General features: G+C 48.1%; 1 protein-coding gene across 6 annotated transcripts; it reads right to left on the bottom strand.

Annotated features, from left to right (window-relative positions):
- Nucleotides 1-30,850: 30,850 nt before the first annotated feature.
- Nucleotides 30,851-120,805, bottom strand: CEP295 (centrosomal protein 295). 6 transcript variants are annotated; one of them, XM_040426338.1, is made up of 31 exons: nucleotides 120,452-120,803; nucleotides 119,593-119,734; nucleotides 118,233-118,433; nucleotides 115,310-115,434; nucleotides 114,167-114,260; nucleotides 108,226-108,342; nucleotides 107,238-107,378; nucleotides 106,851-107,034; nucleotides 104,532-104,699; nucleotides 104,259-104,432; nucleotides 103,730-103,833; nucleotides 102,701-102,862; nucleotides 98,243-98,340; nucleotides 84,387-85,278; nucleotides 77,191-77,311; nucleotides 76,407-76,601; nucleotides 76,066-76,269; nucleotides 69,038-69,138; nucleotides 68,362-68,479; nucleotides 61,925-62,128; nucleotides 58,877-59,031; nucleotides 58,661-58,784; nucleotides 50,385-50,539; nucleotides 50,169-50,292; nucleotides 47,103-47,656; nucleotides 42,982-43,113; nucleotides 42,579-42,675; nucleotides 41,447-41,641; nucleotides 40,681-40,789; nucleotides 39,645-39,744; nucleotides 30,851-31,470 (listed from the first exon to the last, which is right to left on the bottom strand). In XM_040426338.1, exons 2-31 carry the CDS (start codon nucleotides 119,713-119,715, stop codon nucleotides 31,438-31,440), a joined length of 5,304 nt encoding a protein of 1,767 aa, XP_040282272.1. In that variant the 5' UTR covers nucleotides 119,716-119,734; nucleotides 120,452-120,803; the 3' UTR covers nucleotides 30,851-31,437. The 6 variants fall into 6 exon arrangements, with proteins under 6 accessions (XP_040282272.1, XP_040282273.1, XP_040282276.1 ...); XM_040426339.1 differs by lacking the exon at nucleotides 61,925-62,128 and having other exon boundaries at nucleotides 120,452-120,804; XM_040426342.1 differs by lacking the exons at nucleotides 58,661-58,784; nucleotides 58,877-59,031 and having other exon boundaries at nucleotides 120,452-120,805.
- Nucleotides 120,806-133,862: the final 13,057 nt, after the last annotated feature.

Here is a 133,862-nt window from a genome sequence, read left to right as displayed (position 1 = left end):
GAGTCAAGGGCCACAACCAGATTTATCTAAAAATAACATCCCGAGTACGGTCCTGTCATCTCCTCCTCATCACAACGCACCGGTATCCTCACCAGGTCATCCTCCATCTACAGAAAAGCAGAAATCGGACCAGAGTGTGTCCAGAGGTGTAGGAAAGACTCAGCAGATGAGTCCTAGAAGTGGCCCAGATCCTTCATCTGCAAGCGGTTTCCATGCTGTGGTCTCTTCTAAACTTAGAACTGACAGTCCTGCGAGTGTGGACTTCTCTCACCATCTTAGAGGAAGAAGTCCACAAGGACTATTATCTCACAGTCCACATGACGACCACCTTAGAGCTCAAGATACTGTAATAGGTTCAGAAAGACTTTCCTCCCCGTCCAGTCCAGGAGAACATGACTCCTCCTCCGGGACTTCATACTTCCTCCTCCTTTCAGCACTTTTTCTGTCACCGTTCCCGAAGTCGGCAAAAGAGACCATCTACCCCTAGGAGACTTCTCCAGTGTCCAGGAATTCCGGGAGAGACTTCTGTCTTCTGCTGCAGAGATCAGTAACCAGCAAGACCACCTGAAGGAAATGCAGGCGCAGCTGGACAAGCAGCGAGAATCTCTACTGTCCAAGCAGAAAAGTGAGGAGCAGATACGAAGGCGCCAGGAGTCCCTGGAGGAGTTGCTTGGCCCAACTGAGGTGAGAAATAAAACTGACGCAAATTTCGGTATAATTATTTTTTTGTTTTTACATCACCACATTCAGTGAGGCGTAGCTATGTTTTTCTGTTGATGTAGCCGTATGAGGGGCTTTTTTTTAATGGCACCATTTTGGGGTAAATACAACTTATTGATGAACCACATTTTTTGTATAATGGAACTCTATGGTGACGGACGCCACAATATCGCACCGGTCTGAGGCGTACGTTATAGTATAAGTTTTTTTTTTTCATGTACGTTAAACGTCTGACCGAAACATGATGTGAACCCAGCCTAACTGACAGGAACAGAGCTGAACAGACTCCAATGACTATGATGGGATCCGTTCAGTTTCTATTCGGGATCCTGTCTTTTCACGCAAGGATTGTTTCGTCCAGTCTTTTTGACAAAATCTGTGACTGAGGCTCCAAACGCAGATGTGAACAAGTGCAGGCTACGTATTATGTATTGTGAGCGGAAGAATCCATAGCATTTACAGTGGCAGCCAAGTGCAGGAAACATTTACACAGATACTGGTCTGCGGGGCAGGTTTTATCCAACCCCCACAAATGCCCGGGCCCCTCACATATATTATACTTGCCTCGCTCCTCGGCACCCACGTTGCAAAGATTTAGGGGGGGGGGGGGGGGGGGGGGGGTTTCAAACCATCCACAATTAGTCTCAAAACTGCCAATCAGCAGCTTGTCTACTTTCAGTCTATGGTAAGTGGCTTCAAGTAAAGTCGTTCTGTTGGGACGGAGCTGATTTTTCAGCATTTAAAATGTCTGCACTGGTGTCTGTGCATAAGAGATGTTGGGGCGTTTTCTTATTTCTTGTGAATGGCACTGGGGGACACAGCACCACGGGTATATGCCCAGCTGCCACTAGGAGGCTGCCACTAGAAAGGAAAAGTGTTGGCTGCACCCAGATGGGCTATACCCTCTGCACAGACACTAAACTAACCAGTTTTAGTCTAGTGTCCGTAGGAGGCAGACATGACCTGCTCTGTTTTTTTTTTTTTGTTTTTTTTTATTCTTCCGCAGGCCTCTGCCTGCTGCAGGATGGGGCTTCATCGTGGACTCCACTTTAGTAGCACTATTGTACCTCGCCGGTAACCCAGTCCCCCATTACGGCAATCTCATGTAAGTGCGAGTTTGCCGAAGGGGTGACATGCAGCGCCTGAAGATGTCGGACGGTAAGTACTCTCCCTTGCTTCCCTGCCCCATGGGGTCACTTTATTTAGGGGGCCTGGGGAGGTTCCCGTTTTTCCAGGGGGGGGGGGGGGGGGGGGGGGGGCGGGAAATTTTCTCCACACTTGTGGGGGTTTTATTCTTTCCTCCCTGGCCACCCATAACCCTCCCCGGCCTTCCCTACTATTTTAGTTCCCGGCTTCTGCCGGGATTAGGTCGCATCTTCTCTGACCTGTCCTCGGGTCCCATGTGCACCTTTTGCCCTGTTTTTCCCCTCCCTGTGTGTCTTGGTCTTCAGGAGCCCCCCACCACCACCACCTGATTTTTCTTTTCCGGAGGGCCCCCGGTTTCGTGCAGTTCCTACCCGCCGACGGCGCACCTTTTCCGGCCGCTTCATTAATCGAGGCCTCAGCTTTTTCCTCGCCTAGGCCGCTTCCTCTCCTGCCCCCCCATCTTCCCCCTTGCTTCCCGGGCTTTTTTCTTGGCCCCTCCCCCTGCTCTCAGCTCTTGGTAGGGGTCTCCTACCCTCCTATCCCAGTCAAGCGTGGGCTTTTGCCCTGTGGGCGGAGTTTGCACTTAGCTTCTGGGCCTCCATCTTGCCAGCACTCGTGGATCTCTCCTGTTCCTGCACTCTTCTGCGGCTGCTGCAGCACCTCTTCAGGGACCCAGCACCTGGGGTTTCGGTAGGACAGCCTCTGGCTGGCTGCTTTTCTGTTTTTTCAGGCTCCCACTCAGCCCTCATGTCCTTTTCCAGACACGACTCCCATTCCCAGCCCCCCCTCGGGGTCGCCACGTATTTTACGTGCTCCTGTTGCAATAAAAAGTTGCCATGCGGTCAGCCTGAACCTGTTTGTGCTCAGTGCCTTGTCCCCAGGCCCTCTCAGGACGACCCTGACCACCCCTTCTGTGTCGGTTCCTCTTGAATTGGCCTCTTCCCTGTCCCATGCCATAGGGAACCTTGCCTGACTTTCCCAATCCATGGTGGACCGCTTGCCTGTCCAACTTGCGGCCACCTCTGCTCCTCCCAGGGACCCCTCCATGGACTGGGCACGCTCGCGTTCAGACACGAGGTCCTGCAAACAACTTCAGGTTGTCACAACTATGTCCCGCTCCTCCTCGGCATCCTCTGGTCACTCCCAGGACATTTCTGAGGCTGGCAACCAATCCTCCCCTGCCGCACCTTCCGCCGCCTCAGGGGACACTTCTGACTCAGATTCTGGATCAAAGCAGAGCACCGCCCGGTCTGCGGCCATGCAGGATCTCATCAGGGCAGTTAGGGACACCCTCCACGTGCAGGAAGACCTCTCCTCCTCGCTCAGGAATCCGTATCCTTCTGCCGTTCTAGGCGCCCGCTTTGGTTTTCCCTAACCATGCGGATCTCGACGCACTCCTTGCCATGGAGTGACGTCACCCGGATAGGCGTCTTCAGCCTGCCAAGGGTTTGAACGTCCTCTTTCCCTTTTATGAGGAGTCTATTACTATGTTGACTGTCCCTCCTCAGGTAGATCCACAGGTGGCCTGTCTTGCTAAGGCCACCACCCTTCCTTTGGCGCACGCAGCTTCCTTGTCTGATCCGTCGGACAAGAAGATAGGCTCCTTGTCCAAGTCTCCATTCGTGGCAGCAGGTTCCGCTATCCGTCCCACCTTTGCTGTGTCATGGGTGGCAAAGTCCTGTGTGGTCTGGGCCAAACAGCTTGTTCGGTCCTTGCCCCCGATTCTACTCAGGGGGAGCTCAATCTCCTTGCCTCTCATGTTCTCCAGGCATCCCGGTATCTTTGTTTCCCTGGAATTGGCCTGCTGCCCTAGTAGGGCGGCCGCTAACTCTGTGGCCATCCGCCTCCAAAAAGGCGCTCATATTGCTTGCCTTCCTGGGTGGTAAGCTTTTTGGGAAGCGTTTGTAGGAGCTTATTTCTGAGGCCACGGGTGGAAAAAGTTCTCTCCTGCCCCAGAACCGTCCCGCCGCCCTATCTCTGCATCGCGATCACAGCATTTTCGCTCCTTTCGTGATTCCTCATCCCGTCAGGACAAAAAGACTGTTCGTCCTTCCTTCAAGGCCAAGCCTTTCAGGATCACTGGAGCGCAAGCGTGGACGACTCTTGGGTTCTGGAGGTAGTTTCCTCCGGATACAAAATAGAATTCCCTGCCCTTCCCACAGGTCGATTCTTCCAATCATCGCCGCCCAGGCCCCCCTCCCGGGTGGCCGCTTTTTTTCAGGCCATTCATTCCCTTCACGCGCATGGAGTGATTTGTTTCTGTCCCCACCTCGGAATGTTTTCAGGGGTTTTATCGAACCTCTTCACTGTTCCCAAAAAGGATGGTTCTCTTCGCCCCATTTTGGATCTGAAGGCGCTCAATTATTTCGTCTGTGTCCATCACTTTCACATGGAGTCCCTTAGGTCGGTGATTGCTTCCCTCGAGGTGGGCGAGTTTTTGTCATCCATCGACATCCGGGATGCTTATCTGCATGTCCCCATAGCTCTGTCTCTTCAGAGGTACCTTCGCTTCGCAGTAGGTTCTTTGCATTTTCAATTCGTGGCATTGCCCTTCGGCCTGGCATCTGCCCCTAGGGTCTTTACAAAGGTGTCTGCTCCCCTAGTCGCACTTCTCCGTGCCACGGGAGTTGCGGTATCTTACCCGGACAATCTTCTGGTGAAGGCTTCGTCCCGGGAGGATTACCTGTCCAGTCTCCACATCACCTGTTCGTGCTATCCCAGTTCGGGTGGCTGGTGAACCACTCCCAAGTCCTCCCTTGTTCCCAGCCAGAGGATGGATTTCCTAGGCATGGTTTTCGACACTCGCATCGGACTTGTGTTCCTTCCCCAGGACAAGGTAGTGGCTCTCCAGTCAGGGGTGGCTCGCCTTCACGAGCCGTCTCCTCTGTCCATCAGGGCATGCATGCATGTTCTCGGCCGGATGGTTGCCACCTTTGAAGAAATTCCTTATGCCCAATTCCACACCCGGTCCCTTCAGCTCTCTATTCTTGCCTGGTGGAACAAGTCTCCGTTAGGCCTCGATCACCCTATCCGCCTTTGCCCTCAGGTCCGCCGGGACTTGCGTTGGTGGCTGAACCCCCAAACTGTCTCCCTCAGCAAATCCTCTCCCGCCACCCCCCCCTTTGGCAGGTGATCTCGACCAATGCCAGCCTGGCAGGATGGGGGGCAGTCTTCGATTCTCTTACAGCCCAGGGTCAGTGGTCTATACGGGAGAGCTCCCTGCAGATCAATATCCTGGAGCTCAGGGCCATTTACCTAGCTCTACCCTGTTGGACTCGCCTCCTCCGCGGTCATCCTGTCCGGATTCAGACGGACATCTCCACTGCGGTGGCTTATTTGAACCCCCAGGGTGGCGCCAGACGCGTGGCGGTCCTGAAGGAAGCCTCTCGCATCCTGCGATGAGCAGAGGGAAACGTTTCCGCTCTCTCCACTGTCCACATCCCCAGATTCGAAAATTGGGCAGCCTACTTCCTCAGTCGCCAATGTCTCGACCCGTGCGAGTGGTCTCTCCATCCAGAGGTGTTTCAACAGCTCTGTCAGCTTTGGGGAACCCCAGATGTGGATCTTTTCGCCTCCCGTCTGAATCACAAACTTGCGCTTTAGTTAGCTAGGTCTCGGGATCCTCAGGCTCTTGCGGTAGACGCCTTGGTGCTCCCGTGGTCCCAATTCAGTCTCCTGTATCTCTTCCCTCCCCTTCCGCTTCTTCCTCGGGTACTCAAACGCCTCAAAATGGATTGTGTCCCGGCGATATTGGTGGCTCCAGACTGGCCTCGCTGGGCGTGGTACTCGGATATTGTCTTCTTGCTCGCCGACGCTCCATGGCGGCTACCACTATGTCCTGACCTCCTTTCGCAAGGTCCGCTGTTCCACCCGAGTTTACCTCTGCTTAATTTAACGGCGTGGCTGTCTAAGCCACGGTCCTGAGGTTCTGTGGCCTCTGTCAGTCATCCAAACCATGCTTCATGCACATAAACCCCAGTCGACCAGTATTTACTACCGTACCTGGAAGGCTTTTTTTGCCTGGTGTGACTCTGGCGAGGTTCACCCTCTCCTTTTTTTCCATCACTAGGATTCTTGCCTTTCTTCAGGCCGGCCTTGAGAAAGGTCTCCGCCTGGCCTTCCTCAAAGGTCAGGTCTCGGCCTTGTCTGTTCTTTTCCAAAGGCCCTTGGCTTCTCGTTCCAAAGTGAAAACCTTCCTTCAAGGGGTGGCTCATCACGTCCCTCTCTTCCGTTCTCATGGAATCATGGGATTTGAATCTGGTCTAAGATGCCCTTCAGTCCTCTCCCTTTCAGCCCAGATCAGAGATCTCCCTTTCTTATGTCTCTTTTAAGGTTGCCTTTCTAGTCGTGATTACCTCCATTCGCAGTATCTCTGAGCTGGCGGCGCTCTTGCCGGCCTCCCTTTTTGGTTTTTCACCAGGACAAGGTTGTCCTGCGCCCAGTTCCCTCCTTTCTTCCTAAAGTGGTTTCCTCCTTCCACATTATTGAGGAGATTGTACTGCCTTCATTCTGTCCCAACCGCTCTCATCCCAGAGAGCGGTCACTCCACCGCCTGGATGTGGTTCGGGCGCTCCGGCTGTATCTCAAGTTAATGGAGTCTTTCTGTCGTTCTGACTCTCTCTCTTTGTCGTCCCTGAGGGCTCACATAAGGGTTTTACAAGCCTCCAAAGCCACCATCTCCATTTTGGATTCGGTTTTCCAGGTTCCCGTGACTCTTCGATATTGGTCCTCTTTCTGGTTTAGGACATGTTGGCTTCACTTTTCGCTCTGGATTTTGGTGCTCCTACTGCTTTAGTACCAACTGGTTAGTTTAGTGTCTGTGCAGAGGGTATAGCCCATCTGGGGGGAGCCAACACTTTAACTTTCTAGTGTCAGCTGGGTATATACCCATGGTGCTGTGTACCCCAATGCATCCAACGAGAAAAGGATTTTACGATGAGTGCAAAAATAAATTTTTCTGCTGGAGGACCAGCATTGTCACCTGTTTGGTTGGGGCACTTGTTCTGTATTGGGGCGATGCTAAGCAAGTCCTGCTCGGTGGAGAAAACATATTTTGAATTAAAACTGTACTTTCGATGATCGTGGCCTTCACTGTCAGAAGATGGCATTTGTTGATCTGATTATTTTTATGTCCTTTTAGATCCTTCATTTACTTCAGTTTTGTATAAAAGTCTCCATGACAGTCTCACTAGGAACACATTCCCTAAACCCCTTTCAATGGAGGAAGGAGCTTCTGGCACAGTAAGTGTTAATGCAACCCTTGTGGTGCTCTATTAATGGTTAAACCCTTTTATCTGAGGTCATTTTTGAAAAAAGTGATTGATGATAAAATATAGCCAAATCTGAGGAGCGGCGATGCAGGTAGATGATTAATCGGACCTGAGAAGCCGATGATCTCCTGTGTGGTGTCTGGAGCGGAGTGTTGGGCACTTTCACAAGTATTCCTGGGACTGCTGCAATTTGGATTTACCATGGATCTCCCCCCATTGAAGTCAGTGGAGGAAGACCCACGACACGTATAGAAGCTATAAGTTTCTTTAATTAATCCGTGCCTGCCGCACAAACCTCCTGCACTTAGATGTGGGCTGTGATCACGGTGCGGCCTTCTTACTCCAGGTACATGTGGACGTGCCCTTGGTGTGTGTTGTATGTGTGCGCTTTGTGTCTAAGTCTGAGCCGTGATGAATCTTCTTCTCACCAGACACAACCTGTGGTGGTTTCTACACTTGATCTGAGCTCGGACTGTCATGGAGGATATGTAATGCACTGCGGTATGGAAATGGTTACAGGTCTATATTTCTATGCAGGGGTCGACCGGACAAGGACGGAGCCCAAATTCAGCCTGCGATTCTTTGTCCACTACAACTATATCATCCGGCAGCTTCCTGACCAGCGAGAAGACCGACTCCAGTCCTGGAAACTGTGGTGGGTGTTCACATTGTGTGCGGTGCTGTACTGTCTCCTGCAGCCATCTTACACCATCATATATAATACTAGGGACCGGCTGTAATGTATTCAGATATGTAATAGTAACGCGCCATGTTACCAGTCCAGAATGAGTTCTAGGGGATTTTATGTGTTGGTGGTTACGGTTTAAAGTGACTGTCCAGCCCTGACCTGAGAAGTGATATGTAGGTCAGCACCTACAGGGGATGGTTACCTGCTATCCTCCACAGATCCTGGTGCTTGGCTGCTTTTTATCTCTGCTCCATTAGATCAGAGCTGTGATCTGTGACTACAGTGTAGCTCCAGTGTCTGCAGGGAGTTAGAGGTAGTCCAGGACACACCCCCCTGTCTCATCATTGGCTCAGGCTGCAGCTCTGTCTCCTCAGATTGGCTGCTGTATATAAACACATCTGTCACGGGCTCGGCAGGAAATCCACACATAAGAGCAACGCTCCTGTCTTCAGTTTACATTGCGGAGACCTGCTAACACTGACTGTGTCATGTAAACTGCAGACAGAGGAGCGTTGCTAAGGCTCAAAATGGGCCACTTTAGAACTGTTTTACTAAAAGAAATGCATGATTTCAGTAATTAAAGTATATTACAAAAATGGTCAGTATCCCTGCCCATATACATTACACAAATAAAAATAGAACAGCAGTTTCACTGGGCTATATCCTCACTTTATGATCGTGAAGGTGTGCCCAATCCTGAGAATGAAGTGGACACTGATCTAGCACTGCGTCCTCTTCTACATTTTCCCCGCACAATGGCGCTGCTGCCCACTAAGCTGAGAAGGGTGCTGGAACTGGAGAAGATTTGCAAAGGGGACACAGAGCTACAGAGCTGCACCTCTGCTTTTTCTAGGTCATCAATATCAGACCGGCAGGGGTCGGACACCTGGCACCCCCGCCGATCAGCTGGTTGAAAAAAAGGCAGCGGGCCGTGCCAGCGCAGCTTTCCCTTCATTGTTTACCTGCTCGCTGTCAATATCGCAGCAATGAGCAGATGTAATTACAAGCAACCGTCCCATTCACTTCAATAGAACGAGCAGACGTTTTTTGTAATTGCACAGCTCGCCGTTGTGATGTTGACGGCGAGTAGGTAAGCAATGAAGAGAAGGCTGCGGTGGCCCTGCACGTCTTCAACCAGCTGATCGGTGGGGGTGCCAGGTGTCGGACCCTCGCCAATCTGATATTGATGACCTATCCTGAGAAGAGGTCAGCAATATAAATATCCTGGAAAACCGCTTTAAAATAAGGAAAGGCAACAGTGGATGCAGTGATTTTATCCAGAACCTTCTATATTTGTCTATCCTTCACCCAGGGAGTCTCCAGTGATGTCCAGGATCTGGCCTGGCTCACATTAGCGGGGCCTCTTTTAGTGGTTGCGATTGGTGCCTGGTACATCAACTACATGAGGGCATCTACAAGGTGATACTAGTCAGAGCCAGGGTTTTGTGGGTTTTTACTTTGTGCATTGATATCTACACATGGATCCATTGTCACCGGCCATGTATGACGATCATTAACCCTTTCCCCTCACTTTTTCCAGCTCCTGAAGTTGCTACTGATGTTACAGCTTCTGATAACCACCTCTCGTATATATTTCACTCTCTCTGGATCCAAACCCTGACTTCAATATCTCCACTTCATCCTGCGCCCGATCTGATGCCACCAGGAGCCCACAGAACATGCAGGATCGGAGTCAGGTACCATTTCTGTTGGGTTATGGCCTGAACATATCAGCCATTTAATTTACGTCTCATCCAAGTCAGTTCATTGCATTCTCTGCTTGTTCCAGAGCTCCAGTAACACCAGAGGAAGCCCTGCAGTAACACATAGCACGCCGGCTCTGAGCTCATCTGTCGGCTTATTCCACTCACTGAACATCAGGAGAAGTTCTCCTAGGAGGCAGAACGAAGCAGGTGAGGATGTGGGGTGAGGGGCCCGGATGCGGGCTGTGCTGCGGGTGAGGGGCCGGTGTGTGGGGTGTGCTGCGGGTGACGTGTGTAAGGCAGGAGATGAGCAGTGATGAACATACAGCTGTCATGAGCATTTCATGCAATGAAGTTTTCTACACTTGACCTGAGCTCACCTTGTCCTTGTTTGCCCGTGTGTCCACCTATGAATGAGCGGTCGGTCATAATTAAGGCTCTTCTGATACTTTTGCGTCCTTCTATCATATACTCTGGGAAAGCTACTGACGCATCCATTAAATGGACCCAAAGGCCCCCATTACTCCTCCAGCCTTCTTTTGGCCCCCGTTCAGCTGTATCCAGCAGGGTTGCCATTTTGTTAACTGAATTGAATAGCGCAGTTCTATGCAGAGGTGTGCAGTACAAAAACCTTACACAGCGCGGTATTCATTTCAATTTTTTGTTAATATGGCTGCCTATGGGGGACGGGTACAACTCTGTGACTTCCCTCTTTTGGGTTCATTTGACGGATGCTTCAAAATGTTTCCTGGCGTTTATGATAAACCGACACAAAAGGCGAAGTGCGAAAAGACCCTAAGTGTGCGTCTGTGTGTTGGAGGTTTGTATGATGTTCTTCTGAGCAGTGATGACCTGTATAATTCCCTGATCATTTAACATGTGAGGGTCATACACTTGATCTGAGCTCATACTAAGTGTTTCTGCTTGCTGTCAGGAAATGGAAACGTCCAGAGTCTAAAAACCTACTGACTTAGGTAATTGGGTTTTTACAAGTTCTCTCTAACGGACTGCACAAACTGTGCTCCTGTGTCAAATGGAAATGGTCAGAATGGGTTTTGAAGCCACTGGATGTTAATGAGATTGCAGCAGAGCAGACAGTGCATGATTACATTACTGCCTTAGTGTAAACAAGGGGAGAAGGATCATGGGAAGTGATATTTATATGGTAATCCCACCCAGAGAAAGCTCTGGCAGCCTCAAAACAGTGGTGCAGCACAGAACTGGGGAGGATAAGAAGTGATAATTACTTCTGATCTATGGTGCCATCATCTGGTGAACATTCGGACACGTGATGGGTACTTCTCAATTTTTTTAATATAAGCTCAGAAATCCCTTTTCAATTTACAAAACTAATTCCAAAAAAGTTGGGACACTGTAAAATGTATATAAAACAGAAAGCAATGAATTGCAAGTCTCATAGCCCTTTTATTTTATCCCCAGTAGATCACAGAACACAGATGATAAAAGTGAGACATTTCATGAAAAAAAAAAAACATTTAGAACTTTTTGGCTGCAACAAATCTTGGGGTTGTATAACGGGTACACAGTAAGCTCCTGTGCGCAGTCATTCCACAGTCTAGTGTAAATGCCTTCTCTATCTTACATGTCATAATGGATTTTAATTTTTTTTTGACTCGTGAATAATGTTTTTTTTTTTTTTTTTTTTCAGTTAAGATTTTTCTGGATCTTTCCTCCCATTACACCCGGAGTGCACCCTTAATGAGACAAATCTGAGCCGCCATGAAGATCCGCCCTGTGGAGATTCTGACCAGGACCAGGAAACTCCTTTCCAGCATGGCGTCTTGCAGTCTTTTGATGCAGCGTCTCATGATGCCAGTCACAGACCTTTCACTAGTCGGCACTCCTCTACCATCCTGACAAGTGCAGCAGAGGACAGCGGGTCTTTCTATGCACTTGTGTCTGCACAGACGACGGTGAATGATTCTGAACTGTCCGAACATCCAATCTCAGACATCCTGGAGAGGAATAGTGTTAAAAGCGTCCATTTCGAGGAGCTGCCTGCTGGACGTGAAGATGTGAACACAGATCGTGATGTCCCTTAAGATCTCGAGGAAGGCGCTAATCAAGTTCCTTCACAGCCATCAGATCAGAGAACATGAGCCTCACATCTCACTCAAGATCCTCTCTTCAGTCCTTGTCTAGCTTGACTATTGGGTCTTCAGCTTGTTCTTTTTCTGAGCTTTATTCATACTTGGGTATGTAAATTACCATTTTTATTATTTTTTTTTATGTTGATGATTTTTTTTTTTTTATGGGCACTGTTGTAATTTTATTGATTCCAAAACCTTTAGAACTAATTATTGGAACTCAAATTGGCTTGGTAAGCTCAGTGACCCCTGACCTACATACACAGGTGAATCCAATTGTGAGAGAGTATTTAAGGGGGTCAATTGTAAGTTTCCCTCCTCTTACTTTTCTCTGAAGAGTAGCAACATGGGGGTCTCAAAACAACTCTCAAATGACCTGAAGACAAAGATTGTTCACCATCATGGTTTAGGGGAAGGATACATAAAGCTGTCTCAGAGATTTCAGCTGTCTGTTTCCACAGTTAGGAACATATTGAGGAAATGGAAGACCACAGGCTCAGTTCAAGTTAAGGCTCCAAGTGGCCGACCAAGAAAAATCTCGGATAGACAGAAGCGACGAATGGTGAGAACAGTCAGAGTCAACCCACAGACCAGCACCAAAGACCTACAACATCATCTTGCTGCAGATGGAGTCACTGTGCATCGTTCAACCATTCGGCGCACTTTACACAAGGAGATGCTGTATGCGAGAGTGATGCAGAGGAAGCCTTTTCTCCGCCCACAGCACAAAAAGTGCCGCTTGAAGTGGGCTAAAGCACATTTGGACAAGCCAGCTTCATTTTGGAATAAGGTGCTGTGGACTGATGAAACTAAAATTGAGATATTTGGCCATAACAAGGGGCGTTATGCATGGAGGAAAAAGAACACAGCATTCCAAGAAAAACACCTGCTACCTACAGTAAAATATGGTGGTGGTTCCATCATGCTGTGGGGCTGTGTGGCCAGTGCAGGGACTGGGAATCTTGTCAAAGTTGAGGGACGCATGGATTCCACTCAGTACCAGCAGATTCTGGAGACTAATGTCCAGGAATCAGTGACAAAGCTGAAGCTGCGCTGGGGCTGGATCTTTCAACAAGACAACGACCCTAAACACTGCTCAAAATCCACTAAGGCATTTATGCAGAGGAACAAGTACAACGTTCTGGAATGGCCATCTCAGTCCCCAGACCTGAATATAATTGAAAATCTGTGGTGTGACTTAAAGAGAGCTGTCCATGCTCGGAAGCCATCAAACCTGAATGAACTAAAGATGTTTTGTAAAGAGAAATGGTCCAAAATACCTTCAACCAGAATCGAGACTCTCATTGGAACCTACAGGAGGCGTTTAGAGGCTGTAATTTCTGCAAAAGGAGGATCTACTAAATATTGATTTCATTTCTTTTTTGTGGTGCCCAAATTTATGCACCTGCCAAATTGTGTTTAAACAATTATAGCACACTTTCTGTAAATCCAATAAACTTCATTTCACTTCTCAAATATCACTGTGTGTGTCTCCTATATGATATATTTAACTGACATTTTTTATCGTAACAACCAACGATTTATACAGGAAAATCATGACAATTAACAAGGTTGCCCAAACTTTCGCATCCCACTGTATCTATCATTCCTTGTAGAAGTCACGTATTCCCTCCAAGGTTCCCACAATTTATCAAATTTGGCGGGACATCCTCTTTTCTGGAAGATAATCCTTTCATATGAGAGCATGGTATTAACCTTGGTTATATATTCATTAAACCTCGGCGGCTCAGCTTGTATTCTATGTTGCGCCACCAACTTTCTCGCCACATATAAAAGAACTCACCTATATCTCGCTCCCATCTACGCATTCTGGATAGCGGGTGGAATTCTAGTTGTTTATCCAACAGAAGTCCATACAGTGTGGAAATTAACCCTTTCTTCTCTCCTCTAGAGTGAGTAAGTTGAAGCGCCATATAACGTTGTGGTATCATGGAGCCATTTTTAATCAGTGTCATATGCATTGTCTTATTTGCAGATACTTATAAAAGTGTGCTTTGGGAATACCGAATACTTCTTGCAAAGTATTAAATGTTCGAAAAACTCCCCCTTCTAATAAATGTTCCACACCCAACACCCCCTTTCTCCTCCAATCCTTAAAAGCTTCCAGGAAGCTAAATTCTGGCATCGTCGGATTTCCCCATAGAGGGGTATACAACCTAAGTCCACTGATCCCTCTAAGTTGTTTTACCTTATTCCATACTGTATACATTGCACGTCGCAGGGATCCAGTTAGCCGCTCAGTTCTTCTGTCCGCTCCCTCCAGTAATATAATGATATCCTGTCCTTGCAACTGTGACCTCAAAATCTGGCTAGTCATGTCCGTAGACTCAGGGTCTAGCCAGCCCTTGAAGTGTTGACACTGAGCAGCTGAATAATATATCCAGGGGTTCGGTATCGCCAAGCCCCCTTCCGTTTTAGAATACTGCAATGTTTCTAATTTTATTCTGAGTTGACCCCTACACCAAATTAATTCTCTGAATATTGTATTAATTTTCCCAAATTTGTCCCTAGGTAACCAGACTGGAGAATTATGCAGAATATCGAAGAGCTGCCGCATTATCATTTTTATCAAATTCGCCCTCCCACTACAGATAGATATAATTTGCACCAGGCTTTAGATTTGTCCCTAAATTTATTCAACAGTGGAACAAGATTCACATCTTCAAAATCTCTAATGTTGGGTGAGATATGTATACCCAGGTATTTAATCCTCTCCTCACAGGCAGAGATGAGCGAACTTCTGTTTTAAGTTCGGCGTCTAAAGTTCGGCTTCCGGTTAGCGGAGGATCCCGATATGGATTCCGAATTCCGTTGTGGTCCGTGGTAGCGGAATCAATAATGGCCAATTATTGATTCCGCTACCACGGACCACAACGGAATTCGGAATCCATATCGGGATCCTCCGCTAACCGGAAGCCGAACTTTAGACGCCGAACTTAAAACAGAAGTTCGCTCATCTCTACTCACAGGGAATCCGACTCTCTACCAACACTTGCGATTTGGGTTGATTATCAGCATTAATACCGACTTATGCCAGTTAATTGTCAAACCGGAAAGTTGGCCAAACTGATGAATGACCTTCATCGTTGCGGACAAAGATTGTTCAGTGTCTCCCAAAAACAGCAGTGTGTCATCTGCATACAGAGCCACTTTGTTATGTACTCCACCATATCTGAATCCTTGTCTGTCATGGGCTTTACGTACAGTGGCCGCAAGTGGTTCTATCGCCAATGCAAACAGCAGCGGCGAAAGGGGGCATCCCTGACGGGTGCCCCTTCGGAGTTGGAATTTCGCAGACATACCTTCATTTCCCCTGATACACTCTTTAGGGCTAGAGTAAAGAACCTTTACCCACGAGATGAATGTCTGTCCAAATCACATATGATCCAATGTACTCCACAAGAATCTCCACTCTATACTATCGAAGTCCTTGGCTGCGTCTAAAGAGAAGATTGCCCCGTCTCTCATATTATCCACCGGTACCTGTAGGCTAGCAAACACCCTCCTAATATTTATTGCCGTGGATTTTTGGGGCATAAATCCAGTCTGATCCGAATGTACGACGGATATTACTACTTTGGAAAGACGCATGGGCAAGACCTTCGCAAGTATTTTAACATCTACCGATAGCAGCAGCGATATGGGTCGGTAAGAGTCCGGCAACTGTGGGTCCTTGCCTGGTTTGGGTAGAACTACAATTAATGCTTCCTGCATGGAGGCAGGTAAAAGACCTTTTTCAAGGGAATAATTAAATACTTTAAAGTATAACTGTCGTATTTTTTGGAGTATTGGATTGTGGTGATTAATATCACCTTGGTGGCCCCATTTCAACTTTTCACTGTGTATTCAATTACCCCTTAATTCCACATTTTTGTTCCCTGTACTGCCTACTTTTACCTGTGTTTAAAATAGGGTTGCTAGGCATGGTCCGTCTATCTGTTGAAGGACGGAGCACGCAGCGTGCAGGGTCAGATTACTGACAGCCAGGGACTGTAAGTAAATGATTAAAGCCAGGTCCTCCCCAGCAGCTGATAACAGTGCCTGGGCTGTGTGCACTTCTCCCTGTCCCTGCGCTTGGCAGACGCTCCCTCACTCAGCAGAGCTGGAGAATGCAGAGTTGGAGCAGCGCAGACCAGGGAAGGGAGATCTGCCGTCTGCTCAGTGTATAAATGAAAGCAACATGTGGTAAGAGGACCCCTTTGTGCTGCAGGAGATTAACCCTTTAGGGGGAGGGCTCTGGTTACTGACACTTTTGGGGGGCTATTGTTACTGGCTAGTGAGGGCAGGCGGGATTAGCCTCAGGGTGAGGGCAGTGGCGGCCATCTTAACTGAATAGTGAAATTGCAGTTTTATGCAGACTGGTTGCTAAGGGCTGAATCTTATTAAATATGGGGTAAGTCAGTCTAATAGTAACTGATTCTGGAATATCATGTTATTAGTAACTACATATATGAAAATTGAAATTAGGGTCTAAATGTGACAGTTATCCTTTAAGCAATTCAGGTAGACGTGTGTCCGCAAAATTCTTATAAATCTCCACAGGGAGACCGTCCAACCCTGGCGCTTTATCATTTGCCATTAATCTCACCGCTTCCTATAGTTCTTCAAGTTGTATGGGGGCATCAAGTGACTCACAGTCTTCACGTGATAACCGAGGAAGGTCAACCTCTCGCAAAAAATGTCCTATATCTACATCAGAACACATTATTTTAGACATGTATAGCGACGCATAAAAACGTTTCCAATATCATAAGGATATGACTAGTGTTTTTCCTAAGTATTCCCCCCGAGTCTATCAATCCTGTAATGCACGAGGAGCCCCGCTGTGCCTTGGAGATCATTGATAACATATGCCCTGACCTTTCCCCTTCTGCAAAGAACTGCTGTTTATAAAAGACCCATTTTCTTTCTGATGAAGCAGATAACACCTAAATTCTTCCTGTGCAATTCTCAGTTTATTACTATTTTCTACGGAAGGATTAGACGTAAATGCTTCCTCCATTGCTCGCATATTATCGTGCATTTGTATATCCTTTTCCTTAGACTTAATCCTACATATCGATTTCATTAAGAGTCCCCTAAGAAAGGCTTTCATAGCCTCCCATACTGTGTGTACAGATGCCGTTCCTTCATTGTGTTTAAAATATTCTTGTAACTGTGTAATCACTTCCATATTATCTCCCATTAGGGTAAGCCAGAAGGCGTTGAGCCGCCAACATTTAGTCCCTGGTCTGACCTCTCCCATATTTACCAATTCTACCCTAAACAGAGAATGGTCAGACACCGACCTGGGCAAGTATTCTGCATTCCACATATAAGAATACATCCTGGCATTTACTAGACCCATATCCAATCTAGAGAGAGTCATATACACTCACCTAAAGAATTATTAGGAACACCTGTTCTATTTCTCATTAATGCAATTATCTAGTCAACCAATCACATGGCAGTTGCTTCAATGCATTTAGGGGGGTGCTCCTGGTCAAGACAATCTCCTGAACTCCAAACTGAATGTCAGAATGGGAAAGAAAGGTGATTTAAGCAATTTTGAGCGTGGCATGGTTGTTGGTGCCAGACGGGCCGGTCTGAGTATTTCACAATCTGCTCAGTTACTGGGATTTTCACGCACAACCATTTCTAGGGTTTACAAAGAATGGTGTGAAAAGGGAAAAACATCCAGTATGCGGCAGTCCTGTGGGCGAAAATGCCTTGTGGATGCTAGAAGACAGAGGAGAATAGGCCGACTGATTCAAGCTGATAGAAGAGCAACGTTGACTGAAATAACCACTCGTTACAACCGAGGTATGCAGCAAAGCATTTGTGAAGCCACAACATGCACAACCTTGAGGCGGATGGGCTACAACAGCAGAAGACCCCACCGGGTACCACTCATCTCCACTACAAATAGGAAAAAGAGGCTACAATTTGCACGAGCTCACCAAAATTGGACTGTTGAAGACTGGAAAAATGTTGCCTGGTCTGATGAGTCTCGATTTCTGTTGAGACATTAAAATGGTAGAGTCCGAATTTGGCGTAAACAGAATGAGAACATGTATTCATCCTCTGATGGCTACTTCCAGCAGGATAATGCACCATGTCACAAAGCTCGAATCATTTCAAATTGGTTTCTTGAACATGACAATGAGTTCACTGTACTAAAATGGCCCCCACAGTCACCAGATCTCAACCCAATAGAGCATCTTTGGGATGTGGTGGAACGGGAGCTTCGTGCCCTGGATGTGCATCCCTCAAATCTCCATCAACTGCAAGATGCTATCCTATCAATATGGGCCAACATTTCTAAAGAATGCTATCAGCACCTTGTTGAATCAATGCCACGTAGAATTAAGGCAGTTCTGAAGGCAAAAGGGGGTCCAACACCGTATTAGTATGGGGGCACTAATAATTCTTTAGGGGAGTGTATATTCCGAAAAATAATAGATAGATGGACGGCACTCACCGCTGTTGTGCTGAAAAAAGGATGCTTTTTATTCTTACGTGTTCTGGTAGAGAGTGGACATCATACAAACATATGCTCCAGCTGAATGAGGCGACGGCTGTTTTGCACCGCAGTGCTTCGTCTGGCCCATGGGGTGTTGAAGGAGCTGCAGTGCCACTCTAATGTCTCTCTCTACGCTCATATATATATTCCTCCACACATACCCACCTATGAAGCATAGTTGCATGACGGCACTGGAATAGACCCACCCACCCTTGATGCATAAACCAACTTAGAAAGTATTCAGCATTAAAGTCAGTCAAACAGAATGGGGCAGTTGAAAGTAACCTAGCCCAACTTCGCCTGCGGTACATTCCAGTCCAGCTCCACTGCAGGCATAACATAAACTTAACTTTAGAAACCGTTTCTTCTACTAACGCCCCTCCTTTATACGACGCTCTCAGCCACCTGCCCAAAACTTCTGTCCATTGTCCATGGCTGCAGTATCTCGGGACAACTTCTCCTGATGAGCCAAATAGTCATTTCAGTATCCGACGAGCACCTCAGGTGTTCGGACTTTGATTTCGGATCTGCCCCTCATTCATGTCCAGCCACTGTACCGCCGCTTCAGGATCGTCAAAAAAAATTGTTGTTCCCAAAGCCACTATGCGCAGCTTCGCCGGAAACATCATAGAATATTGTATTTGTAATCCACGGAGCCTTTTCTTAACGTCCATGAAGCGAGCTCTCTTTCTTTGCACTTCAGCTGAGTAATCCGGAAATAAGGAGATTTTCATCCCATTGATCATGAGCTCTGGGTGATCTCTTGATTGTTTAAGTATAGTATCCTGTCCTTATAGTGTAGGACTTTAGCAATCATCGGACGGGGAGGTCTCCCTGGAGGCAGAGGTCTGGTGGGGACCCGGTGAGCACGCTCAATTGCGTATAACGGGGATAGGCCTTTATCTTTGAACTTCTCCGCCAGCCACTTTTCAATGAAGTCTGTAGGGTTCACGCCTTCAGTTTTCTCCGGTATTCCTACCAGACTGATATTGTTCCGGTGGGACCGGTTTTCCAAGTCATCGGTTTTAGCAAAAAGTGCGTCAATATTCTTAACAGCATTTCTGGTCGCTTTCTGTAGTGGTTTGGCGCCATCTTCTAAATCTGAAACTCGACGCTCCACTTCTGTAGTGCGCTCTGCAATTTTTCGCAAATCGTGTCTTATGACCAATAGATCCTCTTTAAGACTCCCAAATTGCAAGTTTGGACTCTTTAGTGTGGCATTACAGCCTGCTATTGCTGCCATCACATCTTTCAGGGTCGGGTCTGCTGCATCCTTCCTACCATCTTCTCTATCTGGGCTCCTAATATTACAATGACCCACTTCATTCTGCCTCCCCTCCTCCTGGACTTCCTCCTCAGAAGATTGATCAGAATGGTCTGAGTCCGATCTGTTGTCCCCCTTATCCCCCCACCAACCCTGCAAACCTTTATGCTCTCTGCAGGCAAATTTTTGCAGCTTCGCCGCGATCTCAGCGTGCTGCTGCTGGCCGACTTCCGTCCTCATCCTCCCCAGCGCCATGATTGTCCCGCGCCTCTCACCCAGTTTTCAGCGGGGTCTTGCCTTTCCTCGGCATGATACTTGCCGAGTCGGGTGTCCCTGTAATCACCGCTGCCTTGTGCAGCAGAATTTGTGGTGTGCGCACGATTTCGGGGCAGCCTGGCAGGATAATTCACAGGATTAAGGCAGGAGCTATGGAGGCGCGCGTCTCACCCCATTCCTCGTCAGGCTCTGCCCGCCCCGCGGGCAGAGCCTGATAATTACCTGTGGAGGACCTAGATCCTCTTTTGAATATGGGCACCACATTTGCCTTGCGCCAATCACTTGGCCCTGTACCAGTACCTAGAGAATCCTTAAAAATGATAAACAGGGGCACAGCAATGACTGATCTGAGCTCTTTAAGTATTCTTGGGTGTAATCCATCTGGACCCGGAGTCTTGTTCACATTTACCTTATTTAACTCCTCTTGGACCATGTCTACAGTTAGCCAATTGAGTATATCACTGGATGTACTAACAGCCCCGGCGCCACAGATATCAGCTCCTTTCTCTTCTTTTGTATATATATATAGAGCTAAAAAAAAACATTTAGTAACTCTGCCTTTTCCTTATTTTCAGTGACTACCCCCCCCCCCCCCCCCCTTACCATTATTTAGGAGACCTACCTGCTAATTTTATCTCCTTTTTACAGATTTTATTAAGCCCTTTGTAAACTTCAAACTCTTCAGCTGATCCCTCAGATTTGTATTTTTAAATGCCCTCTTTTTGTCTTTTATTGCCCTTTTGACAGTAGCTGTAAGCCATCGGGGGTTTAATTTTAGCCGTTTATACTGGTTACCTAAAGGGATACATTTTTTAGTGCAATTACTCAATGTGGATTTGAAGCTCTCCCATTTATCCTCAGTATTGTTATGTGACAGTAGCTGCTCCCAGTCTATGCCCTGAAATGCTGCCCTCAACCCCAGGGAAATGAGCCTTTTAAAAATCCAGTGTCTTTGCTCTGCCTGACAGAGTTTTCTTCTTATAGTTTAAGGGGGAATATAATTATATTGTGGTCACTATTACCTAGTGTTTCTCGAACAGTAACATTTCCAACAAGCTCTGCATCATTAGAAATTACCAGATCCAACAGAGCATCGCCCCTAGTGGGAGCTTCTACAAACTGGCCCATAAAGTGGTCCTACAGCAAGCTGAGGAATTTTCTCCCCTTTGCGGTTGAGGCAGAACAATGTCTGGGAAGTTAAAATCTCCCATTATGACCACTGTACCAGCCTGTGCCGCCTGCTCTATACAGTTGCGTTTCTATCTCTTCTATAATGTTACACCAAGTATTATTTTTTCAGAGTTTATATCCATTTGAACTTACACCCATAAGGTTTCCACATCCTCACCCACAATTGGCTATTTCACGCTTGCCTTCAGATAACTCCTCACATACAGGCCCGCATGACCACCTTTTCTATTGACCCAGTCTTTCCTAAAAAGTGTAAAACCCTCAATATTAACAGCCCAGTCATGTGAAGAGTCCAACCATGTCTCAGCCACACCAACTACATCTATGTGTTCTTCTAGTACCATAGCCTCCAGATCCCCCATTTTTACAGCTAGACTTCTGGCATTTGTGAAAATACATGACACATCGGTACGGCATGTTTCCTGAGTCCTTAAGGACCCATGACATACCGGCTTTAAAATGCGAATGCGGCGCCGCGGGGGTTAATCAGAACGGGATGCCCGCTGAAATCATTCAGACCTGCGGTTTGCAGCGCTTTCTGCAGTTTCTGATCGCAGGGATCAGAAACTTTAAAATGCCCAAAACGTAGATTTTTTCACCCCCCCCCTGCACCCCTGAATGATTTTATGCCGGCGGGTGGTGCGGGGGGGGGGGGGGGGGGGGGGGGTTGCAGGCGGTGCAGCAGGCACATTGCTGACACTGGTATAAACGGCTGACATCTGTGCTGTGCTGTCAGCCATTTAACCCTTCCCATACCGCGGTCCGTATGCTGGATGGAAAAGGTTAACAGTCAGGGAGCTCCCTCCCTCTCCCACCGGGGGGCTGCTGTGCCTTTTCAGCCCCCAGACAGGATGGGGTCACAGAGGGAGGGAGCCCCACTCCTTACCCTTCCCCGTCTGCTCAGTTGTGGCAGACGGGGAAGGTTCCCATGGCAACAGGACGCCTTCTCAGGCATCCTGCTGTCCATAGTGCTGAACAGATCTGTGCTAAAGGCATAGATCTGTTCAGACAAACTAAGTAAAATACAGTACAATACACTATATAGTGTACTGTACTGTAATATACAGACATCAGACCCACTGGATCTTCAAGAACCAAGTGGGTCTGGGTCAAAAAAAAGTAAAAAAAAAGTGAAAAAAGATAAAAAAAAAAAAAACATTTATCACTGAATAAAAATTTAAAAAATAAAATACACTACACATATTAGGCATCGCCGCGTCCGTAACGACCTGATCTATAAAACGGTCATGTTACTTTCCCCGCACGGTGAACGCCAAAAAAAAAAACTGAGAAAATTGAAATTTTGCCCACCTTACTTCCCAAAAAAGGTAATAAAAGTGATCAAAAAAGTCATATGTACGCCAAAATAGTACCAATCAAACAGTCATCTCATCCCACAAAAAAATGAGATCCTACCTAAGATAATCGCCCAAAAACTGAAAAAACTATGGCTCTCAGACTATGGAGACACTAAAACATGATTTTCTTTTGTTTCAAAAATGAAATCATTGTGTAAAACTTACATAAATAAAAAAATTGTATACATATTAGGTATCGCCGCATCCGTGACAACCTGCTCTATAAAAAATACTACATGATCTAACCTGTCAGATGAATGTTGTAAATAACAAAAAAAAAGGTGCCAAAAAAGCTATTTCTTGTTATCTTGCCTCACAAAAAGTGTAATATCGAGCAACCAAAAATCATATGTACCCTAAACTAGTACCAACAAAACTGCCACCCTATCCCGTAGTTTCTAAAATGGGCTCACTTTTTTGGAGTTTCAACTCTAGGGGTGCATCAGTGGGGCTTCAAATGGGACATGGTGTCAAAAAAACCAGTCCAGCAAAAGCTGCCTTCCAAAAACCGTATGGCATTCCTTTCCTTCTGCGCCCTGCCGTGTGCCCGTACAGCAGTTTTTACGACCACATATGGGGTGTTTCTGTAAACTACAGAATCAGGGCCATAAATAATGAGTTTTTTTTTTTGCTGTTAACCCTCGCTTTGTAACTGGAAAAAAAATATTAAAATGGAAAATCTGCCAAAAAAGTGAAATTTTGAAATTGTATCTCTATTTTCCATTAAATCTTGTGCAACACCTAAAGGGTTAACAAACTTTGTAAAATCAGTTTTGAATACCTTGAGGGGGTGTAGTTTCTTAGATGGGGTCACTTTTATGGAGTTTCTACTCTAGGGGTGCATCAGGGGGGCTTCAAATGGGACATGGTGTCAAAAAAACCAGTCCAGCAAAATCTGCCTTCCAAAAACCATACGGCGCACTTTTCCCTCTACGCCCTACTGTGTGCCTGTACAGTAGTTTACGGCCACATATGGTGTGTTTCTGCAAACTACAGAATCGGGGCAATAAATATAGCATTTTGTTTGGCTGTTAACCCTTGCTTTGTTACTGGAAAAAATGGATTAAAATAGAAAATTTGCCCAAAAAATCTAAATTCTGAAATTTTATCACCATTTGCCATTAACTCTTGTGGAACACCTAAAGGGTTAACGACGTTTGTAAAATCAGTTTTGAATACCTTGAGGGGTGTAGTTTCTAGAATGTTTTTTTTTTGGGTGGTTTCTATTATGTAAGCCTCACAAAGTGACTGCAGACCTGAACTGGTCCCTAAAAAGTGGGTTTTTGAAAATTTCTGAAAAATTTCAAGATTTGCTTCTAAACTTCTAAGCCTTGTAACATCCCCCAAAAATAAAATATCATTCCCAAATTGATCCAAACATAAAGTAGACATATGGGGAATGTAAAGTAATACCTATTTTTGTAGGTATTACTATGTATTATAGAAGTAGAGAAATTGAAACTTGGAAATTTGCAATTTTTTTCAAATTTTTGGTAAATTATTATTATTTTTTTATAAATAAAAATGATTTTTTTTAACTTCATTTTACCAGTGTCATGAAGTACAATATGTGACGAAAAAACAATATCAGAATGGCCTGGATAAGTCAAAGCGTTTTAAAGTTATCAGCACTTAAAGTGACACTGTTCAGATTTGCAAAATATGGCCAAGTCCTTAATATGAAATAGGGCTGAGTCCTTAAGGGGTTAAATTACTATTACCTGTAAAGTGAATATCTGGGATTTTTGGGTTACCTTGGTTGATGTTTGTATGTAACAGGTTCTTGTTACCAGCAGTTCTACTTTTCATCCGTGTATAGTTATGCCCAGTCTTCTCCCTACTTTCCTCACTAACCCCAGCCCCCACTAAATCACCACTGTCCCCTCCTATATCACACTATCTACCCCCTTATTAGTATGACCCCCCAACACCCTCCCCCCAGATCCTAGTATAAAAGCTCCTCCAGCCATCTAACCATTTTTTCCCCCACAGCAGTTGCACCCTCCCCATTAAGGTGCAGCCCGTCCCTACTGTAGAGCCTGTAGCTGACAGAGAAGTCGGCCAAGTTCTCCATGAACAAAAAAACCTTTCCTTCCTGCACCAGCTTCTGAGCCACTTATTTAACTCCGTAATCTCCCGTTGTCTCTCTGGTGACGCTCGTGGCACTGGTAGCATTTCTGAAAACACTACCTTGGAGGTCCTGGACTTGAGATTCTCTCCTAGTTTCCTAAAATCATTTTTAAAAGGACCTTCCATCTCCCCCTGACTTAGTCATTGGTGCCAATGTGTACCATGACCGCTGGGTCTTCCCAGCCCCACCCAGCAATCTGTCAATCCGATCCGCAATATGCCGAACCCGAGCACCCGGAAGACAACACACTGTTCAGCATTCACGGTCTCGGTGACAGATGACCCTGTCTGTCCTCCTAATAATAGAGTCCCCTACCACCAGCATCTGCCTGACCTTTGCTGCACTCCTTTTCCCATCCTTCCTGCAGCGGTCATCCTCCTTTCTAGGAGAAACGCCCTACTGCAGTGTTGCTGGCCCTGGGCTTTCATCCCTAATATCAGCCAAACAGGCATATTTACTAGGGCGTGCCAGCTCAGGACTAGCCTCCCTGGCACTTTTCCCTCTACGCCTTCTTCCTACATTAACCCAACTGCTGACCTTATAGTCCTGATCTTGCCCTCCTCCTCCCACCTCCATTCACTGACCCCAGTCAGCGCCTGCACAGTGAGGTCTAAGCCTCTCTCCAGGTTTGCAATGCCCCTAAGTATTTAAAGCTGCTTATTTAGATCCTAGATCTGGGCTTCCAAATATGCAACATGATTGCATCTCACACTTAGTGGCATTGTCCATGGAGCACATGTTTATTGGGGTTGAACAGTAAAAAAAGGAAAATAGTAAATATGAGTTAGAATTAGACCCTGTCTGCTGTAGCTAGAATCAAGCACACAAGGAAAATCTATCAAACCTTAGTTTCTTGCTCCTGGTCTTAAACTCCGGTTCTTTAAACTCCACTTATTCACAATAGCCAAGAGAAATGTTTGGAAGAAGAAAAAAAACTAAAAAGCTATGACTGCTGGAACAAGAGGGGAAAATGTTACTGGTCCTTAACCTCTTCCGGACACAGGGCGCACAGGTACGCCCTTATGTCCTGGTACTTAAGTACACAGGGCATACCTGTAAGCCCTGTGTATTTCCGATCACCGCCGCTTGGCGTGCGGTGATCGGAACCCGATGCCTGCTCAAATCATTGAGCAGGCACCTTGGCTAAATGCGAGGGGGGGTCCCGTGACCCTCCCCGTGTCGGCGCAGGTAAATTCAGACCTGCAGTTTGCGGTTTTACCTTATCCGGCGGTGCCATCGGGTCCCCATGCAGCTGTAGGGGGGACCCGATGGCATGGAAGGCAGCGCGATGCCTTCCTGAGGCATCTGCACTGCCTTCCGGTGACGAGCCTGTGAGATCCAGCCCCCTGGATCTCACAGGTCGGAAGCTGTATGAGTAATACACACTGTATTATTGGAAGAAGTATTGGAATGCATTGTAAAAGGGATTAGACCCCCAATTAAGTTTCAAGTAAAAATAAACAAAAACGTCATTTTCCCCAAATAAAGTAAAAAAAAATTTTTTTACATATTAGTTATCGCCGCGTCTGTATCGACCGACTCTATAAAAAGATCACATGACCTAACCCCTCAGGTGAATACCGTAAAAAAAATAAAAAAAGTGTAAAAAATGCCATTTTTTGTCATCTTACATCACAAAAAGTGTAATAGCAGGCGATCAAAGAGTCATATTCCCCCTAAAATAGTGCCAAACTGTCATCTCATCCCGCAAAAAATGAGACCCTACCCAAGATAATTGCCGAAAAACTGAAAAAACTATGGCTCTCAGACTATGGAGACACTAAACAATGGCTGATCTTAGGGAGACCAGCTACAGAAAACACTGTGGAGCCTCATTTAAGAGTCTCGACACAGCAATCCAAAGTGCAAAGCTCCCTGGGAAACAGTACTATGCAAAATTGTTGCGGTGCCCCAGTTATGGGTCTTCAACACAGTGATAGCCAGATATCCCTCAAAGGAAGGAAAACCGAGCAAAGGGGTGTCCCCATTACAGAGATCACCAAATCCACCATATTAAGTGGCCCCTATGTCAAGATCCCACTCTTTTGCAAGCTTTAAGGATGTGACGGGGAAGACCTAAGCCAGTTATCCATCCACAGACAGCTGTTTCGGGGTGTTGCCCCTCATCAGTGTGGAGTAGGATTCTGGCTAACCGGGAGCAATGCCTTGGAGACTACTCAAAACAAAACAATGGCTGATCTTAGGGAGACCATAGTGTCTAGGGAGACCCTAAAACATGATTTTTTTTGTTTCAAAAATGAAATCATTGTGTATAACTTACATAAATAAAAAAATTGTATACATATTAAGCATCGCCGCATCCGTGACAACCTGCTCTATAAAAATACCACATGATCTAACCTGTCAGATGAATGTTGTAAATAACTAAAAAAAAAAAAAAACTGTGCCAAAACAGCTATTTCTTGTTACCTTGCCTCACAAAAAGTAATAGAGCAACCAAAAATCATATGTACCCTAAACTAGTACAAACAAAACTTCCACCCTATCCCGTAGTTTCTTAGATGGGGTCACTTTTATGGAGTTTCTACTCTAGGGTTGCATCAGGGGGGCTTCAAATGGGACATGGTGTCAAAAAAACCAGTCCAGCAAAATCTGCCTTCCGAAAACCGTATGGCATTCCTTTCCTTCTGCGCCCTGCCGTGTGCCCGTACAGCAGTTTACGACCACATATGGGGTGTTTCTGTAAACTACAGAATCAGGGCCATAAATATTGAGTTTGGTTTGGCTGTTAACCCTTGCTTTGTAACTGGGGAAAAATAATATTAAAATGGAGAATCTGCCAAAAAAGTGAAATTTTGAAATTGTATCTCCATTTTCCATTCATTCTTGTGGAACACCTAAGGGTTAACGACGTTTGTAAAATCAGTTTTGAATACCTTGAGGGGTGTAGTTTCTAGAATGGGGTCATTTTTGGGTGGTTTCTATTATGTAAGCCTCACAAAGTGACTCCAGACCTGAACTGGTCCTTAGAAAGTGGGTTTTTGAAAATTTCTGTGAAATTTCAAGATTTACTTTTAGGCCTCTTTCACACGGGCGTTGCGGGAAAATGTGCGGGTGCGTTGCGGGAACACCCGCGATTTTTCCGCGCGAGTGCAAAACATTGTAATGCGTTTTGCACTCGCGTGAGAAAAATCACGCATGTTTGGTACCCAAACCCGAACTTCTTCACAGAAGTTCGGGCTTGGGTTAGGTGCTGGGTAGATTGTATTTTCCCTTATAACATGGTTATAAGGGAAAATAATAGCATTCTGAATACAGAATGCATAGTAGGGGATCAATTGAGGGTTAAAAAAAAAAAAAAAAATTAACTCACCTTCTCCTCTTGTTCGCGTAGCTCCCGTCTCTTCTTTACTTCTCAAAAGATGAACTATCGGCTAGGACCTGTGGTGACGTCAGATCACATGCTCTAATCACATGGTCCATCACCGTGGTGATGGACCATGTGATTGGAGCATGTGATCTGATGTCACCAAAGGTCCTTTAGCCGATAGTTCATCTTTTGAGAAGTAAAGAAGAGACGGGAGCTACGCGAACAAGAGGAGAAGGTGAGTTAATTTTTTTGGGTTTTTTTAACCCTCAATTGATCACCTACTATGCATTCTGTATTCAGAATGCTATTATTTTCCCTTATAACCATGTTATAAGGGAAAATAATACAGTTTATAGACTGTCACCTAGCAACCATGCGTGAAAATCGCACCGAATCCGCACTTGCTTGCGATTTTCACGCAACCCCATTCACTTCTATGGGGCCTGCGTTGCGTGAAAAAAGTAGAATATAGAGCATGCTGCGATTTTCACGCAACGCATAAGTGATGCGTGAAAATCCCCGCTCATGTGAACAGCCCCATAGAAATGAATGGGTCCGGATTCAGTGCGGGTGCAATAAGTTCACCTCCCGCATCGCATCCGCGCGGAATACTCGCCCGTGTGAAAGGGGCCTTAAACTTCTAAGCCTTGCAATGTCACCCAAGAATAAAATGTCATTCCCAAAATGATCCTAACATGAAGTAGACATATGGGGAATGTAAAGTAATACCTATTTTTGTAGGTATTACTATGCATTATAGAAGTAGAGAACATGAAACTTGGAAATTTGTAAATTTGTAATTTTTATTGGCAAATTTGGTATTTTTTTATAAATAAAAAAGATTATTTTTTTTTACTCCATTTTACCAGTATCATGAAGTACAATATGTGACGAAAAAACAATCTCAGAATGGCCTGGATAAGTCAAAGCACTTAAAGTGACACTGGTCAGATTTGCAAAAAATGGCCTCGTCCTTAAAGGGTTTCTATCACTTCGTTTCACCTATTTAGCTTTCAGACACTAGCGATCCGCTAGTGTCTGCTTTATCTAACCATCCTAATATAAGAGCTTATTGTCCTGCCGTTTAGCTAAAAAAATAACTTATATAGATATGCAAATGAGCCTCTAGGTGCTATGGGGGCGTGATTAGCACCTAGAGGCTCCGTCTACCTTCATACACAGCCGCCGCCCAGCGCGTCCCTCCAGCCCGCCCATCTCCTCCGGAATGCGATGCTCCTCGTATTCGGCGCATGCGCAGTGAATGTCTGATCGCTTCCCTGCTCAGACATCTCCACTGCGCCTGCGCCGATGACGTCATAGTGCTCCGAGGAACAGGCGCAGTGGAGATGTCTGAGCAGGGAAGCGGTCAGACATTAACTGCGCATGCGCCGAATACAGACGCGCACAAGGAGCATCGCATTCCGGAGGAGATGGGCGAGCTGGAGGCACGCGCTGGGCGGCGGCAGTTTGTTAAGGTAGACGGAGCCTCTAGGTGCTAATCACGCCCCCATAGCACCTAGAGGCTCATTTGCATATCTATATAAGTTATTTTTTTAGCTAAACGGCAGGACAATAAGCTCTTATATTAGGATGGTTAGATAAAGCAGACACTAGCGGATCGCTAGTGTCTGAAAGCTAAATAGGTGAAACGAAGTGATAGAAACCCTTTAAGGTGAAATAAGGCCGTGTCCTTAAGGAGTTAAGGCTATAATTAGTTATGTCACTAAGGGGTTAAAAGTGCATTTGTCTGCCCACAATATTTACAAATATTAAAAATCTACAATAAAAAAAGTGAGATTTTTGGGAGGGTTTTTCCAATTTTAATGTGGCTGTTCCAAGGTTAACCCATGAGCGCTTTCCTTCTCTGCAGCAGTCGGTATTTCAGTCCTTCATGTCCACATTTTGTCCCGATTCTGCAGCACATGTAGGGACTTCTGCATCACATATGAACAGCGTGCTCCGAGCTTTGTATCATGTGATGCGAATGCTGTAACGTAGAAAGCCTGTAAACCGCATCATGACGACAGGGCACAATATACGTTATAATGAAACATTTATTAAAAGGGTATAAAAATTCAATAGTAAAAAGTACAACCCAATCTTCACGCTCCATAAATTATATAAACCTCTTTACATAAAATACATTAACATATTTAAAAAAAAAAAAGTAAAATTACACATGGCGGGTTTGTCTGCAAATCACAGCTCATCACCTAGTCCAACCGCTCAGATCCCCCTTCAATCATGAGAACGGAGGTCCCCTTTGCCTGTTTGGCGCAGCAGGGTGCATGCTCGACCACGGCTTTATTCACAGTCTATAGCAGTGGCAACGATAGAGTACAGCGCTGGTTTCAATGGTGCGGCAGTCTTCATGCCTGACCACAGCCCCATTCAAGGAGGAGACCACCATTCTCAGACCCGCACCAGTAGGATACGTATCCCCCAACCTGTAGGCTTGTTATTTTAGGACACCCCTTTTAAAAGGATTGGTCCAAATCTGACTTTGATGGCATATCGCTAGGATATGCCAAAGTCACATAGGATCAAGTCCCAGATGTCGGTCCCCAAAGTGAAGGAGAGCATACTGAGGGGGTTTTCTCCATTCACTGCTAGGGGAGATCCAAAAATAGAAGAGTGAGCGTGTTCTGACATTTTCGGCAGTCCCATATTGAATATAGAGCGCACGGCCCATGCATCGCCACTGCTCCGTTCATTCATTCACCTCTATGGGACCAGCGTTCAGCTATTTTCAGACCTCTGATATCAGAGGTTGGCTGCGCTTGCACAGCGTGCTGTCCTTCCCTTCGGGAGTCCCATTCTGGAGACAAGAGCTGATCCCACAAGTGGGACCTGTATCTGACATTGATGGCGTATCCTAGTGATAGGCCAGAAATGTCTGAGATCAGAATAACCCTTTAAGGGCTCATTTAGACAACCGTATTTATGGGTCCGCTTCCGTTCAGCAATTTTACAGAACGGATGTGGACCTGTTCATTCCAATGTGGCCGCATCTATACTTCTGTTCCGTGGCCCCGCAAAAGATAGAGCATATTCTGTTGAACGCACACGGCTGGTATCAGTGTTTTGCGGATATCACATATCTGAATAAGCCCTAAAAAAAAAAAAAAAAAAGTTTTTTTTGACAGTTCCATTCATTAGAATGGTGCTTGAAGAAATCCAAGTGCTTTCTGCCAAATCAACCCCATTCAGATGAGGGGGACAGATTTTCCGTCGCCCAAATTTCTGCAACAACTGTACTGTCCGCAAATATCTCTAAATGCTGACAATGTTTTTTTTTATGGGGGTGTCATCCTGTCTCAATATACAGCAGTAAGTCCAAGCACGCTCATTTATGGGGGAGCTCGCTGTCTTGTACATACTTCCGGCATTACAGATGCTGTATGTATCGGTCTTCAGAAACCAAATGTCCAAGACAGGAATCGGGAGGAGCACGCACTGCCGCACCGTGCAATGTTCACAGTCGCCTATGTTTTAGATGAGGCACTTCTGCACATAGGAAGAGTCATATATGGAGCTTCTCTCCACCCGGATTGCTTTCTGTTGAAATCCGTGCCAGAAAATGGCCGCCTCCCCTGCTAATTCATCTTCATTCATTCTCAATCCTAAATTATAAAAAGGTGCACTTGTATGCCAGGAGATGCCCTGCAGGGCTGAGGCATAAGGTTTCTTCTTCACATTCGCTCACGTTTTGATCAGTTATTACGTTCTCATCGTTTGGCTCTCAACTTTTCCAAAGTTCTCTATAAGACAAAAAAAAAAGGTTAAAAAGGGCCGTGCCAAGTTTAACAGTCATCCACAGGATAGGAATAACCGATTGCTGGGGAGGTCTGACCACTGGGACCCCCACCGATCCCTGCCGCCCCATTCATTCTCTATGGGAGTGTTAGAGATGGCCGAGTACATCGCTGTTTCAGGTTTGGCCCTCATCAGTCAAGCCACTGGTTGGCGGGATGAGACTCCTTTGGGGCCTCTTACACGGGCCAAAGATCAGTCATAAACACTATTACTTGTAATTATGCCGACAACCATCTGCACTTGTTGGGTAATCACATCTTTTATGCAACATCTTGTTGGCGGCACATCATCCCTGATGAAATGGAATGTGCTGCCGACAATTGAAAAATGGAGAGGGACTAAATGACCGTATTACCGATCATTCATCCCTATACTCCTGATGATTAAAGGCGTTGTCTCATCTCAGACCATGGGGGCATATCGCTCTCTCTGCAACTTCTGTGCCCTCTTCACTTTGACTTACAGGGCCAAGCATGATCACATTTACACTGCCTGGTCCTATCAAAGTGCACAGGGTGCGGCAGTTGTAGAGAGCAGAGCCTCTAGGAGTAACGGCAACGCCCCCGTTGCTCCTAGAGGCTCATTTGCATATATTAACACTTCATTTTTCTCAGCAATGCGGGCACATATGAACATGGAACCAACAGAGATACATGTGCGCTTGGCAGCTGAAGGCAACAGGTCAGCCAGTGCCATAGGTACAAATCTGCTGACAGATGCCCTTTAGGGGCCACACATCTACCCACGTACAAGGATCCTTATAGGCGGCTCTGGAGTAATGGTTCTCATTTAAGAGACACAGCAAGTATGTGGAGATTTACAGGCAGTGCTACATGGGGACAAAATGTATGCAAATTAGCTCATGTCAGCCAAACCAGATGATGGTGATAGAGATGTGTGAATATCATTCTATTTTGTTTCAAGGACTACATAACCAGAGATGATTTCTATACATCTGCTTGAAACTGCCTCCACTGTCTGTTTATACAACACTGAAAAGAGAATGGAGGGGGGATCAAAGCTGCAAGAGGCTCCTCAGTTCTCCCACAGATGTGTCAAGGATAATGTATGGACTGTGGAAAAATGCTTGAGCCAATTAGTTAGATGATACCCATGTATACTTCTTGCCTATAAAAAAAGCACCTCCTTGAAGTGTCATATATGACGTATGCAGTATTAATGTTAGTGAGACGCCATTGCAAGATGGCGCTAGCATACAGATGTTTACATTTGCTCGCATACCAAATTTTGTAAGATAGTGCACAATGCGCAGATGCCAAGTGTTATCTCTTTTCTTATCTCCTTTTCCTTCATAGCAATGAAATAATAGCATGAGCCTCAGAGGGGGACATTCCCCCTTGAAGATGTATAAACTGCCTTACTCATGGCAATAAAGAGAGAGAGACTGTCTTTGACCTGTGGCAGTGGTGGGGCGATCAGTATCTGTATTGACGATTGGCAAAACACTCCCAGAACAGCTCCAGACGGGTCGTTCTTTCTTCAGGAGGAGGCTCTGACTTGGCTTATGTAAGCCAAGATGCATAACTTCTTCCCAAAGTGCAGGGTAAGAAGGAAAGATGAAAGCGATGTGGACGGAAGCTGAGGCCTGGGGAGGTAAGCAAACCACCAAAACCTCCAGATGCTCTTCAGCAAGAAAGTAAAGGAAATCAGTGATACAACGGTATGTGTGTGGACCGGCATGGTTTATCATCTTGGGCTGCTTTAAAGCCGCAGTCTGTGCCCAGCTGGTGGCAAACTCTACAGCGATGTGCCGTGTGTCCTCACATTTCAAAGGCTGGCCCTGAGTATTAGTTCTTGGCATTGGTGGTGTATCCCTCTATAACCAGAAGCTTTCTCAGCATCACGGGTTCACCATTTATTATTCTGTTTGCTCATTCCAAACCCCCTAATATACCTTGCACCACAGGTATGACCCCCCCCCCCCCTCCACCATTTCCACATAAGAACACTATCGAATTAAATATTAACTACCGCTTCTATCCTAAAACACCAAGAAAGGAGCTACTATCGTACACCTCCAGTACATTAGCTCCCTCCATTTCCTTAGACTACCAGGAACGTTTTAATTAGAACCAAATATTATTTTCCTATTTTCCGTTGTGTAAACCTGGACGTGTCCTACAGTCCAGTGCGTCTTATAGTCCAAAAAATAGGATTTTTTTTGTGCTCACCTATAAAATCCTTTTCTCGCTGAGTTCAATGGGGGGACACAGGAGACCGTGGAGTAGAGCTGCTGTTGCCACTAGGAGGTGACACTAAGCAAAAAACTGTTAGCGCCTCCTCTCATCTACAGTTAGGTCCATATATATTTGGACACTGACACAAATTTTGTTTTTATTACCCGTTTACTAAAACATATTCAAGTTATAGTTATATAATGGACATAGTCCAGACCTTTATCTTTCATTTGAGGGTATTCACATTAAAATTGGATGAAGGGTTTAGGAGTTTCAGCTCCTTTACATGCGACAACCTGTTTTTAAAGGGACTAAAAGTAATTGGACAATTGACTCAAAGGCTGTTTCATGGGTAGGTGTGGGCAATTCCTTCATTATTTCATTCTCAATTAAGCACATAAAAGGTCTGGAGTTGATTTGAGGCATGGTGCTTGCATTTTGAAGATTTTGCTGAGAAGTAAACATGCGGTCAAAGGAGCTCTCCATGCAGGTGAAACAAGCAATCCTTCATCTGAGAAAACAGAAAAAACCCATCCGAGAAATTGCTACACTATTAGGAGTGACAAAATCTACAGTTTTGTACATCCTGAGAAAGAAAGCACTGGTGACCTCAGCAATGAAAAAAGACCTGGACGCCCACGGAAGACAACAGTGATGGATGATCGCAGAATAATTACCATGGTGAAGAGAAACCCCTTCACAACAGCCAACCAAGTGAACAACACTCTCCAGGATACAGGCGTCTCAATGTCCAAATCTACCATAAAGAGAAGACTGCATGAAAGTAAATACAGGGGGTTCACTGCACGGTGCAGCCACTCATCAGCCTTAAAGTGTAACTGTCCTATTTTTTTTTAAATTTGCTAGTTTATTACAGCTAGACATGTATACCTGAGTTAGTCTGTCAATGATTGTCAAAAGATCTGTAATTACCTTATAATAACAGCTTTCATTAATGTCCTCTGTCCCTTTCCACTGCTTCCGTAAAAGACCGTTGCTATGGCTCGTCTGTCTCCGGCTAAGACGACAGAGGGGCGGTCCTTCATACTGCATTAGGCTTCAAAGTGAGGAGGCGTGTCTCTCAGTAATCCAATCTGATTGGCTGGCAGGGAGCTGCTGGCTACAGCAAGTGTGTATGTGAAGTGAGGGAAAGCAGTTTTGGCCTCAGAGAACTGGCAGAGGAGCCATCTTGAGAAGGTCCTCATATTGTAAATGTTTAAACAGCCGTAACTAAGGGAAAAAACTCAAGGAAAACAGGGGTATGTGAAGAAACTAAAGATTGCTTTACTCATAATACTGCAGCAGTAACATATGCTAAAAATAGATTTTTTTGATGAAAACATGACAGTTACACTTTAAGAATAAGAAGGCTAGATGGGACTTTGCTAAAAATACATCTTAAAAAACCAGCACACTTCTGGAAGAACATTCTTTGGACAGATGAAACCAAGATCAACCTCTACCAAAATGATGGAAAGAAAAAAGTATGGCGAAGGCATGGTACAGCTCATGATCCAAAGCAAACCACATCATCTGTAGAACACGGCAGAGGCAGTGTGATGGCGTGGGCATGCATGGCTGCCAGTGGCCCCGGGGCCCTATTGTTTAAGTGACACAGGACAGAAGCAGCCGGGTGAATTCTGGGGTTTTCAGAGACATACTGTGTGCTCAAATCCAGCCAAACAGTTTGGTCAGCGTTTCATAATACAGATGGACAATGACCAAAAACATAAAGCCAAAGCAATTCAGGAGTTTGTTAAAGCAAAGAAGTGGAATTTACTTGTATGGCCGAGTCAGTCACCGGATCTGAACCCAATAGAGCATTTCATTTGTTAAAGACTAAACCTCAGACAGAAAGGCCAAAAACAAACAGCAACTGAAAACGGCGGCAGTAAAGGCCTGGACGAGCATTAAACAGGAGGAAACAGCGTCTGGTGATGACCATGAGTTCAAGACTTCAGGCAGTCATTGCCAACAAAGGGTTTTCAACCAAGTATTAGAAATTAACATTTTCTTTACAATAATTTAATTTGTCCGATTACTTTTGAGCCCCTGAAATGAAGGGATTGAGTTTGAAAAAATGCTTTAGTTCCTCACATTTTTATGCAAACATTTTGTTCAACCGACTGAATTAAAGCTGAAAGTCTGAACTTCACCTGCGTCTGAATGGTTTTGTTCAAAATCCATTGTGGTAATGTAGAGAACAAAAATTAGAAAAATGTTGTCTGTCCAAATATATATGGACCTAACTGTATACCCCTCCTGCACACACTGAGCTAATTCAGTTTTGTACAAAAGCAGTAGAAGCAGCCAGGAGAAGCCACCCGAAAGCAAGAAATCAGAACAGAAGTGAACAGATGGGTCAGAACAGAGGACAGGTGGGACCCATCTGGAAGATCCAGCAATGTACTTACTGGGTGGGTGCTGTGTCCCCCAATGAACTCAGTGAGAAAAGGATTTTTACAGGTAAGCACAAAAAATCCTATTTTCTCACTCATATCATTGGGGGACAGAAGACCATGGGACGTTCCAAAGCAGTACCATGGGGAGAGACCAAAAGACCAAAGCAAAGCTAAGGTTGGCCAAGAGGTCCCACGCAGAACTACGGGGAAAGGATGCACAGGAACCCAGAAAAGGACAGAAAGAGCATGAACCAGGACGGCCAGCCAGAGAGCGGAAAGGATGCAGTGACAGGCTGGGCAGAAGAGAAAACGGCCAGTTAAACGAAGCTAACGGGCTGGAGATACTTCAGAAGATGTGGATAGCAGAACAGAATATCCACAAAAAGGATATGACTCTCTGACGAATGAACATGATGTCTGGGAAGCACCTCTGGGTATTGAGGTACCACAGAACTGGTGTTGAAGTCCGGAATGGAAGGCAAGGGCGGTTTGCATGACAATAGAGCCCACGCAAAAGCGAGGGAGGTTCACCCAATAGAAATGGGCCTCAAAACTCAACCAAATGTTTAAAGTACCAGGAAGGGAGACTTCAACACAGAGAAAAAACATGGTAGCCAGGAAGGAACCAGCTGGGCAGAAGGCAGAGGACCAGTCCTGGAGAGGCCTCCCAAGTAGGCGAGGTGACCTCTCTGGGCCAACATGAAAGAGAAAGTAGGGATGGCCACGGGAGATATAAGCCACAATGGGAACCTATGGAACTGACCAGAATTTTTTTTTTTGAACTGTGAGGAAAAAAACAAACAAAAAACAAACAGCGTCTTCAGGGACCGGTAAGATCCCAGCCATGCTACAGAGAGAAATGTTGCATAAAAGAGTACAGCCACGTGAATGTCCGTCACTAGACAAAAGCAAGACTGACAGATGCTGGGTCCAGGACAATATCATGACTGATGCTAGACAGGCTGAAGAAGCAAAGCAGAGACAGAGCAGCTGCACTGGGAAAAAAGATCAGGCTACAAGTGAGAGCGTAAAGGCTCCCCAGGAACATCTAGGGATGTAGCTATGAGTGCACTCCTGAAAGAAGATTAGGAACCGCTGTGTGCAGCTCTGCAAAAAGAGAAAAAACTCCCGAAGAAGTAATATGGTAGGAGGATGCCCCCAGGGCCACAGAGGCTCATCTTAAGTTCTCTCGCAAAAGAAGCAGTATGACACGCCACAGACCAACCTGCCTGGACTGGCCAACACTAACAGTAGGCTGAAGTAATGCCCCGGCCAGAAACGTTGGGGGGTGCGTAGACTCGTCAGAGAGCAACTCCCGCCCAGAGGAATGTCCAAAGTGGGCAGAGATGGGAGAATACTCCACCCTAAAGGGAGTGTAGTGGCAATGTCAAACTCCACAGTCATATAGAAAAAAGGAGCGGCAGTGCCGGCGCTCCAGAGCAATAAGACGCCAACCCAAGGAATATGGATACTGGTCGGGTAGACTGAAAACAGTAGAGTAACTAATCGCTTTGTGAAAAGGCACAGAGTAGAAAGGGTGTTGTGTTCCAGCCACAAATCCTCCATTAGCGGTGACAACACAACCTCTCATCTGGAGAGGAAAAATGTAGTCAATTCACAGTATGTGCCCTGAATAGGTATGTCCGCTACAGCCGGACATGTCAGAGACAGTACTTAATCTCCTAAGACAGGCAATGCTGAAGCTGTCCCAGTGTCAACTGTTAGCGCCAATGATCCACTTGTGAAGGAAACAAAACCATAGGCAAGCGTCACAGGAACAAGGGGGTTACGCCAGCTGAAGAACCCCAGTCTAATGCCCACCAGAAGTGAGGTATGTATTAACTATAGCCTCTCACGCTACTGCACAAGTCCGGATTGGTGATGGAAGAACATGCCATCAGAAACGAATAAACGTGTAAGATGAGGCACCGAGTGCCCGCAAAGACGATGCCTGCCAGTGCCATGGCATCCATAGGTAGCATAAAGTGGTACCGCGACTACGCCGCCTATGGCAGGAGGGTAATGTTACAGCGTGTACAGCATCCAGTGGTAACGGGATTACTCTGCCTATGGAAGGAGGAAATACTCTGTCGGCAGAAAGGGGATATGCTTCCGGGTGCACCGCTGTCAGCAGTAGTGTGATTACCCTGCCTAACGAGGGCAAGAGTAAAGCAACAATATGTACCATAACCAGAGCCCGTGAGCGGGAATGAGACCGCATGCGGTGACCGTGAGAAGGTGGAAGGTAGGGCATATATGCCACCTGTAAACTGAGTTAACACTAAAGTAGGCACCAGTACAGCGCTGGAAACACACAAGGGGGCTAAATGGGATTTTATTCATTTCTTAAGCCCCAGCAAGTGAGGGGGGCCCACGGAGGATAATAATTATTTTATTTATTTATTTTTTCCTTTTCCCATGAGGCTGGGAGTTGCGCAAGGCACAACATTTTCGCGCCCGGGGGGCTGTTCCTGCCCCCGTAACTCTGCTTGGAAGTTGTGGCCTAGCAGGCCGAAACGGAGGACTGGAAGCGTGGAACTGCCCGAACCCTCAGACGGCATACCTGATGGTGACAAGTAGCGGCTGTAGCAGAAACGGATGCAGCCGCTCGGAAGTGCAGGCCCCGGAGGGCAGGATAGGTGAGAGGAGCGGGGCCGTAAGCTCCTGAAATAGAAAGAGGAACCTAGGCCAAGGAGGGGGGGGGGAGAGGAGGAGTGGGATTGTGTTGGTTGGCGGGGGATATACTTAACTTGTGGTCTTTTTACTCACCCCATCTTCATTCTCTTCTCTTCACACCCCCCCCCCCCCCGCCCCCTCCCCCTCTAGGTACCAGCAGCGTCACCTCTTCAGCCACTAGCACCAGCGTGGTAGTGAGGCTGGAGTAGAGGGGGGGTGGGACAGACTGCAGACATGGCTGGTGGGATGCAGGGGAGCTGGGCTGCCCTGGTACACTTTGCCTTCTTGGGGAGGTTGGGCGGTGAGGGAACCAACACCGGCCTTCCTCCCCGGGTAAACAGAGAGGCCGGGCGTCTCTGTTTCCAATACCTAAAGAGGAAAAAAGGTAAAATAACAAAGAAAAATGGCAGTTAAGTGCCTCCTACAGACACTAAGCTAAAACTGATTAGCTCAGTGTGTGCAGGAGGGGTATAGCTGAGAGGAGGAGCTAACACTTTGTTACCTAGTGTCGCCTCCTAGTGGCAGCAGCAGCTATACCCCATGCAGTGGCGTAGCTAGAAATGACTGGGCCCCACGGCAAATTTTTGAATGGGGCCCCCCCTCCCCTAGAAATTTTTTCGCAACCCCTTCCTTTCCCATTCCTGTGGCTAGTAAAGATCGCTCTCTCAGACCAGGCCCGGCAGCTGTTCCATCCGTTTTCTACACTGTCACTGTATATAATTTCATTGTGTAATACTGTTGAGGGCCCCAAAGCAGCCACTTCCCCAATAGCTACGCCCCTGACCCCAGTACAGTTCATCATCAGGGACGTACAGTATGTGCAAACCCTAATAAAGGCCTCACCTTCTTAAAGTCTTTGGCCTTCTCGCGGTTCTTGGCATACGTCTCCTGCCGCATCTTATCTTCTCTTCGCGTTTTAACTTCATGGAGCCGATTATATAGCCTGAGGGGGCAAAGAAATACAGAATGTGACCTGGGGCGTCACATCACAGAAGTCATCCCAGCCTTCACTGCTGCTTCTTTCTGCATGATTCATGCCCCCAAGAGTCTGAAAACCCAGACACCCATTACTTTCTTTAAAGGCTATGGACACCTTCAGGGCAAGTTATTATGATTGCAATTTACTCATTTTGGACTAATAATCATTTTTTTCAGTTTGTTCAGCCATTTCTGAGATAAAAGGGTTAAAAAAAAAAAAAAATCTGTCCATTTGCAGGGTGTCAGTTTCTGTTTTCTTTGAATCCAGTCATCTGACGGCTCGTGTTTAGCTCTCATCTCTGATCTCCTGACCTTATAAACACTCTTAGCTCAATTATTATCAAACCGATACGAATATGGCTTAACTAAGAGTTTATGAGGTTCAGGAGATGAGAGACAAGACCTACACATGAGCCGTCAGATGATTGGATTCAAAGAAAACAGAAACGGATACCCTGCAAACAGACTGATTTCAACCCTTGCATCTCAGAAACAGCTAAACATTTTTAATAAAGACCAACTGAAAAAATTATTATTAGCCCAAAGTGAGTAGAATGCATTCATGAGAAAGAAAAAAGGTCCCGAAGGTGTACATGGCTTTTAAAGCGGACCGGTCCTCCCTCCTGACCTGTCTTGTTTTATCAAAGGTTTGTATTCCCTGTGGAATAACACTGCTGAAAACTCTCTTCTTGAACCCTGTTATTCCTCCTGGAAATGTATAAATTAAAAAGGTGTAATCATTCCCTTATCACTCTGGTGTGTCCATGAAGTGTGCAGCAGGTTGAGGACCACTCGCCTGGTACTACTGCAGGACAGATTTTATCAGGTCCACGTGCAAAAGGTTAAAAAGGAACAGTAAAAAGTTCAGACGTAATATCCAAGACCAATTCACAGTCATTACCGTATAGTGCGCTGGTGCATCTCTATCTCAGTCAGTTTGCGATCTTCCGGGGTGCTCACTCTGACCTCAACCACTTTCTTCATCTGGCCTCCATCAGCAGGGACCGGATCTGTGAAAAAAAAAAAAAAAAAAACGGGGAAATGCAAGTTTAAAGGGGTTGTCCGAGATGCTCATACGAGACATATTTCCCCTCAGAAATCCTGCTATGTGCTGGTTTGTTGTGGAGATTCGTCCAGGGGCTACAAATATAGAAGACTACTGGTCTAAGCAGGCAGCATGCTGGGGGTAGTTGTCACTTTCTTTATTCCAGTCAGTAGTGAGGGGCCAGGTAACTTTTATAAACTGGGAAGATCTCTCAACAAGAAACCCACCCACAAAGTGTCATGGCTGAACTTCATGCAGCGATGCATGTTACTGTGAGCGCACTGGTAAAGCACTAATGGATGCTGACTGAGCGGCGCTTCCTATGTTGTCGCCGATCATACATACTGGGCGAGAATAAAAAAAGTTGCCCTCAACAACCAATCACAGTGCAGATTGCATTTTCCAAGAGCGGAATAAAAAAATGTAAGCTGCGCTGTGATTGGTCACTAAAACGGTTTATCTTCTAGACAGCTTCATACATCTGCTCCACTGTGAAGTCCTAAAGTGTATGTCACATGGTCATATCTGGACCTTGTGACTGGCAGAGAGGGATCATGTGACCCCGGAAGCCATCTTTCCAGCCCCCCTCCCCTCGGTTTGGCACTGGGGTATAAGAACTCACCAGAGCTAGACCGCTGCTCGTCCTGGATGACGGACACGTCCGATAGATCAGACGTCTGCGGCTTCTGCTTTGGGACTCTGTCTTTCTTCATAATATCTTGGACTCTCTTTGAGGAATTCTCGATGAGATGTCTTTTCTTCCTCAGGAAGGCTTCTTGCAGACTCCCCGGAGTAGATGTGAATTCAAGACTCATTTCTAAGACGGGTTACAAGACAGCGTCCGTCACTTAAAGGGGCTGTACATTACAAACACATCTGATCACCGGATATAGCAGAGTACGATGCCATCTCCGGCAGCAGCGTGCATGTGTAACTGCTGCTCCATTCAAACAGGGGAACACAGGGCCCCTGTCCTCATGATCGTCAGGGGCCCCAGCAGTCACACCTCCTCCAAGAAGACGCCTATCCTGTAATGGGACAAACCCTTTAACTGGGTTTTCACATATTACTAGGTCCTGACTGCTGGGACCACCAGAGATCCTCAGGCTGAAGGGGCTTCATATTTCTCTCCCCCACCTCAGTGCTCCTGGCAGTAAACTACAAACACAGCCCCGATTACTTAAAGAGGACCTCTCCGGACGGTCTGTTTTAGTTAGACACCCCATGTAATTACAATTACATGAAGACTCTGTGTTGTACCATTCCTTTATTATTCCTACTGCAAGTTATGAATGAATTGAAAGCAGTTCACGATGAAGGTCCAGCTGGGAGTTACCAGTTGACACTGACAGCATTGATTGGATAGTGTCAGACTGTGCAGGGACATGCCCCCAACTGGTAACACCCATCTGGACTTTCATTGCCGACTGCTCACAATTCATTCATAACTTCCAATAGGGAAAACACAACATAAAGTCATGAGAATAGTAACTAAACAGACATGTCAGGAGAGGTTAGAGGTCCTCTTTAAATAAAGCAGTGCAGGTGCCAAGAGCACAGCTGTGCGGGGAAAATGCCAAAGAGGAGTCTGCCCTTCGTTCTCTGGGTGGCAGGGGGTCTCTGAGGGCAGAACCTCCCTAATATTAATGTCATGGCACATTTTAGCGGTATGCCATAAGATTATGCAATTGGAGGGAATACCCCTGTACAACCTGTGGTCCTGAAACCTCTTGGGACAGTATTTGGTTGGTTACCTGTCAAGTGCTGGGATAAAGACCCTTCTGCTGAAGACTGGTCCGGCACATGAAAGCCTGAAGAGTCCACCTCTGGGTGAAGAGGGTGGAAGGTGCTCTGTCAGAAGAGAAGAAGGAGGCTCATCAGATATGACATACTACTTATTACAAGGCCAGATTCAGATGGCGGGATGTTACGTCCATGTGCACAATGGACTGGGCACGGACCCATAGTAGGGCTGCAATCTAGACATACATGCGGAGCAGGGCATGCACTACTTTGGTCACGGTCTTGTCAGACCTAAAGACCACTGTTTGCTGCTAGGTCAGACCTACGCTGAACCCTGCCTAATAATAACAACAAGTTGAAGCTTGAAATATCTTCTGACATGTCGGATTTCTTACAAATTGTAATGCACATTACCTGAGACGTGTTCCCACCCTGGTGGTCCGCGGTCTGGGTGAGGGGAGGCTCGGAGCAGACGATGCTGCTGTCATTCAGGCTGAGCAGAGTGAGATCGGGCTCTTCCAGGATTCCTCGCATCGACTCAGAGTCCTACAAAAATATACTCCCATTATGTACAGGGGTAGGCGCACTTAAAGGGGTTGTCCCATCTGGACATTTATGTTATATCAACAGGAGAGGCCATAAAATGTCTGATAGGTGCAGGTCCCACATCTGGGATATTCTCCCATCTCAAGAACAGGACCCCGATTGCGAAAGGAGAGCACACTGTGCATGCGCTGCATCCTCTCCATTCTCAGATATGGGACTTCTCAAAACAGCTGAGTGCAAGCACTTGGCTGTTTTTGAAAGTCCCACAGCAGTGAATGGAAAGGACGCAGCGCATGCGCAGAGACTCTCCATTCATTGCTATGGGACTTCCCATAGTGGAGAATAGAGGAAAGTCACACATTGACAACTTGCTCTCCATTCACAGCTGGGCCCCATTCTAGAGATGGTACTGGTTCCCAGTGGTTGGACCAGCACTAGAGATGAGCGAACTTCTGTTTTAAGTTCGGCGTCTAAAGTTCGGCTTCCGGTTAGCGGAGGATCCCGATATGGATTCTGAATTCCGTTGTGGTCCGTGGTAGCGGAATCAATAATGACCATTATTGATTCCGCTACCACGGACCACAACGGAATTCGGAATCCATATCGGGATCCTCCGCTAACCGGAAGCCGAACTTTAGACGCCGAACTTAAAACAGAAGTTCGCTCATCTCTAACCAGCACCAATCGGACCATTTATGGCATATCCTATCGATGTAACAAATTTACAGATGGGACAACCTTTGTCCTCAGACCTCTTTACAATGATTTTTTTAAAATTATAAATAGTATTGATCATAAGTCTACCATTTCCCTTCTGCAGAGCGTACAAAACTCCCTCACCTAGCTGCTGGTGCTTCTGAGTGACCTAAATCATCAGGACACCGCCCCTATGTCTCTGCCTGGTCTTCCCCTCCCTTCTATCAGTGTTAGGGCTCAAGCACACTGTATGTATTTTGTGATCCGCAAATAATACGGATGACGTCTGAGTGCATTCCGTATTTTGCGGAATGGAACGGCTGGCCCCTAATCGAACAGTACTGTCCTTTTCAGTAATGCGGACAGTGATAGGACATGTTCTATTTTTTTGCGGAACGGAAATACGGACATAGGGAAATGGAATGCACACAGAGTAACTTCAGTTTTATTTTTTTCCAGACCTATTGAAATGAATGGTTCCGCATATGGTCTGCAAAAAAACCCGAAATGGACACTGAAAGAAAATACGTTCATGTCCGTGAGCCCTTAGCGTGGCAGCAGGGAGGGGGAGGAGGTTGTATACAGCAGATGTGTGAGGAGAGGGGGAAGGATCCAACGAGCGCAGCTCACACAGGCTGTAGATAGGAAAGTACACACAAGACAGCTTACACGGGAAGACGGCAGCACACAAATCCAACATGTATTAGGGCTGTTTCACACGAGCGAGTCCATTGCGGGAATCATGCTCTGTGTGTGAGCGTGATCCTTCATTTTGGACTTGCAGGAGCGCATGGCATTATCATGACTTATAAAATGCTATGGTGTCTCTACATGACCTTACTTCTAAAGGATCAGAGCGACATAAAGCTGTCACTAGGATTCTGTAGCAATAAGGTCATGCAGCGGTATAGAGCATTATAAATCAGTATAATGCCGTGCGCTCCTGCAGGTCCAGAAGGAAGGATCACGACGCGCTCGTGTGAAACAGCCCTTACAGGAGAAAACGCTAAAACCAGGAGCAGGTTGTAAAGAGAGTATCAGGGGGTGCAGATCAAGGGGGTGCAGATGAAGATGCCACCTGAAACCTAGTGCAACTTTTTTTTTTTCCACTCAAAGTAAACTCAAATATACGCAAAAAAATTTTTTTCACCTCAAAAGGTATCCAATAGCCTTTAAGGGAAAATCCAGTGAAAATGATCTTCTGATACGTCATAAGCACACGTGGGAGGATTACATTGGTGATGATCGCAGGCAATTACCGATTTCCAGAATAAAGGGGATCTATAGGGGGATCAAACCTCTTTGCCAGATGAGCAGAAATGGAGAATAGGTGCGCTCAACCCCGCCACACCAAGCCCGGACCACGCCGGGAACCACAGCGTTGCTTGAAAATAGGAAGAAAAAGGCCCAGCTTGGTTTAAAATATTACCTTTATTTTTCAGTGCGGTTAAGAGCCAGTTACAGTCCAGTCTACGCGTTTCGGATCAGAGACAATAGCGATCCTTACTCATGACAATACACAGACTAAAGAGAGGGTTAGATATATAGCGCCTCCCCTGTGAAACAGGTGGGCGCACTAACTACAAGCCAGTCCTTCAAATGAAATTAAAAGCATGTGCAAGAAGACATTATTAATTAAAACAGAGACCAATGGCATAATGTCATGAAGGGTGGCATCTTGTGCTCAGCGCGCAGAGCGCCCACACTTGGTAACAGACTTTGCCCTTCCTTGTATTCCGAGCGGGCGCAGGCTCCCCCGGTGTGGCTGCGCTTTCTCGGAATCTATAAATGCGGACATATAATCTGCACGTGTTGTTCCTATATGCGACCGGGCAAGGAGGTTTTCTCCTATGCTATGAATCAATGTTTCTCTATCAAACAATATATCAATTGTAAGACCACCTATGTGGTGTACTGTATTTCCTGCACTCTCTGTTCCCTCCAGTATATTGGTGGCACCACCAATGGTCTCGCGGTTAGACTGTGCAGGCCCATCTCTGACATTCCTGCGGTTAGCCTGCATTTCTCAGTGGTGCCCGATGGTAACACAGAGGGTTTAACAGTGCAGGGCCTGGAAAGGGTTACTCCACCACCTAGGGGCGGTAATTACAAGAAGAAGCTTTTGAATCGTGAGTCTTTTTGGATCCTTAAAATGGGGTCCACCATACCTAGTGGACTCAAATCGGAAACATGACCCGATATTACACTATTGAATCCTTCATCCATGACTTGTGTCTCCGTTTAAATTTATAATGTCTTCTTGCACATGCTTTTCATTTCATTTGAAGGACTGGCTTGTAGTTCGGGTTAGCAGGGGAGGCGCTATATATCTAACCCTCTCTTTAATCTGTATATTGTCATGAGTAAGGATCGCTATTGTCTCTGATCCGAAACGCGTAGACTGGACTGTAACTGGCTCTTAACCGCACTGAAAAATAAAGGTAATATTTTAAAACCAAGCTGCACCTTTTTCTTCCCATTTTCAAACCTCTTTGCCACTGCTGCAATATCTTACAAAGGGGAGATTTATTAAAGTGTTTAAGAAAAGCTGATGCCTCAGTGTTCTAGGGAAATGGCCATAGCTTTGAAGGTGGCCAAACACAGTAGACTAAAAGTCAGGCAAACTCGGATTTCGAAGGGACTGACCAATCATCTACTTTGTATGGCGGTCTCCCAACTTTGCCCCATGTCACAGAAGAAAAAATAAAATAATTGATCGGGCATGTTGGATTTCACCACCACCGATGCTCTGTTCTTAGAGGAAGCAAGCTGCTGCCAGCTTATTCACCTCTTCCCAATGAGAACACATGCATGCTTGGCCAATGAACACACGTGTGTATAGGGGTCTGGAGCAATAGCTGACTGGTCGAACGTGCACTCCGCAAATAGCTACAGGATGTCACCTCCACCGCCCAGAACCATTTGTGTACCTTGTGCATGAGCAGATCAGATAAGACTGAGGAGTTTGAGCATGCAACGGGGAGATGAAGAGTTCTGGCCCCATCCACAGCATCTCCCCAGTCCTGGGCTGTGGAAGTGACGTCCCGTCCACAGCCCAGATCAGAAATGAGGACATAAGGTTGATACAGGACTTTTAGAAAAGGAGCGTTACTTGACCGATCAACACTACTTCAAGATGCCAAGTACATTACAAACTTTCTTCTACAGGCTTAATGTGCAATTAAGGCCAGTTTGTGGGATCTGCAGGGTCACAGAAAAACCCTCAAAAATAAAAGGAAACAAAATGTGGATAAAAAGTAAAAATCAACAATTTTCAAAAAAAATTTACACACCCAAGTATGAATAAAGCTCTGCAAAGAACCAGCTGAAGACCCAATAGTCAAGCTAGACAAGGACTGAAGAGAGGATCTTGAGCGAGATGTGAGGCTCATGTTCTCAGATCTTGGGGTCTGATCTGATGGCTGTGAAGGAACTTGATTAGCGCCTTCCTCGGGTTCTTGAGGGACATCACGATCTGTGTTCGCATCTTCACGTCCAGCAGGCAGCTCCTCGAAATGGACGCTTTTAACACTATTCCTCTCCAGGATGTCTGAGATTGGATGATCGGACAGTTCAGAATCATTCACCGTCGTCTGTGCAGCCACAAGTGCATGGAAAGACCCGCTGTCCTCTGCTGCACTTGTCAGGATGGTAGAGGAGTGCCGACTAGTGAAAGGTCTGTGACTGGCATCATGAGACGCTGCATCAAAAGACTGCAAGACGCCATGCTGGAAAGGAGTTTCCTGGTCCTGACCGGAATCTCCACAGGGCGGATCTTCATGGCGGCTCAGATTTGGCTCATTAAGGGTGCACTCCGGGTGTAAGGGGAGGAAAGATCCAGAAAAATCTTTAAAAAAAAAAAAAACATACATTATACATACATTTATGAGTCAGGTTTGTGCAGGAATCTATTGTCTTCAACTTAAAAAAAATCCAATATTACATGTAAGATAGAGAAGGCATTTACACCATCGGCAGCGTTCACACTAGACTGTGAAATGACTGACCAACAAAAATATTGTCCTCTATTTGGCTACCAGCACTTACTGTATCGTTATACCATGAAAGGGGTTTTCAGAGCATTATAATATATAATTACTTCTGATCTATGGTGCCATCATCTGGTGACCATTCAGACTTGTGGCATGTATATATATATATTATATTATATACCACAAGTCTGAATGGTCACCAGATGATGGCACCATAGATCAGAAGTAATTGGTACTTATCACTTATCCTCCCCAGCTCTATGCTGCACCATTGTATGGATCCTGGCCAGAGCTTTCCCTGGGTGGGATTGCCACAAATAGAAATCCACTTCCCATGATTCTTCTCCCCTTCTTTACACTAGTGTCCATGTCCGTCTATTACGATTCCTAAGGCAGTAATGTAATCACACACAGTCTGCTCTGCTGTTCTATTGCACACTGACTCTGTATTATCTGCTACCCAGCACGTTAAACGTGATCCCTCCGAAGACCAGAAGGAGAGAGCTAGGAGCAGTGACGTTAAGAGGCATATGATGTGTGACCTCTCATATATCAGGGTGGGGAAGAGGTGACAACCACAAGTTCAGACTAGATTGTACAAGCAGGAGACAAACGCTAGGAGCATGGTCACATACCATAGCTGCAGATCTGAGACTGGCTACAGACATCTCTCCGCTATAGACTGTGATAACCCATTTGCACATAATGTAGAAAACCTCTGGGACTCCGCTGAATGTGCAGGCAGCAGAGCTCCAGGCCGAGAGAAACAAAAAAATGTATTGGGCTCTAAAAACTTGGAAGACAAAAGGCATTTATTTGGTCACATTTGTGCCCACATTAGTCTTTACCGAGAGCCGTGACAAGTGACAATATGTAGATGGGGAATGGCTAACCCTTCACCATATTTTGATTTTCCTAAGAGGAATTTATGGTCCATTAGCAAATTTCAACATGGCCCCGATTGGTGTTTAAAGGGGGTTTTCAGGGTCAACCCTACAAGACAGAATGCCCGGTTTAATAGGGTCAATCCTGCTGACGGGTGCTCTTTCATTACTCTACAGCAAATAGTTTTGCAGCTAATAACCTTTAGAGTTACCAATGTTCAATACGGTCAGGATTTATGCTTGCTGCCAGTGAATAGAAACAATCTTGCTTACCGCCAGTGGCTACAAAACCCATTCTGACCATTTCCATCCGACACAGGAGCACAGCTTGGTGCAGTCCGTTAGAGAGAACTTGTAACAACCCATTTACCCGAGTCAGTTGGGTTTTAAGCCTCTACACATTTCCATTCACTGACAGCAAGCAGAAACACTTAGTATGAGCTCAGATCAAGTGTATGACCCTCACATGTTAAATGATCAAGGAATTATACAGATCATCACTTCTCAGAAGGACATCATACAAGCCTCCAACACACAGACGCACACTTCGGGTCTTTTCACACTTCGCCTTTTGTGTCGGTTTATCGTAAGTGTCAGGAAAAGTCTCAGAGCATCCGTCAACCGCGCCACCTGCACTTTGATTGACAGGGTCTGGCAATGTAAATGTGATCACACCTGACCCTGTCAATCAAAGTGCAGGGGGCACAGCAGTTGCAGAGAGAGCAGAGCCTCCAGGTGTAAGGCTCATTTGCATATAGTAAAACATCATTTTTCTCAGCAATGCGGAAACATATGAACATGGGACCAACACAGATGCCTTCAGCTGCCAAGTGCACATGTAACAGGTCAGCCAGTGTCATAGGTACAATACTGCCTTTAAATGAACCCATAAGAAGGATGTCACCGAGTGATACCACAGTGATCCCCCATATTCAGCTATTAACAATAAAAACAAAAAAAGCCACATGGTGTAAGGTTTTTACCGCACACCTCTGCATAGAACTGCGCTATTCATTTCAATAAAAAATTGGCAACCCCGCTGGATACAGCTGAACGGAGGCCAAAAGAACACTGGAGGTGTAATGGGGGCCTTTGGGTCCATTTAATGGATGCGTCAGAAGCTTTCCCAGAGTATATGATAGAAGGACGCAAAAGACAAAGTGTGAAAAGAGCCTTAATTATTCCATTCCATTCATAGGTGGACACACGGGCAAAGGACAAGGTGAGCTCAGGTCAAGTGTAGAAAACTTCATTGCATTAAATGCTCATGACAGCTGTATGTTCATCACTGCTCATCTCCTGCCTTACACACGTCACCCGCAGCACACCCCGCATCCCAACCCCTCAGGCGCAGCACACCCCAACCCCTCAGGCGCAGCGCACCCCACATCCCAACCCCTCAGGCGCAGCACACCCCAACCCCTCAGGCGCAGCGCACCCCACATCCCAACCCCTCACCCGCAGCACACCCCCACATCTTCACCTGCTTCGTTCTGCCTCCTAGGTGAACTTCTCCTGATGTTCAGTGCGTGGAATAAGCCGACAGATGAGCTCAGAGCCGGCGTGCTGTGTGTTACTGCAGGGCTTCCTCTGGTGTTACTGGAGCTCTGGAACAAGCAGAGAATGCAATGAACTGACTTGGATGAGACGTAAATTAAATGGCTGATATGTTCAGGCCATAACCCAACAGAAATGGTACCTGACTCCGATCCTGCATGTTCTGTGGGCTCCTGGCGGCATCGGATCGGGCGCAGGATGAAGTGGAGATATTGAAGTCAGGGTTTGGATCCACAGAGTGAAATGTATACGAGAGGTGGTTATCAGAAGCTGTAACATCAGTAGCAACTTCAGGAGCTGGAAAAAGTGAGGGGAAAGGGTTAATGATAGTCTTCATACATGGCCAGTGACAATGGATCCATGTGTAGATATCAATGCACAAAGTAAAAACCCACAAAACCCTGGCTCTGACTAGTATCACCTTGTAGATGTTCTCATGTAGTTGATGTACCAGGCACCAATCGCAACCACTAAAAGAGCCCCCACTAATGTGAGCCAGGCCAGATCCTGGACATCACTGGAGACTCCCTGGATGAAGGATAGACAAATATAGAAGGTTCTGGATAAATCACTGCATCCACTGTTGCCTTTCCTTCATTTTGTGAGATAAATAAGAGCCAGATGTCTTCCAGTCTCCTCCCATTCCCTTATGGTTATTTCATTGAAACGTTGAGAATCTGCAGCTGCATCTCCCTCCTCCCCCCCCCCGGTACTTTTCACACCGTTTTACATTAGAAGGATTTTTTGATGAAATGCTGAATATTTTACGCAGAGATCCTACAAGCAGAGAAGAGAACTGAAGGCTGCTGGTAGGTGAAGAAGACGACACTTTATCTTTATTTGTCTTCCCCATTCTTGTGGGCAATGAGGTACACTTCTTTTTTTATTAAAGTGATTTCATATAACTGGGATATTCCATCACTTTATAATTGTGAGAGTCCAACCTCTGAGAACGAAGAGGAAAAAGCACTGGTGCAGCGCTGTGTCCCCTTTGCTGATCTTCTGCTGTACAGCGACGCCCCGACCACCGGCTGTGCACAGGACTGCTGTTCCAGCCCCCTTCTCAGCTTAGTGGCCAGGAGCGCCATTGTGCAGGGAAAATGTAGAAGAGGACATAGTGCTAAATCCGTGCTCTGTCCAGAAGGACATAACTGGATTTTTGTACTCACCGTAAAATCCTTTTCTCGTAGGATGCATTGGGGGACACAGCACCATGGGTATATGCCCAGCTACCACTAGGAGGCACTAGATATAAAAAAAAAAGGTTGGCTCCGCCCAGGTGGACGACTATACCCTCTTCACAGCTCTAGGCTATCCAGTTTGTACCAAAAGCAGTAGGAGAGAGAAACAAAAGCGAAGAACCAACATGTCCTGGACCGGGAAACAGCAGCCCGGTGACAGGGAGAGTAAGTAAAAACAGAGGGTGGGATCTGTGTCCCCCAATGCATCCTACGAGAAAATAATTTTACGGCGAGTACAAAAATACAGTTTTCTCTTGAATGCATTGGGGGACACAGCACCATGGGACGTCCTAAAGCAGTCCTCGAGGGTGGGATTGAAACCTCATGCAAAAAGAAGGATGCAGAGGTGCAGAAGAAGCATGTGACCCAACAGGACCAGAAGAGTCCCTAGCATGAAATGGTTCCAAAGAAAAGGGAGACCATGAAGATCACAAGGTGCCTGGGAAACAAGGCCTGCAAGAAGGAACAAGGGAACACCCAGCTCCACCCAAGGTGGGAAACAATACAGCGCTAGAGGATAAAGGACAGGGCCAGATGTCCCGCGCGAGAGGTTGACAAGAGTGCACTAGAGAGCCAGAGAAAGGCTCTAGAAGAACCAGGGCTCCCCCTGAGGAAACAGGAGAGTAGCATAGCAACATCTGTTGGTAACGACCTAGCGCTCTGCATATATAAGGAATCTCCAGGGGGAGAAGCCCTAAGAGGGCAGACCCATCGAGACAAAATAGACTATGAGGGTGCCTGGCAGGAGATAAAATGCCTGGAAAAAAGGCAGAAGCAGTCTTCAACCAAAGTCTAAAACTTTAAGTTAAGTTGTCTCAGACCAAAAAACGGCCTGTCCGTGGCCAACCACATGTAAGGGCCAGGGTAGAGAGGAAACAAAGAAGCACTGGAGGCTAAACGCTTGAGAAAAATCATAAAGACTCACAAGGGAAGGGAGTGAGCCTCCTTTCACAGCAAGGAAGGGGGGGGGAAAGAGAAACACCCAAGAGAAGGTGGAAAACTCTTCCTGCCAGAAAAACAGCCAACCCCCGGAGGAGGGGGGTCTTAGGTAATGGTCAGGAGAAAAGACCTGCTTCCCATACAGAGGAGGCGAAGAACAGGCCTCTGGAAGACATAATATCACTGTGAAATGTAAGACCAGGGAAATCCCTAGCTACATAAAGCCACAGGAAAAAAAGGAACCAGTCGCAGGCCCTGGAAATACAAGCGGAGACCCACTGGTGTGAAAGATATTGGAGTAGAAGGAGAGGACTCCAAACAGCCTAAGGAAGAACAGTTCTCCAACGAGGGAAAGCTCAGTCCCAAAAGTGACCATACGATGTAAACTGCAAACCATAGCACTAAACAACTAGGTACCAGGTACCTGATCTGGGGAAGGGGGGGTGGGAGAGAGGTTAGAATCTCAAGAAGATAACAACCTTTGAGGACCCAAGAGAGAAAAAGGAGCAAACCGGGCCCAAAGAAGCAGCTGTCATACAGAGCCTGTGTGGTCGAAAGCCATGGGTAGCTTCCCCAGGAGGGAGCTGCCAGCTAGATGGTCTAGGAAGGAGTGGGGTCGGGGACCCCAACCAGGATTACCCGGACAGGGACTCAAGAAGGGTCCAAAGGACCGGACCACTTAAGGACAACAATAGCCAGAAAAAAAAGGAATTAACATCGGCCATGGGTGACCAACCATCCCAAGTGTAGTGACCAGCCAACTGTATAACAGTGTCCCAGAAGGGGCAAGTACAGCAGTAAAAGGATTGCCAAACATCCATATTCCAGAAGGATGCAGATGTGACCAGCTACCAGCAGAGCACAATGAAACCCCCATGGAAGGTGGAAAGAACTGACAGGGGCAGACAATGGCCAGGTCCAGGGAACGGCCCCTGTGTCATGTAGCACAACTAATCAGAAAACATAAGGGAGTACCAAGAACACCCGGACCATGGAAGAGGTACGGGACTACGTCAGATACCAGAACAAGCCGCGGAGAAGTCCACCCGCCGGCAGGAGTGTGGCACTCACTGGTTCTGTCACAGCCATAACAGAGAGGACGACCAGCGAAGACGCATGTCATGTACCACCCATAAGGATTCTGTGTACCCTTGCAGGAAAGAACATCCCGTGGAGATCCCTGTACACTGCCAGGACAGTGCCATGCAACTCTGTGAAAAGAAGCAGATTAGCAGTAACAACAAAGAGAGTACTCCATCATGAAATGGGGTAACGCGGCGGTGCAGCATGCCGTAGTACTTTACATGGTAGACAAAGAACAATCCTAGCATGCCAGCCAACAACCTGCCCACGGAGGGAGAGCAAACTTCTGGTGCACAACAGGACTGGGAAGTCTTGTTAAGTAGTGCGTCAGGCAATGAAGTAAAAATCTTTCCTAGTACAGAGGCAAAGAGAAGACTAGAGGGCCTGGTCCAGGAGGAACTGCCCCTGGTGTCAGATCTGAACAGGCCAGCAATATACTGAAACTAACAAAGCAACTCTACTCCGCCCAGGAAGGGGGAGACATATGGATACCAGGTATGCCATGTATGCTAGAAGCAGAACAAAGTGATGAATACAGCATCAGGAGATGGGAACTTCACTCCACTTGAACGGGGGGCCACATGATTGCCTATCACAGATCAGAGCCAGGGAAGGGAGAAATACGCCCAGTAATGTAGGCGCCGCATGGGACGCCGATTGTATCAATAAGGCATAGCTCCTGGAGATACTGCAAATACTCCGCCTATAATAGGAGTAATGTGGCTGCATGGCTCATTATAATGAGAATGGAACACAGCTACATCATTGGAAATGCTACAGTATATGGAGGCCGTACAGGTACTCTACCTAATAAGGGAGAAATACGGCTGTGAAGTGCAGACTTAAACCCGACAGGAGTAAAGGGTACAGCGTCTGGGGATGGCACAGGAACTCCACGTCAGAGGGGAGCGATGCCTGCATGGCACGCATTAAACCAGAGAAGTGCAAGAAGATGGCCACTTTCCTAGTACTAAGGAATCTATAGGATGCATGGTGCTCAAAAGAACCAGAGAGGAGTAACTGCTACAGCAAATCTGGAGATGGTACAGGTACTCTACCTCTAAAGGGAGCAATGGTACAGGTGTACTGACTACAGCGTCTGAAGATGGTACAGGTACTCTACCTATGAAGATTTAACATAATACTGAACGGTCCGTTCCCCTCAGAGCAGTCCGACTGCCAGAGAAACACAATCACTGGAGGGGACTCAGGGAAGCCGAGGGGGAGGCTGAGAAGGAAAGACCTTACCAGACCCCAGGTGCTGACTCCCGAAGAGGCGCTGCAGCAGCTGCAGAGGGGACCAGGGAGGTTGCAGGAGAGATAACAAGATGGAGGCATCTTCTTCCAGGCAGAGGGAAGAGGCTCCGGCCCCCCAACAGAAAAGCCAGCGCCTGGCCAAGATAGGAAGAGAGGGTAGCCCCCCACCCCCAGAAGCTGGGAGGGGCCAAGGAGGAAGCTCGGGAGACCAAGGAGGGGGCAGGAGAGCGCGGCCTAGCTGGCCCAGAAGCCAGGACGTCGATTTATGAGGCGGCCGGGGCTTATCGCGGCCGACCGGGGGCCCTCCGGACAACAAAAATAAGGTGAGGAGGGAGAGGAGCGACGACCGGGGAAATGAGGCAAAGGAAGCACCCGGGGCCCTTGGACAGGCCGGGAGAAAATGCGGCCTAGTCCCGGCAAAAGCCGGGGACTAAAGTAGCTGGAAGGGCTAGGTAAGGAGCCTGGAGGGAACTAACCTGGGGACCCCAGAGCCTTAGGGCAGGACAGGGACGGGGGAAGATACTCACCGTCAGACGTCTTCGGGCGCCGCAGGGTCACCCCATCGGCAGACTCAACACGGGGACCGTGGGAATGCCGGCACGCCACTGCAGATGCAGTAATGGGGGACTGGGTGACCGGCGATGGTACCCGAGTACGCACCGGCAGGGGGGGGGGGCAACTAAAGTGGAAATCCACGATGGAGCCCCATCCTGCAGCAGGCAGAGACCTGCAGAAGAGAAAAAAAGAATAAAAAAGCAGCAAGACCTGCGGAAAAAGAGCAGGTCATGTCTGCCTCCTATGGACACTAGACTAAGGCTGAATAACCTAGTGCTGTGGAGAGGGTATAGCCCACCTGGACGGAGCCAACCTTTTTTATGTCTAGTGCCTCCTAGTGGTAGCTGGGCATATACCCATGGTGCTGTGTCCCCCAATGCTGGGTGGGATTGCCACATAAATGGAAATCCACTTCCCATGATTCTTCTCCCCTTCTTTACACTAGCGTCCATGTCCGTCTATTACGATTCCTAAGGCAGTAATGTAATCACACACAGTCTATTATCTGCTACCCAGCACGTTAAACGTGATCCCTCCGGAGACCAGAAGGAGAGAGCTAGGAGCAGTGACGTTAAGAGGCATATGATGTGTGACCTCTCATATATCAGGGTGGGGAAGAGGTGACACCCACAAGTTCAGACTAGATTGTACAAGCAGGAGACAAACGCTAGGAGCGTGGTCACATACCATAGCTGCAGATCTGAGACTGGCTACAGACATCTCTCCGCTATAGACTGTGATAACCCATTTGCACATAATATAGAAAACCTCTGGGACTCCGCTGAATGTGCAGGCAGCAGAGCTCCAGGCCGAGAGAAACAAAAAATTAATTGGGCTCTAAAAACTTGGAAGACAAATGGCATTTATTTGGTCACATTTGTGTCCACATTAGTCTTTACCGAGAGCCGTGACAAGTGACAATATGTAGATGGGGAATGGCTAACCCTTCACCATATTTTGGATTTTCCTAAGAGGAATTTATGGTCCATTAGCAAATTTCAACATGGCCCCGATTGGTGTTTAAAGGGGTTTTTTAGGATAAGAAAAAACATGGCTTCTTTTTCCCAAAAATAAAGCCACAAAGTCCTCCTTTGCATCTCCTGTGGGAAAGACCAATTTTCACAAGACAGGTATCATTTTAAGGATCAACCCTACAAGACAGAATGCCCGGTTTAATAGGGTCAATCCTGCTGACGGGTGCTCTTTCATTACTGTACAGCAATTAGTTTTGCAGCTAATAACCTTTAGAGTTGCCATTGTTCTATACTGTCAGGATTTAGGCTTGCTGACAGTGAATAGAAAAAAGCTTGTTTACCGCCAGTGGCTACAAAACCCATTCTGACCATTTCCATCCGACACAGGAGCACAGCTTGGTGCAGTCCGTTAGAGAGAACTTGTAGCAACCCATTTACCCGAGTCAGTTGGGTTTTAAGCCTCTACACCTTTCCATTCACTGACAGCAAGCAGAAACGCTTAGTATGAGCTCAGATCAAGTGTATGACCCTCACATGTTAAATGATCAGGGAATTATACAGGTCATCACTGCTCAGAAGGACATCATACAAGCCTCCAACACACAGACGCACACTTAGGGTCTTTTCACACTTCGCCTTTTGTGTCGGTTTATCGTAAGTGTCAGGAAAAGTCTCAGAGCATCCGTCAACCGCGCCGCCTGCACTTTGATTGACAGGGTCTGGCAATGTAAATGTGATCACACCTGACCCTGTCAATCAAAGTGCAGGGGGCACAGCAGTTGCAGAGAGAGCAGAGCCTCCAGGTGTAACGGCAACGCCCCCTTTTCTCAGCAGTGCGGGCACATATGAACATGGGACCAACACGGATGCCTTCAGCTGCCAGGTGCACATGTAACAGGTCAGCCAGTGTCATAGGTACAAAACTGCTGACAGATGCCCTTTAAATGAACCCATAAGAAGGATGTCACCGAGTGATACCACAGTGATCCCCCATATTCAGCCATTAACAACAACAAAAAAAGCCACATGGTGTAAGGTTTTTACTGCACACCTCTGCATAGAACTGCGCTATTCATTTCAGTAAAAATTGGCAACCCCGCTGGATACAGCTGAACGGAGGCCAAAAGAACACTGGAGGTGTAATGGGGGCCTTTGGGTCCATTTAATGGATGCGTCAGAAGCTTTCCCAGAGTATATGATAGAAGGACGCAAAAGACAAAGTGTGAAAAGAGCCTTAATTATGACCGACCGCTCATTCATAGGTGGACACACGGGCAAACAAGGACAAGATGAGCTCAGGTCAAGTGTAGAAAACTTCATTGCATTAAATGCTCATGACAGCTGTATGTTCATCACTGCTCATCTCCTGCCTTACACACGTCACCCGCAGCACACCCCGCATCCCGGCCCCTCACCCGCAGCACAGCCCACATCCCGGCCCCTCACCCGCAGCACAGCCCACATCCCGGCCCCTCACCCGCAGCACACCCCACATCCCGTCCCCTCACCCGCAGCACAGCCCACATCCCGTCCCCTCACCCGCAGCACAGCCCACATCCCGTCCCCTCACCCGCAGCACAGCCCACATCCCGGCCCCTCACCCGCAGCACAGCCCACATCCCGGCCCCTCACCCGCAGCACAGCCCACATCCCGGCCCCTCACCCGCAGCACACCCCACATCCCGGCCCCTCACCCGCAGCACACCCCACATCCCGGCCCCTCACCCGCAGCACACCCCACATCCCGGCCCCTCACCCGCAGCACACCCCACATCCCGGCCCCTCACCCGCAGCACACCCCACATCCCGGCCCCTCACCCGCAGCACAGCCCGCATCCCGGCCCCTCACCCGCAGCACAGCCCGCATCCTGGCCCCTCACCCGCAGCACACCCCACATCCCAACCCCTCAGGCGCAGCACAGCCCGCATCCTGGCCCCTCACCCGCAGCACAGCCCGCATCCCGGCCCCTCACCCGCAGCACAGCCCGCATCCCGGCCCCTCACCCGCAGCACAGCCCGCATCCCGGCCCCTCACCCGCAGCACAGCCCGCATCCTGGCCCCTCACCCGCAGCACACCCCGCATCCCAACCCCTCAGGCGCAGCACAGCCCGCATCCTGGCCCCTCACCCGCAGCACACCCCACATCCTGGCCCCTCACCCGCAGCACACCCCACATCCCGTCCCCTCAGGCGCAGCACACCCCACATCCCAACCCCTCAGGCGCAGCACAGCCCGCATCCTGGCCCCTCACCCGCAGCACACCCCACATCCTGGCCCCTCACCCGCAGCACACCCCACATCCCAACCCCTCAGGCGCAGCACACCCCACATCCCAACCCCTCAGGCGCAGCACACCCCACATCCTCACCTGCTTCGTTCTGCCTCCTAGGTGAACTTCTCCTGATGTTCAGTGAGTGGAATAAGCCGACAGATGAGCTCAGAGCCGGCGTGCTGTGTGTTACTGCAGGGCTTCCTCTGGTGTTACTGGAGCTCTGGAACAAGCAGAGAATGCAATGAACTGACTTGGATGAGACGGAAATTAAATGGCTGATATGTTCAGGCCATAACCCAACAGAAATGGTACCTGACTCCGATCCTGCATGTTCTGTGGGCTCCTGGCGGCATCGGATCGGGCGCAGGATGAAGTGGAGATATTGAAGTCAGGGTTTGGATCCAGAGAGTGAAATGTATACGAGAGGTGGTTATCAGAAGCTGTAACATCGGTAGCAACTTCAGGAGCTGGAAAAAGTGAGGGGAAAGGGTTAATGATCGTCTTCATACATGGCCGGTGACAATGGATCCATGTGTAGATATCAATGCACAAAGTAAAAACCCACAAAACCCTGGCTCTGACTAGTATCACCTTGTAGATGCCCTCATGTAGTTGATGTACCAGGCACCAATCGCAACCACTAAAAGAGACCCCACTAATGTGAGCCAGGCCAGATCCTGGACATCACTGGAGACTCCCTGGATGAAGGATAGACAGCTCTCTAGGACGTACTGTTCCTGAGATATTCCTAAAAAATTACCTCCATTAGCCAATACAAGCCTGCAAGTCTTTCTCTTCATATCCCAACTGCCATACACATGACCCTTATCAGCCAATAGAAGCTCGCATGCCCTTAGTCTCCACATACACACAGCTTTACTCCAGGTTTCCATAACAACCCAGCCATTTTTCTTCACTGCTGTAGGTCAGCTTTAAATGGGCAGGTTGCTATGGATGACACTGTTCAGGTCCATTCACACATCCGCAAATGGGTCCGCATCCGTTCCACAATATCGGGGACGGGGTTGGACCTATTCATTCTCAATGGGGCAGAAATGGATGCGGAGAGCACTCCGCATTTCCGATGCGCGGCCCCGAACTTCCAGGTTGCGGCTCCGCAAAAAAATAGAACATGTCCTATTCTTGTCCGCAATTCACAATACACTACGGATGTGTGAATGGACCCTTCAGGGAGTGGAGTGCTGTGGAGGTGACAGTTCAGGGGGCAGGTAGGGTGGCTATTCAGGCCACCCTCAAAAGAGGGACTTAAAAACTCTGCCCCCAGGTCCGGTTAGGTCACGCCCCCTCCCACTTTGCAGCTGACAGGGATTGAAAAAATAAAAAAGGTAAAAATCAACTTCTGTCAGCTGCAGAGGTGGAAGGGAAGGGTGACTTTCTTCCTGCAGCTCACGCTCTGACAGCACTGTGCTGCTGTCTGAGAGTGAGCTGTTCAAAAGGACATCCCTGTGTCAGTCCAGGTCCTGCGCCGGACGGAGGACAGGGAGTCTGAAAGTTGGATTGTCCTGCCTAAAACTGGACCTCTGCTGTAGAGGCCACTGTCAAGGGGACGGGGTGTTGTGGAAATCACTGTAAGGGAAATAGGGTACTGTGGCGGTCACTAATAAAGGGGCGGCCGCTGTGGAGGTCACTGTTAAGGGGGCAGGATGCTGTCGAGGTCACTGTTAAAGGGGCAGGCGCGGTGGAGGTCTCAGTTAAGGGGGCGGTCCGCTATGGAGGTCAGTGTTAAGGGGCGGGGTCCTGTAGAGATCAGTTAAGGGGGCGGGGTGTTGTGGAGGTCACATTTTAAAGGGAACAGAGCTTTGTAGAGATCACCGTTAAGGGGGCAGGTTATTGTGGAAATCACTTAACGAGATGGGGTACTGTGGAGGTCACTAATAAAAGGGAGGCCGCTGTGGAGGTCACTGTTAAAGGGGGCGGGTGCTGTGGATGTTACTGTTAAGGGGGCAGGCCGCTGTGGAGGTCACTGTTAAGGGGGCGGGGTACTGTCACTGTTAATGTGGATACTGTATGTCTTTTAAAAGGCACACACAAACATTAAATGAAATAGATGAAACGTGCAAAGTCGGGTCCTTCTGCTAGTATAATCATAAAATTGATGACATATCCTAGTGCTATGCCATCCATTTTCAAGATGGTGAAAATTCCCTTTAACTTGCATCCCGCTAAAATCTTTCCCAGACATCAGGTGCGGCAGGGCAGCCGTACTATAAGGCCCCTTTCACACGGGCGTTGCGGGAAAATGTGCGGGTGCGTTGCAGGAACACCCGCGATTTTTCCGCGCGAGTGCAAAACAGTATAATGCGTTTTGCACTCGCGTGAGAAAAATCACGCATGTTTGGTACCCAAACCCGAACTTCTTCACAGAAGTTCGGGCTTTGGTTAGGTGTTCTGTAGATTTTATTATTTTCCCTTATAACATGGTTATAAGGGAAAATAATAGCATTCTGAATACAGAATGCTTAGTAGGTGATCAATTGAGGGTTAAAAAAATAAAAATAAAAATTAACTCACCTTCTCCTCTTGTTCGCGTAGTTCCCGGTCTCTTCTTTACTTCTTTAATGATGAACTATCGGCTAAAGGACCTTTGGTGACGTCAGATCACATGCTCCAATCACATGGTACATTACCGTGGTGATGGACCATGTGATCTGACGTCACCACAGGTCCTAGCCGATAGTTCATCTTTTGAGAAGTAAAGAAGAGACCGGGAACTACGCGATCAAGAGGAGAAGGTGAGTTAATTTTTTTTATATTTTTTAACCCTCAATTGATCACCTACTAAGCATTCTGTATTCAGAATGCTATTATTTTCCCTTATAACCATGTTATAAGGGAAAATAATACAGTGAATAGACTGTCACCTAGCAACCATGCGTGAAAATCGCACCGCATCCGCACTTGCTTGCGGATGCTTGCGAATTTCATGCAACCCCGATCACTTCTATGGGGCCTGTGTTGCGTGAAAAACGCAGAATATAGAGCATGCTGCGATTTTCACGCAACGCACAAGTGATGCGTGAAAATCACCGCTCATGTGAACAGCCCCATAGAAATGAATGGGTCGGTATTCAGTGCGGATGCAATGCGTTCACCTCCCGCATCGCATCCGCGCGGAATACTCGCCCGTGTGAAAGGGGCCTAAGGCATCCTCTCCAGAATAAAAAACTGGAGAACCTCAATGACCAGATGTGAAGCTCAGTCAGGGATGTACTACGGCTGCCAGGCCACGTTCACCTGAACACGATTTCTGTCCATACTAAGCTCTGCTAGAACCACCTACTGACATTTCCCAGTGGACAATACCTCCGTGTCCTCCTGTCTCATATAGAAGTTACTTACAGTGAAAACTCAAGTTTCTTTCTAGAGAAGCGCTGAGCTCTTTGGTGTATTTCTCTATGATCTGCTGGATGTAGCTGTGATTTTCCGCCGGACTGAAGCAATGACTCCATGTTGATGGAGGAGGGATCTCGGATGTAGTGGCTGATGGATTGGAGACGCTGGCTTTAGTTTCCTCAATGGCAGAATAGTAGTCCGATAGGAAATCTTAGAAAATATAGAAAAAAAATATTATATTTCCATATTAAATATCTGCGTGTCGTCTGCAGTACACAGCTCCCCTGCCTCCGATGCAGGGTGACCTATTTCAATGGATGTCAATGCCTGAGAGGAGCTTGTGGGATCTCTGAAAGCTTTCATGAAGAGGATGGGAAGGATAACTGTGTGCGGGTGCTGGGAACGGAAACACTGGTGCAGCCTATGGATAAAGCAGCTCTGCCGGGTATACTGCAGGCGCCCACGTTTATTGCGGTTTATTTCATTTACTTACACATTACACTTATTGTTCCATATTAAATCATTCCTTGACCCTGCTGTCTGCTAAGCATCAGCGCAGAACTGAATAGCAGCTAAGTTCACAGTTTAAGGGTCCATTCTCACGTCCGTGAATGTGTCCGCACCCGTCCTGCAATGGGGCAGGAATGTATGCGGACAGCACACAGTGTGCTGTCCGCATCTCGCCTCCCGATCTTCCGGTCCGCGGCTCCGGAAAAAAAATAGAACATGTTCTATTCTTGTCCACAATTTAGTTCTATGGGGAGCTGGCAGGGTGTATTGTATATCCGCAATACACTACGGACGTGTGAATGGACCCTTAGAAAGACAAATGTAGATCTATAGGCTTGGGGGAAGGGAGGCACAGATAATTAGGGGATCTGGACATTCACTGCAGAGCTGTGTCCCCCCAATGAACAGAAGAGAAACAGATTTTATGGCAAGTACAAATATCTAGTTTTCTCATCCGTATCACTGAAACACTAGGGCAGTGGTGGCGAACCTATGGCACGGGTGCCAGAGGCGGCACTCAGAGCCCTCTCTGTGGGCACCCACACCCTGTAAAAAGTCTATGGTGTACCAATGTCTTAGACTTTTCCTGCCATTCATCAGCGCAGGGCACACTATGAACAGCACAGGCGGTGCATTAAATGTAGGCCGGCTATTATAGCTAAATGATAAAGTACATGGAAGATGGACAGTAGTATTCAGGTTAAATTGCTGTGTTGGCACTTTGCGATTAATAAGTGGGTTTTGGGTTGCAGTTTGGGCACTAGGTCTCTAAAAGGTTCGCCATCACTGCACTAGGGCATCGCACGCCAGGGCACTGGGATCCCTGGACCGCGCAACGAAGTTCTAGACCTTGTGGTTGGAGCAGGAGACCATGAGAACCCCATCGTTCGCAGATGTCTATAAACACCTGCGGGTGAAGAGCAGATTCACCGGGATTGAGACGCTCCCGGCTGAGGAAGTCGGCGGTCCAGTTGTCGACGCCGGGGATGTGAACTGCCGACAGCGCCGGAACATGTCTCTCCGCCCAGCTGATTGGGAGGGAGCGCTCCTCGCGTTACCACACGCCTTGAACGGATAGATTTCCTAACACAGTGCCCACTGCCTCAAAGGAAGATTACATTTTTTTATCCCTGATATCCGAAAAAGAAGCCCCATCCACCATCGGCAAAGTGGTATGCTTTGCTAAGCGGGATACTGGCGGGTCAACTATAGGGGAGGACGACCACTTCTTAGTCAAATCCTCTGGAAACGGACGTCTAAGCGCCTTGTGCGAGCGTCAGGACCGCCTAAAGGAAAAACCCGAGCCGGCCAATGAGGGTGTGGGGTCCTCAACCTGTAAAGTTTCTGTAACCGCTGTAATAAGATTGTCCACCATGGAGGACAGTTTTGACGGCTGACCCTCAGGAGAGACAAAATCCTTATCTGAAAACCTCTCCTCGGAACATGCCTCTTCCACAGAGGACACGTCAGAGTGAGACTCTCTGGGAGGTGGCGGAGAGGCAGAGGAAACGGGAGACGCACACACCCTTTTGGGAGAGGATGGTGTGGCCTGTTTAGCGGGACAGCCGCGATAAGAATGAGCCCCAGGATCCCCAGTCGGACTGGTCAGAGGACGGCCTTGCTGACAAACGTCCCAGTAACTCCACAATAGCTTTGATGGTATAGGACAGGGGTACTCAACTGGCGGACCGCGGCCGCCAGTTGTCCGGACCCCAGCCATCCTTCAGAGCGCTCCTCCTCTCCTGCACACTGTGTGTCACTGTCCCGCCGCGATCCTGCGCAGCCTAAGTTCTCGTCACTAGCACACGGCACAGTGGAGAAGGATGGAGTCCCTCCCTCTCCACTGTGACGCGGCCGCCACTACCACCAATGGGGAGATAGCAGGGGAGGAGGAGGGGAGGAGCTGTCGCCACTGCGCCACCAATGAATGTAAAACATAAGTATAGGCAGCGGCATCACAGACCCGGCATGCAGGGCATGCGATACACGGCAATTAACCCCTCAGGTGCCACAGATCGCATGCCCTGTTATTGAGGCCGGGTGCCGGGTCTGTTATACCGCTGCAGACAATTGTATGAAGGAGTTAAAGAGGACCTTTGGGGGGTCCAAAGAATATGAACTTAATAGCAGGCTGCATAGAGCGGCGCCCAGGGATCTAAGTGCACTTACTATTATTCCTGGGCGCCGCTCCGTTCCTCCGCTGTGGCCCCCAGTATTTTCAGCATTCAGAGGAAGGAGGAGGAGACGCCAGTGTCTCTCCGTCTCCATGACAGCAGCGCTGTCCAATCACAGCTCAGAGCCAGGGAGTTTTTTTTCTCCCTGGCTCTGAGCTCTGCGCTCTGATTGGACAGCGCTGCTGTCATGGAGACGGAGAGACACTGGCGTCTCCTCCTCCTTCCTCTGAATGCTGAAAATACTGGGGGCCACAGAGGACGAACGGAGCGGCGCCCAGGAATAATAGTAAGTGCACTTAGATCCCTGGGCGCCGCTCTATGCAGCCTGCTATTAAGTTCATATTCTTTGGACCCACGAAAGGTCCTCTTTTTAATTACATTCATTGGTGGCGCAGTGCTCCCCCCCCCCCCCCCCCCATTATCACTGGCCACAAGTAGTCGCCCACCCCCCCCCCCCCCCTTCATTGTTATATGGTGGCCACAGGGTCCCATCCCCTCCAGTGGTGGCAGTGGCAGATTACACTGCTGGGGCTCAGATCGTTACCATGGCAGCCAGGACGCTACTGAAGCCCTGGCTGCCATGTTCAGCTCCCTGCTGCTGTGTGCACAGAGCACAGGGCAGCAGGGAGAGTGTGAGCTCCTATTCACCCTGATAGATCACTATCTATCAGCCATTTTTAGTCACCTTGTCCCCCAGAAGATGTCCCTGGATGTGAGAGGTATGTGGTGCTGTTTTTTCCTATATGTAGTGCTGGCTAACTACTGTCACCTGCGTCTCATCTTCTCAAAGTCCTTTTTTTTTAAAATTATATACATTTTAAATTTGGCGACTAATAAATGTAATTTGGCTCCTAAATTTTTTAGTTTAGGAGCCAATGGCTCCTGGTCATTTTTTTTTGTCTGGAGCACTGCACATGTAGCGCTCCTCCTCTCCTGCACACTCTGGTACGTGCAGGAGGAGGAGCTTACCGGCGCACTTCCTCCTTCCCAGGGGCGCAGTGAGAGACGGCTCCCTCCACATGCAGGCACCAGCGCTTTCTCCCTCCGTGCGCTCACAGGTCCCTCCTCCCCTGCAGCGGCGGCAGCACGTAAGGGAGCTTCAAGCTCCAAAAAACACTTACCTGCTGCTGGAGAGGGGAGGGACATCACCGCTGCCACCAATGATATAAATGTCACATTTGGGAAGGAAGGGGGGGCGTGGAGAGGGCTACAGAGAGGCGGGAACACGTCACTGACTGCAGGAAAGGACTCCAGTCAGTGTCGTGCTCCCATCTCTCCTGGGCCATCTTCTTTAAAATTAAAGGTAACCTGATTAAATAAAGTGATTAAGCCCCATCAAACCATGATAGTTTTGTTCCGCATCCAATTCCCATTATTGGGGCATTGGATGCGGACCCCTTAGTTTCAATGGAGCGGAAAAAGATGCAGACAGCACACAGTGTGCTGTCTGCATCTCTTGGGGCCCCATTGTAATTAAGGGGCCGCATCCAATCCCCCAATAATGGGAATTGGATGCGGAACAATACTATCACATGGCTGTTCTGTGGCTTGGGTTGCCACCCGGCAAGTAGTTCACCAGCAAGGCTGGTATTTTAGTTCCCTTGCCGGTGCCAGAATTTTCCTGTAAGGACTGTTAGGCTCCTTTCACACTTGCGGCAGGACGGATCCGACAGGCTGTTCACCCTGTCAGATCCGTCCTGCCGCTATTTCGCCGGACTGCCACTCCCCATTGACTATAGCGGGAGTGGAGCTACGGCGCAGCATGGCAGTGCACGGCGTGAGGCCGCCAGACGAAAAAGTCGGACATGTGGTACTTTTAGTCTGGCGGCCTCTCACCGTGCTGCGCCGTAGCTCTGCCCCCATCCCCATTATAGTCGATGGGCACAGAGCAGCGGCACGGCGAAGTAGTGGCAAGATGGATCTGACAGGGTGAGCAGCCTGTGGGATCCGTCCTGCTGCAAGTGTGAAAGTACCCTTACTAATGAGCGCTTCCATCATGGAACGCCCATTAGTACAGCCTTTACCTCCACCGCTACTTGTGCTAGTAAAAAAATAAATAAAATTACGGTACCTCCACCTCCATTTGCTCACGCTGTGGAGAGCACTCCCTGCTGACTAGAAGCTCCGGACAGGACCTACAAGACGTCATCACGTTGGAGCACCAGTCCTGAGCTTGCAGTCAGCAGCGAATGTTCACCGCAGCCAGGTGAATGCAAATTTTTTTTATTTTTTTTTGCAGAGAAGGGGGGCACTAATGGGGGCATTTTTCTTACTGGGGGCATTATTCTTACTGGGGCACTAATGTGGCCATTACTAATTCTGGGACTTACCCGGGGCGCACCACTATAACGTCAGAGCGCCCCACGCGCATGGATCACATGATCGCATGGCATCTTTACTGTTGGCGTTCAGCTCGGACCTTCACCTGACTGCAGACCCAGGTATGTGGACCTTTAATAAAACTAGTTGAGTACCCCTGGTATAGGAGACGTCCTGTACCCTCCTTGACAGGGAACACGCCCACTCCGGCTCTACTATAGGCTGAGCAGTAGGGGCGACTGGGTCAGGGGCAGAGCCACTTGACTGTGGAGCAGAGCAGAGGGGATCAGACTGACTGGATGGAAACTTTGAGCGACACTATGCACAAGCAAAATGGCGTACCGAAGTGACCGCCTGTTTTGGGGACTGGGTTCGGACACAATGAGAACCCTGTAGTGACAGGAAGGACGACGGGGAGGTAGGTTAAACCCTGTAGGAAGGGGAGACAGAGCTTGCCCGGCCTGTGTCCCTATGCAGCTTGTCCGGAGGTGCCTTACCAGAGTCCAGCCGCAAGTGCATTTAAACACAGGATGTGGGCGGAGGCAGCAGATTCGCCCCAGGAACAGCTGAAGGAGCGGGGAGAACTTCCTTCCCCGCCCCCAAAATGGAGTCGGTTCTAGGCGAAACTGCAGGGAAGCGCAGGCCCGACTATCTGCCGTCCCTACAAAGAGGCCTCCGTGCCCCCCCAAAAATGTCGCTGTACATGAGAAATGCCAGACAGGATGTCTTTCCCTTCATTTTCAGGACCTGTGAGGAATCCAGAAGTTGTTCGCCCACCGCTAATAACGTTATGGTGCGTCACAGATATTGCCTAAGATTATATGATTGGAATATTTCTTTAAGGCGACCTCCAGGCTCCCCCTTAGTAAGCCTCACTCAGTCTCCTGATTATCCTCTCTCTCTCTCTCACACCGGTGGTTTATAATCTGCACTTTATAACCTCTCTGCCATCGCCGTAATAGAAATCAGCTCTTATGTGCTTATGTATTTCCTGCCGAGCCCGTGACAGATGTGTTTATACACAGCAGCCAATCTGAGGAGACAGAGCTGCAGCCTGAGCCAATGATGAGACAGGGGGGTGTGTCCTGGACTACCTCTAACTCCCTGCAGACACTGGAGCTACACTGTAGTCACAGATCACAGCTCTGATCTAATGGAGCAGAGATAAAAAGCAGCCAAGCACCAGGATCTGTGGAGGATAGCAGGTAACCATCCCCTGTAGGTGCTGACCTACATATCACTTCTCAGGTCAGGGCTGGACAGTCACTTTAAACCGTAACCACCAACACATAAAATCCCCTAGAACTCATTCTGGACTGGTAACATGGCGCGTTACTATTACATATCTGAATACATTACAGCCGGTCCTTAGTATTATATATGACGGTGTAAGATGGCTGCAGGAGACAGTACAGCACCGCACACAATGTGAACACCCACCACAGTTTCCAGGACTGGAGTCGGTCTTCTCGCTGGTCAGGAAGCTGCCGGATGATATAGTTGTAGTGGACAAAGAATCGCAGGCTGAATTTGGGCTCCGTCCTTGTCCGGTCGACCCCTGCATAGAAATATAGACCTGTAACTATTTCCCTACCGCAGTGCATTACATATCCTCCATGACAGTCCGAGCTCAGATCAAGTGTAGAAACCACCACAGGTTGTGTCTGGTGAGAAGAAGATTCATCACGGCTCAGACTTAGACACAAAGCGCACACATACAACACACACCAAGGGCACGTCCACATGTACCTGGAGTGAGGCCGCACCGTGATCACAGCCCACATCTAAGTGCAAGAGGTTTGTGCGGCAGGCACGGATTAATTAAAGAAACTTATAGCTTCTATACGTGTCATGGGTCTTCCTCCACTGACTTCAATGGGGGGAGATCCATGGTAAATCCAAATTGCAGCAGTCCCAGGAATACTTGTGAAAGTGCCCAACACTCCGCTCCAGACACCACACAGGAGATCATCGGCTTCTCAGGTCCGATTAATCATCTACCTGCATCGCCGCTCCTCAGATTTGGCTATATTTCATCATCGATCACTTTTTTTTTTTAAAATGACCTCAGATAAAAGCACCACTAGAGCACCACAAGGGTTGTATTAACACTTACCGTGCCAGAAGCTCCTTCCTCCATTGAAAGTGGTTTAGGGAATGTGTTCCTGGTGAGACTGTCATGGAGACTTTTATACAAAACTGAGGTAAATGAAGGATCTAAAAGGACATAAAAATAATCAGATCAACAAATGCCAACTTCTCTGTAAAGACACTGAAGGCCACGATTAGGCCTCATGCACTGGGCCGTGTTCCACGGCTGAGAGCGGTCCGTGGTAACCCGGCCGGGATTCCTGCGGACAGCCAGAGCGCACGGCGTCATTGGTTGCTATGACGCCGTGCGCTTCATGCCGCCGCTGCTGTACAGTGATACACTTGTATAGATCATACCAGTGAATCACTGTACAGCAGCGGCGGCATGAAGCGCACGGCGTCATAGCAACCAATGACGCCGTGCGCTCTGGCTGTCCGCAGGAATCCCGGCCGGGTTACCACAGACCGCTCTCGGCCGCAGAACACGGCCGTGTGCATTCGGCCTCATCGAAAGTACAGTTTTAATTCAAATATATGTTTTCTCCACCGAGCAGGACTTGCTTAGCATCGCCCCAAAACAGCAGAAGTGCCCCAACCGTACGCGTTACAATACTGGTAGTAGTGCAGACATTTTAATGCGGTAAAATCAGCCTCGTCCCAACAGAATGGCTTTTTACCTGAAGCCACTTACCATAGACTGAAAGTAGACAAGCTGCTGATTGGCAGACTAATTGTGAATGGTTTGACACCCGGATGGATCTACCGCCCATAATTCCATGATGGAAAATCCGGAGCATATCCATCCAATGTGGACATCCCCCAAGAGCCTCGCTGTGAGTAGGCAGTTGGGGCATAAGTATGCAAGATGCTTGTGTGTATTACATATAAGTACAATCGGTACCTGAATATTGCAGATAAGTACATACTGCATCGGTGTACTACATACTGTACCTATATAGTAATTCATTGCTACGGGTTATGGTTAAACTCCCCATTTTATGCATGTCTGCACTGTAATCAGTTTTAGCAATGTTCCCCTGCATAAATAACGAGATTTTTGTATAACTTACCAGTAAAATCTTTCTCGCTCTTCCTTGGGTATAGCTCATCTCCCTAGGAGGCGTGACACTAAGTGAAAACTGTTAAGCCCCTCCTCCAGCAGCTATACCCTCAGCCTGGAGAGAGAGACTGACAGTTGCGTGTCCAAGTAGTGAGAAAAGGCAATGTCCAACAAGTGGAACCAACAAGCCAACTACCCAACGGGGTAAACCAAATCTGGAAACAGTGTAGAAAAACAATGAATGGGTGGGTGCTGTGTCCCCCAAGGAAGAGCGAGAAAGAGATTTTACTGGTAAGTTATACAAAAATCTCGTTTTCTCGCTTATTTTCCTTGGGGGACACAGAAGACCTTGGGACGTCCGAGAGCAGTCCAAGGGGGGGGGGGGGGGGGGGGGAACCACAGCTCCAAGGCGAAGCACCCGAAGGCATCAAGGAACCGCCGCCTGCAAAGCCAGGCGGCCCCAGGCAGCATCCGCCGAAGCCTGAGTATGCACCCTGTAGAACTTGGTAAGGCGTGCAAGGAAGACCGGTGGCCGCATTGCACAATTGCACGGCCGAAGCCCAATGCCTCCGGCCCAGGAGGCACCGACCGCTCTGGTGAAATGAATGGTGACACCAAAGGCGGAACCCTGCCCTTGGTGCGGTAACCTCAGCAATAGCCATTCTGATGAAGCGGAGGAAAGCCACCCTGGAGGCAGTCAAACCTTTGCGCGGACCTCCTGGAACCACAAGAGACCGAGCGTCGACAAGAGTCGGAGATCTCCAAGTAAGAACTGCAAGGCCCAAACAACGTCCCATCGGTGAAGTGTCTGTTCCCGGGGGTGGGAAGGGGAGGACGATAGCCTCGTTGAGATCAAAAAGGTAGATACCACCTTCAGAAGGAAGGAAGGGACGGGATGTAGAACAGCCCCGTCTTGGGGAAGGACAGAAGGTTTGGAACAAGAAGGGCTGCCATTCAGACACCCGTCTGAGAGACACGATGGCTACAGAAACTCAACCGTACAGGACAGAAGTAGAGAGAACTTCTGTAACGGCTCTAAGGGAAAGCTTTGAGCGCCGAGGGCTCAGTATGTAGTTCCCAGGGCGGTACCGGGGGACGGTACAGAGGAACCAAAGAGCCACTCCGTGGAAGAAGGTCTTGACAGGCCCAAGAGGGGCCAGGGAACGCTGGAAGAGGATGGACACCGCCGACACTTGACACTTCAAGGAACAGAGTCCCAGTCCCAGGTCCAGGCAGGACTGGAGAAAGACACAACCATGGGGAGAGAAAGGCTAGAGTTGGGGAATGTTCCAGCTTCCCACAGAACCCCAGGTAAGAACTCTAAGTCCGACAATAGATCCTGGACGAAGCATGGCCGGGAGCGAACACTAGCGTGCCCGCTGGAATCGCCTGGGCAAGCGGGAGAAAACCCAATGTGAGCAGGCGCAGACCAGTAACATGGGCAGAAGAGTCGGCAAAACTGGTCCCGTCGGCCCCCGAGCAACGTCGTCCCGTATCCACCCGGAGTGGGGGAGCAGAAGGACAGACGGGAGGAACCGAAAGGGTCCGCCCAGCATCCAACAGATGCCAGGACAAGACGGGCTAAAGTCCATGTCGATGTTGCCACCACAGGAAGGGGTTCTACAGCCCCGGTGTGGGAGATCTAAGGACAATCTTGACCGAAGGGTAGTCCTCCCAAGTTACCAAGAAGGTAAGTCCACAGCAGGACCATTGCCTAGAATGGAAAACGCAATCTGCACCCAGCGGGAGGACAGAACGCAGTAGACCCGGTAAATAGGCACACAGCTAGTACAGCCAGTGTGAACGAGGGAGACAGTACGAGGCCACAAGGAACACCGGAACCATCCAAGTGAACAACCATGCTCTCCCCAGAGGGGAGGGCAGTGAAGGAACAGCCCCTGAAGCCTGGCCGGGGCAGAAGCCACATCGGAGAGATATGCCCCGAGAGGGAGCCAAAACAGAGCCGGCAAGAAAAGGCAGTCGAGATGGAGGCCGGCATAACACCCTCCAACCGAAAGGAGGAGTGGGCAACAGGGAAGTCATAGTAGGAGAGCCCAAAAGCAGAACACCCGCTACTCTGTGAGACGCCCGGCTCACTGCCTCGCAGAAGGCGAATACCCTGTAGAACCCAAAGTGGAGGCCCCCGGACCTGGATAATCGAGCACCCAAGAGAAGTTGGTGACCTTCCCGAGAAGAGCGGCCCGAACCTTTTAGCAGAGCAGAACTGAAGCGCAGAGGGCGCCAATAGGAAGGACTCGTACCACACTGCATCCAAAGGGGAGGAAATGGTAGTAGGCGAGGGAACCGTAGTCCCGCCAGAGCCAACGTAGAATTTGAGGGGCGCTGCAGACAGCACTCTCGTCCATGTGACCGCTTGCGCAGGGAAGCAATGCCGCGGGAGGACGAATGGGTACGCATCTAGGAGCCACGAACACTCCCCAGGTGGAAGGGCCAACGAACATGGTGGATACCGTCACAGCGGAACCGCAATATACAATCCAAACCAGAGAAGGAGTACCACCTAGCTCGGTGCAGTAGAGAGCAAGTAGAGCCCATCTGGGTCAGGTGGACAGAATGATTTCTTCAGAGAAGAGTGCAAGGCTTGCGGCAAGCATCGTATCCCAAGAGAAACAAGTATGGCGCAGGAGGAAGGGAGGCATACGTATGAGCAGCCCCGTAAACAGTGAGAAGGCCAACCCACCTACAGGAGGAGAAGGCATACACAGCCCAAACAACGCACAGAGCGCACAAGAACGTACGCTCACTGCAAAATAGTCACTCAGCGAAGGGGGCCAGCCACAGAGTCCCACAGTATCTACGGAAGTGCAAAGTGCAGCCTGAAAGGGAGTTATGCACAAGACTAGTACGGCATGCGATGGAACACAAGCAGTCCGCCCAGATAGGGGGGAAATGTACCTGGCAAACACTGCAGTCGGCAAGAGTGCAAAGGCCCGCCCCAAAAGGGACTGACACCCAAGGCCAGTACCAACTTCAGAGAAGTAGGACATACCATATTCCGCCCAGAAGGGAGACATGCACATGGCCGCACAGTATCCAGCAGCAACGCAGGAGGTCTGCATAGTGAAAGGGGGACATGCACAGAGTTATCCTAGCATTAAGTGATTGTGCTTTTACTCCGCCAATGAAGGGAAACATGTACGAGTCCAGCATAGCATATACAAGGACAGCCGTGCAAAATTCAGCCCATGGAATGAGGGGTGGTCATGCACAAGGCCAGCACCGTATCCAATGGGAGTACAAGCATTCCACCCATGTTAGAGGGCCATGCTCATGGCCAGCAACGTATCCGGTGAGCGTGCAGTATGCCGCCCAGAAAGGGGGGGTCATGCACATGGCCAGCATCGCATCCAGTGAGAGTGCAAGCACCCTGCCATGGATGGGGGTCATGCACATGGCCAGCAACGTACTGGCGAGAGAACAACCACAGTCAGTGAGTGTATGTATGCCACCTGAGGAAAGGAGGCATGCCCATGGCCGGCAGCGAATCCAGTGAGAGTGCAGCACACAGCCCATGGACGGGGGGTCATGCACATGGCCGGCAGCGGATCCAGTGAGAGGGCAAGCACCCTGCCATGGAAGGGGGTCATGCACATGGCCAGCAACTTACCGGCGAGAGAACAACCCCAGTCAGTGAGAGTATGTATGCCGCCTGAGGGAAGGAGGCATGCCCAAGGCCGGCAGCGAATCCAGTGAGAATGCAGCATTCCTCCTATGGAAGGAGGCCATGCATATGGCCGGCAGCGAATCCAGAGAGAGTGCAGCATTCCGCCTATGGAAGGAGGCCATGCATATGGCCGGCAGCGAATCCAGTGAGAATGCAGCATTCCGCCTACGGAAGGGGGTCGTGCACATGGCCAGCACCGTATCTGGTGAGAGTGCAGTATTCCGCCTAAAGGAGTGAGTCATGCATAAGGCCAGCCCGCAGCCAGGGAGAGTGCAGTATTCCGCCTAGGAAGGGGGGGGGGGGGGGGGGGGGGGGGGGGGGTCATGCACATGGCCAGCACCCTAACTGGAGAGTGTGCGAAATCTGCCTATAGAAAGGGCGGCATGTACTTAGCCAGCACCGTATCCCGGGAGAGGGCAAGAAACCGCCTAGAAGGAGAAAATGCACCTCGCCAGCGCCACAGCCGGGGAGCACGACATGCCGCCTATGGAAGGGGGGTATGCGTACGGCCAGCACTACTGAGATCAGGCTGCAGCGTCCTGCGCAGCCCACAAGAAATCCGTAATTTTTATTTATTTTTTTATAACACAGTCTCTCTGAGGCAGGAAGGGGGCCACCATACAGGCCCATTAAGAAGCCCAGATATGAAAGGGTCTCCTCTAGCCGGCCCGTACCCAAAGGGTTAACAGGGATCCGGCCTGGGGGGCGGGGGAACCTCCAGGCGGGAAGAATTTGCGCCCGGAGAGGTTCCCGCCCCCTCCAAACGAGGCCGGAATTTTCCGGCCAAGCAGGCCGCGAAGCCTGGGCCTAAATTTTTGAGGCGCCCGGCCGACCTGGGGCCGCACAGTATCCGAGGTACCGGCCGTGACCTGAGCCGGAGTGGCGCATGTACTTACCGGCCGCGGGTGCCCACCCCGCGGGCCGGAAGAGTCAGGGGCCCGGGAAGGAGCGCCGGAGTTGCGGCCCAGCAGGCCGCGAAGCCTGGGCCAAAATTTGCGTCGCCCGGCCGACCGGAATGCACCGACGGTTGGCCGGCGCCTGTTGGAGCATCGCGCTAAGTCCATGCCAGTCGTGGGTGCCCACCCCGCGGGCCGGAGGCGAGGCCTTACGCTTCGGCCGTCAGGAGCGGGCCCCTGGCCCTGAGCAGCGCACCGGTAAGGGGATGGGGGGACCCCGAGACCGGGTGCCCGTGTTGCGGGACAACAACAGTGGTAGCTAAGGTCACCATCCTCACAGGATAGAAGGGACGCCGGCAGGAGAAGGGAGGCAATGCGGCTGAACCTATTCTGCAGCTAGCGGTGGGGAGACAGCCAGCTGCAATGTCCTATGGAGGCCAGGAGGGGAGGAGAGGGAGCAGATTGCCGCCCTGCGGCACCCCAGGGGCCAGCCTAGGTCCAGCAGGGACAGAAGGGTCCAGAGGCATCAGTATGGGGGTCAGGCACGTAGGAGACCGGGGGGACGACGACGACGTAGGGCTGGAGAAGCCACTCTCTCACCATCAGCCGTCTTCACCCTCAGTCCGTTCCAGCAGGGTCGCCCCTTCAGCTACTGGCACCGTAGTGGCAGGACGCTGGAAGAGGGACTTGGCGTGCGGGCGACCCTTGCGCTGGCGGGATGCAGGGGAGCTAGGCTGCCCTGGTCCACCTTGCCTTCTGTGGGGGAGGCAGCAGTGCGGGTGACCGGCACTGGCGCAGCTCAACCCCGGGAGAAACAGAGAGGTCTAGTGCGTCTCTGTTGTCCCTGATGGTCTGGAAGAAAAAGAAAAAAAAAGTAAAAATCTAAAATTAAAACAGAGAAAACAGTCCTGCGGAGCAAGGAGTGTCTTGCCTCCTTGGACACTAAGCAAAACCTGGCAGTCTCTCTCTCCAGGCTGAGGGTATAGCTGTGGAGGAGGGGCTTAACAGTTTTCACTTAGTTAAAAATTCGGATAAATGTATATTGTGAGTGCCGGTCATTCCATTTCTTCTAGTTTTCACTTGGTGTCACGCCTCCTAGGGAGCTGATCTATACCCAAGGTCTTCTGTGTCCCCCAAGGAAAATGGGCGAGAAAGGGCATTTACCATCACATATACCACAAACAAATGATGTCCTCCTTTTCTCTCGGCTAAAAAATACGCCTTAAAAATGCCAAGAGGGGTATTTTTACTGTGCAATAAAATATTTAGTGCGACCTCAGGCAGAAGTCCTTCCCCACTACTGTCTGCCACAGGAGACCAGGTACGCTAAGCCAAGCCCCATCAGAGAAGTCTCGCTCCCTTCAGCTGTCTGCTAGGTGAAGTGTCCCTTTAAGAAAACCCTGCAGTCTCACCTCCTCCGGCTGGCTCTCGAGATCGTTCTAAAGACAAAGTGTCTCTCCATGATAACTTGGCACGACTTTGGTTTGGAGTCTCGCCTCTGATGCTGGCTGATAGGCCGGACAGGTCCCCTGGTATTATCGAGGAGTCACAGCTCATCTGACTAATGTCTGGGTGATCACCTACATGTTCGCTGGGTCCAGATGGGTCAGGCCGACCTAAATGACAATAAACATAGTAAATAATTAGAATTCTACATTGCAAACTCTAAAGAAAGCTTGGCAGGGCAGAAGGTGAACCAGAGGATGATGGGGGTGTTGGACGGCCATCATACACATAGTAGGTTCTACCTTACCTGGCTGGCTTTCTCGGAGTTCAGTTCCTGTGCTGGAGGGTCTGCCGCTGGGCGTCTCCACTTCCATGATGGCGCTCAGCTCATGCTGCTGCAGGAATGGCCCTAGTTTGGTCTTTGTGACAGGCGGCTTGGAAGGTCTCCACTTGTGGTCTCTTATAGGAGCTCTCATTAGAGAACCATCACAGGACTGAATGTCTAAAACATAAGAAAAGACCCAAAAGGAGACGATTACAAATTACTAGACTGAAGAAAACCGAATCAAAAGGAAAAATAAATGTACCATTAAAAACAGAAAAAAGGAATGAGTTAGTAACGGCTTGTAATTAGTAATACAGACGACGCATTCCCTTTCATGGGGTCTTCCCGGTAACAACACTTATCCCCGGGCACAGGACAGGAGAAAAGTGTCTGATCGTTAGGGGGTCAAACTGATGTCACGAAAACAGATTCCAGAGCCCCCCTAGCAGAACGGAGCGATGATTGGCATGTGACCGCAGCTCCACTCACTTCTGTGCGATGGCCGGAGACAGACCGGAGCACTGTACTCCGCAGTCCCATAGAGGTCACACATACACAGCTCCATGCTCATAGGGACTGCAGGATCTCCGGTCTCATACTAGCTGGGGGTCCCCGCAATCACTTATCCCCTATTCTGTGCATAAGGGTTGTCACCGGGGAAACCCATTAAATGAGTCCTGTTCCCTTCTTTTGGGTAAAAGGAGGATATTTAAAAAGGAAAAGCAAAACCATAAATCTGCAGTTTTCTAACTGGTTTATCGCTTACCTGTCACCATTGAGACGTCTTCCTCTTCGTCTTCCAGCGCCTTCAGCAGTGCGGACATAAACTGGTAACGTTCGCGCTCAGGAATCACATGGAGATCAGAGGGGATCGCCCCCTGTGGAGGCTTCAATACACAACACAAACATATTAGATACCTGCAGCTATAAGATATTAACTATACCACTAATATTAACCACGTGAGGAAGGCTGACTGACTCTATATGTCGGAGCAGAACTCCTCTTCAGCACTACTGTGGAGGTAGACACTAAAGTAAATATTTTTTACTTTACTTTCTTTTCCTAAAATACCCCTCCGTTCCGCCGCTGTGTCCCTGCTATGTTAATTTAGAGTATCGGTACAGGGAGGAGGAGCAGGCCGGGTTTCTCAGGGGGTGTCTCCTTCTCCCTGGCTATGCCACGGTCCAATCACAGCGGACAAGGTGAGCAGTTTTTTTTTCTCCTTGGCTGTGGCGCTCTCCGCTGCGATTGGACCGCACTACAGCCAGGGAGGAGACACCCCCTGAGAAACCCGGCCGTCTGCTCCTTCCTGTACCGATACTCTAAATTAACATATCAGGGGACAAAAACAGCACCGGAACGGACGGGTATTTTAGAAAAATAAAAAAGTGCTGGCATCTGTAAGGACCGCCCTATCTGGTAAGCAAACCAGTTTCTAACACAAAATCCCATGAAAGGTCCTCTTTGAAGTTAAGACAACATTTAAAACCACATAGTGAAAGATTAAAAATACTGTTTCACCCACACTTCCTAAAAATTTAAAATAAATTAATAATGTCGGCCTCCTTCACAGGAGCAGAACAAAGATGATAATGGGAGTATTAGATTGTACACAAAACTCTCGTTCACAGGTCCGCCTGTTTGTATAAGTGTATACCCCAAAAGGACATGCATATTTTGGTACTGCATTAATCGACCACCCACAGAACATGCAACACTATTTAAACCACATGATAAAATAGACATTTAGGATGTAAAAATAAAAAAAATTTAAAAAATATTATGTTGTTACAATTGCTATTTATTCCCGAGAAAAAAAAAATAGATTTTTGTAAAACTTACCAGTAAAATTTCTTTCTCGCTCTTCATTGGGGGACCCAGAGACCGTGGGTATAGCTATGTCCTCTAGGAGGCGTTGACACTAGTAAAAGCTGTTCGCTCCTCCCCTGGCAGCTATACCCCCTCCAGCCTGGAGAGGGCGCTCCAGTTTGTGAGAAGCAGTAGGAGAAGCAAGTAAAACAACAAAAAAAACGTGGAACAGCAACAATGCCAAGAACCGAACCAGGTTCTAACCAGCAACAGTCACAACTGTGGCCGAACAACAATATTGGGTGGGTGCTGTGTCCCCCAATGAAGAGCAAGAAAGAGATTTTACTGGCAAGTGTTACAAAAATCTCGTTTTCTCGCCCATAATAATTGGGGGACACAGAGACCTTGGGACGACCGAGAGCAGTCCACAGGGAGGGAAAACCACAGACACATGGAGCAAGCGCCCCTGCAGGCAACTAAGAACTGCCGCCTGCAAGACCAAGCCGCCCAAAGGCGGCGCCCACCTATGCATAAGTATGCACCTGGCAAAATTTAGTGAATGTGCGTAAGGAGGACAGTAGCCGCCCTGCACAACTGCGCGGCCGAACCTTGAATCCTCCGAGCCCAAGAGCGCCCACCGCTCTGGTGGAATGAGCCGTGACACCGAAGGGCGGGACCCTGCCCCGGGTGCAGTATGCTTACGCAAATGCAGACAAGCAATTGCCACCCTGGAGGCCGCCAATGCCGTGCGAGGACCCTCCGGAGTGACAAAAAAGAGGAGTCTGTACGGCGGAAGGAACTGGAGGCTGGCAAATAAAATCACCAGAGCCCTGACAACGTCCAAATGGTGTAACTCCCGTCCCCTAGTGAAGGGGAGGGACACGGTGATGGAAGGACAGTTTCTTCATTGAAATGGAAATCAGAGACCACCGTCGGGAGAAAGGAAAGAACGGGCCGGGGAACCGCTTATCCCTATCAGAACCATGAGGAGCTCTGCAAGAGAGCGCCCCAACCTGGACACCCGTCTGATAGATGTGATAGCCACAAGAAAAAAAAAACACCTTCCAGGACAGGAGTCGGAGTGACATCTCCCGCAAGGGTACTAGGGGAGAATTCCGGAGCGCTGAAAGGACTAAGGTCAGATCCCAAGGCGCTAAAAGGAGGACGGTATGGAGGAACCGTATGTGCCATTCTCTGAAGGAGGGTATTATGGGCCCCGGGTGAGTCAGAGGACGCTGGAAAGGATACACAGCGCCGAACCTGACCCAGCAAGGAACTAATGTCCAACTAAAAACCCAGGACCGCAGGATCCACCCCTGCTAAAGGGAAGCGCTCCACGGAAACGGTAAGTGGTCCACCAATGTCCCGCGAGCCGAAGAGGCTTGTGGGGAGACTAAGAAGCTGGCTGATAAACTATCGAGAAAAGAACGCCTGAATGAGGCATGTCCAACCGCAAGCCAAGGAATCAACACATTGGATAGGTAAAAGTAGAGACGATATGAGAACCACCGGCGGTGGAGTTCCGTCAGCAACCGTGTATTGACGATGTAGCAACACTGCTCGACTGAGATTTCGACCAGACCAAGATGAGAGAAAAAACTCCTACCTCGAGGAGAAAGAATAGAAGGGGTGTTCCGTTCCAGGAACAAAACTCCATCAAAAGTCGTGGCAGCACCTCTGCTCAGTCTGGCGTGGAGAGTCTCGAAGTCTAGCCATGGAATGTGCAGTGAAAAGTCATGACTACATCGGACTGACATGGCAGTCACTAGTCAAGTCTCAAGAGAGGTAGTTGTAGATATGTTGTAGTACACCCAGGACCAACGGGTAGGATTCCCCTGTAGAAGGAGGAATATGGAAACGTCACAGCCCAACAGTCGGTCCGGAACAAGACTGGAAGAAAAAAAAACACAGAACCAATACCCTGCATCATGAGGGGAAGTAGTAACGTAGGAGCTACCAAGGTTTGCGGAGTGGCCGTGAACCTTGAGCCAGAGAAGGAAAAAAACGGAAGGAAAAGGGGGCAGGGCGAAGCCCATTCCCCATCTGAGACTGGCAGTACACAGAAGTAGCCACCGGATGATAGCGGGGGTGCCATACTCCGCCAAAGGAGGAGGCCACCGAATTCGGCGTTAGAAGAATCCGTCACCTGACGAAGGAGCCGTGCAGGAGGAGCCAGAGTATGTAATGGCTACTCCAGGACCCCCATACCGTAGGAGCTGCAGCATGCCCCGCCAGCACAAACTGAGGGGCAGAGTAGAGGAATCTGGTAGAAGCCACGGTATCATACTGTCCCAGGGAAGGAGAGCTAACCTTAAACGCTCCACCTGGGAAAGGCGTTAAACAGGAACAACCGCCAAGCCAGCGTCAGGGTAGAACCCCTACCTGAGGGAATGCCCCACTGTAGCGACTGCGAACGCTAGTACTAGCATAAAATCCGCACCAGCGGAGGAGAACAGGCTGCAAAGCTAAACCAGAGTGCCAGCACAACCACTTCCCACATCAGGAATGGTGGATAGAGAATATAGAGTTAGTGTAACACTCGACTTACTGGAACTTAACCACAATATTACGTGCCATGGTGTACGCACTACATATTGTTGAAGACACATATTGGAACAGTGGAGGACCATGGAGATGGGGGACGCTAGGACACGAGTGACGCTGGGCAACCCCCTGAGGAGAGAGGTTGTCATATTCATGCCCCAAACCGGCACCGAAGGAAAAGAACACAACGTGGAAACAGCCACAGTATCCACTGGCGACACCGAAATACCAATAGAGGAAGAATACAGGGCACCAGCATGTAACGATACTCACTACGCTCCACTTGTAGAAGACGCTAAGGCACCTATAGCCGTGGCATAGGTGAAGTGCAACATCCAAGATGTGTACTCATTCCCCACAGTAGTGGATCAGTTGTGGAAGGAGCAATGTTGGAATTATCCCACCAAGAAAGGGGGAAATGCTTACGGCAAGCACTGCAGTTGTAGTGCAAGTACTCCACCATGAAGTGTGGCAATGCAGTAATGCATCTAGCAGGAACTGAATCCAAGTAGAGAGAATACGCCTCTTACGGAAAGGGCAAGGTATATGGAGAGTCCCGTATCAATACCCCACCTACGTAAGGGGGTAAGACAGACAGTAAACACTGAACCAGGGATAATGCCATAGCGCCACCTATGGAAGATGTATGTAATCTTTACTGAGTATGCCTTATTGTATTTAGGTTAAGATTTAACTTTTAATTTATATCCATAAAATAAATGAGACTGTGGAGTGAAGTGAACTCCTGCGCTTTTTAGGGAAGGGGGATAGGGTCTGAATAAATAGGATATAGGCCTACTAGATTGCCTGTAGGGGGCGTATAGTGTATATTAGGGATGGGCCTGAATGGACCAGTAACTCTCCCTATTTACTAAACCTACTTAGCCTAGTCTGGTCAGTGGAAGTACCTCACTGGCTGTAGTCGGGGCACTCGTCCTTAGAAGGACGACCCCCAGCCTCAGGAACCTCGGGCCTCCTAGGAGGACACAGAACATATCTACTAGGGAGGTAAGAGCATAGGGACATATAGTTTAGGCCCGAGGTTCCTGAGGCTGGGGGGTCGTCCTTCTAAGGACGAGTGCCCCGACTACAGCCAGTGAGGTACTTCCACTGACCAGACTAGGCCAAGTAGAGTAGGCCAATAGAGGGATGTAATATCCAAGGGAGTACTGCATCCAGTAGTAGTACAAATACCCTGCCTAACGAAGGGGGTAACGCATATGACAAGTACTGCTGTCTACCTCTGACACCATCCTAGAAGATCGCACTGGAATCACGGCAGAGACCAAACCACTGATCCCCCCTTTGGGCCGAACCTCTCCAGAGAGGGAGGGTGCGTCTGAGCGTGACTCTAGGGAGGAAGGGTGGGAGTGTGGAGGTGACCGAAGAGGAAAATATACTGCTCTGGCCGCTGTGTGTAGTCCCACCTCTCAGAACCTTGCCCATGGCAGTCACAGGCTCGCCGGTGGGAGTTATCAACCAAACTACCCGGGGGTGGAATGGGAACTTCTAGAGGTTCACTCACCGGATAGCGCCGGCGGTGCTTTATCAACCAAACGACCCTGGAGGGAGATTGGGAAGTCTGGAGATCCAGCATTGGAGTGCGCAGGCAGTGCTTATCAACCAAACGACCCCGGAGGGTGATTGGGAAGGTCCAAAGGGCCATCAGTGGATTTCGCAGATAGTGATTTATCAACCAAATTACCCCGGAGGGTGATTGGGAATGTCCAGACGTCCAGCAGTGGATTGCGCAGGTAGTGCCATATCACCCAACGACCTCGGAGGGTGATTGGGAAGGTCCGGAGGTCCAATGGATTGCGCATGTGGTGCCTGTCAACCAAACGACCCCAGAGGGTGATTGGAAAGGTCCGGAGGTCCACCATAGGATTGCGCAGGTGGTGCCGATCAACCAAACGGCCCGGAGGGTGATTGGGGAGGTCCATCATTGGATTACGCAGGTGGAGAGTACCAATCAAGCGACCCCGGAGGGTGGATTGGGAACAGAGAGGTCCTCCTCTGTCCGTGCTAGGACACGGGCCCAGTCTGATACAGACATGGCAGTCCTGCGGCGATGAGGCCTGATGGTGCAGGACCCGAATCTTTTATGGACTTTCTTTATTTGATTTTTAAATAAAACTGGGATGCCCAGCCTCAGGTGACAAGAGGCAGGAAGGGGTTAAAATCAGCGGCATTAAACCCATTGCCCTGCAGATAGGCATAATCCTGCGCCAGCCTCAAGAGATGGCTGGCCAGGAAGGGTTAACTGCCTTGAAAAAACAGTGGCGGGGCTCTGCGGGCTACTGGGGGAGGGGGAGGAATTAAGGCGGGAGAATTCGCGGCCTAGTAGGCGCCCGCCCCCCCTGGATGAAAGACTGCGGCCGGAACACATGTGACATTTGAATGCGCCCTCCGGTCGTGGACAACGCCGCGCGGGCCGGAGGAAGAAGGAAGGAGTAGGCCAAAATGAAGCCGGGGCCTTAATTTAACGGCGCCCGGACACAGCGATGGCGGTTCTCTTTTGGCGCAGCACGCTTAGCGCCCGCTCCCTGGAAGGGCGGATTATGGCGCTGGGGAGCGTGAACCTCCTCCACTCCCCTCCTGTAGAGAGGTAAAAAATAATTCAGAGCACAGCGGTGCGCTCGGCCGCCCGCTGTGCCTAACAGTGCCTGCAGGAGAAGGGGCCATCAACCCCCTTATGTCAGTAACATCCACATAGTAAGCGGAGACATCAGTGCCGCTGCTCTGCCAGCGCCGGCGATGCTGGGCACTTACTATGTCGGCACAGGAGGGGAGGGAATCCACCAAAAGGTCCAGGGCTAGGATAAATGAAACCTGGTGTCTGGCCTGGGGGAGGGAGGGGGAAGCAGAGAGCCCGGTGCTTGCCAAATAGAGAGGGAGGGAGGGAGAGGGTTAACATACTCACCTAGTCCAGTGTACTCACCTCATGTTCCTCCTCTTCTCTTCACCCTCCCTAAGTGGGCCCATAAGGTCACCTTCTCCAGCAGGGTCACCTGCTCAGCAGCTGGCACCGGAGTGGCAGGAGTCTGGTATGGCGGGAGGGTCTTGTCTTTAGTGGACCTAGGTGACCCCTTGGCTGGCGGGATACAGGGGAGCAAGGCTGCCCTTGTCTTCAGTGGGGGAGGCAGCAGTGCGGGTGACTGGCACTGGCGCAACTCGACCCCAGGACAACAGGGAGGCGAGGCAACCACTGTTTTCCCATCTGAAAATGAAGGGGAAAAATAAAAACTAAAATAAAAAAAATCTTCAGGTCTTGCCTCCTATTGACACTAGAAAAAACTGAAGCTCTCTCTCCAGGCTGGAGGGGGTATAGCTGCCAGGGGAGGAGCTAACAGCTTTTACTAGTGTCAACGCCTCCTAGAGGACATAGCTATACCCACGGTCTCTGTGTCCCCCATTGAATATGGGCAAGAAAAATAATTACCGGTAATAAGTTATATTTACCCCAAAATGGTGCCATTAAAAAATACCACTCACCCAACAAAAAAAAAAGAAAAAAAAAAAAAAAAAAAAGAAACGCCTCACTGAATGTGGTGACATAAAAAAACAAAAGAAATTCTACCGATATTTGCGTCAGTTTTATTTCTCACCTCAGTTGGGCCAAGCAACTCCTCCAGGGACTCCTGGCGCCTTCGTATCTGCTCCTCCAGTTCCTTCTGCTTGTGCAGGAGATGTTGCTCCTGACTTTTCTGCTTGGACAGTAGAGATTCTCGCTGCTTGTCCAGCTGCGCTTGCATTTCCTTCAGGTGGTCTTGCTGGTTACTGATCTCTGCAGCAGAAGACAGAAGTCTCTCCCGGAATTCCTGGACATTGGAGAAGTCTCCTAGGGGTAGATGGTCTCTTTTGCCGACTTCGGGAACGGTGACAGACACTACTTGTTCAGAAAAGTCATCCTGAGGCAGACCTAAATAAAGTGCTGAAGGGAGGAGGAAGTATGAAGTCCCGGAGGAGGAGTCATGTTCTCCTGGACTGGACGGGGAGGAAAGTCTTTCTGAACCTATTACAGTATCTTGAGCTCTAAGGTGGTCGTCATGTGGACTGTGAGATAATAGTCCTTGTGGACTTCTTCCTCTAAGATGGTGAGAGAAGTCCACACTCGCAGGACTGTCAGTTCTAAATTTAGAAGAGACCACAGCATGGAAACCGCTTGCAGATGAAGGATCTGGGCCACTTCTAGGACTCATCTGCTGAGTCTTTCCTACACCTCTGGACACACTCTGGTCCGATTTCTGCTTTTCTGTAGATGGAGGATGACCTGGTGAGGATACCGATGCGTTGTGATGAGGAGGAGATGACAGGACCGTACTCGGGATGTTATTTTTAGATAAATCTGGGTGTGGCCCTTGAAGACTCCTCATGTTTTCCTGGCCCTTTTCTGGGCTTCCTATGTTGGAGGTGGATAAGTGAGGATACCGATCCTTCAGTAGTAACTGGTATTCCTGCAAACGTTTTCGTGCTTCAGCCACTGATTGCTTGTGAACCCTAAAACATGTCAGAAACAACGGTTATAATGAAGGATGATGTGCAGATAGAATATTCCTGGGGTAGTTACATAGCAATGTATACAAGAGGCGGGGGCTCGTCTGTCGCATGACATTAGAACACACGGCTGCCCTTTTCCAGCTCCACACCTGTCCATAGGCTGTGTCTGGAATAACAGCTCGCTCCATTCAGGAGAACAGGACTAGGCTGCGATACCAGGCACAGCCGATGGGCAAGGATGGTGTGGGTTTGGAAAAAAACTAGATTTTTGTACTTAGCATAAAATCTGTTTCTCTGCCGTTCATTGGGGGACACAGGCATTGACCATGGGTATAGCTGTTACCGCTAGGAGGCGGACACTAAGCACACAAAGTGTAAGCTCCTCCCCTCCAGCTATACCCTTCCTGCAGGGACTAAGCTAAATCAGTTAGTGCAAAAGCAGTAGGAGAAGCAACACAAAAAAAAAAAAAAAGAAAAAAAAAATATATATATATATATATATATATATATATAAATCTATTCTCATTCAAATCATTGGGGGACACAGGCATTGACCATGGGATGTTATAGAGCAGTCCCCAAGGGTGGGCATAACAAGCAACCCTCCCGTCAATCAGAGAACAGCCGCCTTCAAAACGCTACGCCCCAGAGCAGCGTCAGCAGACACAAAAGTGTGCACTCTAATACTTGGAAAAAGTATGCCAAGACGACCAGGTAGCCACCTTGCACTCCTGAAGGGCCGAAGCCCCGCGATACACCGCCCCAGAAGCCCCCACTGCCCGAGCCAAATGAGCAGACTCCCGGCAGGGTGGGGCCCGGTCAATAACGCGGTACGCTTCCACAATGGACAAACAAATCCATCGGGAAATGGAAGTCTTTGAAGCTGCCAGCCCTTGTCTCGGCCCCTCTGAAATCACGATCAGAGACTACGCCCGCCTGAGAGATGCCGTCTGGGACAGATAGACTCGAACGGCTCATACCAAATCCAGGGTATGGAGCGACTGCTCCAGGAGGATAAGACGGGCCCGGACAAAACAAAGGGAGAATAATCTCCTCATTTAGATGGAATGCCGACACCACGTTCAGCAGGAAGGACTGCACAGGCCGAAGGACCACCTTATCCTGATGGAGGATCAAGAAAGGCAACCGACATAAAAGAGCCGCGAGTTCAGACACCCTGCGGATGGACGCGATTGCCACCAAAAACGCCACCTTGTAACACAGGAAGCTGAGAGCCAGCTCCAAGTCCATGCCTGACTGCAGGAAAGCCAAGAGTCGCGGCAAAGAGAACCGAATGGGAGGCAGCTGTCTCCGCTCACACCAACTAAAGTAGGACTTTCAGGTCTGGTGGTAGATTCTGGAAGACGACGTCTTCCTGGCCCGAATCATGTTCTTGACCACCGCATCCGAAAAACCACGAGCCTTCAGTACGGCGGCTTCAACAGCCATGCCGTTAAATGTAGCGACCCTAAATACAGGAGGAAGATCGGCCCCTGTGACACCGGGTCCTCCCGAAGGGGAAGACACCAAGGTTAGTCGGTGAGAAGGTAGACTAGGGAGGCGTGCCACACACTACGCAGCCAATCTGGGGCCACAAGAATGACAGGCAGTCCCTTGGACCTGATCTTCCGGAGGAGACGCAGAATGAGCGGAAGAGGTGAGAACACGTACGAAAAGATGAACCGACTCCACGGAATCACCAGCACGTCAGGGCCATGGGGTCCCTGGACCGTGCGACAAAGTCCTCTACCTTGTTGTTGAAACTGCAGGCCATGAGATCCACATCCGGCCGACCCCACCGCTCGCAAATTGCCCGAAAGACCTGCGGGTGAAGAGCCCACTTGCCGGGATCGAGACGCTCCCGGCTGAGGAAGTCTGCAATCCAGTTGTCGACTCCAGGGATGTGAACTGCTGATAGCTGGGCGAGAAACATGTTCCTGCACTGAGAATCAGCGCCGTCTCCAACATGGCTGCCGGCCTCCGAGTGCCGCCCTGGTGATCGAGGTACGTTTGCCACTGCCGTGGAGTTTTCGGACTGAACCTAAACCGGACGACCCCAGAGATGGTTGGCCCAATGCCGCAGAGAGCCAAATTGCCCTCAACTCCAGAACATCGATTGGAGTGGTTCCTCGCGTGACCACACTCCTTGAACAGAGATTTTCCAACACTACTCCCTCCCCCCCCAGACTTCTGCCTGTTCAGGATCCATCCTAAGCGCTCCAGGGTGTCCTGAACAATGCTCAGGAGTGTAAGTAAGGGATCGCTACGATCCCCCTGGCATGGAGCAGGGCCATGACCGCCGCCAGAACTTTCGTAAAGACCCTGGGAGCCGTGGCCAGGCCGAACGGGAGGGCTACAAACTCGTAGTAAAATGAACCCACTGCGAACCTGAGAAACCTCTGATGACTGACGCATATGGGCACATGAAGATAAGCGTCCTTGATGTCTATAAAAGGACAGGTACTCCCCCGGTTCCATGGACGCAATAACAGACCTCAGTGACTGCAACCGGAAGCTGTGGACGCTAAGGAAACTGTTGAGCACCTTGAGGTCCAGGACGGACCGTCCCCTCTTTTTTTGGGGATCATAAAGAGATTGGAGTAAAACCCCTGAAAATGGTCTTGTGCAGGAACCGGAACAATCACACCTTGCTGCAGCAGCGTGCGAATTGCCAGAAGAAAAAAAAATTACTCTGCGGATGCGGGAGAGGCCGGAGGAGACGACCGAAAAAACCGGGACGGAGGGAAGGACTTGAAATCCAGCTTGTAGCCCTCTGCAATGACCTCCCTCACCCACGCATCTGAAACGTAAGCCAGCCAAACCTGCCGAAACAAATGAAGCCAGCCGCCCACTTGAACGGAGGGCACCGGGAGCCGCCCGTCATGCAGCGGAGTTCTTAGGGTTAAAGGACTTTGAGCCCTGATGACGGGAACGGCAAGAAGGGCGCGGCTTGAAGGAAGGTTTGCGCTTCTGATCAGTGGCCGACTTGTCGGACGCCCTCTTGGGCCTGGAAAAACTTTGAAAGGGACGAAAAAAAGGTTTCCGCTTTTTTGCCGTATTAGACCGCCCCCTGTTCTGTGGTAAATGGGTGCTCTTACCACCTGTAGCGTCCGAAATGATCTCATCCAGGTGCTTACCAAAAAGCCTGCTGCCGGAAAAGGGGAGGGCCGTCAGGGTCCGCTTTGAAGCATTATCTGCCGCCCAGCAAGAGAGCCATAGGGTACGGCTTATAGCCACCATCAAGGCTGATAAGCGAGCCATAAGCCTGGCCGCGTCCAAAGATGCTTCACAAATATATGCACTGGCATGCGAGAGCTGCAGGGCCACATCTGCAAGTTCGCCCGAGGGGACTCCCGAGTCAAGACCCTGACGTAAATTAACTTGCCCAATCCCCCATAGCCTTGCTCACCCATGTAGAGGCAAATACCGGCTGCAAAGCTGTGCCCACTGCTTCAAAGGCAGATTTTTTAAACGCTTCCAGTTTCTCATCTCTGATATCAGAGAAAGAAGCCCCATCCGCCATTGGCAAGGAAGTATGTTTAGCCAAGCGGGAAACTGGCGGGTCCACTATAGGCGAGGACGACCACTTCTTAGTCAAATCCTCCGGAAAAGGATAAAAAGACGTTTAAGCATTTTGTCAAGGTAAAACGTCTATCAGGGAAATTCCACTCCTTGGAAAGAGAGGAATCAAACTCCTGGTGGCTGGGGAAACACTTGTGCGAGCGACGGGACCTGCTAAAGGAAAAACCCGAGCTGGCAGACGACGGTGCGGGATCCTCAACCTACAATGTCTCAATAACCGCCGTAATAAGATTGTCCACCAGAGGACGGTTTGGATGACTAACCCTACGGCAAGACAACATCCTCATCTGACCCCTCCTCAGAACATGCCTCTTCTACAGAGGACACGTCGGAGTGAGACTCTCTAGCAGGAGGAGTAGAGGCCGAGAAAACGGGAGACAGACACCCTTTTGGGGGAGGATGTTATGGCCTGTTTTGCAGGACGGCCGCGATGGCCATGCGTCCCATGATCCCCAGGGTCGGAACGGTCAGAGGACTGCCTTGCCGACAAACACCCCAAAATTTCCACAATGGCCTTGTTGGTATTGGAGACATTCTGTACCACCTAGACAGGGAACACGCCCATTCCGGTTCTACCATAGGCTGAGCAGCAGGAACCATTGGATCCGTTGCCGAGCCAATCGACGGTGGAGCAGCACAGGCCGGCGTCTTAATTTGGCAGGGGAAAAATAAGCTGCAGGGGGGCCTTTCAAGAGCAGGCCGCAAAAAAGCCTGAATTACCCATGGCCCAGGCACCTCGCCGAACAGGAAGCAGCGATATATTAAACATAACTCCGCCCCCAGGCACATCTCAGCGGCCGCACACATGCCAGTGCAAATGCCGCCGAGTTAGCAGCAGGAGGATGCTGCAGTGAGCGCTGCAGAGTTAGCAGCAGGAGGATGCTGCAGTGAGCGCTGTAGAGCCAGCGCAGCTGATGTGACCCTCACTGGAAAACGGAAGCCCCTGTATGTTGCAGGGCGACTGCACCGTCACCATCATCGCATAAGGACATGGGCAAGCTGCGGCTGAGGGATGATTCATGTGGAGGGCTTACATGCATTAACTTTGTGGCTCTCCAGATGGTATCATTTGCATCTTTTCTTTGAAGCCAACTGCCTAAGTCTGTCTATCCTTTTATCAATTGTTATATCTAGTTGTTCTCTCTTTTCCACCCATTACTAATATCAGGCACATTTTAGCCTCCTCCCATACGGGCCCCCTGAAGAAACTCTGAGGAAACGTGTCGGGTTTGGGAAATAAGTATCCACAATGTATTGACCCCCTGATGATCCCACAGTGTGGGGGAAACGCGTCGGGGTATTATTGACGTTTATGTGTTCGAGTTAGGATGCACTGTGTACCTGGCTGGCTTTTACTAGCAGTACTAGGGCTTTAAACACAGTTCACCAATAGGCCCTAAACTATTAGGGTAGCTTTATGTGTTTTTTTTGTTTTGTCTATCTGTCCACTTTTAGCACCATTTAATTCACCTCCCCACCCTTTAGGACCAGCGTGTTAGGTTCAGAGTAGCCCAGGTTCCAGGACAGGGAGCCCCCACCTTTAGGGGTCGTCCCTGGGCTGAGTTTCAGACCAGGGAGAGATAATAGGGACAGCTTTCCCTTTATCCCCTGGTATGAATTGAGGTGCGTATTGTGGCGTAGTGGACCCTCAGTTATTATCGTCCTTATTGTCGATGTCTCCAAATATTTTAAGGATTTAAATTAAAGTATATTACTTCTAATGGGTTATATGATTTGCTGGACTTGGTTTTGTATTTGCTAACCCTCTAAAACTTTACTTACCTAACTGCTGGATTTGGGAAATGAGTACCTTTATTTGTTTAGGGTGAACTAGGGGAATACAGGCCAGGAACGAGGACGGTGGGTCCCCACCACTAAGGGACACCCCCGGGCTGAGGGGTAGATAGGGCCTATGTAGGGAAAGATTTCCCTACTTAGTTATACTCTATTTCCCCATCCACTCGTTCTGGACAATTATTCCACAGTTTTATGTATATGTGTATTGTATCTTATTTTGAGTTAAGTTCACAATTATATCTATAGAGCCTCACATACGGGTCTTTCTTCAGATAATGAAATAAAATTAGCTTTTTAGGAGTCCTTTTGATTTAAGTCCGTACATACGACTGTACTGTCACTCTGCATACCCCCCCCCCCCCCTTCCCCCGTGTCGCGACCACCAGAAGGGGCCCAGCTACGTGGACCAGGTAACCTGGGGAGGGAAGGGTACTCGAAGGGGGAGCACTTCAGGACTTATATATTTTTAATTTTTTTTTATACTCACCTGTCCGGCGTCTTCTGCCTCCTTGACCATTGGTGTGCGGCCCCTTGGTGAGGGACGCTACACCGGAACAGAGGGGACTTGCGATGGACGGCTGTGGTGATCCGAACGCTGGCAGGATACAGAGGTTTTGTGGGAACCTCTGGTCCTCCTTTGCTGCTGGAGAACGAGAAGGAGCAGGGGACTTGGGGGACCCCCTGGTCTCCCGGGTGGCAGTGCAGGCAGTTTTAGGACTTCCTGAAACTCCCGCTAGAAAAAAAAGGAAAGACGAAAAAAAAAAAAAAAAACACACAGCAGACCTGCAACGCAGTGAGGTCTGCCTCCTACAAACACCAAACTAAAACGGATTACCTTAGTCCCTGCAGGAAGGGTATAGCTGAAGGGGAGAAGCTTACACTTTGTGTGCTTACTGTCCGCCTCCTAGCGGCAACAGCTATACCCATGGTCAATGCCTGTGTCCCCCAATGAGAAACTTTTTTTTTTATTTAGTCTTTGTGTTTGTTAAAAGTGTGGAATTGTCCTAAAGTCACTGGTAGCAAAATTGTTAAAGCCATGTGCATTTTTCCCCTGCAATTCAGTTAAAGAGGAGCAGTCACCTCCGATATGTCCGCTTTAGTAACTACCTGCACTCCCCATGTAACAATTCTGAAGCATGTATTCCTATGATGCTATGTTGTGTTATTCCGCTATTATTCCTAGAAGCTATGAAAGAATTACTAGTAGACTGCAATGAAGGTCCAACTGGATGTTACTAGTTGGGGGCATGTCTTTGCACAATCAGACACTATCCAATCAGTGCTGTCAGTGTAAAACTGTGCAGGGACACACCCGCAACTGGTAACACCCAGATGGATCTTCATTGCAAACTGCTAGTAATTCATTCATAACTTCTAGCAGGAATAATAAAGGAATGGCACAACATAGAGTCATAGGAATAGATGCTCCAGCATTGTTATAACATAGAGAATGCAAGTAGTTACAAAAGCAGACATGACAGGAGGGGTGACAGGTCCTATTTAAAGGGAGTCTTTCAAGCAGATTCACCCTATTAACCGTGTTATGTCCATGGCATCCTCCCTATTAAAACTGTGCTTACCGTTAGTTCCTTGCTAGCATCGTTGTGCAGAAAGCCGGAATTAGACTTACTGGTAATTCATTTTCCACGAATCCACCATGACGGCCCAGAGAGATTGACCCCTGACCTCTGTAGGGGCAGGAACAGTGATGGGTTAAAAGGACCCCTCCCACCACCATTCACCAGTGAGTTCCAGATTATAGTGCCGCAACCACCGGTTACGAAGTGAAACAACTCAAGGGTTTTATTTTTGTTAGGTTTTTTTTTGTATTAACTCATACCAAGTCATTACAATAATTTTTGGGTGGGATATCATGCCGTCGTGGTGGATTCGTGGAAAATGAATTACCGGTAAGTTTAATTCCGGATTTACACTTCACCACCATGACGGCCCAGAGAGATATAACAGATTATATACGTCTTAGGGTGGGGCAACGGCCTGTAGGACCTTGCGACCAAAGGCCAGGTCAGAAGACCTGGATAAGTAGAGTCTATAATGTCTGATGAAAGTGTTTATACTGGACCAGGTTGCGGCCTGGCATATCTGATCTAGGGAAGCTCCTGCCTTTTCAGCGAATGAGGCAGATATGGCTCTCGTGGAGTGAGCCCAAATGACGTCTGGACAACTGATACCTTCAATCTTGTAGCAGTCTGTAATAGCCTGTTTTACCCATCGGGCAATGGTAGATCTGGAAACTGCCTTCCCCTTATTTTTTACCACAGAAGAGTACTAGTAAATTGTCCACCTTTCTTAGGTCTCTAGTGACCTCTAGGTATTTTAGTACTGTTCATTTGACGTCAAGGGTATGGAAACATTCCTCTCCAGAATTTTTAGGATTCTCACAAAAGGAGGGAAGAATGATCTCCTGGTTTCTATGGAAGTCCGTTACTACCTTTGCCAAAAACGTCGGGTCTAGCCTCAAGGTAATTCGATCCTCCTGGATTGTGAGGTATGGTTGTCTTATTGACAATGCTTGGATCTCGCTCAGTCTTTTTGCTGATGTTATAGCTATAAGAAAAGCTACCTTCTGAGAAAGATGCTTCAGGGAACTCGAGTCCAAGGGTTCGTAAGGCGGACCTGTGAGTCCCCTAAGGACAGTGTTTAAGTCCCAGGTAGGCACCCTTGATTTGAGAGATGGTCTTAGTCTGGCTGCAGACCTCAGGAATCTTTGGATCCATCTATGGCTGGCTAATTCAGAATCGAAATAGGCACTAAGCGCTAAGACCTGGACTCTAAGGGTAGAAGGACTTAACCCTGACTCTAGTCCTTTTTGCAGGAAGTCCAGGATCCTCTGTATATTTGGTTTAGTCTGGGGCTTCGTCACCTGACCAGGTGCAGAATCTTCTCCAGATTTTAAAATAAATGGAGTTAGTCACCTTCTTTCTGCTGGCCTTCAAGGTAGATATCACACCCTCTGAGAGACCTCTGCGTCTTAGAAGGTCAGACTCCGGATCCAAGCCGAGAGGTTGAAGATTTCCGGATGAGGATGGACAACCGGTCCCTGGATCAGGATATCCTTCCTCCTTGGGAGAATAAATGCTTCCTGTGGGGAGAGGTTGGTTAGAATCGAGAACCAGCTCCTCTTGGGCCAGTACGGGGTGACCAGGATTACTCTGGCCCTGTCCCTGATGATTTTTTGGAGAACTTTTGGGATTAACGGGAACGGAGGGAAGGCATATGCAAGATCCCAGTTCCAGTGCAGGGAGAAAGCGTCGATCGCTAGAGGCCTGTCCCTCGGGTTTAGGGAGCAAAAGGTTGATACCTTTGCGTTTTTCCTTGTAGCAAATAGATCTACCAGTGGGAGGCCCCATCTCTGGACAATTAGATTGAAGATGTCGATGCTTAGAGACCATTCCCCCTGGTCTATGGTGGTCCTGCTGAGGAAGTCCGCCGCGCTGCTTAGGCTTCCTTTTAAATGAATTGCAGATATTGACTTTACATTTTCCCCCCAAAGGAAGATTCTTCTGGACAGACCTTCTATTTTTTGAGACCGTGTGCCCCCCTGATGCTTGAGGTAGGACACGGTTGTTACATTGTCTGAATAGATCTTTTTATGTTGGTTCCTTAGTTTTGGAGCGGCTGCTCGTATTGTCTCCCAAACTGCAATTTTTTCGGAGACCAGTCTCCCTGGTAGAGGTTGGAGTATATTTTTGCGCCCCATCCTTTTACGCTGGCATCGGTCTGAACATGCACTGCTGGGGTTTTGAGCCAGACCATGCCCTTCTTTAGATTTTTTGTTTGAAGCCACCACCAGACTGAAGATTTTATGTGGCCCGGGATCAGGATTTTCCTGTCCAAAGAGGACAGATGCTTGTCCCATTTTCTTAGAAGCCAGAACTGAAGGGCCCTGTAAAGGGCCTGGCACCAAGGGACTGCTACCATGCAGGCTGTCATCTGACCTAAAAGGCTCATTGTTTCTCTGAAAGAGAAGGAGTGACGTCCTAGGAAGGCCCTGATTGATGATTCAAGGTTCTGGATTCTTTCTGCTGGAAGGAAGGTTGTTTGTTTTACCGAATCCAGCAAAACCCCTAGGAATTTTACCTTGGTATCTGTAACTAGGGATGACTTTTTTAGGTTTATCACCCAACCTAGAGCTGTCAGAAGGGAACAGAAGATCTCTCAATCTGCTATAGACTGATCCACCGTGTTTGAAATCAGTAAAAAGTAGTCTAGGTAAGGAACGACAGTCACCCCCTGAGACCTCAGGGAGGCGACCATCTCTACCACCAGCTTCGTGAAAATCCTTGGGGCTGAGGCCAGCCCGCAGGGGAGAGCCGCGAACTGGAAATGGTGAACTGACCCCCTGTGAGCCTCTGAGACTGGGTGTGAATAGGAACATGATAATATGCATCCTTCAGGTCGATTGTACAGAGGAACGCGTCTTTTTGGATTAAAGGAATGGTAGAATTTAGGGATTCCATCTTGAACCTTTTGTAAATTACGAATTTGTTTAGCCTCTTGAGGTTTATAATCATGCGGAAGGAATCCCCCGGCTTCTTTACTAAGAAGGTTGGAGTAGAATCCCTGCCCCCATTGAAGTTCGGGAACAGGAACCACTACTCCTAAGTCCAGAAGATTCTGGACCTCCTTCCAAATCTGGCTGTGCTGAAAAGGAGAAGAGTGGTGAGAAATCAGAAATACATTCGGGGGGGGAGAGATAACTCTATCCTGTAGCTGTTTTTGATAAGATTTTGCGCCCAGGGGTTGGGAGAAGTCTGCTGCCACTGAGCAAAAAATTGGAATAGTCTTCCCCCTATCCTGGCGTCACTGTTTCTCACCGCCCTTGTTTTGGGGATTAAGGAGGTACCCTCTACCCCTCCCCCCTTTTGGGTAACTCCAACATCCGGATTTACCTTTACCACGAAAGGAGCTATTTTGGGAATATTGACTACGAAAGGAGGTTTCTTTTTAGGGGTTTTCGCCTCAGGGAACCCTTTCTTCTTATCAGTAGCCTTCTCGAGAATCTTGTCCAATACAGGACCGAACACGTATTCACCCGAGAAGGCTATAGAACACAACTTCATTTTGGAAGAGATGTCACCTGACCAAGATTTCATCCAAAGTGCCCTCCGGGCAGCATTGGACAAGGCCGCGTCCTTGGCTGAGAATCGAATTGTTTCTGCGGAGGCGTCCGCTAGGAACCCTGTGGCGGATTTTAACAAGGGAATAGAGTCTAGTATCTGTTCCCTGGACGTCTTGTTAATTAGATTATTTTCTAATTCATTCAGCCACAGGTACATAGACCTGGCGACTGAAGTAGCAGCTATGTTGGTCTTAACACTAAACATAGCTGCCTCCCAGGATTTTTTAAATAAACTGTCTGCCTTCCTTTCCATGGTGTCCCTTAACTGACAGGAGTCCTAGAATAGTAGTGAGGTTTTCTTATTAACTTTGGCCACCCGGACGTAAATTCTGGGGACTTCGTCAAAAATCTTAGAGTCTGACGGGTCAAATACAAGGCGGTTCCTGAATTCCTTAGAAATCCCTAGTTTCTTTTCTGGATGGGCCCATTCATCCATCACCATCTCCTTAATGTTTTCATTTATGGGGAATACACGGGAGCGTCTGACCTTCAATCCCCCAAACATCTCTTCCTGAACTGTATGGGGTCGCTGGATGTCCTCCACCCCCATTGTATCCCTGACCGCCTTTAAAAGGTCACTCATCTCGCTAGGAGTGAAGAATTTTTTAGAGTCCTCGACGATCTCGCCCTCAGATAGGGGGATACTAGTCGTCCTCTTTTTTTGGAGGATGAGGCATCGCCCTCCAAATCCTCGGAGTCTGGGGAGGAAATGACCGCCATTCTGGGCCGTTTGAGTGGGCGAGCCCCCAGGGTATCTTCACGGAGGGAGGCCAGAGAAGATTAACTTCCTCCCGAATCATAGATCTAAACTCCTGCATAATTGAGGGTCGTTCCTCTCTCACTAACTTGGCAATACAATCCTTGCAAAGTTTCTTAACATAATCAGGAAGCGTGACTGAGCAAAGGATGCATCTGGCGGTTTTCCTCTGCTTTTTTAAAAGCAAGTTTGGCCTAAAGTGAGAGAGCAGCCCATCAATTTTGTGTTGATCTAGTATAGGTGCATAAACATTTAGATGCAGTATACCAGAAGCCCCCAGGGGGAGGGGGCTCATACCAGTGGTCATCAGAACAGTATACTAAGGCTCCCTTCCCCACTGGCCTCACATCTGTCAAGCTGCCGGCATGCCCAGGTGGGCTACTCACACAGGGGCACTCTGGAGCGGTCAGCTTCTTCTGTTGCGGCTCCTTCTCCTGGTCCGACATGTCCGGTGATGCAGAGAGCGCAGCGGGAAAGTGCTTGTGAGCTCTTTTTGAAAAAGACGTCCACTTCCAGGTTTCGGCCGGCGGCCCGGAAGGGACATCAGACGCAGAACGTCCTTCCGGTCAGCTACCCACACGGGGAGGTAGGCGACCCAGCGGCAGCTCAGGGCAGGCTTCCTACAACAGGGAGCGTGACCCTGGCGTCTCCCTGTCAGTTTTGGAACCAAGTCCGCTGGAGAGCAGGGGACGCGGTCTTGGATGAAAGGCCCGCAAGGGAGGCAATATTTACCGCCGATGCGGTCACCCAGGTATAGAAAAAAAATAAAAAAAGGTCCTTATCCACTTCACCTCCCTGAAAGCCAGAGAGGACTTTTCTCTGTCCTGGCCACTATAGGGGCAGGAACACACTGGTGAATGGTGGTGGGAGGGGTCCTTTTAACCTATCTCTGTTCCTGCCTCTACAGAGGTCAGGGGTCAATCTCTCTGGGCCGTCATGGTGGTGAAGTGGAAAAACACTTTTAATCCGTATGCAAATGAGGCTGTGAAGGTGCCCAGGGGCGGCGTTACAATGGCCGGTGCCCAGGCCCCTGGGTCATTTTCATACGAAGCCACTCCCCCTCCGCCGCGTCTGCCCGCCCTTAGTCTCTGCTCTAACCTCCCTCCTCACGTCCTTAATCCCGCGCATGCGCCGATGAACGAGCACAGTCTGGCCGGGGCATCGCAGTTTACCGTGCGTTCATCGGCGCATGCGCGGGATTACAGACGTTAGAGCAGAGACTAAGAGGCGGGCAGGCGCGGCGGAGTGGCTTCGTATGAAAATGACCCAGGGGCCTAGGCACCGGCCGTTGTAACGCCGCCCCAGGGCACCTTCACAGCCTCATTTGCATACGGATTAAAAGTGTTTTTCTGCACGATCCTAGCAAGGAACAAACGGTAAGCACAGTTTTAATAGGGGGGATGCCGTCGACATAACACTGTTATTAGGTTAATAGGGTGAATCTGCGTGAAAGACTCCCTTTAACTTTTTTTTTTATGCAACTTTTTAAACAATCTGAATTTAAAAAAATTCTACAGTTGCGTTGACAGCTCCTATACAGACCTGTTTTCATGGTTACAGAAAAATGCAGAGTGTAGTCTGCCCTGCCCCCTCTGCTGCCCTACACACAGTAGACGGGCAGATGGAGGACAGTGACACGCGGCTGCTGGATCACTCGAAGACGGACAGGTTTCCCTAATACATACCTGTTCTGCTCCATCAGGCGCTGCTGGTACTGCCGAATCATCTGGATATGTAAACCTTCTGCCGACATGTTCAACTGCGCGGCTATGGCTGACGATTCCTGAGAAAGACACAAATGGGGGGAAAAAAAAAGAAAAGAAGATGTTAATGCCGTTCACATCAGGCGTTAGGACATCTATGGACTGAGCAGAATGTGCGTTCACCTACTCAGCCATAACACAGCACTATGAGGACATGCATGACAGGAGGATCTGTAAGGCTACTTTCACACTCGCGTTTGGTGTGGATCCGTCATGGATCTGCACAGACGGATCCGTTCAGATAATAGAACAGCCTGCATTTGTTCAGAACGGATCCATTTGTATTATCTTTAACATAGCCAAGACTAATTAGTCTTCAACACCATTGAAAGTCAGTGGAGGACGGATCAGTTTTCTGTTTTGCCAGATTGTGTCATAGAAAACGGATCCGTCCCCATTGACTTACATTGCATGTCGGAACGGATGCGTTTGGCTCAGTTTCGTCAGACTGACACCAAAAGTGTTTTGGTGTCCGCCGCCAAAGCGGAATGGAGACGGAAACGGAGGCAAACTGATGCATTCTGAGGGGATCCTTTTCCGTTCAGAATGCATCAGGGCAAAACTGATTCGTTTTGGACCGCTTCTGAGAGCCCTTGATGGATCTCACAAACAGAAAGCCAAAATGTCAGTGTGAAAGTAGCCTTAAAGGAAAATGATCTTCATTTTCGTACAAATTCTTAACCCCTTAAGGACCCATGACGTACCCAAGAGCAGGGGGGGGGTCCTGTGACCCCCCACTATGTCGGCGATCGCAGCAAATAGCAGGTCAATTCAGACCTGCGATTTCGGAAGTTTCTGATCCCCGCAGATTTTATTGTTTAACCCCCCCCCCCCCCCCCCGCTGCCCTCCTTGTTATCTGCCGGCGGGCGCAGCAAGGGGGAGGGTGCGGGGAGTGCGGCAAGGAGGGCGGGCGTGGCGGGCAGGCATGCGATCATCCGCCCGCCCCCTCTCTCAGGATAGCCGAGCGGTTTGCAGAGTGTCAGCACATTGCTGACACTCTGCTTGAAACGCCTGACATCTGTGCTGGCACAGATGCCATGCGTTTAACCCCTTCCATGCCGCTGTATATAAAAGGTTAAGAGGGAGGGAGCTCCCTCCCTCTCCCATCGGGGGCTGCTGTGCCTTTTCAGCCCCCGATGGGAGAGGGAGGGGGCCCCCCTACCTCCCCATCACCCACTGCTCTGCTGTGGCAGCGAGTGATGGGTACCATGGCAACCGGACGGCCTTCACAGGCATCCGGCTGTCCATGGTACTGATCAGAGGCTGTCCATGGTGCTGATTAGACTTTGCTAAAGGCAGAAGTCTAATCAGACTTTGTAAAGTGAAAATACAGTACAGTACACTATATAGTGTACTGTACTGTATTATACAGACATCAGACCCACTGGATCTTCAAGAACCAAGTGGGTCTGGGTCAAAAAAAAGTAAAAAAAAAAAAAAAAAACACATTTATCACTGATTAAAAATGAAAAAAAAAATCAAATTCCCTACACGTTTGATATCACCGCGTCCGTAACGACCTGATCTATAAAACGGTCATGTTACTTTACCCGCACGGTGAACGCCATAAAAAAATTTGGAAATTCAAATTTTGCCCACCTTACTTCCCAAAAAAGGTAATCAAAAAGTGATCAAAAAAGTCGTATGTACGCCAAAATAGTACCAGTCACCTCATGCCGCAAAAAATGAGACCCTACCTAAGATAATCGCCCAAAAACTGAAAAAACTATGGCTCTCAGAATATGGAGACACTAAAACATGATTTTTTTTGTTTTAAAAATGAAATCATTGTGTAAAACTTACATAAATAAAAAAAATCGTATACATATTATGTATCGCCGCGTCCGTGACAACCTTCTCTATAAAAATATTACATGATCTAACCTGTCAGATGAATGTTGTAAATGACAAAAAATAAAAACGGTGCCAAAACAGCTATTTCTTGTTACCTTGCCTCACAAAAAGTGTAATATAGAGCAACCAAAAATCATATGTACCCTAAACTAGTACTAACAACACTGCCACCCTATCCCGTAGTTTCTAAAATGGGGTAACTTTTTTGGGAGTTTCTACTCTAGGGGTGCATCAGGGGGGCTTCAAATGGGACATTGTGTCACAAAACCGGTCCAGCAAAATCTGCCTTCCAAAACCGTATGGCATTCCTTTCCTTCTGCGCCCTGCCGTGTGCCCGTACAGCAGTTTACGACCACATATGGGGTGTTTCTGTAAACTACAGAATCAGAGCCATAAATATTGAGTTTTGTTTGGCTGCTAACCCTTGCTTTGTAACTGAAAAAAAAATTATTAAAATGGAAAATCTGCCAAAAAAGTGAAACTTTGAAATTGAATCTCTATTTTCCATTAAATCTTGTGCAACACCTAAAGGGTTAACAAAGTAAAATCAGTTTTGAATACCTTGAGGGGTGTAGTTTCTTAGATGGGGTCACTTTTATGGAGTTTCTACTCTAGGGGGGATTCAAATGGGACATGGTGTAAATAAACCAGTCCAGCAAAATCTGCCTTCCAAAAACCATACGGCGCACCTTTCCTTCTACGCCTTACTGTGTGCCCGTACAGTAGTTTAAGACCACATATGGTGTGTTTCTGCAAACTACAGAATCGGGGCAATAAATATAGCATTTTGTTTGGCTCTTCACCCTTGCTTTGTTACTGGAAAAAATGGAAAATTTGCCCAAAAATCTAAATTCTGAAATTTTATCACCATTTGCCATTAACTCTTGTGGAACACCTAAAGGGTTAACGTTTGTAAAATTAGTTTTGAATACTTTGAGGGGTGTAGTTTCTAGAATGGGGTCATTTTTGGGTGGTTTCTATTATGTAAGCCTCACAAAGTGACTTCAGACCTGAACTGGTGCCTAAAAAGTGGGTTTATGAAAATTTCTGAAAAATGTCAAGATTTGCTTCTAAACTTCTAAGCCTTGTAACATCCCCCAAGAATAAAATATCATTCCCAAATTGAGCCAAACATGAAGTAGACATATGGGGAGTGTAAAGTAATAACTATTTGTGTAGGTATTACTATGTATTATAGAAGTAGAGAAATTGAAACTTGGAAATTTGCAATTTTTTTTTTTTTTTTTTGTAAATTTGGTATTTTTTAATAAATAAAAATTATTTTTTTTTACTTCATTTTACCAGTGTCATGAAGTACAATATGTGACGAAAAAACGATCTCAGAATGGCCTGGATAAGTCAAAGCGTTTAAAAGTTATCTGCACTTAAAGTGACACTGGTCAGATTTGTTACCTGAAAAACGCATATTAAACCGACCACAGTACCTTACAGTGTCCCCCAATGTGTTGCTAATCATGTTTTTTCTTGCCTCTTTGTGTTTCTTCATACTTGTTAAAAACGATGTTTTAATGTCGGTTGGCGCTGTCTCCGAGTCAGGCTTGAAGTCAAGGGGGCAGCGGCCTAGGCGTCTCCAATCCTGCTCTCCCCGCCTCCCGCCGCCTTGATTGACACGCCGCATCTCAGTGCCGGGACCGCGCTCTCAGCCCGCATGCGCAGTAAAGGGCTGCTGTAGCGCGATCCCGGCTCCGGTTCGTACACTCAGCCGGCTTCAGTCTCGTTACAGCGCATGCGCCCGCCAGCCTTACATACTCGCGAGCGCTCCGCTCATAGCTACAAGCCTGGGAGAAGGAGACGCCGGCAGGCTCCACCCAGTTGAGCCGAACATATGAAGCTACCGGAGCCTATACCGGGAGAACGGAGCGGCGCCCAGGGATAATAGTAAGTGCAGGGAGATCCCCGGGCGCCGCTCTCCATGTCTGTATGCTTAGTTTATATTTTTTTATTCTAGTGAAAGGTCCTCTTAAAGGTGAAATAGGGCCGAGTCCTTAAGGGGTTAAAGCTAGGGATATTTCACATAAAACATCTCTACCTTTTACAGAAATGGGAAATTTTCTAAACTATCAAGACCTCAGCTTGCAGTCATTGAATAGGAGCCATCATGTTATACTTCCAGAGGATAAAAATCTCTCCTAGTTATACACACAGCGGCAAAAGTTCTCTTCACATCTCCATTATAAAAGAACCAAATGGTACTGCTGGCTCCATCACATCACAACGGACACCACAGGCGCCTTATAGACCCCACTGACATCGTGGACACAGTCATCTCCTATTTTTCCGGTCAAACTTGACAGAATCTGTGCCACCGATGTGAACAAAGCCTTGTGAGAGCAGTACTGTGCCGAGCCGTATTCCTGTGCAGTATGGAGGTAAAGAGTGAAGGTAGAGCACAGATACACAATATACTCAAATATTAGTTAAATGCTAAAAAGCGCATCAAAAATCTGCAGTGTGTGGATCACCTCTTCCCAGTAAATAGAAGGCGCTCATATCTGTGCACTTACCTCCGGTTTCCCATCTACCGCCGCTGCCTCTGGTTTTTCCTCCTGTACAGCCGCGCTGCTCTCCTGCATCTTCTGGAATTCTGCCTCTAAACTTCTTCTCTCCTCGTCCAGTTTCCTGATCAGTTCCAGCTGCTCCTGCTTCTGCTGCTCCAGGTCTTCCATCTGTAAGCCAGAACGACAGGAACAGACCAGTCGGTAAACCTTCAGTATAGGTACTTAACGTAGGTAGGTAGATCATTAATTCAGAGGCTCTGCAGTAGCTCCGGCGCTGCAGCTCTGTGCATTGTGTAGTGGATGGTGCTGGTCACTACACACAATGGATGAAGCCTTATCACAGAGACGTTGCAGAGCAGTGGTATCCTCAGGATAGGATATCTATATCTGACTGGTGGAGGTCCGGCATCTTTGCCGATGAGCTGCTCTGCAGTAGATCCAGCACCGCAACGCCACAGTTCTATCCATTGTGTAGTGGATGGAGCTGCTCACCGCAGTATTCATGTCAATGGGGGCGGTGCTGCAGTAACCAGCTCTGTCCACTACACCATGTATGCAGATTGTAGTTCCAGCGCCGGAGCTACTACAGAACAGCTGATCGACGGAGGTGCCGGACCCTTGTGATCAGATACTGACCGCCGATCTAGAGGATAGACTATCAATATATAAAGGACCAGAAAAGCACTTTATTTACACAGTAATTATTAGGCAGAATTAAAAAAAAACGGGAAGACGACTGCTAGATCAGACTACACAGGGTTTGTTTGTTGTCTGTTACTATGGAGACACAGTCTGCACAGGAGCTGCTACAGTTTTTACGTTATATCCATAGAGAAAAACGTTTTAAATGGTTTGTGAAGGTGGCTGTAGCTGAATGGGTAGATTAAAAAGCAAGTACATAAGTTCTAGTTTGCAGAGGTGATTAGTATAATAGCAGGACTCCTGACAGCGGGTACACACAGGGTGGGAGTGCTATACCCCCTCAGAGTACGCTGTGTAGGCGATTCATCCCTTACGAGGAGCAGAATTCATCACCTTTTCCTTCCTCTCGGCCTCCATCCTGATGCGCACGGCCTGTTCTTCAGGATGGAGAAGAATGGACTTCCCGGCTATAACTGTGTCAGTCACCTCATCCGAGTCTAAGAGGGAAAGAAAGGGATCAAAGCGCAGAATTATCGATCGGGATACATAATGCATCAAACAGGAAGAGTTTAGGGTTCCATACAGTGTGACGACAAAAACGTCACATGCACAACGCAATGTGAATGCTTCCTTAGAGACACAAAAAGAAGCCATGATGCAAGTAGGAACAGAACTTTAGGCTTTTAAAAAGGGAACCCTTAGGAAGCGAAACCTGAAAAATATTTGGAGGTTTCCTGGAGAGGTCTCCATTGTGCTATATGAAGGTACAGTTTATTGGTTTCATTTGCAGGTATGCTAATAATCAAAAGGATCGGCATACTGTATGTATAAATGTTCATGAAGCATACGATATATAGACTTCTACACCAAGACTCTGGTTTGGAGGAACATGGAGAGGAGGAATTACCAGTTGCAGACTTGCTTCCCTCCTCTTGGATATCTGCCGATTCATGATCGATGGGCAGAGAGCCGGACTCCAGCGTGTCACTGGTCGCACTGACCGTCTCAGCCTGATAGTCCCACTGGTCTCTCTGAGTCCTTATTCTCTTTAATAACCTCTTCAGCACTTGATTAGATTGCGGTTCTCTGACTTCTTCTAAACAACAAAACATAGTAAGATTAAGAATGGAAGGGTCAGGATGCAGCATCCTCCAAGAGACGCCTCCTGTAGACACCAAGGCAGCATATCCCCTACCTCGATGTTCTTCTACTGACGAGACGTCCTCCATTCCTCCAGAATGATGCTCCACTCCAGGCACCACTTCTGGCTCCACAGTCAAATCAAGATCTTCATCCACACTGGTTACAGAGGGATCGGGCAGGGGCTGGGGTTTTAGGTGCAGGACCATGTCCCCTCTCATTTCTTAAAAACCACAAAAGATATAAGATTAAAGGGGTTGTCCCATCACTAGGATATGCTACAAATGTCAGATACCGCCCTCTGGGACCTGCTCCTATCTGCAGAACGGAGCTCCCGAAGTGAAAGGAGAGCAGCCGCACATGCATGGTCACCCTCCATTCACTGCTATAGGACTTCTCAAAACAGCTGAGCAGGGCCCGACTAAATTTTGGCAGTCCCAGAGCAGCCATGCTTGTGCTGCATGCTCTCCATTTATTGCTATGGGACTTCTGAAAATAGCAGAGCCCGCGCTCAGAAGTCCCACAGCAGAAAATTGAGAGGACATTGCACACACCTGGTGCGCTCTGCCTCACTTCGGGAGGGGGTCCCTTTCTGGAAATAGGAGCAGGTTCTGAAGGCGGAACCTACACCTATCTGACATTTGTGGCCTGTCCTATCGATATGCTATAAATGTTCAGATCGACAGCCCTTTTTAAAGGGTCACCTGCTTCGGACAAATTATTATTATTTTTTTTAACAAAGCTGATCGAAGGATTTAACACCTCTGAATCCCCCAGGGATCAGTCATGATCAAGAGCGCCACCACAGGAGAAAGGGAAGATTATACAGTAACCATTTAAATCCATGAGCAATCCATATCATTTATGGACTTACTGGGTCCTCCAGAGTGAGAGAGGCCCTTTGTAGCTGACAACCTTCTGTAATGATATAACGGTATGGAAACCTTCAACGGCAATTTTTATTATTATTTCACCCTACTTAATTTGGGGTGAAATTAATTTTTTATTCGTCTTTATTAAAACTTTTCAGCCACTTTCCCAGTATAATGGTGTACTCTGTGTATTTGCAGAGCAGAAGATTCTGTGTTTACATTGAATCCCATTAGCTGATGGCTCATGTGAATCCCTCATCTGTGATCTCCTGAAGCTCATAAACACTAAAATAATATTCTTATCATATCTTACAATATTCTTACTATTATAAATATTCTTATCGGTGTGACAAGGCTTGAGCTGTAATGAGCATTTAAGAGCTCTCAAGAGTTCAAAGAACAGGGCTACAGGCCGAGCGATGACGGGACTCCAGGTAAATAGAAACTGACAGATTACAGGGAACCAGTCATCAACTTTGTGCTGTCCATACTAACGGCAGAATAAAGTAGAGAGACAGGTGAGCTGATTTCAGCGGTCAAGTTAAAAGTAAGTGGTTGCCAAGAACTAACATCACAATCATTGCAGACTGGACCTGGAAAAGAGTCCCGGCCACCTGAGAAGAGTCCTGGTTATTTATGAAGTCCTGCTCTCCTGCCCACCTGCTGATGACGGACAGTCTTCTACCTAGTTTTCTCTCTTTCTCTCTAGGAGAGAACTGCCAACCATCAGCAGATGGGCGAGAGAGCAGGAGATTATGAATAACCAGGACTCTTCTCAAGTAGATGTGACTCTTTTCTAGGCCCAGTCTGCAATGATTATGATGTTGGTTCTCGGCAACCACTGACTTTTAGCTGACGAGTGACACACCGCCGAGATCAGCATTTCTGTCACTAATTTATGCTGCACCCAGTGAAGTCAGCATACAGTTAAATGACAGGTTTACTTTAACCCATGTAATACAAGAATTGCTGAATATTTTTAATAAAGACCATTTGAAAAAAGTTGAACGCAATAATAAAAAAATTGCCCTCAAAAGGGTCCATAGCCTTTAAAAGGTATATAAAATCAACCTTCTGTTTTTGAACACATGCCATAGAAATTCACTGGTTAGTGGAATTGGATGCTTTAACCCATACTGATCACTAAAAGGTATGTACACCCTCTGAGAACCGTGACCTTAAGGAATTTAAGCTTGATATCCCAGAGCTAATGTTACTGCAAATGATCCTGGTCCGAACTTGAGGACCACATCTATTGAAATCCCTATGGCGACCGTCATTTCTGTTACGCTTTTCCCCAAAATTCGAAATGTCGCACTATGTTTTGGATGTAGTGGGCAGGACCTTGAGTTTAACTGAACAGAACTCACAGTATCATAGATCCTTATGATGCTGCGAGTTTGGGTCCATAAGCGTGTGGCAACGCCATAATATAAATAAGTAACAGCCCCAGTCAGATAAAATTCTCTTGTTCTGCGGAAACAAGCCAAACCAATTCTTACTTGCATTTCGTGTGTACATGTCCTCGAACGCGGTCTCTAGCTCCCTTTGACACTCCTCCCTGATGTCCGCTCGGCGGTAGGCTGGCTCGAACAACTGCTGCGGCATCTTCGCTACGATCTGCCGCCGTCTGGACAGGTCTTCCTGCTGCATTTGATCCAGTTCTTTCATCAGCCTGTCCCTGTCCTAGGAAATAAAATAGAAGATGATCTGCATAAAGTCAAATCCTTCTTGAATGATGGGGACCCACGACGTCAAGCTTCGCTGCAATATCCGGTCATTGACATCACGTAGCCTGCAGGTGGATTGCTCAGTTTCAGCCATTACGGCTTGGACAACTCTCTGCAGCTTGAATCCACCGCGTATGCGACAGCCCTTGTACCACTCACCTGTGCAAGCTGAACCATTTTTAAAGCGTGAGATCCGCGGAGATTTGCCTTCTCCATTTGTTCCCGCCTGTCGCGTTCCTCCTCTTGCAGAAGTGCATTCAGCCGCTTCTCCTCCTCCACAGCCGCAGAGCGGGCATCAGCCTGGCAGGCAACAAATATGGCCGGTCAGTAATGGATTACACTGCTACGAGTACAGGATGTGGGATGTAGGTCACCTCTAGCTGCATGCTAGGGCTACAAGGTGACCGGTCGTACGAACGACAAATATATGTGTGAGATCTGTCAGCGGCTTGCATGTGCACTGCAGACGTGCGACTATTTTAGTGTGATTCAGTTGCACGAAGCACGTGTTGTAAGATTCAGACACCTGCTGGGCACCAAAATGCCAATATAAACTTACACTGAACGTGGTGTGCTGGAAAAGTCAGCAAAAGTAGTTATTTCTTGACCGTCTTGCTGCGATGTCATCACAGTGTACGTAGCATCTCAACCATAAGATCGCACTGCATTGTGAATGTGGCGGTGCTGCGGCACATGGCACGGCAAGCAACTTTTCCAGCACAAATATCAATATAAGTCCATTGTGACACACAAACCAAATTGCGCCATAGTAGAGCCGTGCGGCAGCAATTTGCACACATTATCTGGTCCTTGCTGCGCAGTCCTGGCTAAAATGTATGTCACTATCCAATATACTCAGAGTGGACAAATCAAGAGGGTGCGCCTACAAATGTCATGCTGGTGCCCTACAGGGTTCATGGACATCCATAGAGGTTCTGATCACCAACTTCTGGGGTGATCAGAACATCTATGGTGCCCTCATCTGGCCACATTCCCCCCTTCCCTCTCTCCTTCACTGACAAACCAATATGGCCGCCTTCACCGCTCCCACGGGTGAGGGCACCAAGCTTCGCCAAAGAGACAGAAACATGAATATTTAACAAGCTGACAGTACGACTTCTCTACATGCACGGACTGAAGAAGGCACCTGCTCAGTATCCATCTCTCGGTCGACGTAGGCCTCAGGTAGGTGGTAGTGGGAGGTGGAGAAGTTGTCTACATTGCAGACCTTCACTAAAGGCAGACGCTTTACAACTTCGATGTTCTGTTTTCAAGGCAAAGAAAAAAAAAAAATTACAAGTCACTCAGTGCAGAATTCTGACATCATGCCAATCGGTAGCTCAAAACACACAGCATTAACAGCTGTGCCAAAAGATGGTTGGCAGAGGGCGCGAATAGACCGTCATGGCTTCTGGGGGCCTAACAAAGGGCCCGTGTCTGTTATGTGCATTAGTCTATTAGGCCCTAATAAATTTGCCTGTAAGGAAGACACTGACAGGCAATAATACACCAGTAATGCAAAGTATAATCTGAGTGATCAGTTATGCCTGACAAAAAAAAAAATATAAAAAAATAATGGATAAACATAGAATGTGTCGGCAGATAAGAACCATTTGGCCCATCTAGTCTGCCCAATATACTGAGTACTATGGATAGCCCCCGGCCCTATCTTATATGAAGGATGGCCTTATGCCTATCCCATGCAGGTTTAAAGGGAATCACCGGGATTTTGTGTATGGGATAGGCATAAGGCCATCCTTCATATAAGATAGGGCCGGGGGCTATCCATAGTACTCAGTATATTGGGCAGACTAGATGGGCCAAATGGTTCTTATCTGCCGACACATTCTATGTTTCTATGTTTCTATGTATAGAGCTGAGGACATGGGTTGCTAGATGGCCACTAAAACACCTGCAATACCCAGTCCGCATAGCTCTGTGTGCTTTTATTGTGGGGAAAAAACGATTTGATCCATATGCAAATGAATCTGAGATGAGTCCTGTCCCTGACTCATCTCACATACAGGACTCATCTCAGGTTAATTTGCATATGTATCAAATCGTTTTTTTCCCCACAATAAAAGCACCCAGAGCTATGGGGACTGGGTATTGCGGATGTGCTAGCGGCCATCTAGTAACCCATGTCCTCAGCTCTAGACACAAAATCCCGGTGACAGGTTCCCTTTAAACGGCTATTCCATGCATCCACTACTCTCTCAGTAAAGTAATACTTCCTGATATTACTTTTAAACCTTTGCCCCTCTAATTTAAAACTATGTCCTCTTGTAGCAGTTTTTCTTCTTTTAAATATTCTCTCCTCTTTTACCTTGTTGACCTATGTATTTAGCAGTTTCTATCATATCCCCTCTGTCTCTTCTTTCTTCCAAGCTATACATGTTAAGGTCCTTTAATCTTTCCTGGTAAGTTTTATCCTGCAATCCATGTACTAGTTTAGTAGCTCTTCTCTGAACTCTCTCCAAAGCATCAATATCCTTCTGGAGATATGGTCTCCAGTACTGAGCACAATACTCCAGATGAGGTCTCACTAGTGCTCTGTAGAGCGGCATGAGCGCCCCCCTCTGTCTACTGGTAATGCCTCTCCCTATACACCCAAGCATTCTGCTAGCATTTCCTGCTGCTCTATGACATGGTCTGCCTACCTTTAAGTCTTCTGAAATAATGACCCCTAAATCCCTTTCCTCAGATACTGAGGTTAGGACTGTATCACTGATTTTATATTCTGCTCTTGGGTTTTTACGCCCCAGGTGCATTATCTTGCACTTATCAACATTACATTTTAGTTGCCAGATTTTTGACCATTCCTCTAGTTTTCCTAAATCCTTTTCCATTTGGTGTATCCCTCCAGGAACATCAACCCTGTTACAAATCTTTGTGTCATCAGCAAAAAGACACACCTTACCATTGAGGCCTTCTGCAATATATATTAAACAATATGGGTCCCAGAAGAGATCCCTGAGGTACCCCACTGGTAACAAGACCTTGGTCTGAATATACTCCATTGACTACAACCCTCTGTTGTCTGTCCCTCAGCCACTGCCTAATCCATTCAATCTAATGTTGATGACCTAAGGATAGGACAGGTCATCAATATCCTGAAACCGGACAACCCCTTTAAAGTTGCTATTATAGTAGAATTATGCACTAGTTCACACTGACAAAATTAGAATAAATGACACACAGGTAAAAGTTCCGTTACACGGGACGACAGAGCAGCAGACTGACGATCTGCTTGTCAGCGGAGGAGAGCGCTGCATGAAGCGATCTCCTCCAGAGTATGGGGAGGAGCCATCTCTAATACAATCACTCGTCCCGATACTGACTTGTTGTTCGCCGGCAGCAGATCGTGATTACACAGCATGATCTGCCGCCGGCAAACAATGATTTCTCGTGAATGGCATTAGCACCATGGGTATATGCCCAGCTGCCACTAGGAGACTGACACTAGAAAGGAAAAGTGTTGGCTCCACCCAGATGGGCTATATCCTCTGCACAGCCACTAAACTAACCAGTTTTCGTCTAGTGTCCGTAGGAGGCAGACAAGACCTGCTCTGTTTTTATTGCAGGTCCTGCTGCTTTTTTGATGTTCTCTTTTTTATTTTTTCCGCTGCCTCCCCGAGTCAGTCATCCAAACCATGCTTCATGCACGTAAACCCCAATCGGCCAGGGTTTACCATCGTACCTGGAAGGCTTATTTTGCTTTGTGTTAATCTGGCGAGGTTCACCGATTCTTGCCTTTCTTCAGGCCGGCCTTGAGAAAGGTCTCCGCCTGGCCTTTCTCAAAAATCAGGTCTCGGCCTTGTCTGTTATTTTCCAAAGGCCCTTTGTTTCTCGTTCCCAAGTGAAAACCTTCCTTCAGGAGGTGGCTCATTGCGTCCCTTCCTTCCGTTCTCCGGTGGAACCATGGGATTTGAATCTGGTCTTAGATGCCCTTTAGTCCTCTCCCTTGAAGGAGGTCTCCCTTTCTTACGTCTCTTTTAAGGTTGCCTTTCTAGTCGTGATTACTAGGGATCGACCGATAGTGATTTTTTAGGGCCGATATCGATAATTTGTGAACTTTCAGGCCGATAGCCGATAATTTATACCGATATTCTGTGAATTTTCATTTTTGAGAAAAAAAAATAATTTCCTACACAAATCTGCTGAAAATTAATATGTTTATTGTTAATGTGTGTTTTTTTTTTTTTTTAAATCTTTTTCATTTATACTTAATATTTTTGTGGTTTTTTTTTTACTAACTTTTAACCCCCTTAGGGACTAGATCCCTTGTCCTAGTCCCCCTGATAGATCTCTATCAGGGTGAATAGGAGCTCACACTGTCCCTGCTGCTCTGTGCACACAGCAGCAAGGAGCTTACCATGGCAGCCAGGGCTTCAATAGCGTCCTGGCTACCATGGTAACCGATCGGAGGAGCAGGGGAGAAAGGACCCTGTGGCCACTGCCACCAATGAGTAATACTGGGTGGGGAGTTAACTACCGCAGATCACAGCTACAGCTCATAGAGGTCGGGGGCCGGCTATGTGATTCTGCAGCCAGCTCCCGCCTCCTGTATATGAATGAATGAAAGGCTTATCTTCATTGGTGGCGCAGTGGCCACAGCCCCTCCCCTCCTCTTATGTTCTCTCCTCTCATTGGCGGCAGCACAGGGGGAGGAGACACTGCTTCCTTCTCCCCTGTGCTGCGGAGGGAACACGGAGAGCGCTGAGAGCAGCGCGTTCTGTGTTCCCCATACGTTATCGGTATATCGGCAAAATAGATGCCGATACCGATAACGGTCAAAATCCTCAATATCGGCCAAACCGATAATCGGTCGATCCCTAGCCGATACCGATAATTTGATAATTTTATTAGGCCAATAGCCGATAATTTATACCGATATTCTGGGAATTTTTATTTTTGAAAAAAATAAAAATTCCTACACAAATCTGCTGAAAATTAATGTTTATTGTTAAAGTGTAGGTTTTTTTTTTGTAAATCTTTATTTTTCATTTATACTTAATATTTTGGTGTTTTGTTTTTTTTAATAACTTTTAGCCCCCTTAGGGACTAGAACCCTTGTCCTATTCACCCTGATAGATCTCTATCAGGGTGAATAGGACCTCACACTGTCCCTGCTGCTCTGTGCTTTGTGCACACAGCATCAGGGAGCTTACCATGGCAGCCAGGGCTTCAATAGCGTCCTGGCTGCCATGGTAACCGATCGGAGCCCCAGGCTTACACTGCTGGGGCTCCGATCGGAGGAGCAGGGGAGAGGGGATCCTGTGGCCACTGCCACCAATGATTAATACTGGAGGGGGGGCACTGCGCCACCAATATTTAATACTGGGGTGGGGGGGTGGGGGGGCGCACCGCGCCACCAATGAAGAGAAAGCTCTCATTCATTCATATACAGGAGGCGGGAGCTGGCTGCAGAATCACATAGCCGGCTCCCGACCTCTATGAGCAATAGCTGCGGTCCGCGGCACCTGAGGGGTTAAATACCGCAGATCGCAGCTACCGCTCATAGAGGTCAGGAGCCGGCTATGTGATTCTGCAGCCAGCTCCCGCCTCCTGTATATGAATTAATGAGAGAGGTATCTTCATTGGTGGAGCGGTGGCCACAGCCCCTCCCCTCCTCTTGTCTTCTCTCCTCTCATTGGTGGCAGCGGCAGCAGCAGCACAGGGGGAGGAGACACTGCTTCCTTCTCCCCTGTGCTGCTGAGGGAACACAGAGAGCGCTGAGAGCAGCGCGATCTGTGCTCCCCATACGTTATCGGTAAAATAGATGCAGATACCGATAACGGTCAAAATACTGAATATTGGCCGATAATATAGGTAAAACCGATAATCGGTCGATCCCTAGTGATTACCTCCATTCGCAGAGTCTCTGAGCTGGCGGTGCTCTCGTGTTGGTCTCCTTTTTGGTTTTTCATCAGTACAAGGTGGTACTGCGCTTAGTTCTCTCCTTTTTTCCCAAGGTGGTTTCCTCCTTCCACATTAATGAGGAGATTGTCCTGCCTTCATTCTGTGCCAACCCCTCTCATCCCAGAGAGTGGTCTCTCCACCGTCTGCATGTGGTTCGGGTTCTCTGGCTGTATCTCAAGTTAATGGAGTCCTTCCGTCGTTCTGACTCTTTGTCGTCCCTGAGGGCTCACGTAAGGGTTTACAATCCTCCAAAGCCACCATCTCCCGTTGGATTCGGTCGGCTGTCAAGGAAGCCTATGTGGCGAAGGGTCATGATCCCCTTTTCCAGTTGACCGCTCACTCCACTAGGGCGGTCGGGGCATCCTGGGCGGTCTTGCAAAGCCGCCACCTGGACCTCAGTTTACACCTTCTCCAGGCTTTACCACATCCATTCCTTGGCCTCTGCTGATGCCAGTTTGGGTCGCAAGGTTCTGCAAGCGCGGTGCATTAGGTTTTTCGCATGGCTGTTTCTTCCCACCCTCGGGGACTGCTTTAGGACGTCGCACGGTGCTGTCCCCCCCAATGCCATTCATGAGAAAAATAGATTTTTGTACTTGCCGTAAAATCCTTTTCCTGTTGGATGCATTGGGGGACACAGATCCCACCCTTGTTTTTTTTTGTTTGTTCGGTTTTTTGGGTTTACCAGGACTCTTCGATATTGGTCCTCTTTCTGGTTTAGGACATGTTGGCTTCACTTTCCGCTCTGGATTTTGGTGCTCCTACTGCTTTAGTACCAACTGGTTAGTTTAGTGTCTGTGCAGAGGGTATAGCCCATCTGGGGGGAGCCAACACTTTTCCTTTCTAGTGTCAGCCTCCTAGTGTCAGCTGGGCATATACCCGTGGTGCTGTGTCCCCCAGTGCATCCAACGAGAAAAAGATTTTACGCTAAGTACAAAAATCAATTTTTTGTGTGGGCACAAACGATTTAATTATCCAATGAACAAGTGTTTTGCTCGCCAATCAGCGGTACATTTACACCGCCAGAACGCTCATTAGCCATTATCTTTGGAATTCTCGGCTCGTGTAAAGGACCCTTGAAACCGGCACCAGTACTGAACAGCTCTCCACAGCAGGAAGTCGCAGAGAAAAGCTATTCAGCGCGTCATTTCTTACGTCCGTAGATTTACCTCAAGTGGATCTGGCGGGGGAGGGGGAAGACTGGCGATTTTTGCTGCACGTTCCTTTTCAATGCCAAGCACTTTTTTCCGTGCTTCGATGAGCCTGATAGAGCGGAGAAAACAGAATTAGGACTCAGTGAAGAGGCTCCGGCACCTCACCATGAAGGGCTCATTGTCACAGTAGAAGAGATAGGACGCTACCGCAGTGCAACCTTTTTTTTTTTTAAAGGGTCACTGAGACTTCAGAAAAAAAAACTTCTGATATCTCATGGAAATATATCAAAAGTTTGGATGGGTGGTGGATTGCCGAGACCCCGACCAATCACTAGAACAGCTCACATATCGCACTCTCTCTCTCTTTTTTAAAAACTCAGTGACGCTTTAATTTTGCTTTATTGCCACCCGAGTGCAGATAACTGCTTGGAGTAGCTGGTAAAGGGGTATTCACGTCTTAGATATTTATGGCATACCCACTTCTGGAACGTGCACCTATGTGGAGAGCGGGGGTCCCCCGACCCATCTAGTGAGACAGCCACCACATGAAGGCAAAGAGGGAAATAAGAAACACCTCACACGGTGCTGCTCAGGGGGCGAGCATTGCACAGACTGGGGCCAGGCCATTTTGGGGTTTAAAGATTATAATCATCTACACAAAAAGGCATTTCTTATCTTCTACTGATCCTGAATTACAGGATGTAATTTAGTCCACAGCTGCATTCACAATTGTTCAGGCTTCAGAGCTGTACTCTCCCAGCATTCCTTACCGGCTCAATGTCTATAGTGCCTTCATGTAAATATTTATTCTAGGTATAGATCCATCTTTTCACCAGACGTTGTAGGAGCCATGTATCACCCTACTCCATTATAGGACCTCCAAACAGACACCCCCCGTTGCATTGGTCCCCACATGACGGGCTCTGGCATGGCGTCACATGACTGCAGGAGCCAATCATATACGAGGCTGTGATTGCAGCTCTGGATCACCAGGTGTAACCTGAACTACAGGAGACATTTCCATTATTGATAATAAAGGGGACTGAATCCTGACAGGACATCCACCTCATGTACCACCACTGTCTGATAGACGGAAACCGCAGAACATACAGTGAGCCTCCGCAGCAGCAGCACAAGCTTCAGGACGTGGACACTTACCAGGACTGCGCCCTCAGCTGCTTCTCCTTCTGTTGTTTTAACTCTTTCAAAGCCTCCTGATGTCTCTTCTTTGCTTTTTCCTTATTTGCAGCCACTGCCTTTTCAATCGCCTTCAAATCAGGCTCCTTCAAGTAAAAAAAAATACAGGGATGTAAGGAGTTAAAAATCAACCAAATAAGTAATACAATCATAAAACTACCACTTACAGAGCACCGGTCAGTACTCCTGTCACTGTGTTACTAAATACATACAAAGAAAAAAAAACTACTGTCTCTACACAGTGCTCACAGTATCGGACAGTGTAGGGGCACAGCAAAAGGGTAACACCCAATTGATTAATAAATATTCAAGAGGAATAACAGAGGAATGGGGAGGTTTCCTAAACCACTGTGTCTGGAGGGGGTCAGGCTACATGTTAAATATCCCCTCTGGACATGTACAGGGCAACCGTGAGAAGAGCAAACCCAAACCCACCCGGAGATAACTGTTTACAGCAGCCTTGTCTATGGAGGGCGGAGTACTGACTGCCACAACCACTCTGTATCCTGCAGAAGGACTGCCGGGAGGCCGCAGAGTATTGTTACTGTCGCTCTGTTCACACGGATCTTCTATACAGCAGCTGGGACATTACAGAGAGTATATGACAGACCCGAGTATACACGTCCAATACCCCGGCATCCTCTGGACCACCAGAGAGGAAGATCTGATGTCAGGCTATAGAACTGGGGGCGTGCACTTCCTGGGGAATAGGAGACGGTCATACAGCTGCAGCCACCATCTGTCGCCCCCCCAATGCAGCCGCCGACCTTCTCTACCATAGACTTTCTATAGGGGGTGGAGACGTCCGTGTGTGTGGGGCGCAGGATTCATCACGATGGCACCAACATGGACATCATAGATAATCCCATAAGTTTCACGCATTCCCCTGTATTTCTAGAAAACCCCGGAGAATCCATCCTCCGGCCAGAACGTGGAGGGCTGCAATATACTCTCATCACCGTCCAGATTATTAGAGGGGTTCTTACATGAATCATCTTTACACCTAAAGTCCTGCTGAAAGGGATTTGCTTCTAGCATTAACATTTATCACTAGTGTTAGCCTTTCATCATGTTTTACTTCTAGGTGTCCCTCTTAGTGCTGCTGCACAGAATCAGCCTCCTTCTCCCTCTGGCAGTCGACAATATAGTGCCTCCTTAAAGGCTATGTACACCTTTTTTTTTATGATTGCATGTTACCTATTTTTGGCTAAAAATAATTTTTTCAATTGGCCTTTAATTAAAAATATTGAGCCATTCTGTCACAAAGGGTTAACTGTTTTTCTAGCTGTGTGAATAGTACTTTCACTTTTTGCCTCTACTAAAGCTTATCTCTAGATTACTGAGAGGTCAAACACTTATTTAAGCCACATTCTTATCAGTAAGATAAGAACTGAGCTATACTGAGTGTTTATAACGTCAGAGAGCAGAGATAAGGAGTCCATCATGTGAGCTGGCTGACGGAAGGGAGAGAAAACCCAAAGGCTGCTACTAGAGCAGGTTAGCTCTGTACAGAAAAAAGGAAGCCATATTTTTAATAAAGACCAATGTAAAAAATTATTTTAGCTCAAAATGAGTACAATGCAACAATCAAAAAAAGTCCCCAAAGCTGTAGCCTTTAAAGGGAACCTGTCACCGGGATTTTGTGTATAGAGTTGAGGACATGGGTTGCTAGATCGCCGCACACAGAGCTATGAGGACTGGGTATTGCGGATGTGGTAGCGGCCATCTAGCAGCCCATGTCCTCAGCTCTATGCAAAAAATCCCAGCACTGAAACTCTTTTTCTTGTCTTCCGATATTAAACCAGGTCATTTTCCTGCAGCTGCCACTAGAGGGAGCTTATTGCACAGAGACTTCATAGCTTCCACTGTGTTCAATGGCAGCTCTATACAGTATATTCCTATGCACTGAGCTCCCCCTGGTGGTGGCTGCTGACATCCAGGTTTTAATCACAGACTATTTCCAGGGAAGCAGAGCATTCTGTCTGTGTAAATACACTGATAAACATGGTATTCAGAATAAGCCCCCTATTTATAAAGCATCCGTTCCACTTTTTCGGACATAGAAGTCAGGTGAAGCAAAAGTACAATATTTTATTGAAGAATTCCAGCAATAATTTTAAAAAAGGGTAAATCCATTAGAAATCTCAGGAAGGGAAGGGGGGGGGGGGGGGGGGGGGAGTCTAATTAAGTTTTGGTATGGGGCCCTTTAATATCTGTGTACACCCCGACCAAGGAGCAATGAGATTGTCAGATGTAATAGAGAGGTCACAGCATATATGGGGAGAACTAATAAACTTCCACAAAGAGGGAGATGTGGCAGATTAATCCCTTTTCTGCAAAAATAGGATTTAGCCGAAGCTCAGAGCAGAGGATTACGAGGTGAGGTTCTTAGGAGGCGTCATCAGGACCAGCTGACAAACAGGCTTTGCTCTCCTGAATGACACCACGTCTCTGGCTTAACGTTCAGTGCCGAAATAACAGCTTAAAGAAATAAGCAAATCAGCAGTCCCATGCACCGAGGGCGTTCTGCTACCCTTTGTGCACGGAAGATGCCACCTGCAGCCGCCTCCGGGCGTTCCCCTTATTTATATATTTTTTAACTTATTTCGATCCAGCGCAGGCGCTGAATGCGGCTGGTTAGGGTTAGCCTATACAAATGGTTTATTAAAGCTGCCACTGATGACGCTCCCTTTAAGTAGCTGCATCTGCAGGATAAAGTGACCAAGTTAAAATGCACAGGTAGACGAGCTGTGCCCTGTGGTCTTCAGGACTTGTCCCATTGAAGGCTCTACAGTCCACCTCTCTCCAGCCTGGACTGGCTGATAACAGTAGACTGCGCTCAGTGACCCAGTACTAGGAATGCTATAGACACTCGGTTTCTTACGTTCTCCTTGGCCTGTCTGTGTCCTTCTCCGATGGCGTTTAGGGTGCACAGATAGATTTTCTCCAAGGCTTGCAGCTTCTCGGCCTGGGCGGCTTCCCATCTGGCTCTCAGGTCTCCTGCTAATTGCTGCAGCTGCTGATCTTTTCTTTCCTTAACGTCCTGGCGGATCTGCTGAGCGATGAACTTCTCCTGCTCTCTGACCTGGAAAGAGAAGACGCCAATCAGCAGGTTCAGAGCCGGACCCGTCACCGCACAGGGTCAGAGTTCAGAGAGAGATCCATCTACGTGTGTGCCTATCCTCATCTCCTCTCCAGCCAGCCCTCCTCCTCCTCCTCCTCCTCTCCAGCCAGCCATCATCCTCCTCCTCCTCCTCTCCAGCCAGCCATCATCCTCCTCCTCCTCCTCTCCAGCCAGCCATCCTCCTCCTCCTCCTCCTCTCCAGCCATCATCCTCCTCCTCCTCCTCCTCCTCTCCAGCCATCATCCTCCTCCTCCTCCTCCTCTCCAGCCATCATCCTCCTCCTCCTCCTCCTCTCCAGCCATCATCCTCCTCCTCCTCCTCTCCAGCCATCATCCTCCTCCTCCTCCTCTCCAGCCATCATCCTCCTCCTCCTCCTCTCCAGCCATCATCCTCCTCCTCCTCCTCTCCAGCCATCATCCTCCTCCTCCTCCTCCTCTCCAGCCATCATCCTCCTCCTCCTCCTCTCCAGCCATCATCCTCCTCCTCCTCCTCTCCAGCCATCATCCTCCTCCTCCTCCTCTCCAGCCATCATCCTCCTCCTCCTCCTCCTCTCCAGCCATCATCCTCCTCCTCCTCCTCCTCTCCAGCTATCATCCTCCTCCTCCTCCTCCTCCTCTCCAGCTATCATCCTCCTCCTCCTCCTCCTCCTCTCCAGCCATCATCCTCCTCCTCCTCCTCTCCAGCCATCATCCTCCTCCTCCTCCTCTCCAGCCATCATCCTCCTCCTCCTCCTCCTCTCCAGCCATCATCCTCCTCCTCCTCCTCCTCTCCAGCCATCATCCTCCTCCTCTCCAGCCATCATCCTCCTCCTCCTCTCCAGCCATCATCCTCCTCCTCCTCTCCAGCCATCATCCTCCTCCTCCTCTCCAGCCATCATCCTCCTCCTCCTCTCCAGCCATCATCCTCCTCCTCTCCATGTGCGTGGGGAGGTCAGCAAAAAGGCTGGAGGACCCCTTTTAAGAGGAGCCGTCACCTGCCCTGACATGTCTGTTTTATAACTGAGAAACAGAAGAACAGAGACATATTATATAGTTATTCCCTGGGGAATGCTAGCAGTTACTATATCGGACATGCCAGAAGAGGTGACGGGTGTGTCCCCGGCTGATGACGCCCCCGTTACCTGCTGTAGGCGCAGCTTCCTCCTCCGCTCCCGCTCCTGCTGTAACATGGACGCCTCCTCGTTGGGGCTCAGCCTCAGGGCGCTCGCTTTGGCCACTTTACGTTTCATGTTTTCGGGGTACATCAGACATCGGCCCCGTGAGCTGCAAAACACGGAAAATGTAGACGTTACATGCTGCAAATAACAGGGACAATGATGAGAGGAGGAGTAGTCTGATACTGGACAGCCATTCTCCCAGTACAGCGGATCCTTCATCCTCAGCGAGGAGAACAGAGGTCGCCCATCCCCCCCCATGTCACAGGCTCCTCACAGACTGATCTGATCACTGGGGGGCCCCTGTTCTACACTGCAGAAGGACCCGGCTGTACCCTGAGGCCAGCAAATCCCACCCATAATCCACAGAAAAATCTCCCAGAAAAAACGCTGTAAATCCGCGATGCATGGCTATCCCCTTAGTGTAATCCGCTGACCACCTGCCTGCCGCCCCCATGACAACACTTCCTGGCTCCAGCAGTGACATGTCGTTGCAGAGGGACTGCCAGGAAGTGTTGACATAGCGCAGATCTGACTCTGTGGAAATGTCCCTAAGTAGCGGTAACACATAGATTAGCATTAGTCCGAAACCTTCACCTCTAGAGCTGGCGAGGAACTACAAGTCCCAGCATGCCAGGCAGACCTTCAGAGGATGCTGGGAAATGTAGTTTCCCAGTAACTGTAATGTAATAAAACGGTTATATAGCTCCAGAACAAGCCTGAGTGTGACGAGCAGTTCCTGCCTCTGGCCGCAGGGGGAGCTATATACACACCGGCAATAGGCTCAGTGCACAGCAGCACGGCTCCGGCTGTATAGGCCGCCTACCTGCTTGAGGCTGCCGGTCACCCGCTCTGCGCTCCGGTCCGGACATAACATGCACTGAACGGTTGTTTTCCTCTCCGAGAACCGTCACTTCCGCTCTTCAAACCAGCCGCCAATACGGAGCCCTGCAGCGGGAAGCATGGAGCTCCGCAGAAAAAAAGCTGGAGGGGGAAAGGGGCGGGGCGTTCTAACAGCTGCTGGGCAACAGGGAACAAGCCACGCCTACTTTGTACTCCCGTCAGTGTTCGTTGATCCACGCATAACAGAGAGTGGACTTATGAGACGATGCTGAAACCATGCGCATGCGCTTTAGCGGCTGCGTGGAAGTCAGTGCTGTCTTTGCGCACGCGTGTTGCGCCCTTAGTGATTTTTGTGAATAGTAACCTGCCGGTTGTCACCGCCAGTCCTCAGCGTACTATGCTAGAACTGGAACATTGCTAAATGAAGAATCTGTGCAGCACTGAGAAAAAGTATAAAAATGTGGTATCTTATTAACATCATACTAACATCAACATTTGAAATTGAAAATTAAAGGGGTATTCCAGTTTTATTAGGGGATAACTACTAGAATGGTGGGGGACACCACCGATCACAAGAACATGGGCTTTCTACCCCAAAGAGACCCCTAAAATGTCCAGAGCGGCCGGTCCATCATGTGCTCCATCTCTATGGGCCTGAGACAGAGTCCAACAGAACCATAGAGAATGAATGGAGCAGAAAGTTGCCTTTTCTGCCAGCCTCTCCGTTCATTTTGGGGTATGGGCCCCTATTTCTATGAGTGGTTGAAGCCCCCTAGGATCTTAACATTATCCCCTATCCACAGTATAATTTCTTATAACCGGGATACTCTTTAACCCCCTCCCAACATCTGCTGTACATGTACAGCAGATGTCAGGTTTTTAAAGATGGCGCCCGCTCAGGAACTAAGCCAGTTCCTGCTGTATCAGACACGGTCTGTGATCGGAGACAACTCTGATCATGGACTTTTAACCACTAAGATGCCGTGGTCAATTGCGACCACAGCACTTGAGTGGTCATGTATCGGGAGCGCTGCGCTTCCAGGGTCCGAACAGAAACAATGTGCCGAAATTGCAGGAGCCGTTGGGTTGCTTTGGCAACTGAGGGCCTTCTGAAGGCTCCAAGACCTGCGATAAAGTCCCTATCCAGCCCTGAATGATCTGATTCTCCCATAGACTACAATGATAAATTATACTTGCCAAGATTTTTAGTTGGTACAATCGGGGGAATATAAACCGGCCCTACCCCCCCCCCGGGAATGGCCTGGACCCACCCAGAAACACACACTTGTGGGCGGGGTCTGCGTTAGCACCGCCTAATTTCTGGCTGGGACAGAGCAAATTTGCCGGGACAGTCCCGCCAACTTCGGGACATTTGGCAGCTATGGGGATATCATTGCAGTCTATGGTATAAGTGATCTAATGATCACATGTTAAAGTCCCCTGGCCTAGGGGGCCTAAAAATAACGTAAAAAAAAGTTTGTAAAACAATTTTAACAAAAGGTATTAATTTGGCTCCCTCTTTTCCCATTTTACAAAATAAAAACAACAATTTAAAAAATGTAAGGGATTGTCTGAGTTATTTTTTTGTTCTTTGTATGTTTTCTAACTAGGCAAATGTAAGGACTTTACCATGCACTTACTTTATCTACAGTTGCTGCTTTCTCAGATGTCACTGAGGGTCGCATGACCTGTCAGCTTCTCTCCCTGCTCTGAGGATGTTTCGTGCACAAGCCTGAGAGAGCAGATATGTGCCTGTACACGAGACGTCACTGTGCTGGTCTTGCCCCCCTGCTCTACCGGCTGCTACTGTCTCTCTCCCTGGATTCTTCAGAAAAACTTTAACCCCTTCAGCTGCACAGACTCAGGGCTGAAGACTTTACTGAGTAGCTGCAGGCAGTGAAGAGACAAATGCTGGGCACAGGAGCTGACAGAGGAGTTCTGCAGAGCATTGCACAAGAACAGGTAGGGGGAAGATCCTGTGTGTATCAGCAGTGTCATTGTACAGCTGGGACTTGTAAACTGCTGCACGGGCACACGGCAGGGGGCAGAAGGAAAGGAACGCCATATGGTTTTTGGAGGGCAAATTTCACTGGGATAATTTTAAGTTGCCATGTCACATTTGATGCACCCCTAGAGTAGAAACTCAAAAAAAAAGACCCCATTTTGGAAACTACGGGATAAGGTGGCAGTTTTGTTGGTACTATTCTAGGGTACATATGATTTTTGGTTTCTCTATATTACACTTTTTGTGAGGCAAGGTAACAAAAAATAGCTGTTTTGGCACGGTTTTTATTTTCTGTTATTTACAATGTTCATCTGGCTGGTTAGATCATGTGGTATTTTTATAGAGCAGGTTGTTACGGATGCGACAATACCAAATATGACAACTTTTTTTGTTGTTTGTTTCAGTTTTACATAATAAAGCATTTTTGAAAAAAAAATATTTTTTAGTGTCTCCATATTCTGAAAGCCATAGTTTTTTTTATTTCTTGGGCGACTGTCTTATGTAGGGGCTCATTTTTTCCGTATGAGATGACTGTTTGATTGGTACTATTTTAGGGTGCGTGACTTTTTGATTGCTTGGTATTACTTTTTGTGATGTAAGGTGACAAAAAATGGCTTTTTTGACACTTTTTTTTTTTTACGGTGTTTACCCGAGGAGTTAGGTCATGTGATATTTTTATACAGGAGGTTCTTATGGACGCGGCGATACCTAATATGTGTATTTTTTTTATTTATTTAAGTTTTACACAATAACAGCATTTTTGAAACAAAATGTTTTAGTGTCTCCATATTCTGAGATCCATAGTTTTTTAAATTTTTTAAGCGATTGTCTTAGGAAGGGTCTCATTTTTTGCGGGATGAGGTAACGGTTCGATTGGTACTATTTTGGGGGGCATAAGCCTTTTTGATCGCTTGGTGTTGCACTTTTTGTGATGTAAGGTGACAAAAAAATTATTGTTTTAGCACAGTTTTTATTTTATTTTTTCTACGGCGTTCAGGTGAGGTGGTAGATCATGTGATATTTTTGTAGAGCTGGTTGTTACGGACGCGGCAATACCCAATATGTCTGGTTTTCTTTTTTTTTCTATTTTTTTGTTTACAATTTTATGTGTTTTATTTTGGGAAAGGTTATATTTTTTTTTTACTTGAAACTTTATTTTTTTTTACTTTAAATTTTTTCCCCACTCTGGCACTTCAACTTCTGGGGTCTGATCCCCTCTGCAATGCATTACAATCCAACCTATATTGTAATGCATTGGCTGACAGCTTTTATGCCGACAGCCTGCCTGTGAGCCTAAGGGCTGGATCTCACAGGCTTCCGTAGAAGGCAAGCCCCGATGCCTATGGAAGGCATCGGGCTGCCTTCCCTGCTATCGGGTCCCCGTCACTGCAGAGCGGGGACCCGATGGGGAAGCGGCGAGCACCCATACCCTCTGCAAACCCTCTGTATGCCGCTGTCAGCTTTGACGGCGGCATACAAGTGGTTAACACGCCGCCATCTGTGTTTTTATCGATGCCGGCGTATGCAGCAGGGACCCGGCTGTCAGTGACAGCTGCGCCCGCCTGATCAGCCTGCCGTACATGTACGTCACTGGTCCTTAAGGGGTTAATAATGATAGTTAATGGTGTTGATGCGACATTTGCACAGAAATTCACAGTCGCAGTGCGACAAAATTGACTATCGTTCTAAAAAATGTGGCACGACAAGAAGTCGCCGTGTAGCCCTAGCCATAGAGGTGATCTCATTTACATGTATGACACATGTGTGGTCAGTACAAAGAACCGGCACAGGATTTATTCAGGACATTTATTACATGCGGACGAAAGGTCCGCATGTTCTTCCGACAGTCTTGAAGGAGTTCCCAGAGATGCTTAGCACTTGTTGGCCCTTTTGCCTTCACTCTGCGGTCCAGCTCACCCCAAACCATCTCAATTGGGTTCAGGTCCGGTGACTGTGGAGGCCAGGTCATCTGGCGCAGCACCCCATCACTCTCCTTCATGGTCAAATAGCCCTTACATTCAAAGTTTCCCCAATTTTTCGGCTGACTGACTGACCTTCATTTCTTAAAGTAATGATGGCCACTCGTTTTTCTTTACTTAGCTGCTTTTTTCTTGCCATAATACAAATTCTAACAGTCTATTCAGTAGGACTATCAGCTGTGTATCCACCTGACTTCTCCTCAACGCAACTGATGGTCCCAACCCCATTTATAAGGCAAGAAATCCCACTTATTAAACCTGACAGGGCACACCTGTGAAGTGAAAACCATTTCAGGGGACTACCAGTTGAAGCTCATCAAGAGAATGCCAAGAGTGTGCAAAGCAGTAATCAAAGCAAAAGGTGGCTACTTTGAAGAACCTAGAATATGACATATTTTCAGTTGTTTCACACTTGTTTGCTATGTATATAATTCCACATGTGTTAATTCATAGTTTTGATGCCTTCATTGTCATGAAAATAAAGAAAACTCTTTGAATGAGAAGGTGTGTCCAAGCTTTTGGTCTGTACTGTAAATATAGATAAAAAAGGAAACGAAAGAAGTGATGTGAGGTTTGGTTGATTATTGAAAGCCTGGGGAAGCCAATGGTTCGTTCGGCGAAACACGCTGCAATCGACCCGATGACTTTGTTTTTAAGGCCTCTTTCACACTTGCGTTGTTGGGATCCGGCATGCACTTCCGTTGCCGGAGGTGCCTGCCGGATCCGTAACAACGCAAGTGTACTGAAAGCATTTGAAGACGGAACCGTCTTCCAAATGCTTTCAGTGTTACTATGGCACCCAGGACGCTATTAAAGTCCTGGTTGCCATAGTAGTAGCGGGGAGCGGGGGAGCGGTATACTTACAGTCCGTGCGGCTCCCGGGGCGCTCCAGAATGACGTCAGAGCGCCCCATGCGCATGGATGACGTGATCCATGTGATCACGTGATCCATGCGCTTGGGGCGCCCTGACGTCACTCTGGAGCGCCCGGGGAGCCGCACGGACGGTAAGTACACTGCTCCCCCGCTCCCCGCTACACTTACCATGGCTGCCAGGACTTTAGCGTCCCGGCAGCCATGGTAACTATTCAGAAAAAGCTAAACGTCGGGTCCGGCAATGCGCCGAAACGACGTTTAGCTTAAGGCCGGATCCGGATCAATGCCTTTCAATGGGCATTGATCCCGGATCCGGCCTTGCGGCAAGTCTTCAGGATTTTTGGCCGGAGCAAAAAGCGCAGCATGCTGCGGTATTTTCTCCGGCCAAAAAACGTTCCGTACCGGAACTGAAGACATCCTGATGCATCCTGAACGGATTTCTCTCCATTCAGAATGCATTAGGATAATCCTGATCAGTATTCTTCCGGCATAGAGCCCCGACGACGGAACTCTATGCCGGAAGACAATAACGCAAGTGTGAAAGAGCCCTAAGAGATATATTTTATTTATTAAAGTGTGGTAAATCTTCGCGCCCCATCCTTTGTCAGTTCTTATGTTTATGTAATATAGCACGTATTTGTCGGCAGCCGCTCTGAAACCACGCTCTATTTTAGGGTACTTTCACACTTGCGGCAGGACAGATCCGACAGGCTGTTCACCATGTCGGATCCGTCCTTCCGCTATTTCACCGTGCCGTCCCCATTGACTATAATGGGGACGGGGGCGGTGCACGGCGAAAGCTGCCGGACTAAAAAGTCGGACATGCAGGACTTTTTAGTCTGGCGGCTTTCGCCGTGCTGCGCCGGAGCTCCGCCCCCGTCATTATTATAGTCAATGGGGACGGAGCGGCGGCCAGCGGCGCGGCGAAATAGCGGAAGGACGGATCCGACATGGTGAACAGCCTGTCGGATCCGTCCTGCCGCGAGTGTGAAAGTAGCCTTACAAGTGCTTCCCAGTGTTGTGCCCGGTTCAGCACAACTCCATCTGGTGAGTTTCAATCCCCGCTTTCAGGGGGAAACTCTATATCATAGTTCACACACAGGGGGCGCCGTCCTCTTTTCTCTCTTTCTCCACCACGGAATAACTGACCCCGAGAGGTAGTGATGGCAGATACTACGTCAGTGTAGAAGAAAGGGCGACAGGCTGATCTAATAGCAGACGGCACTTAGGGTTAGAATTACTCTAACAACTAATAATTGATCTGAAAAAGGTTGAATTCGATGTCCTACAATGTACATCTGTGAATGGGCCTCACACCATCAGTTGATCATCAGCATTTTTGGGGGAATTAGGCAAGGGCTACACGGCGACATGTGACGCGCGAATTCTTGTCACAGAAAAGTCGCGCAACATTTTTTATAATGATCCAAGTTGGATTTTTGTGTGACTGTGACATCACAGCATGCAGCATGTCGCAGTGTGACACCATTGACTATCATTGCAAAATATATTGCGCGACCCTTGTCGCCGTGTTAGCCTAGCCTTATGGAGTCACATATTAAAACTAAGGGCTCATGCACACGACCGTTGTTATTTTGCGGTCCGTTTTTCACAGATCCGTTGTTCCATATCTGAGTTTGTTTTTTTCTCTGATTTAGGTCTTTCCACATTCCGTTATTCCACAAAACATCTCCGTATGGTTTCCGTATGCAATCCGTTTTATGCGGATCGGAAACAGTAACTTGTTAATCACCAAACACATGAGCAATATGGGCTGGGCATAGCATTTCTACAGTATGGATCCGCAAAATACGGATGACATACGGATGTGTTCCGTGTGCGTTCTGTATTTTTTGCGGACCCATTGACTTGAATGGGGCCTCGGACTGTGACTTGTGGACAACAATAGGACATGCACTACTTTTGGAACGGAAATACGGAAACAGAATGCACACGGAGTACCTTTTGTTGTTTTTGTGGACCAATTGAAGTGAATGGGTCCACAAAAAAAAAAAAGCAACTGAAGTGGAAAGAAAATATGTTTGTGTGCATGAGCCCTAAAGGTGAACTTTTCATGTATAGGAAACTGGGTCTATGCGTTTTCCAGCAGCAGGTGGCAGCAGAGAGCAGGTCTACTGCTAGCTGGGGCCATATCAGATAGCTCTGCAGCTGTCACCGCTGCTCCATTTACTTACATCCAGGGTCCATTCACACATGTTTTGCGGATCCACAAGACACGGACACCGGCAATGTGCGTTCCGCATTTTGCGGACCGAACATTGCCGGCACTAATAGAATATGCCTATTCTTGTCCGCAATTGCGGCAAGAATAGGCCATGTTCTATTTTTTTCCGGAATGGAAATGCGGGTCCACAAGATAAGACACCTACTAGGGTCAGAAATAACATAGTTGGACCAAGGCAGATACACAGGTAGCATAAGTAACAAGGCCACATTGGAGGGATACAGATATACAGATCCAGTAGGCGCCAGAAACACCAGCCCCAACACTTGTTTCGCGTTGCTTCCTCAGGGGGATCTGTCCCCCTGAGGAAGCAACGCTGCACCTACTGGGTCTGTATATCTATATCCCTCCATTTCGGCCTTGTTACTTATGATACCTGCATTTTATGGCATATCTGCCTTGGTCCAACTATGTTATTTTTGACCCTAGTAGGTGTATGGTCTTGTGGTGTTTTTTGTCTTTACCAAATATGTGTTTTTTTTACTTATGAAGTACAATGAAGCTGATACATTTTCTTGCAACTGTAGTTAAAAAGTATGTGAACCCTTTGGAATGATATGGATTTCTGCACAAATTGGTCATAAAATGTGATCTGATCTTCATCTAAGTCCCAACAATAGACAATCACAGTCTGCTTAAACTAATAACACACAAAGAATTAAATGTTACCATGTTTTTATTGAACACACCATGCAAACATTCACAGTGCAGGTGGAAAAAGTATGTGAACCCTTGGATTTAATAACTGGTTGAACCTCCTTTGGCAGCAGTAACTTCAACCAAACGTTTCCTGTAGTTGCAGATCAGACATGCACAACGGTCAGGAGTAATTCTTGACCATTCCTCTTTACAGAACTGTTTCAGTTCAGCAATATTCTAGGGATGTCTGGTGTAAATCGCTTTCTTGAGGTCATGCCACAGCATCTCAATCGGGTTGAGGTCAGGACTCTGACTGGGCCCCTCCAGAAGGCGTATTTTCTTCTGTTTAAGCCATTGTGTTGTTGATTTACTTCTATGCTTTGGGTCGTTGTCCTGTTGCAACACCCATCTTCTGTTGAGCTTCAGCTGGTGGACAGATGGCCTTAAGTTCTCCTGCAAAATGTCTTGATAAACTCGGGAATTCATTTTTCCTTCGATGATAGCAATCCGTCCAGGCCCTGACGCAGCAAAGCAGCCCCAAACCATGATGCCCCCAGCACCATACTTCACAGTTGGGATAAGGTTTTGATTATGGGTGTGCTTTGCCTCTTTTTCTCCACACATAGTGTTGTGTGTTTCTTCCAAACAACTCAACTTTGGTTTCATCTGTCCACAGAATATTTTGCCAGTACTGCTGTGGAACATCCAGGTTCTCTGGTGCAAACTGTAAACGTGCAGCAATGTTTTTTTGGACAGCAGTGGCTTCCTCTGTGGTATCCTCCCATGAAATCCATTCTTGTTTAGTGTTTTACGTATCGTAGATTCGCTAACAGGGATGTTAGTATATGCCAGAGACTTTTGTAAGTCTTTAGCTGACACTCTAGGATTCTTCCTCACCTCATTGAGCAGTCTGCGCTGTGCTCTTGCAGTCATCTTTACAGGACAGCCACTCCTAGGGAGAGTAGCAGCAGTGCTGAACTTTCTCCATTTATAGACAATTTGTCTTACCGTGGACTGATGAACAGCAAGGCTTTTGGAGATACTTTTATAACCCTTTATGCAAGTCAACAATTCTTAATCGTAGGTCTTCTGAGAGCTCTTTTGTGCGAGGCATCATTCACATCAGGCAATGCTTCTTGTGAAAAGCAAACCCAGAACTGGTGTGTGTTTTTTATAGGGCAGGGCAGCTGTAACCAACACCTCCAATCTCATCTCATTGATTGGACTCCAGTTGGCTGACACCTCACTCCAATTAGCTCTTGGAGATGTCATTAGTCTAGGGGTTCGCATACTTTTTCCACCTGCACTGTGAATGTTCACATGGTGTGCTCAATAAAAACATGGTAACATTTAATTATTTGTGTGTTATTAGTTTAAGAAGACTGTGATTGTCTATTGTTGTGACTTAGATGAAGATCAGATCACATTTTATGACCAATTTGTGCAGAAATCCATATCATTCCAAAGGCTTCACATACTTTTTCTTGCAACTGTATATAGTGTTCGCAGAGTGCACTTTTCCTCTTTGCTGTTCTCATATCGTCCCTCCTGCACCTCCGAGGATTATTAGAGGGCCAATTCTTTATAGGCGAAAGGATAGGAATTAGAGGGAGGTATAGAAGCGCTAGTGTTTTTGAGGCATACATTTTAATGCAGAGAATAGTAGAGATCATTCAGTTCTTGCTGTAATGACTTGCAGTGTAAAGCATGGCAGAGGGATGGCAGAGCAGCTAATGGATTTCAGACTTCCTCAGAATCCAACAATGTAGCTGGGCTGCAGTCGCTGATCATAGCTGCGTCCTAATGAAGTAGAGCTGAATAGCTGACCTGGGCTAGTCCAATGTGACGCGTGATGAAATTAACCATTTCATGTCCGGCTGTGTTGTCTAAGAGGGCAGCACACAATGCTGGCTCAGATTCATCGACTCCGCAGGAAAGGACACTGAAAAATTCTTAGGAAATGAAGCAATACCGTATGAGCTCCTTGACCTGTGTACGTTATTTTTTTGCAGTAAATAACCATGGAGAAGACGTGTTCATCAGTGAGAAGAACACTTGTCTGTGTACGGAGGGGCCTGGTAATTAGAGTCTGCGCTCGGCACATGACAGATAATCACAGTAATTACTGATGCTGGATATACAGGCCCTACTGTTACCCCATGTAATATATATTATTCACTTGGACCTTACTGGACTGAAGGCACAGACAGCAAAAATGGTCGCTGAGTCCACGTAACAGGAAGAATAGCTCAACAATTATGAACTTTAGGGACTATTTTATTTTCAAAACTTTTACAAACTTTGTAGTAAATAAAATAAAATAAAAAATTGGATGGAAGGTTTGGAAGTAAGTTCTTGGTGTGAGGCTTGGATATCCACTCTATGTGCTCTTGGAGTAAGGTTTTAATGTCTGCTCTTGTTGGAAAGCCTGGATGTCCGCTGTTGGAGGAGAAGGCTTTGATGTCCACTCTTGGAGGGAGACTTGAGTGTCTGTTCTTGGAGGAGAAGACTTGGATGTCTGCTTTTGGAGGAAGGTTTGGATGCCTGTTCTTGGAGAAAGGATTCAATGTCTGCTGTTGGAGGAGACGGTTGGGATGTCAGTTCTTGGAGGGAGGCTGGGATGTCTACTCTTGGAGTAAGGTTTAAAAGTCTGCTCTTGGAGGAAGGTTTGGATGTCTGGTTTTGTATAGAGGTTTGGAAGTTTGCTCTTGGAGGAAGGTTTGGATGTCTACTCTTGGAGGGAGGTTTGGATGTTTTTGGAGGGAGGTTTGGATGTCCACTCTTGGAGGGAGGTTTGGATGTCCACTCTTGGAGGGAGGTTTGGATGTTTTTGGAGGGAGGTTTGGATGTCCACTCTTGGAGGGAGGTTTGGCTGTCCACTCTTGGAGGGAGGTTTGGATGTCCACTCTTGGAGGGAGGTTTGGATGTTTTTGGAGGGAGGTTTGGATGTTTTTGGAGGGAGGTTTGGATGTCCACTCTTGGAGGGAGGTTTGGATGTCCACTCTTGGAGGGAGGTTTGGATGTCCACTCTTGGAGGGAGGTTTGGATGTCCACTCTTGGAGGGAGGTTTGGATGTCCACTCTTGGAGGGAGGTTTGGATGTCCACTCTTGGAGGGATGTTTGGAAGTCTACTCTTGGAAGGTGGTTTGGATGTCCACTCTTGGAGGGAGGTTTGGATGTCCACTCTTGGAGGGAGGTTTGGATGTCCACTCTTGGAGGGAGGTTTGGATGTCCACTTTTTGAAGGTGGTTTAAGTCTGTCCTTGAGGGAGAAAGCTTGGATGTCTGCTCTTGGCCATTGTGTTCAATGGCAATTTATGTTGCCACTGTTCTCTGCGTTTGTACCTGTGTGCTTGTATCTCTCCTCAGTTCAGTATTGAGAGGGTTAACCTTTCCCCGGTTGTGTGTGTGTGCATCCACTCATCTAATGAATTCATTAATTCTGCCATATATTTCCTGAGTTCTGTGTCAATCTGGTATATGTTTCTTGAGTTCTGTGACCTGCCCTGGTTGTGCAACTTGCTTTGCTTGAATCCACTTGATTCTGCCTGTGTCCTGTATTGGAGCTTTGTCTGCCATTACATCTTAGCAACTGTCTTGTGCTTCCTTCTGCCTAAATGTCTTTACCACTGTTGTCCAGTATCCACTTTGTCTGTTAGAGTTCCTGTAGTCCACATGCCTGGTTTTTGTAGTCTTTTCGTCTGGGTTCCTGATGCTTCAGTCTGCCAGTGCTCTGTGCTTTGTCTCATGCCTGTATCTGTTTGCCTTGGATTCACTTGTATTCTGCCTGCTTCTAAATTGTGCCTTGTCTGTGCATCTGGTGCTTTGCACTGGGGTTTCTGAGTACAGTGGTTCAGCTGCCAACTACACTGAGACTATTCCAAGAGGTAGCCCTGCAGCAAAGTGCAGATCTCATACAGGGATTAAAGGATGACTAAAATGGGACTGCCAGAATACCGCCCTCAAGCCTAGCCCAACGCCAAACTGGTTAGTTGGCACAATGGTTCCACAACCAATGTCCGTATCACCGGTCTATAACAGCTATACATGTAGCACACATTTTTATCTGTGTTTTACATGGTAAGAGGTCAGTTTTGTATGAAGCCATAACAGATCTGTCAAAGAGGTCCATAAGGTCTAGTGTTGAGCGAAGCGCGTTTCGGATCACAGATCCTAAGTCACTTTGTTCAAAACTTCATTTGAATGCTGTACGGAGACCCGTTTTTATACAGCATTCAAATGTATTGGCTTGGTGGAGGTGAAATTCATTAAGTCCGAATTCTCATAAGACTTTGGTGAAGAACTTCGGCATTTGATTCTACAACTTTAAAAACATATAAAACTGCAATCTGAAATCGGCTTCGGTACCCAGGTACCAGTCAGTACTGAAACTGATTTTGGATCCCAGTTTTAAAATGGTTTTCAAGTTGAATAATCAAAGTCCTAAGTTCTTCACTGAAGTCTTGCGAGACTTTTGAGATAACGAATTTCACCTCCACAAAGCACCTATATTTGAATGCTGTACGGAGACGGGTCTTCTCTGTACGTAGTAAGTCCGACATACATGCCACGCCTACAGCGCTCTACTGTGGGCATGAGCCCTTAAAGGGGTTGTCCAGGTTCGGAGCTGAACCCAGACATACCTCTGTTTTCACCCAGGCAGCCCCTCTGATATGAGCATAGCAGTATTTCATGCTCCGATGCTCTCCCTTGCCCTGCGCTGTATCGCGCAGGGCAAGGGCTGTTTGTTTATATTTTTTACACTGCTAGGTGGAGGCTTCCGCCTAGCAGTGTTGCTGGTGACGTCACCGGCTCTGATGCGTGGGCTTTAGCTGTTTTACAGGCTAGGGCAGCGCTAACGCCCGCCCATTAGTGCCGTTGAGGTCACTGGGCTCATCACTAGGCGGAAGCCTCTACCAAGCTTTCCCCAAGGAAAGCTCGGTACGTCACCGACATTTAAATCCCAGGGTGATGATCTGGGTTTAATAGAAGGATTAGGCTGGTAGATGCTTTTATGAACCTTTTAATCCAGGGATGAGCTGGCAAACCCAAGTCAAACAGAGCAGTAAGGGCTGAAACCTGAGCCTTTAACGTGCTAGGTTTTAACTTTTTATTGAGAGCTTCCTGCAGAAAATTTAAAATTTATGGAATATCTGGAGGAGATAACAGATCCGACCCAGCAAAGAGAATAAAGGTTTTCCAGATTCTCATAGAAATATCAGAGGTGACCTTTTTCCTGCTGGCTAAAAGAGTTTCTACTACCGCAATCTGCGGTCCCCAATGCACGGGCAACGTCCATGCGGCGGCCAGGACGGATCGAGACCCACTCAACTTGAATGGGTCTGTGATCTGTCCGCACCACATAAAAATAGAACACTCTGTAGTGCCTCCGTTCCGCACCACAGCTCCGGATTGCGGACCCATTCGTGATGCGGGGAGCACGTTGCCGGTGCCCGCATATTGCGGACCCGCTTTTTGCGAGCCGCAATACGGCCACGGCCGGGCAACAGCCGTGTGCATGAGGCCTAACACAGTCCTGAATAGGGAACACTCTCGCCTTTCTTGGCCTCAGACTTTCAAACATTAGTTCCTGTCTTGATCTAGTCTTCTTTTCTTCTTCTACCTCCATAGTGGACCTCACCGCCTTTAATAA

This window comes from Bufo bufo, chromosome 3 (assembly GCF_905171765.1).
Source record: "Bufo bufo chromosome 3, aBufBuf1.1, whole genome shotgun sequence".
NCBI classification, from domain to species: Eukaryota; Metazoa; Chordata; class Amphibia; order Anura; family Bufonidae; genus Bufo; species Bufo bufo.
The sequence above is the reverse complement of the archived record's forward strand: the minus strand, read 5'-3'. Positions and strand labels throughout refer to the sequence as shown.

Coding starts and splice junctions, on each gene's coding strand:
- CEP295 (XM_040426338.1), bottom strand. CDS start 119,715: ATGTACCCCGAAAACATGAAACGTAAAGTGGCCAAAGCGAGCGCCCTG. Junction 58,785..58,876: donor ACATGCAGGATCGGAGTCAG/GTACCATTTCTG, acceptor TGCTTGTTCCAG/AGCTCCAGTAACACCAGAGG. Junction 43,114..47,102: donor AGAGCTTTATTCATACTTGG/GTGTGTAAATTT, acceptor ATATTTTTGTAG/GACTCTGAGTCGATGCGAGG.